At 41.9% G+C, this 113,876-nt stretch overlaps 8 protein-coding genes across 12 annotated transcripts; 7 read left to right on the forward strand and 1 right to left on the reverse strand.

Annotated features, from left to right (window-relative positions):
- Positions 1–13,494: 13,494 nt before the first annotated feature.
- On the reverse strand, positions 13,495–14,955 carry foxq2 (forkhead box Q2). The gene is made up of 2 exons (XM_028403922.1): positions 14,494–14,955; positions 13,495–13,869 (listed from the first exon to the last, which is right to left on the reverse strand). Exons 1-2 carry the CDS (start codon positions 14,953–14,955, stop codon positions 13,495–13,497), a joined length of 837 nt encoding a protein of 278 aa, XP_028259723.1.
- A 2,937-nt stretch (positions 14,956–17,892) lies between these two features.
- Positions 17,893–26,136, forward strand: pias4a (protein inhibitor of activated STAT, 4a). Its single transcript, XM_028404326.1, has 11 exons — positions 17,893–17,959; positions 19,728–20,109; positions 20,204–20,288; positions 20,375–20,416; positions 20,672–20,762; positions 21,058–21,186; positions 21,698–21,803; positions 21,981–22,054; positions 22,164–22,324; positions 22,756–22,904; positions 22,993–26,136. Exons 1-11 carry the CDS (start codon positions 17,933–17,935, stop codon positions 23,265–23,267), a joined length of 1,521 nt encoding a protein of 506 aa, XP_028260127.1. The 5' UTR covers positions 17,893–17,932; the 3' UTR covers positions 23,268–26,136.
- Positions 26,137–27,198: 1,062 nt separating this feature from the next.
- Positions 27,199–35,057, forward strand: map2k2a (mitogen-activated protein kinase kinase 2a). Its single transcript, XM_028404006.1, has 11 exons — positions 27,199–28,247; positions 28,417–28,627; positions 30,059–30,205; positions 30,307–30,384; positions 30,758–30,809; positions 32,706–32,830; positions 33,429–33,642; positions 33,755–33,819; positions 33,907–33,968; positions 34,788–34,833; positions 34,946–35,057. Exons 1-11 carry the CDS (start codon positions 28,159–28,161, stop codon positions 35,054–35,056), a joined length of 1,200 nt encoding a protein of 399 aa, XP_028259807.1. The 5' UTR covers positions 27,199–28,158; the 3' UTR covers position 35,057.
- A 3,987-nt stretch (positions 35,058–39,044) lies between these two features.
- On the forward strand, positions 39,045–55,434 carry zbtb7a (zinc finger and BTB domain containing 7a). 2 transcript variants are annotated; one of them, XM_028403295.1, is made up of 4 exons: positions 39,045–39,181; positions 48,245–48,808; positions 49,560–50,449; positions 52,444–55,434. In XM_028403295.1, the coding sequence occupies exons 2-4, from the start codon at positions 48,323–48,325 to the stop codon at positions 52,877–52,879; spliced, it is 1,812 nt and encodes a 603-aa protein (XP_028259096.1). In that variant the 5' UTR covers positions 39,045–39,181; positions 48,245–48,322; the 3' UTR covers positions 52,880–55,434. The 2 variants fall into 2 exon arrangements, with proteins under 2 accessions (XP_028259096.1, XP_028259097.1); XM_028403296.1 differs by lacking the exon at positions 39,045–39,181 and adding an exon at positions 40,278–40,385.
- A 12,570-nt stretch (positions 55,435–68,004) lies between these two features.
- Positions 68,005–92,792, forward strand: tcf3b (transcription factor 3b). 2 transcript variants are annotated; one of them, XM_028403571.1, is made up of 21 exons: positions 68,005–68,552; positions 71,305–71,401; positions 73,168–73,240; positions 78,080–78,147; positions 78,815–78,887; positions 79,375–79,415; positions 79,642–79,774; positions 80,340–80,386; positions 83,936–84,035; positions 84,126–84,226; positions 85,303–85,396; positions 85,500–85,558; positions 85,863–85,938; positions 86,423–86,487; positions 86,633–86,830; positions 87,338–87,449; positions 87,584–87,731; positions 87,967–88,020; positions 88,925–89,157; positions 89,261–89,412; positions 89,550–92,792. In XM_028403571.1, the coding sequence occupies exons 2-20, from the start codon at positions 71,327–71,329 to the stop codon at positions 89,404–89,406; spliced, it is 1,896 nt and encodes a 631-aa protein (XP_028259372.1). In that variant the 5' UTR covers positions 68,005–68,552; positions 71,305–71,326; the 3' UTR covers positions 89,407–89,412; positions 89,550–92,792. The 2 variants fall into 2 exon arrangements, with proteins under 2 accessions (XP_028259372.1, XP_028259373.1); XM_028403572.1 differs by having other exon boundaries at positions 84,129–84,226.
- A 706-nt stretch (positions 92,793–93,498) lies between these two features.
- LOC114434703 (cytochrome b-c1 complex subunit 10-like) lies at positions 93,499–95,512 on the forward strand. Of its 2 annotated transcripts, none has more exons than XM_028404051.1 (3): positions 93,499–93,599; positions 94,472–94,607; positions 95,347–95,512. In XM_028404051.1, exons 1-2 carry the CDS (start codon positions 93,538–93,540, stop codon positions 94,590–94,592), a joined length of 183 nt encoding a protein of 60 aa, XP_028259852.1. In that variant the 5' UTR covers positions 93,499–93,537; the 3' UTR covers positions 94,593–94,607; positions 95,347–95,512. The 2 variants fall into 2 exon arrangements, with proteins under 2 accessions (XP_028259852.1, XP_028259853.1); XM_028404052.1 differs by lacking the exon at positions 95,347–95,512 and adding an exon at positions 94,760–95,340.
- A 362-nt stretch (positions 95,513–95,874) lies between these two features.
- On the forward strand, positions 95,875–102,114 carry mbd3b (methyl-CpG binding domain protein 3b). Of its 2 annotated transcripts, none has more exons than XM_028404696.1 (7): positions 95,875–95,941; positions 98,377–98,536; positions 99,273–99,410; positions 99,670–99,760; positions 99,842–100,019; positions 100,655–100,807; positions 100,942–102,114. In XM_028404696.1, the coding sequence occupies exons 1-6, from the start codon at positions 95,928–95,930 to the stop codon at positions 100,800–100,802; spliced, it is 729 nt and encodes a 242-aa protein (XP_028260497.1). In that variant the 5' UTR covers positions 95,875–95,927; the 3' UTR covers positions 100,803–100,807; positions 100,942–102,114. The 2 variants fall into 2 exon arrangements, with proteins under 2 accessions (XP_028260497.1, XP_028260496.1); XM_028404695.1 differs by lacking the exon at positions 95,875–95,941 and adding an exon at positions 97,135–97,442.
- Positions 102,115–102,376: 262 nt separating this feature from the next.
- Positions 102,377–113,092, forward strand: LOC114434362 (unconventional myosin-Vb). The gene is made up of 35 exons (XM_028403553.1): positions 102,377–102,403; positions 102,935–103,045; positions 103,144–103,312; positions 103,641–103,785; positions 104,032–104,188; positions 104,275–104,418; positions 104,509–104,590; positions 104,666–104,773; positions 104,851–104,963; positions 105,046–105,314; positions 105,383–105,464; positions 105,547–105,687; positions 105,798–105,929; positions 106,014–106,097; positions 106,167–106,283; positions 106,387–106,484; positions 106,756–106,842; positions 106,946–107,266; positions 107,367–107,523; positions 107,616–107,855; positions 107,966–108,175; positions 108,254–108,347; positions 108,435–108,583; positions 108,671–108,886; positions 109,014–109,114; positions 109,190–109,304; positions 109,499–109,604; positions 110,314–110,436; positions 110,670–110,821; positions 111,074–111,163; positions 111,278–111,410; positions 111,485–111,782; positions 111,957–112,131; positions 112,223–112,303; positions 112,383–113,092. Exons 1-35 carry the CDS (start codon positions 102,377–102,379, stop codon positions 112,542–112,544), a joined length of 4,989 nt encoding a protein of 1,662 aa, XP_028259354.1. The 3' UTR covers positions 112,545–113,092.
- The last annotated feature ends 784 nt before the right edge of the window (positions 113,093–113,876 follow it).

Below are 113,876 nucleotides of genomic sequence, written 5' to 3' on the forward strand. Positions count from 1 at the left end.
TGATTTCTCCCTTAATGGCTTTTATCCAGCTCCAATCTTTATTTAAACTGAAAAGTAGGAATTAGCACCCACTTCTATCTGAGTCTCTCTTACCTTTTCTTTTTCACTGTCATCTTAGAGTGAGTATCGGCAAGTATCGGTCCCTTGACCCTTCTCCCTTCCTCCCCTGGCTATGGCTGCCTTCCCACTCAGAAATGTGCAATACAGTATGTTACTGTACGCGCCTTTTTCCGGGGTTTTCACTGCTCCTCATATGAGTCACATACAGATAAGATGCAGCATGTAGAGGGTTTATTTCGGCTATTGATAAATTTGCTTCACTTTGTCCAATTATTGACTGAGAGCATAGTCTATAAAATGTCAGAAAATTGGGAAAAATGTCCATCACAAGCATCTTCAGATAGGTAGTTTTATTCGACCAGCTGCCAGAAAATCAAATGATATTGAGTTTATTGTCATGTAAGACAAAGGAAAGCAGGAATTCCTCCTTTAAAATGACTAATGAGTATCAAAATTGTTCTACTGCCAATTGACTGGTCAGGAAACGGGTGTTTTTTTTAAAAAAGAAGTATTTTCAAACTCACATGTGTGCTGTAAAAATAGCACACAGCAAAAACATCACTTTCTTTGCAAAGCATATATGTTCTAATAATTTTTTAAAGACTTGCAAAAACATAAAACTGTCCTTTAATCAACTATTGACTGGGGCTCTGGCTGTGTGGACACAGTTATTCCTGTGTTATTTGAATTAAATGTCATTAATCAATCATAAATGGGGTCATGAGGCAAGTCAAGTTATATAAAGCGTTTATATCCCACCTTCTCACATTGTCATAGCAACAGGGCAGATGTCCCAGTCCTCACAAATAAGCGGCATTTATTCTGCACAGAATACTTTCATATTGATGGTCTCTCCTTATTGTGATCAGCCAGCCACAGCCTGGGGAGCAACCCTCTGCGTGCCGTCATCCCTTTCGATTTGATTTGATTTGTTGCTCATAGAGGGAAGTGATGGGAGAGACTCTTATCTTGGCTGAGCAGAAACAAGCCATACCAAATAAGACACATCGGACTATCTGTGCTGGCACACACAATGGGGATTAATTGATCTCCTAATACCACAGATAAATCAATTCCTTCCTCCCCCCTTCTTTCTCCTGAGCTCTCTGGCCAATTGGACAACCCGCCATTTGATCAACATAGCATCTCTAGCCAATAGAAGGAGGAGTTGGAGGTTGACTGGCAGCCTGCACAGAAATGATCCCGGGAAAAAAAGAGGTTAGGGAGAAGAGGGAGTCCATCACAAAGCAATTGGCAGCAGCAGTGAAGGTGAGGGCTGCTGGTGGAGTCTGTGTTGGGTATACAGCGATCCACAGAGAGCACAAACATGCACAGAGGTGGACCAAAGCAGCGTAAGATGTGTGATTTAGGTGTTACTTCTACATGCAAACACTGAGAGAAGAAGCAATAAATGAAATGAACGAGTGTTCTCTACAGATTACACCTCCTCATCAGCACAGCTCTCTCACAGAGATACACTGGTCAAGACATCAGCCATTTTCTTACTGTTACCCCATCTTATCTCCACCTTCGTTTGATCCATCTCCATTAGGCTCTCCCACCACCATCATTCTCACTCTTTCACTTCCTTTGTATCTCTCCCACCCAATGTTTCTCTTATCAGCACCTTGGCATTTCTGTCATTCCCACAAACACTGTTTTCCTCATACAGCTCATATAATAACAGGCTAAAAATATGCCTTCTTTTTTTTCTTTCCAGTATTGATTTTGCCCGTAGCATTGTCTATGGAGAGAGAGAGAGAGAGAGAGAGAGAGAGAAAGATGAGGGCGGGGGAGAGAAATGAAGTAGAAACAACTGGGAAAAGAATTACTTTCTACGTATGTGGTTATGCTCTCACCTTTCCTATTTTACATAAGTGGAAAACCATACTCTACCTCACTGCAATACCTTTCAGTTAAAAGGTAAGTGCCTTTACTGAGGGCCTCAAATCAGCACTCGACATCACAGAGTATCAAAGCACTGCACATCGTATGCTTTTAATAATAACCTGCCTAAATTAGAGCAACCTCACCACTGCAAATATGGTCCAGATCAGCTTTTCAGGGAAAATGGTTGGCTCTTTTGGTACTGGTGTGTAATGGGAATGGAGAGAGTTGATCAATAGGCTATTGATCGTAGCTGGCCTGAGTCTGGGGAATTGAGAGTGAGAATAGAGGAGAGTTAGGGTGGGGGTTGGCTCCAGGTTGAATTTTTAAAATGCTCTATTTCAGAGATGACAAATAGTCTATTTGAAAAGGGAGAGACAAAGACAGAAGCAGCGCAAGAGAGCGTCATAAAGAGATGGAGAAAGAGTCTTTGCTTCTGTTGCTCTGTGAGCAGAGAGAACTGAGACCTCCCTGTTTCCCAGAAGTTACAGTATTTTGGACGGGAGATGCCGAACTACAAAGACAAAGGGAGCAGGGACTTCTCAGGCTACAGCAGCCTGCATGTATTCTGGCTGGAAGAAGGGGAGCAGAGGAGGGGGGGCAGTGCTTTAAAAACAGACACAGAATCCTGAATCTGTAACTGCATATAACCTGAGTTTTGTTTACATAAATATTTGTTTAGAATGCAGGAACAATTTGCACATACAATATACATCCCTTTACATCTTTTTATATCTAATTTGCTTAAAGTCACCCTTAACCAAACCTCAGACAGCCCAGCCCTCAACCCTCCTGTGCACCGTAACCTGAAATCAGAACAAACCCCCAAGCTGGACAGATACTTTTAAACATATTTTTAAGCCCTTTAAATTCTATATTCTGCCAATAAACTTGTGGAAAGAGCTTAATCACATCAGAATGTTCCTCAGAAAATATAAATCTTTAAATTTCTTTTCAGGCAGACCATCTACATTTAATTAGTGCCAATGTAAACAACTCGGCTCATCCTCTTTAGGAGTAACTGTGAACAGTGAAGGCGATTAAAACGATTGGTGTTCGCTTAAGCTAGCGTCCTGATGGGGCTGTGTGAATATAGTGCATGTAGAATGAGGCGGCTGGGGCAGGAGTCGTTTCCATGGAAGCCAAGACAATAGCAGAGAACAAAAATGTGTGTGTTAAGACCTAAAGTCATTTGGAACCACGAATATAAAAACAAATGTTCAGTAATGATTTGTGATGGGACACACAACAATCTGACAGGCGGTGTGATCCCAGGCTGGAGACAGTTCACCACCACCATACACTCCTTGGCTGTAGATCCACATCGTCAGATTTGTCATTTGAGTTGAGCCATGGACCTGTCATTTATGTGAGGCTGTGTATTATACACTAAACATGTATGCATCCTTTTAATGAAATCTTTAGTGTGGAACAGAAGGTGCAGGCTGTTGTGTTGCTTTTTACTTTTGTCAGAATGATTGTGTGATTGTTTGAAGGCTCAAATATTTTCACATTGTGTTTTTGCTTTATTCCCCAATATCCTGGCAGAAAAGCCCCAGAGTGTTGCCTGTTTACCGTTTATTTGTTTCAGTCAGTTTTAGGCTGATGCACAAAAAGCAGCTGCTTGTTAAAGAATTACTAATGTGTTTTGTTTTTTGCACAAACAAGTGCAGCATCGTCTAAATCATCTTTACCCATAAACACCAGAACATGTTACATGTACGGGCTTGTAAACACTCTAAATGTTACTCAGCTCCACTGCAGGCTCTGTAGAGCAGTTAGAGCACTAGTCTGTAAACACCCCAGAGAGGAACCTATACCTCAGTAAAAATTCAGCTGTAAATAATGTATTGGATGCAAACTTAAGGCCCACTGGGAGACATGGATAGGCTCATTACTCTTTTGGTTTGCTGGCCTCTTACATAGGCCGCACAGCTCTCAACAATCGACTCCAGATGCTCCCTCTCTTTCTTTCTCTCTCTGTTTTGATTTAAAGATGCTTTTACCTGCGGATATTGTTATGGATATAGGCATTGTTTTTTATTTCCTACACTTCGCCCTGAGGTTGGAAGGCTGTTAACTCATGCACCCACCCACATGCTCTGTGCCCTGTTAGGGCTGGTGTGTGTGTGTGTGTATGTGTGTTATCTGTGCCGGTAGTGGAGGTGAATATGTGGCCTCCGTCTGTGTGTCCTGTCCAGGATACATTGATCTCGTAGCAGGATGTCAAACATTTTAACGCCGATCTCGTCCTTGTTATTGCCTCCAACAGCCGGGTTGTTAATGCATTAAAAATCGTTTGTCCCTATCTTTCCAAACTTATCTCACCCTACTGCCCTGAGCAACACAAGAATACCCCTCCGTTGTAACATACACACCACTCCCACCCCCCTCTCTCCATCCTTTGTTTCCAGCCACGTCCCTCCATCCTCCGTCTCAATCAATCTTTACGACACCCGGTTGCATCTCTCTAATGTTTCCGGACTCGACCGTATCCCCGTTCAAAAATTCTTAATTAAGCCTGTTCTGTATGTTTACTGTTGGGCAAATTACAATCTGACAGGGCTAATAAAACAACATGGGTGAGAGGAGGCCAAGAGGAGCATGTGGTACGACCCCTACCTCTTTCACCTGTCTCTATCTCCACCTCAGCTTATCTCCCTCCATCCCCTCCACTTCATATCTCCCTATTTTCTACCTCACAGGGTTTGAGGAGGAAAGGGAGGCAATGGGAGAGGGGAAGTGTGTTGGCAGTGAGTCTTCTATTCATCGCTGTCAACGTGGCTATTTGTTTTAAATATTCACATGTCATTATGCTGACATATCTTGGTAACACTACTTGATTCTCATCTCTGAATATTAAGATTCATGGACCTGCCTGCATGTCAACTCTTACAGATATGAGTCATATATCTGTGTTCACGTCAGCATCTTTCTTCATTTAGGTATTGACTCATGCAGTGTTCTCACATTCTGCAATCTATAACCCACACGGTGTGTATGTGTGCATGTGTATTATATCTCTATTTCTGTACAGTTTCGTCTGGTCACTTGATTTCTGCCATTTTCTTTAGAGCTAAAGAGTGAGAGAGAAAAGGCTTTGCGCCGGCATTGCTTCTTAAGTGTAACAGTGATCACTAACTAGCACAAATCTGAGCACAGCTGCACCAATACAGCAACTATAGAACCACCAGACTGCTGTAAGGAAATCAGACAGAACATTAAAAAAAAAACTAGAGTGCATCTGCATCTCAAATCAATACCACACTCTAATTCCATTCAGTATGTGTTAGTATGGCAAAAGTGACAACATGATCTTAAACAAGACAATGTGCATAATGACAGCTGATTTGTGAGGGGAGCAATTATAATAATATAATATGCACAGGATACATGTTCAGGATACACATAATCTGGAGTTGCAAAAAATGTTCTATTAGTATAATAAGGTGAGGATATTTTTATGCTGCAGGAATGTGCCCTAAAGTTTGGAAATGTCATTATCAATTTAGCACTTTTGTTTCCTTGTTTTTGCAATACTTGATGTCAGTGGCCGATACAAGCTCAAGAGATTTTCATGTTTTTTTTCATACAAATATTTCAGTAGAGATCCCACTAATAATAGGTGTTTATGGATCTTAAACAAACTAACAAGTGGATACATTAGGCTGTTGGCCTAAACATCATTGCACCAAACAGGTCAAGATACCAAGCTTAGTGGTGATAACATTAAGGTCATGTGACTGTGGATACTTTGTTCAAAGTATACCTTTGATGGTATAAGGGCTCAAAACATTTTACTGTTATTGTAGAAGATTTAACAAGTAAACATCTCCATTGATGTATGAACCATGCGTTGACTGAACTCGACGTCATCATCTCAAAATGATTAAACATATTTGGAAAAGACTTGAATGGGTATTTTTATTCTCATTCTGCTGCCAGTGATTTTCCTTTTGCTCTGGATACAACCTGTTTAGTCAGGTGTCAAAAAATAAAAGAAGACGAGATGTCCGTTTCTCTAATCTAAGAGCTTTCTGAGTCTTAGACTGTAAGAGGGCCGAGCATGAAGCTCTAAATGCTTTTATGGAAAGTGGGTCAGTTGTCTGCAAAGCTCTATCAGGCAGCCCAAAAGTGACCACACCATCAGAAGATCAATACATCAAGCTTTGTTCACTGACAGATAGAAAAACAACTTCATCAGAGAATTTGTGAAATACACAACCCAAAACACTTCCAGTTATTGGAAGTTTTGACAGCTGAGCAGCAGTGATATATAAGAGCCAGTGGTTTCTATGCACCAGGCCAGATGTTTGGGGCAGCTAAGAACTAAGTGCTGCGTTTAGTGGATGACCAGAAAATCCCGCTGTGCAGCCAAACCCTCTTCCTGCCAAGGAGCATTTGTCTGATGAAAGAATGTTTGTGTATTCATACAGCATATCGTGTGTATACAGGTGCCAATCTAGTACTAATGTAATGTAACAGTATTGCTTAAATACTGGCCCAAATCACTGAATCCAATAGCAGGAAATTATGTATCTCGATAAAGTGAATAAGGCTAAACATTCTTTTCTAAATGTCATTAAGAGAAATGTGTCATGAACACTGAATAGAGAAAATAGAGGAAACATTGGTGTCCAGCGGAACGGTTTTGTAGCCCAAGCTGCAATGAGTGTATATCAAAGCTGCCCACACAAAGCCTATACTGCATGCAGTATGCCTAAAATTATCATAGTCTGTAACACCAAATTTAAATGACTGCAGCTTCTCTGAGATACAACAAAAGCCTGAATTAGGATAGACTAATTCCTCTCTACAGCTAGGTCCTAAGGTTTATGGACATGCAGTGAGGCTCTGACCTGTGCTTCACTCCACCCAAAATGGTGGCATGTGAGTAAGTCTAAGGCTAATCTGTCACAGCACCCACCTGTCACTCAAAGCTGCCATGCATTCGATTATACATAGTAATGCTAAACAATGGCTGAGCTATATAAATGTAAACCCTGTACAGTGATTGTTTTTATACGAGGCTGTACACACGTCTATTTCACACATTAAATACATGCAGGAGGATCTTTACAGGGAGTACATGCAGACACATGTATAATTAAATGTTTAGTTGATTAGGAGAGGGAAAATATAATTCCAGAAACATTGTTTGGTATTTGTGAATGTCAATGATCAGAAGCTGAGTGTGTCTCTCAAAACAGACAAAGATAAACATGATAAAGTGATCACAGTATATACATGTGTGCTGATGTTAGAGAGTTCGTGTGTGTGTGTGTGTGTGTGTGCGCGCGCGCATGTGTATGTGAGTGACAACGTATGTCGGTGTGTGTTCTGCACTTTATATGTTGCCCTCCACCACCTGACAGGTGCAAAGCCCTGTGGGATGGCACTGTTGTGTCTTACACTTGGCTGAACATATACAGCACATCAGAGGTGTAACAAATCCATTCCTGGCTGCCAGAACCTTTCAGAGAGTTTCTGAGCCTGTGAACAACACATCTTCAGGTTTCCACACCTCAGAGCTGATGTGTGTCTGACACACACGGATGAAATGTAGCCTTAAAGAGAAGTGTGGTGTATGTGTGTGTGTCTGCCCATGTACGTATGTTCCTGTGTGAAACCTCTGTGTCTCAATGGCGTCTTTAGAGCAGTTAATCAGACGAGAGGTTGAGGAGAGCGCCGGAGTGTCGGGCTGACTCTGGTGAAGAGTCCTTGAGCCCTCGCTCTTTCTGTGTTGACACCTCTTAACCTCAGTCTATCATCTCTCACATTCGCACACTCCACTTCTATTGACACTTGCTACCCTGCAGCTCTCCAAAGACCCGAGGAGAATCCACTACAGTGATTGTCCATGTGAGGGGAGCCTGCAGAGAAGGAGGTATTATATAACACTTAAACACACACGGAACATGGAGGGGGTTGATTCCATACTTGTTTGACATGTTTGGTTGAACAAAAGAGAAAATTTTGAGAAAATAATGACCTGCTAACTACTCACATGCATCAATTTGTAAATGAGTCTCTCCCTCTTTGTTTTCCTCACACCAGGAAGTGTGTAGGATCTGTGTCCAACACTGTCACTGGCTAGTGTAAGTGGGGTCAGAAGCTCGGGGTCAACTGACAAGAGGTCAAAGGTCATTAAGCAGTGGGTCTTGTTAAAATACCTTTTAGCCTCCTTCAGGGATATTATGTAATGGCTCTGGGAATAGGTTAGGTTCCAGGTTGACTGTTTTGTGGAGATGTCCGGATGATATATGTGTCCTGCTTTATGCCAGATGTATATTCATTACCCTTTTAGAAAAATCAGAATGCAAAAGGAAGTGCTGAGAGGTCAAGAGGGGTCACACCCAAGAGGTCACATTTATGTCTTTTCTGGAGTATCTTTTTTTTGGAGGATGTATCCTAAAAGGAAATGATCCTCTCTCATAAACACCTCTGAGAGCCTTCAGCTTCTCTCAGAATTACAAACTAAACTCTCTACTTTCCTCTCTAGGACCCAAAGTGGTTAGGCTAAAACTGGGTTGTGTTGATCAATATATTGGATGCATTTGAATATCAATACAATGAGCACGCCGTCTTCAATCTTAATTTTTAATATGGTGATAATAAGTGTATTAATTTTCATAAGTTTTGTTCAATAATCTTGGAATATGAGTGATGGTGGCCCATTTTTGTACGCCGAATATGCATCTCTCTCCTCTGTGTAGCCATTGATCACTCCTGATGCCGTTTCTCTCCCTCTCGCTTTGTCCTCCAGACTCTCCCCTCTTTGCTTCTCTTTACATGCTGCACTGTAAAATTCATCCTTATTCTCCACTTCAGCAAGCTAACTGTACGCACTACCTTTTATCAGTCCAGAACTGTTAAATTAATAAATTGATATTGACGAGCTATCAGCCGGGGGGATAAATTATTTGGGAGCAGAAGGCTAGGGTCACATGACTTTTAGTACCCACAATTCTGTAATTATTCTCCACGAGAAGAACCGTGATGTGGTGCATTGCCCTTCCCCCCTACCAGAAACCTATCAACACACACACACACTATCACATGAAGCACTATAAATATCCCCACATACAGTGGATTCCAGGGGCCATGGGAATACTGATGATCATTACGGTTATCATAACCACCATGATACAGGATGCTAGCCTACCCTTTTATCATCACACTTTATACAGAACCGAAGTGGGATATAAGAAGCTGTAGGCCACACACTGTAGCACTGAATACAAATTCAACAACACCGAGCCTTGCACAGCCATGAGCAGAGAGCACACTACCTGTGCAAGTACAATGTAAAAGAAGCAGGGTGAAGCTCCTGGCCTTCATTCTGTAACAAATGCAAATGAGAGGTGGACACTGGGAGGAAGGTGAGCTGTGCGGATGAAAGCAGCACTGAGCATGTCAGAGTGCCAATCATGGAAGTGCTCTTGTTGCCCTCCGGCCATTGCTGACCTTTTGACCCTGGCCATGGCCTAAATGTCAAAGGTCACCAATCAGGGTCAGTGGGGATCACTGCAAGACCCTGGCCAGGGATGCATCTCCATGGCAACACTCTGCTCACTATAGGAGGAAGGATTGGGGGGATGTTTATGCATTCTGTATGCTAAAGTCTGATGCACGGAGGCACACACAGCAGCAGTACCACATCTGTTTTGTTTTTGTTTATTTGTTTTTTGTGTGTTATGTTTTTTTGTTTTTTGTTTTTGCTTCAGCAGGAGTCAAGCTACCCTCAAATGGTTTCTGATGAACACACACACACACCTGATATAAACACCTTGGGTTGTCACATGTGTATCAACAAGATGGGTCCCTAGTTTAACCATTTTTGTGCCATTTTTAGAGGTCAAATTAGACTTCAAAGGAAGGATGATCCTATTGAAAATATAAAATATAATTAACAATTGTGCACAATTGTGCGTATTTTTAGGTGTGAAAGAGCAGCAACACACTGAACTTTGTGAGAAAAAAAGAATCCCAATTTCTTTCAACAAATATATAATAATAATCAATAATAATCGGCTTTAATAATTATAACCTATTATTAAAACTTTGCTTCGTCCACTAACATGAAATGGTCGAACGACGCTGGAAGGATTCGCTTGCACCGTGCGTCATCTAGTGGTCAGGTCAGGCTTCTCTCTCGCTGCTGCTGCTGCTGCTCCGCTTCTTAGCACGGGAGGAAAGAGGGGAGGAAAAAACCCCACAAGTCTGCTTTTGTCTCCCGGGAGCTCCGGTCGATGCCTCGTCCCACCATATGTCTGATCGCAGCTGCCAATCAACAGGTCAACGCGACCCCGGGGAGGCAGACACTGGTGGGGAGAGATCAAACAGCGGACCTCGGGGATGACAGATGCAGATGGAAAAAAGAGGCAATAAAACATTGCTTCAAAGATGGCAACGGTGCACTGGGAGGCAAATTATTGTTAACAGTAATCTGCAGAATAGCGCCTCGCATTCTGATCGATTGACTATTATGGAGCCTTTGAAGCCGAGGTAACGCCAGGCTATTGTTCATAGTGGGACACAACCAGAAAATAGTAGCTGGTTTTGGTTCAGCTGTAGCGCTTCCTAAGCCTTAAATACTACTTTCTTGTATGCAATCATGCTTTCTAATAGAGCTGCAATTTGGGCTTCTTCAGGCTTTAGGCCTATTGAGTTATTCAGCTGCAGTCGCACCACGACAAAAACGTACTGTCTGAGGCGAATAACTAAGTGAATAAAGTCAAAACAAATAAAAAATACTCTTAATATATCTTCTAGAGCAGTGCACAAAGCTATTCACTGTCCAGATCTTTGTAAACAGCAGCAAATTTATTACTGTTATTATTATTATTTATCATTCAGCTAAGATCATCAGTTTTGTTTAAATGTTAGAGAAATAAATTAAAGATTTAAAGGATTCAAGGAGCTCAACAATGTGTCAGTAGACGTGTGAGCACCTAAAAACTGACTTTATGTTAAAAAAATCTGTTTTTTAGACAGATTTTTAAAGAACAAATTCCAAAGTATAGTAAGTCATACATTTCCACTAAATTTATACTTCAAGATAAGCTATAGTTAAAAGTGTTATTTATGACAATCGAAGGACATTTTTCCATTTGATGAATAGGCAGAGGTGAGTAATGCAGTCATATCCCACAGATAACCTGCACTGAACGCCCCTTTTTCTACTGTATCTCTGTAGGTTCAGGCTCATCCTGTGTTGTGTGTCCTGTTGTATGTTGCGTCCACAGTCAAATCAATGAGATACATGTAAGCTATGGGGAAGCAGCTTTGGAATGCCGCTGTAAATGTGCTGTATTAAAACACGGCCATAATGTTTCGATGCCGTCTCAGCAGGACTGATCTTCTTACCTCACTCTCTGCTAATCAGCAACAAATCTGTGGGCCTTAATCTACGGCCCCCTGCACCCGTCCACCCATCTCATTAGATTAACAAAATGACATGCACATATGAACACACAGACACACACACACACTCATACATGACCTCAATCTGATTTCCTTAAAAAGGTAATTAATTATAATTTGATCAGATTTTCTTGAATGGAAATGATGTTAGTTACAATATATTAAAAGAAACAACCTTAATTGCTCTGCAGCAGTTGCATAGGATATGTGCAAAATATTAGAAAACACTAGAAGTGTTTCAATATTTTCATTGTGTTGATTAAAAAATGCACGCTCTTTGTTAATGAAAGAATATCAGTCATATGGTGTGTGTGTGTGTGCGTGTGTGTGTGTGTGCCTGTGTGTGTGTTCGAGTATACAGCAAACATATGCAACCAAATTAAAGCCTTAAAGCTGGTGAATTGAAGAGGATTTGATGCAGAGACCAATTCATGGGAATTAAGCAAATTAGGTCTCCAATTAGCTGCTAACATTGAATAGGAAGATTTGGTGAACAATAATTAATTAGATGGATCTGTCATTGTTTTAATGAACATTGCCAAAAACAACTGTGTTGTGAAAAAACACCTGCTCTCTCTCTCTCTCTCTCTCTCTCTCTCTCTCTCTTTTAGGCTTTATCCCTCTGACATATTGTTTGTCTATTCAGAATCTAATTTAATGTCAAATATGGCCTTATTCAAATATTCAATAATTTGCAAATAAGAAACCCACATGAACCGAGACAAACAAACTTTAGAAAAGTCAATGTATGATCTAATCCTCTTAGGCTGCAGCACTGTGCATGTAAATGCCAACCTTTGCAAGTCAGAGAGGAATTTCTCTATTGACAGGGAGCTGGACAGGTAAAAATCTGACTTGATTTTTTTGGTGGCATTATTTTGGAGTCATCCTATAAAAGAGCTGCTTCAGAAACACATACACTGTGTGGATTTCCTCTTTTTAAAGACCCATATCTTACATGTTAAGATCAGGGTTATCATTGTTTTGTTAATGCTGCCATATAGTGGATTTTATGCTTTTAACAAAAACTTGTATTCAATATTTTAGTTTTATTATTAGGACAGTTCATACATTCCTCTGATTTCTGTGACAAAAAATACAAACTAAATAGGTCTCTTTCCACAAATGATGACATAGTGCTCCAAAAAAAGGAACAATTTTCAAACAAATGACTCCCACCAACCCAAATTGCTCATGACATTGTTCAATACCTGGGTCACGATTTCTGGAAAGGAGCGTTGCCTTTGAGTTTTGCAGCTGAATGTCACTGACACTCTCAGCATCACGAGCTGCTGGCCATTTAGTTACATTATACTGGTGAGAAGGCAGACAACAGTTTCCTATTCTACCTGCAGTCCACAGGAAGAATATTTGATTTTAGGGTGGGCTGTCCTTTTGAGGTTGTTACCTCGACTGATTCATCTACACATACACTTCCTAAAACGCCCCCACCCCTCTGCAATAAATCCCTCCCCTCCCTCTCGCCTTCTGCCTCCTTCCCTTTCCTCCACTTGCTTCATCCCTTACCTCCCGCGGCCCCCCATCTTTCTGCAGCAGTGGTTACGGATTACAGTGTGTGATAAGCTTCCTATTTCTTGAAACTATTTGGGATTGCTGAGATTATCTGGCCTCATTTCCTCGGGAGTCGGCTTTGAAAAGCCCGATTTTAGTCTCTTAAGGCAGAAGATTTTGCATCCCGACAGCTTTGACTAATTAGCATCTAACACCAGGAGGTATTTAAGCATTGGGCTCACTTTTAGAAAAACCTGCGCGCACACACACACACACACACACACACACACACACACACATTGAAGAAGCTGATCTTAAATTTGATATTATTAATCAAGATTTTAACAAAACATTGTACTTTTGTAATTCTAAAAACATTCAGAATACAAATGAAAGAAGTGCAACTGCTTTAAAAGATTCATAACTTTCATCGATTTTATTGAATTTTCTGAAATCATTTCGTCCTTACTTATAAAGAAGAATATTTGTTTTAACGTCACCTAGTGATACAATCATTAAAGATAACATTCTAAAATGTTTTTTAGCCAATAGTAATTCAGGTGCCAAAGTGTAAGTGCAGTATCCCTCAACAATACAAGTGATTCTCTCTCAGAGTATAGAGGCATGCAGGCCTGGGTGGAGCCCCACTTGTGGCTGCAGGCTGGACCAAGGCCAGTAGAGTCTGGGTGCCAAGCAGGAGAGAGGGACTGCCGGGGCTGGAGGACAGCACCAACAGGTTCTTGTATGACTGCGGGTGAGGGCGGGGTGATAGGGGGAGCTCAGAGAGGAGAGTGGGAGTTGTCCTGCCACCCTCCGTACCCTCCGCCGTGCTCTCCGGCAATGGTAGTCCCCGTTACAAAAGTCTTGATAGTTGGACGGATGAATTGCCCAGAAATGGCCTTTACCATTGTCGCTGCGACCGGCTTTGATGAAACAATCGTTGAGGGACAAGTTGTGACGCACGCTGTTCCTCCAGTTTTTGTCCTGTTGGTAGAAATAAACATGGTTAGTCAATACATGCAAAACAAGTAAGAGTCAATGAATTGTTGTGCTCGACTGAAAATTAACATAGGTGCCTGCTAAGTATCGCTGATCCTATTCAGGATGTCACCTTGTCCTGTTGTTGGCAGGATGCAACATGGCGTGTCAAGACAGTATATGATCGGCGTAAGACACGACACCCTGAGTTACCTTTTTAGCACATCAAACCGGTGATCAACTTTAATCCACTAGGCTACATCCAATCTGTTGCAGCACCTGGTAAAGGCAGAGGCAGTTTGCAACCTAGCAACAGGATTACTTTATTTGTGAATTTGCCAACAAGAAGATCATCTAATGTCCCTGTGAGCACCTAATTGCCTAACCACTCAGACAGATTACCTGTGCCAAGTAGGTCGGCTCTCTTGTGAAAATGGCTGCCTTGTTGAAGTAAATTCATTCGAAGCTTTGGGCAAACACACGACTTTCTTCCCAGTGTCGGCAATCATCTGTACCGTAAACCTGACTTCATGTCATCACCCAGTTTTACTACCTTACTTTCTAACTACCGCCAAGGTACAGCTATTGTTGTCTCACAGACACACAAGAAGACTGACTGAATGAACGTACCTTGTTCTTGAAGTAGGGGTAGTGGTCCATGATCCACTGGTAGATGTCGCACAGCAGCAGCTTCTTCTGCTCAGATGCTAGGATTGCCTTGGAGATGAGTGCGATGTATGACTGGTTGGGTTTGTCTGTGGTCTTCTCTGGACTGCTGCTGTTCGACGTGGTGGTGGTCACTTCCTCCTGCCCCTCCTCTTGTTGCTCTTCATCCCCCTCCTCTTCTTTGACTTTCCTTTTTTCAGTGTCTGACCTCTGCAGACGCTTCTCCGGTGTCTCGCTGCGAGTCCCCACCTCTTCAGGTTTCTGATGATTTGGCATGTTGCTCTCTGTCCGCTCTGCCGCACGACTTCCTGTCGCTTCTTCTTTGGAACCTTTGGCTCCTTTATTGAACAGAAGGTAGTCAATAGTGAAGCTCAGTCCCAGCTGTTCTCTGCTTCCGTTGCGGCTGCTTCTGTCCTCCTTTGTCATTTCTGAATTAAAAAATCTGATGGCACTCATTGCAGAGATTTTATTACACTGACTGGTCTATGGTCAAAAATGTCTCAAAGTTGTCTCAGAGTTGTGCGCCTGGGTTTCACAGCATGGCTATTTTCCCTTATAAAATTAGAGCCTTCATAAAGTCAATGCGCTCGATGCCACTCGATTCTATCGCCGAAGTCTTACTGTTGACAAGATCACAGATAAAGATGAGCCTCTCAACTGTTGTTAACCTTGATGCGCTCACGAGTGACACTCGTATCTCAACCTGTGGAAGTGACGTCAGTCTGCTGGACTAAACGCAGTCAACAAATTTGAGCTAAATGTTTCCGAGTCTGCTGATCAAAAATGTCTTCCTCACTCTCCTGCTGCCTTTTGCTGGTGAATCAAAGACGTGTGCCCCACAGTTGTGAAGGTGACTCTATTTATATGAGTGTGAATTTATCCCTCACAGAAAGGGGCAAAGAAGGCACAGCAGAGGTCCAGGTAGGGGGTCTCAAATGAGGCGGATTATTTTTATTAACCTAAGCAAATCTTTGTAATTACGGGAGATTAAACACTCAAGATTTAGTGAGACATGGGTGGCAAAGGATGGATGCTGTAGAATCAAAGGCCTTTTAGATGCCAGAGTTATCCTGTTAAAGTTGTTTTGTCCGGGATGCTGTCCAAAGAATTACTGCAATTACTATGGAGCAGTAATTAATGGGTCAAGTTCAATGTTTTGGAAGTCAGCCATGTTTGTTTTTTCCCTTTTTTTGATTAAGTGCTCAGTGAACAAATGAAAAATCAGATTGATTGTTGACATGAAGCATTTTTCATTGGATTAGTTTTTCACAGTAAGGTCATAAAATGAATGTTTGTGTCATTTTCCTCTATAATCATGGATATAAGACCTTTATCAGAGATCAGGCTGAATTGCCCATAATGCATTATTCTCTATCATTGTCTATTATTTAATTTTTTAACAGTTATTATTATTATTTTCTAATTACCTTCTAATACAACAAAAATGAAATGAACTCTCTGTTTGTGATGACAGTCAACACAGACAGTTTTTTCCCATGCAGGTTTTGCCATATAACAGTTTTGAATGTTTATCAGTGTTTTATGGTGTGGTGTACAGACCACACATCTACTGTGCTGAAGGACACTGAAGGACAGTGTTTATTGTTGCCAGATGGACTTTATCTTGATACAACTACATTTGAATAAATACAATTTGCACTGTAAAAAGTGTGAGTGCGTCGACAGAAAACTGTGGCTCTGTGTGTTTTTTGACTACTACTCTAAAGCACCGGATACATTTTTGTTATATAACATTTCAAATGATTTCAAACCTGCCTCACAATTAAACTGTCATGCAACTTACATACCTCTCTCTCTCTTTCATCCTCTCTGTCCTGACTTCTTCTCCTCCTTTACCGGGCCGACTGTCAGCAGGAAGGTTCTCCCTTATGAGCCAGGTCCTGCTCAAGGTTTCTTCCTGTTTAAAGGGAGTTTTTCCTTGCCACTGTCGCTTACTCAGGGGTTCCGGCTCTGGGTTTCTGTAAAGCAAATAAAATTGAAATTGAATTGAATTGAATATATGGAGTTACAGCAAATGTTTTTGTTTTCTCCTCTAAAACAAATACAAGTGTCTGTTTAGATGACATTATACTAATTGACTAACAGGCCACTAGTGGAGATCTGAATAATCCCCATGTTAGATATAATTGACCCACATTTTTTCCACAGCAGGCATCACTTTAGGTCATAAAACCCCAATACTGCACTGTCTACATGGATCTGCTTTGCTCTGCCAGGTTAGGGGGTGAAACAGATGAATCAGGTCAAATCATGGCCCATATTGCCCTCTTCTGTTTAAATATTGCAACAAGAAATATATGCAAACACACTGTAGAGTCCTGCGGCATATTGCTCATACGCCTTTACACTGTAATAAGTTATACTAACTTACATGCAGGCTTATATTCTAGTAACAACTACAAAAGTGAACCAATATATATTACAGAATAAATAATTGGAGAATTTGCCTATGCATGTAATAAATATATGTGACATTTAATGAACTAGAATTGACCAGGTGCATTCTGAATGATTGAACTGATGGAATTTTACAAGTTAAATAATTCAGTATTGATAATCTTTTTTAATCAATCGGCCCATAGAAGCTCGTCCCGCTGAAAATACAGCATACAGTTTTATTGACGTTTCACATCCAAAAGTAAAGCCAAAACAAAACACACCATGTTATTACATGATACTGCAATTCCCTCAATTGATTTTTGCGTCTCCATGAGGTTTTCTTTGCCCACATACAAGGAGCATCAGGAAAAGCAGGGCTGGATCCGCGGGGGAGTGAACGTGTTCCAAAACTTACTCATTTTCAATCAAGCAAACATTGTGAAACAGTGTGGTGTTTATGCTTCAATGGAGGCATGGTCAGCCCGTGCGTTGGCGTCTAAGTGTGATTTGTTAATTATTCGTTTTGTCTTAATTCTGAGCATACCTCAGACAAAGCATGGACTCCACATCCCACGGCTGGACGCAAAACCTGAAGTGGAATTTTTTGCTCGGACGGGAATCAGTAGGGCCATGCGATCCAGTCCACTTGTCAGCCCATGCTTTACACCCACGTTGTATTTAAATAGTGTCTAAGCCACAAATTCGCAATACTAGGAAACTATAAAACTGAAACATTATGAATATTAGAATAATTTGACAGGTTGTAGCTTTAATGTAGACTGAGGCCTATTTTAGAAAACAGACCTGCCTCTTAGTGTTTTTAAAAAGTTGTACTGTAACTTTAAAACACGTACGTCCCGCCCATTTTGAATGTTGCGCTTTGAGCTCTGGTTAATGCTGCGATCTGATTGGTTTTTACTGCCTGTCCGTCCTAGCAGGTTTAGCGTTTCATTGGTGAAAGACTAGCCGTCCTCTCTGACTCTCGCGGTACTGCTGCACGAAGATGGCGGCCGAACTGGTGGAAGCGATGGCAAGTAGAGCTTGGTTGGCTTTGGTTTGATGGGAGATGGGCGCGGGAGTGTGGGAAGAAACTCATTCCAGTCCTGGGAAACTGGGGGCTTTGTATTAATATTCGGAAAAGTATTTATTCTTTTGAATGTGGTTTAATACATTAACCAGAAAACGAACTAGCTTGCGGGGCTAACCTAGCTAGCATACTAGGTAATGTGTACAAGGCAAGTGCGTTGGTTTAGCTAGCATCACGCTGGCTCTGAAGGAAGACCCTGAAATGAATGATGAGACCATGCAAGCATCCGTGGGTTAGCTGCCATCATGCCTCCTGGCATGTCACAGTTTGAGGTTATTTGGATTACAGTCACGTTTATCTGTGGGTAGCCGACTTGTTTATGTAACTGTGCACCTGTCAAATTATCCAGTTGCCATGATTAAATGCCGACAGCCCAGTCTTTAGAGCTAGCTTGTCGGTAGCGCTGGAGGCTACATTGTGATGTCCAGTGTTGTAGTCTGTTCAGACTGGCTGCTGAACAGACTACAACGTTGCTGATTTTATGGCTGCAGTTTTACACAACTCGTCCACCAGAAGCCCAGTAGACAACCGTATTGTTTAAATCTCGACACAAAGCAGTTGTCTACGGATGTTCAGTACCACAGCATCAATAAGCTGAAGCAAGTCAGACGGGTCGTTGTTTTTCGGCAACGACATCATTCAGTGATTTGTTTTTATTTTTCCCCCCTGTACGATCACGCCGGCATGCTTTGCTTTCTTCGCTGCCGGTTAAATAAACATCCTCACGCAGGCCAATCCAGGTTATTCCGTTATAATTGTGTGATTGAGAGTTTTGTTATCAATTACACTTGCTGTGTATTCACTGAGTTTTGTTGTGCTGCAAGTTCAGTTGTTAAAGCCACAAATTAAACTCTCAAAAAGTAACGGACACTGACATAAACAGTGTAATCTTGTGAATAGGTTGATAAACTTTCTTCCCCTTATTACTCTAAATATTGTAATAAAGCTGCGTTTTGCAGTAAATGATTTGTGCTGCATTATAATGGGCTGTAAACTGTAAACAAGCTGTACCTGTCTCTTATTATAAGGATTAGGACATGGTTTTACAACACATATTTTATTTACATTTGTGTGTGTCTGTGTGTTTTTGGTTTTAAACCATTTTTCAATTAATGACATTCCAACATAATTACCCCATTACCAGGTACACATCTTTAAGTGTTTTTTTGTGTCTCAAATGTCTGTATGTATGTATTCTGCAGATGTAAAACAATGACTTGGCCAAGTTTAGTCTCACTTTGTAGCTGTCCTTGCTTATTTAGTGTTCTTAAGTTGGTTCAATGTACTACATTTTGTTGAAAAAACCATGAGATGCCCATAATGCAAGCAATCAGAATAAGCAGTGGAATGTCTTCTTAATATAGCCAGCTAATTACAAGGCAGTTTCAAGCCTCTGTGGGATTAAAGTAGCCAAGGACAGATGCTAATTTAGGTATCAAACCTTTTAAAACCCTGCAATGTTACATATAATGGTGAATTATTGTGTAAACCCTGTCATGAGCAATATTAGCAGGTATGATTAAGCAGGACTCCTTGTGAATTGCATTTGATGTATTTTGATAGGGTTAATAGGCAGAGCAGCTTTTGAAACAAACAGGCTATAAATACTAATGTACTATTTAAAGCATTGCCGCCTAAACATTCCTTACAACCTATATTATTTCTATATTGGGGATGTGTTTCTCATGATTTTGTCTTTTCTTTCCACTAGAACATGGTTAAAAGTTTCCGGGTCTCAGACCTACAGACGCTGTTGGCCTCGATGGGTCGCAGCAAAAGTGGGCTGAAGCAGGACCTCGTGGGACGTGCATTGAGGCTGGTGCAGACTGAGTACAGCCCAGAGTTGCTGAAGAATGTCCGACAGCTCTACGAGTCACGTTTCCCCAGAACATCTGGTTGGCTGGCAGCAAGGCGTCCAGAGAGCGTACCAGTTGCCTACTCATCCCTCAGCTCCTCCCCCTCTGCCACCTCTCAGGGCACTGACTACCTCAACGGCATCTCCAAACCGATCCCCACACCTGCAGCAGAAGTCAAACTGGTGCCACTGCCCTTCTACCAAACATTAGAGACACTGCTGCCACCAACAGAGCTAAGTGAGTGCAGACTATTAATGGGATGTTTATTTGTTTCAGCGAAATGTTATATTCTTTGCTGTTTTATAATGTATTTGTGTTCATCTGTTTCCAGTTGCCCAGAACAATGATAAACTGCAGGACAGTCAATGTATCTTTGAACTAACACCGAATCAGGCAGATCAGATCAGGAATGCAAGGTAACATTTAGTATTTTTTTAATCAAACATTTCCTGACCAATCTGCAACTTGATACTTATTTAAAATCGCACTTTTGTTTTATTAGTGAGCTTCGTCCAGGAATCCGATCAATTCAAGTGGTTCTTAGGTAAGCCGTTCCCAGTGAAGCCTAACGGAAATTTCACAGTCTTGTTGTGAATGCTCCGGTCCTGTCAGAAACCAGGCTGTTAGTTATAATTTCTCACACACATACTAAAGAAATAAAGAGAAAATCAATTTACCATTCATGCATAAAAGGTTTCTGTGACAGAAACAAATCTCATTCATTTATGCATCTTGTAATACAGACAAACATGCAGTTAAACTTGTAGGCCTAAAAGTCTAATTGTGTTCTTTTTTTCAGAATCTGTTACACAGACTCCATTGGTGTTCAGGAAGACCAGTATCCTCCCAACATTGCTGTCAAAGTCAACCAGTCCTACTGTCATGTACCGGTGAGTTATTTCATTCACACCTTCAGGATACAAACAAGAATAACGTCAGGCCTGTTTTTCTGCCTGTCTTTTTGAAAGAACATGACTATGAGCCCTGCAGTCATTGTGTCACTGTTGCAACATTTTCACAGGACGATCGTCATCACTTGCATACTTGCATGGTACCTAAAGTTTGTAGTATAAGCACAGTACTTGAGTAAATGTGTTTAGGTACTTTTCACACAGGTTAAGGAAAGGAGGGGACGGAGAAGCAATAGCTTCCTTACTAATGTTATTTCCCGTTCTGTGTTTGCAGGGATATTACCCCTCTAATAAGCCTGGGGTTGAACCTCGTCGCCCTTGTCGTCCCGTAAACATCACTCCCTGGTTGCATCTTTCCAATGTCACCAACAGAGTCACCATCACCTGGGGAAACTTTGGCAAGGTCAGAGTCAACTGATAAAACTCAGAGTCCAGGTGGCATCAGAGCAACCACCTAGGCAGATTCCATGGTGCACCAAGGCATGCTGGGACTAAATTGTACCATTATATGGTTACTTAATACTTACTTATTTATTGTTTGAGAATTTCATCGGTCCCACTTATCCTAATGTGGTCTCTGAGTTATTTTAGCAACTAAATAATTTTAAGAAAAAGAAATCCACAATTAAGTTGTTCCAGCACCTACTGGTATCTTCAATAGGAAACTGAATATAAGTAGTTGGAGATGTATGACTTGTTTGGCAGCCCTATAAAATATGAGATGATATAAATCGGTAAGCTTCCAGCATAGACTTTAATTCCTAATTTCTGATAAGCATAAACTGAAAAAATATTTCCTACTGTCCTACGTGTTGTGAAGTTCTTTAAGCCTCACCTCAGTCAGTGCTCAGTTTTTAATGAGAACATTCTGTCTCAAATTAAATGCTCATGAATCTCTGTATCTGTGCCTTTAGCGGTACTCTGTGGCAGTATATTTAGTGAGGGTCTTCACTGCAGCAGACCTCTTCAACCAACTTAAACTCTGCTCTGTTGAGAGTGCAGAACGCTGTCGTGAACGCAGTGAGTGATATTTCTATATTTTGTCTAAATCCTTTGCCTGCACTTTTTCTAATTTCTGATTGTTTCTGAACCTTTTTACACTGTTTAAGTAAGGCTAGTTTGTGCATCTGAGTTCAAATATTAAATCATATTGTCAGACAGATGTGTCTTTAACTGCTAACTTACATTTGTCTCCAGTTCAAGACAAACTGCGTTTTGATCCAGAGAGTGAAATTGCCACCACGGGCCTCCGAGTTTCTCTCATCTGTCCAGTTAGTACATTATTGTCAATAACCATGACATATTTAGCTGAGACGTGCATCTACATTTGTCTTGGTAAGCATGATATCTGTAACATTTCTTTCTTCTGTTACCTCCCAGCTGGTGAAAATGCGGCTTGGTGTGCCATGCCGAGTGTTAACCTGTGCCCATCTTCAGTGTTTCGACGCAGTCTTCTTCCTGCAGATGAATGAGAAGAAGCCAACGTGGACTTGTCCTGTTTGTGACAAGCCTGCTCCATTTGAGCTGCTTACTATTGATGGGTAAGGAGGTGGAAGCATGCTCTGACTTGTTCTTACTTTAATAAATTCTAAACCTTCTAAACATTTGAACAGTTTGTTTGTTGGCTGCAAATAACTATTCAAGCTACACAAATGCTATGGTCCATTTTATCAAAAATATAAATCATAGATGGAATATAATACAGAATATTTCCATCCTAAACAATTTGGGTGTGTCCTTTATGACAAATTCTCTCATAGACACTCCCTTGCATTCCCAAACAGTGAATGTATTGTACTACACTTTGGCTGCAAGGTATATTTGCATTCCTCAAATGTATGCTTGTGTAAAAATTCTTTCTCTAACTGGTCCAATTTTAAGATTCAACAATCATTTGTCGTTTCTGTTTCAGTTATTAATAGAATTATCCAGAATAGATATTTCAGTGTTTTTTGTCTGATCTGTTTTTCAGGCTGTTATCTGAGATTCTCAAAGAGACGAATGAAGACATTGAGGAGATTGAATACCTAACAGACGGCTCCTGGCGACCCATTAGCGATGACAAGGAGAAAGACAGGGAAAGAGAAAGCAACACACCAGAATACCCTGTTGTTGATATATGTAAGTGTGAAACTGTGCCTCTTTGCCCTGTGTTCAGTGGTTTTCCTTTTTCTAATCTTTTGTTAAAATGGCTTGTGTCTTTTTGTAGGCAGTCCTGCAGCAAATGGCCATTCACCAGCCCACAGCAGCACTAGTCTGACGGGCAAATCTGGAAGCAGTTCTGCGGCGGCAGCAGGAGTCACAGGAGGACCTGCTGTGACACCAGGCGGAGGTGTAGTGGTGGACCTGACTCTTGACTCCTCCTCTGAGGAGGAAGGTGGCGGGGCCGGAGGAGACAGTGAGGACACAGAGGATAGTGCCGACAGTCCTGCCCCAAAGAGGGGCCGATATAACTATGACAAAGACCTGGTCACTGCCTACTGACCCCGCAGCTCTGTCCCCTCATAGACTGACACACACACACACAGAGACAGAGAGACAGGGGGCTTAAAACTTGAGGACAGGAACACAATAATCCACTAGATGCAACAACTTTCCCTAATGCCCAAGTGTCAGAGCCTTTTAGCAGCTCTGGTTTATATCCAGACAAAACAAATACACAAACATGCACTGCTAATGAATCTTCAGTGTAGAGCGATAAGGATTTCTCTTTGTACTGTGCACCACGGAAGCATCTCTGACTCTTTTTGGCCAATCGTCTCCTTGCAGTGAATATCTGTACCGTCCTGCCTCTACTAAAGAAACTGAATGAATTGAGCACCCCACCACCACCATCACCACCCTGCTCCTCTTTTTCCAGACTATTCCCTCTCATACCACCCTCATCTCTCTTTGTATATGACTTGGAATAATAGGCTCTTTTAGTCGCAGGCGTGTTTTGTCACATTTGTGATGAACAGGCAAGTAAAAAAAAATGGAGGCTCCTCAGTTTTTTGGTAGAAGGTGCGAAACACCAAATGAAAAGGCACGAATAATTTGGGGGAGGATAAGTAAGAGATATCTGAAGTGTGATGCAAATTCAAACCTCTCCTATTGTGTTCTTTGTTCACAGAATGAATTCAAAGCTTGAATGTTTTCTTTCAGGAATTTATCCTTTTAATTATATAACAGCAGAACACAATACTGGCCTCAATGTGTGATGCTCTCCATTTTTATTTTGTCCTTAGATAAAGAGAACCTACCTCAGTCATAAAACGTAAGCAGACTGACCAGAGAGTAGCTCTGAAAGAAGTGGAGGACGGAGGAAATGTCTTTATGAAGCCACTTTTACACTGGAGATTGTGTTTTCCTTTATTTCTTTTATTGCTTTCTTTTTTTGTAGTTTTTGTTATTCCATCATTCAATGCAGCTCTGTGCCCATTGAAGCAACAAATATTCTGGTTATTGGCTGGTTTGGAGACATCCGGGCTAACTGAAATGATGCAACAATACATATGGGTAGACCTGTGCCACTGTAAAACATTACAGTAATCATATCTGTAAAGGGATTTGTTAGGGTTCAAATTTAGGAATTTCATTCAACGTAACTCGTCAAACTTACTGTACGGCAGCTGTGCCAAAGCAGGTAATGGTAAAAGAATTCACTGACAGGAAATGGTTACAAGGTTTTGGTGCCTTTTTCGTTTTGTGGTGGAGTTTTGGGAGCCCATTGTGTTTGGACAGCTGAGCTGTTCAGTCGATGTGACCAGAGACGGTGTTTTATTCCATTTATAATTTAGAGTTAGATTATCCAGTCACAAAAAAATGGACAGAATAGGATTTATAAGTGCTGTCAACCTTTTACCCCACAATGCTCTGTCCTCCTGTGAAAGTATCATATTATTTATTTGCTTCACATTTTTACAGTGGTTTGTGGCAAATCTGCACAATGTGTGGCTGTACAGACCATTACTGGTGATTGCAGAAATCAGGGCACCTCTGCTGCTGGGATTTGGGTGTAGAGGTTGAATTGATCCAGCCTCCTGGCTCTGCTGTTGATGAATGCTGCTTTTCTTTCCCACTGAATAAATCTGACCTGGGTCAAAGCACCATTCAGAGAACTTTGTTGTGGAGGGTTGAACATGTCTGACACAATAAAACTTAATGACGTGTCAGTAGGTGTAACCCCACCAGGTTTGAAGACTGACTGGATATACACAGGCCTGCCTGGAATAAGCAGAGTTGCCTCATCCCCCCTCTCGGCCTCCTTTCAGTGTAGATAAGGTCGTATCTATTTGCTGGAATAGAATTGGACTTTAATTGCAACATGCTGTAGGCTTACAACTAATTTTTCCCTGCACCTGCATTAATTTTGTCAGTATGTGATGGCTGCTTCTCAGATAGGGATACTCGGGTTTGTCTGTAGGATGGTGTCAGATGGTCGTGTTTGATAAGAAACGGTGTTGCTAGAACGGTTTGCACATTCATCTGATGCTTCGCCGTACCTGAATGGCTTATGTTTTGAAAGCCCACCCATAGTGAGTATTAATCAAGGATCCCAGAGTTCTTATTTGTCTTGAAGCGCGTAAGCTTAGGTTTTTAGTATCAGAATGTGTAAAACTAGAAAAGCAACAGTGCTACTGTACTGTGAGACACCTGGAGGAGTTCTGCATGGCGTGCTTACCTCTGTCGTCTGGTTTCTGGTTTCCTTTTTGCCTTGCCCAAATGCACAGAGAAGTCACCTTTCCACATTTATCTGGGTCTCACTGTTGCAAGTGTAGTGCATTCTCTGTTAGGGTTTAAAATATAGATTGAGGCAAATCTGGTCTTCCATTTTTCTCCTTCTTTTGACAGCTTACAAAATCAATACACAGATGGAAACATTTTGGGTATCCTCACAAAGTTGATGGATGGCACTTGTAATGCCTGTAATACATCAGTCTGTTCCTGGAATGGATCTTCTTATGTACGGCACTTTGAAGCAAATTGTAAAGAACTCTAATGGTTGCCTTTAACGAGGCAGTCTGTATTGTAAGTAACTGCTATACACAGTGGAAATGACATTGTTCATTTGTTGCTAGGTATAGAAGGTCATTATTTGAGTGGATCTCCTGATTCTCTTTGCCTTATGGTTAAAGATGAGAGGCGGTGCAGGTTGCTACTGTGGAACTGAGCCAGATGAGTCTACAGGTTGTTTGGGAGCTGAAGAGGGCTGAGGGTCTGGTCATTTTTCTAGTGGCATCTCTTCTTATTATAATAATGCATAAGGTAGCATGGGCAGAGGCTTACAATCCATGATGTAAATGTTTTGTTTGTTGTGTTTTTTTTATATGTTCATATTAAAAGACAATAAAATTTAATAATATTTTATTAAGCCTTGAATCGCCTCCAGTTGTTCCTAAAGGCGAACATACGGTAAGAAGCTGTTGAGTGAGGCAGCACAGGAGGCTAATGCCACTGAGACCTGGGGGAGGGGAGGGGGGGCTGGTTAAAGGTGTGGATTGTTGTCCTGTCCTGTACCAAAATGATCAGATCTGGGGACACATTTGATGCCTGTTGAGGTAAAAACTGTAAAATTTCAAATGATCGTATTCTAACAGCTGTTATTGACGTGTGGATTTAATTAAAATCAGTTCTTAAAAAAACGTGTCTGACCTTATTTTTTTATTTTGAAAATGTCGGTGTGACAGCTGAAGATGTCTGCAGTTGTTCTCTTGTCGGATCAACTTCAGCCTGAGGAAATGTAACGTTTCAGCGGTTGTGGACAAATTGGCTGTTTGGAAGACACCACTTGGAGTCATTTATGTTTCAAAGATTGAGTGTAAATATTTTGCTTGTAAGGACTGTCCATTTTCATCTGTAGGAATTTCTAATAACAATTTCTATCTTTCTATCTTTTTTGTTTAATTGTGTATTCTTAAGCTCTAAAGCATCATTTGTAAATCTGAAGTTCCCTGATGTCACCAGTGGGTGGCAGTAATGCACTTTACTGCATGTTTACTAATGGCCTTTTAAATACAGCTGCAGAGTGAATAAGTTAAATCGGACTTGTCACTAATTAAAACCAGTATACTGGAGGTGTTCTCATATTACAGATGTCATACCTCCCCAAGATTTTTTTTTAATTATTATTTTTTTGATAGTTTTTGCATGTCTCATATTCATTTGTAGGTCAGCCTTGTGATTTTTATTAGGAGCTCTTTCTGTGTGTTGCACTTTGGACTGTTCAAAGCACCACAGGCCTGCAATAAACTGCTGATTGTCTGATTACTTAAGCTGTAAAATATGATCAAATATATTAATGCAACCAAATTAGGCAGCTAGTGAGAGATGTGCCTGAAGAGCTCTGAGGCTGTCAGCTGCAAAGCTGGGGCTGGGGCTAGAACTACCTGCAGAAGAGCAAAGTGGATGTTATTGAATGGCCTACATGAAGGTCTGACGTAAATCTGATTGAAAACCAGGGGAGTGTACTAAAGACCATGGGTCCATGCCAGGGGACCATCAAATCTAAAGGAGCCTGAGAGATTATTTTTTATAAAATATTAGCACCTGATGAACAACAAGGTAGGTGTTTATAGTTTGGAGCCAACAGCAGCCTAAATAAAATCAAACAATGTGGAAGCACAGCAACCAGGTTAGTTAAAGTAAACAGAACACCTGGCTGTAAACTGTGATGATTTTGTTTCATTGGCTAAAATGAAATGATTTTAAATCAGAGCAGCTGAAATTAACCTGGTTTATAAGACAATCTCGCTTTATGGAACAGGCCCCAGGTCTGATGCTGCAGGCAGCTGCTGCTTCCTGTATTGAAGCACCAGCAGTCAGAGCCAAAGCCCTGCTCTCCTCAGAGCCCCACACCCCGAGCCGAGACACGGAGGGAAATACTGTTCGTACGCCGCCGTCCTGCTAAATTAAGCCAGCCGATTCGTTCTCCCGGTGAAGGCGTCGTTAAAGCCGCGGTTGCCCGTTGCCGTGTGAAAGCTGAGAAGTGAGGAGCTGCGCGTTAGGACTGAGAGACACAGGGCACGATTTTTCCAGGAGCTGGCGCTAGCTAGTAGCAAGCTAGGTGGCTAATGGCTAGCAGCAGCAGGTAGATAACCCAGAAGAAGAGAGAACAGCAGAAATGTGTTTACTGTAAATTCTGCAGATGCGTCGGAAAAACTGACTTTTAAAGGGCACACCGGCACGATATGTTTTACCAAATTAGCTAACTGACATGTCACTGTGAGTGTACTAACTTTGCTAACGTCAGCTAGCCAAGTTACTAGCCACCTAGAGCCTATCCTGTTGCTTTCTCGGACTGACTTTCGAACAAGGAAACGGGTGGGTTAACAGCTATCCAGGCCACTGCAGGTTAGTGCTTTATTTGATAAAGTCTGTTAGGGTAGTTATTGAAATGGCTCCCAAAAGAAGACCCGTTCCCCTGAACATTACGCCCATTGGGGAGGGACAGGCCACCTCCAACACGATTGATGCTGCATCTGAGTAAGTAGCACTACTATGATTCAAATGCTCTGCTTTTATAGCTAAGCAATAAATATTTACTGGCACGTTCATTCTGTGTACCACCATTAAAGGAGATGAGTTAAATGTTCCTGTCATATTTTTTCCCCCTATTTATTAAACTGTTGATCCATCTGCCTCCTCCTCTCAGAGCCAACCTCGAAGCCTTGCACAAGAAGCTGGGTGAGCTGGACCTGGACGAGCAGCAGAGGAAGCGACTGGAAGCCTTTCTCACCCAGAAAGCTCAGGTTGGGGAGCTGAAGGATGAAGATTTTGACCTCATATGTGAGTTGGGAGCTGGAAACGGAGGAGTGGTCAACAAGGTCCGCCACAAACCCTTGGGTCTTATCATGGCTCGAAAGGTAAATAATTTTTTTTTCTGCTGCCGCAAGACAGTTGGAGGGAGCTGTAGCTGAATACATTCTAATGTGTTTTTAGACCGGCAAGCATAGTTTGCATTTTATCACTGCTTTACAGTATTTGTGCTGTGTTTACTTGCTGGACCCATGTATGCATGGAGAGGCACGCTGACTATTAGGCACCACTGACAAATTTTTGGCACCAAAAATTACAACAAGCTCAGATATTTTTAATGTAAATAAGAGTTTTTGAATTTCTGTAAGTAGTGGTGTGTCTTTTCACCTCTGCTTGGACAAGTTCAAGATGTAAAAACATTCTAAATTTGGGCCTTTGGCAGCATCTGTTTAGAGAGAAGAGAGCTCTGAGTGTAAAAGGAAAATATCACTTGTCAGGATATAAATCTGCCACCTGCTTATCACAGATATGATAATGATTAGTGATGCATTTGTCAGAATTACGTGGGGAAAAAATTTTTTAACAAGGAAATGCCAAAGATATGTCTGAGGTTCTTTACTAGCATTGCTGCAACCACATGGTTTGTCTTATCAGAGAGCACTGTCAGGCTAATCTTTTCACTGCTAAATGTATATAGTACATCTTGCTTATTTAAAAATTCTAAATATATATTCTTCAGGGGTTCTATACAATATGAATAGTATGTTTAATTTGAGTAATGTCAAGATCTGGATAAAGATAAAAGAACAGACCAGTATATCATCTTATAATTGACAATGATGAAAGAAGTATGCAGCTTTGTGTACACTGTTACAGCCTGCAGAACAGCTTTGCCTTACATACTCCATAGCTTTCAAATCTAATCATGAGAAACCAAACCAGTTTAAAAGTAAATGCAGCACTATCTCTAAAATCTGTTCACAAACTTGTCTAGGAGTTTATGTGTAATTTGTGTAAGGTGCAGTATTGAGAACTACACTCTTGTGGCATCATGTGACAGTATGATGAATACGTAGAATGTCACTTATATCACAGTAAAGGTGAGAAGTGTGGAGTTTTGAAAATAGAAGATGTCCTGATTTGTATATGTGTACATTTCTTCCAAAATCCACAATCTGATGGCACTTAAAGCCTCCTTGATTCCTGATATGCACTGTTGGAATGATTGGTGGATTGCACCATTTTCTGTAATGGTAAGTTAGGAGGTCTCTGCACAAGTACCGGAGAAGCAACTCAAACAAGCTTACACTTGCAGGAGTTAAAATGAAACATGCCGGTGGAGTTCCCAATAAAAGCTTCACAACTGATGGGAAACAAATTAGAAATGACATAATGATAATTATGTATAATAACAATGACATACACATGTTGGTTTTTTAGTGTAAAAAATGGTGTGCAAGGATGTCGGTGAATGACTTAACTGCCAGATGCATCTTTGACAAACAGAAGTTCATGGTTTCACTTTTTATCCTCCTCAGTTGATCCACCTGGAAATCAAGCCTGCCATCAGAAACCAGATCATCAGAGAGCTGCAGGTGTTGCATGAATGCAACTCTCCTTACATTGTGGGCTTTTATGGTGCCTTTTACAGTGATGGAGAGATCAGCATCTGTATGGAACACATGGTGGGCCTCTAGTGTTTTACTGTGGTGCAAAAATATGTAACGTGAAAACAGCTACACAGAGAGTCTGTCAGTATAAATATGGGTAAATTCTGTCCTGACAGGATGGTGGATCCTTGGACCAGGTGCTGAAGGAGGCCAAAAGAATCCCAGAAGAAATCTTGGGAAAAGTCAGCATAGCAGTATGTACACAGATTTAATTTTGTTTTCCTGTCTAGTTTCTTTCTGATGTTTTGACCAGCGTTTGCTATAAAAAGATTATTTTCAAAGTGTGTTACTATGCATGTTTTGCATACTCATTGCTCATCCTGGGTGTGTCTCTTGTGGTGTTGCCTAACTAACTGTGTACTGTTTAGTCATGCAACAGTTGGGTCAGCTCTGTCTTACTCAATTTTAACCTTCTGCATGAAGTGCAAAGTGTAGAAATGCCAAAGCATTTTCTCATTTTATTTCCAGGAAATTTCCAAGCTTGATCTGTGTGCACATTGTAGACATTTGTCTTGAGATTTTGCTTTGCATTGAATTCTTTTTTATATCTTACTCTCTTGTTTACAGGTGTTGAGGGGATTAGCTTATCTGCGGGAGAAGCATCAGATCATGCACAGAGGTAACAGCCTTCTTAAGTCTGTAAATTACATTGCTTTCAAAATCTCTTCTGCAACATTTTGAGGTTATGGCGATACAGACTAGGTGCATGTAGAGATTAAGGTATATGGTTATCAGTTGTTTATTATCCTATACTAGGACTATTTAACATAATGGAGAATCCGTGCTTTTCAGACAATGAGCATAAGACGATGCATTAGACAGTACAATTTTTCAAAATGCAGCATTATCTTTTTTTGTTTCACTGACATTATCCTTGCTCTTCTTGAACACACAAAACAAAAACCACTCTGGTATGATGGTTATTTAGAAATGTCTGGGCGTTTTTTTGTTTTAGCCACTTCAAATGTGCCTCATTAACTTGACCGGCTCCAGTTGTCCCTCTACTTTTTCATTCAAAATTTTTATTAATTGTCTTCATGCTTTTTCCTTCATATGCACTGCATCAAACTCTTAAGAACTTTAGCACACTAACCACAAAGCAAGCTATTATTTGGGAATGTCACGAGTTCCTGATCATAGAAATTTGTAACATGGAGACAAAAACAGGCTTGGTGAAAAACTGTTATCTTAGCCTTCAAACAAAATCAAACAAAGTCACACCATAACAAAGTCAAAGGCCGGTGCACCAGTGTGCAATGGTGTGTGTGCTGCTGTTGTGAACAGCCTTAGTGAAGGGAGCGGTCAGACATGCACGGTGTCGGGCGGTGTAGTTTCACTGTGCTATGGGGTCGGTGGTACTTTAGGACGGAGTTGTCTGTGAGCTCAGGCGGTAATTACAGTCTCTCAGATGTGATTATAGAGCAGCCGCGCCCTGGTGACCCCTCCCTCCATGTCTCCCGCCATCGTCCTCTCGCTCTTTCATGCCATCTTCTTCTTCTCAGTCACTCCTCACATGTCCTTGGCTGGTGGGAGGGGGGGTCACACACCGCAGAGGACAGATTGCAGGGCTCAGTCTTGCACCATTATTTTGCAGGATGTTTTTCAGCTATGAGCTGGGTATGTGGAGGACTGGGCTTGTTTATAGCGGGCTTTGCAAGAGCTGAGGGGAAGCTTTTCATGCCACCCGCAGACCTTGTGGCAGACTGTAGTCCTGCTCTAAATATTTTTATGTTGTATGGAAGACTTTTATCTATAGGAGATGTTTGTTGTCAATCAGAAAACTTGTTATTGTCTCTCGCTCTGTAGCATGACAACAATAAAACTTAGAGCTAACCATCTTGAGTAGGGCTATCATGATGTTTGGAACAGCCTCCTTTCTAAGCACTTTGATGAACTGAAGTGTTTTCAATGCTGCTTTAAAGACAAAGAGTGGTCACAACACAAAATGATGTGTGTAAAGACAGGTGCAACACATGATTTTCTTCACAGCAGCAGAACATTTCAAAGTTAATAATGTTGCATATGGACTTATTAATAGATGCGTAGGTAACGTTTAATGCAGTGGTCATGCAGGTACTCTCCATCTGATTCAATCTATTCAGTCTGATGTTCCAGGTTTTATAATCTCACTTGGTATACAAAGTAACAAACAGTAACTAAACACAGTCATTTTGCATTTTGCAATGTAATTACAAAGGGAAGCGGGCCCACCAGCACTCAAATATAAATGCTCATAGAAGCATAGGTCACTTGTGTGCAGTATAGGCCCTTTGCACATTCAATGCAGAACTGTAAATCCATCACTGCCTGATGGATTACAACCCCTGCACTGCAAAAACATTTTGTTTAGAGCTCACAGTCCAACCTTCATTCCAGGAACGCCTGACACACGCCTGATAGTAACTGCAGTCACTTCTCTCCCCTACTAAATGATTTGTGTAGACAGGTGTGATTTACACACGAGTTACAGTGTCTTTCTGAAAACATATTGTTTGTTTGTCCACGTCCTATATAGACGTCAAGCCCTCCAACATCCTGGTTAACTCTCGGGGGGAGATCAAGCTGTGCGACTTTGGTGTGAGCGGCCAGCTCATAGATTCCATGGCCAACTCCTTTGTTGGAACACGCTCCTACATGTCGGTGAGTCAGTTCTGCACGCCTGCGCCCCCACCCCTTTTCCTCTGGCCCTATCCCCACTTTCCTTCTCTACTTTTTTCATATGGCTCTTGTTCACTGGTCCCACCCTCTGCCTTCCATTCCTCTGGCCCTCCCTCACTCCCCTGCCAAGAACTGAGGGCTGTGCCCAGGAAAGGGCTCTTTGGCAATGAGGAAGGCAACTGTGCTCGCTCTTTCTCGTCCTTCTTTCACCTCTCTTAGACACCTCGAGTGCTGCTGGTCTGTCCCATCCTGTTCTCCTCCTTTACCCACAAAACACCACTGGCGTTGACACAGTTGTCCATTGTAATGACTACCGCACACACCTGTCCTTGCACACGTTCTACCTAAAACAATCCAAAGCTTCTTTTCACTTCCTGCCAAACACTCTGATCCTCTGTCATCCTGCCCTAACCACACCCCACCTCTCCTTGCCATAACACCTCCCTCCCCTTCCCAGCTCCCCTTCCCACTCCTCCATTTCCTGTGCCTTCCCTACCCAGCCCTCTGCCTAACCCTCTCTCCTGCCTGGCATCTTGGCTCTACCTGCTCCCTGTGACGTAGATTGTGTGTTTCTTAACAGCCGGAGAGACTGCAGGGCACTCACTACTCGGTTCAGTCTGACGTGTGGAGCATGGGTCTGTCCCTGGTGGAATTGGCGATTGGCCGGTACCCCATCCCCCCACCAGACGCCAAAGAGCTGGAAGCCATATTCGGACGGGCTGTTATGGACGGGGCCGAGGGAGAGCCTCACACCAACATGCAGAGGCCTAGACCACCAGGCAGGCCTGTGAGCGGTATGACATGCAAAAACCTAAGACATGGACAGATTGATTTGTCCAGAGTTTAGATTTTAATTGTTATGCAGAAAGAATTTCATTGTTTCCATGATGTACATCTTTGCTACAGGACATGGGATGGACAGCAGACCTGCCATGGCCATCTTTGAACTTTTGGACTACATTGTAAATGAGGTCAGAGAAGCGAGTGTTGCGCAAGAAACAAACATCATTTAAGTATTTAACTTGTAATCTTTGATTTTTCTTTTTTTCCCCCCTTAGCCGGCACCTAAACTGCCACTTGGTGTCTTCACCAGTGACTTCCAGGACTTTGTTACAAAGTGGTAAGTCACAGGCAAAGTGTGAAATTACCAAAGGCCAACACAGCCTCACGGAGTCTTTATCTTTGTTCAAGCAAATAGATAATGTACAAGCAGACAATTCAGTTTTATATCCTTTCTGTCTTGGATCCAACATCATCATAGTCTGATGGTGATAGTGTGGACCAAGCAGCCCATCATCAGAGTTTGAAAATTAAGCTCAAAAGACCTCTATGCCTGACTTACAGAAATAACAGCTATATGGGGTTTTTATTTTTATTTTTTTAATGCTTTCCTGATTGAAGTTGTATTTAAAACAGCTCCAGTACAGATACCTTCTTTTTTTTTTTCTTTTTTTTTTTTTACTGCCCCTTTTCTAAAATCCATGTGGACACAATCTGCAGATACCTGAATGGAGCAACTTGTCTCAACAAGGCCTTTAAGTGCTCTCTGTTGGGAGAAATTCATCACCTGAAGGTGACTGAAATCCATAAATGTACAAGTAGTTTAAAAGTAGTGCAGAGCTAGAATATAAGGGGATAAGGCAGTTGGGCAATAAGTACAACTTAGACTTACAAGATCATTACCATTTGTTTCAAATGTCATTCTTTTACACAGGACAAATGAATTTCCAGATCATATTTTAATCACAACAGTAAATTAAAGTAAAGACAAGCAAAACACGATGAACTGATGAAGCTGCTTGGAGGTGCAGCAAAACTGTCTTAAAGAAAACTCTAGAAGTCCAATTTCGCTTGCTTCAATCTTTTAAATGTTTTTTGTTTGTTTTTTTTCTTTATGAAAGCCAAAAGTGTCAGTAACTCTTGTTGCTGCTTGTTTCAGTTTGATTAAAAATCCCGCTGAGAGGGCAGATCTGAAGATGCTGATGGTGGGTACCTGAACTTAATATTTCTCAATCTCATTGTTTGAATACCATGTTTTTCTTCATGTTGATATCATTTACCAATGCAAACAAAGATCTCCTTTTTGTTTTCCTCCAGAGTCACACATTCATCAAGAGATCAGAAGTAGAGGAAGTGGACTTTGCCGGCTGGTTATGCAGAACCATGGGTCTCAACCAGCCCAGTACTCCCACCCGTGGCACTGAGTAATCCTACCCCCCCCCCCCCACCCCACACATACACACTCTGCCCTGATACATCTCTGGGTTTCTCTGCATACACACATACTGTAAATACATGTACACAAGCCATCACATGCACACAAATTGGCACTTTTTTCATCTTGCTCTTGAATAAAACCGTTTGGCTTTCCCCTCTCCCTTTGTTCATTTCCTTTCCACTAGCAGGGCCCATCGAGTTATTGTACTGTAACACCAGCTTCACCATGACAGTGTCAGAGCGGCCACAGCTCACATTTTTTTTCACAGAGGATGTAAAGCACTGAGGGGCTGACAGTGCGTCAGCTGAATTTGCATTGACAAACTTCTTTTGTATTGTGGAATATTCTGTATTAATCTTTTCTATGACATCAGCTGATGGCTTGTGGGACTGTATTTTAATAAATAACCTGCTGTAGAGATTTGTTGGGCTGAAAATGACGAGGAAATCGAAGCATTTGATCTACTTCTAAATTGGTTTTATTGAAGGTTAATGCAGCTGTTTGGATCAAAATGTTTTGTGCTAAATTGTTTTATTTTTATTAATATTTTTGGCAATTACCTCCAATATTTTAATCAAATTAGTGAGTAGAGTGCAGGACAAATGAGCATGTGAGGAGTCATTTTCTCTTTTTGGCAAATAAGCCATCAGTCTAAAGATCACTTTGTGAACAATGTCACAAACCAAAGAGGGTACTCATGACTACTAGAGTTTCTTGACGGCTGATTTCTTCTTCTTTGTTTTCTTAAATGCACATTTCTGAACAGTATATCCGTGTACTTCGAATGTTCTCGTTTCTCAGTGATCTTCACTGATTGTGTTGACATTGTTTCCTCAACATTTCAATTCACAGTCCACACTGTGTGTCTCTCAGGAGAGGACGCATGTGTTGACGAGACCTGATACACCCCAGAATGTTGTGGATTTTGAGAAAACAATGATCAAGATGTATTCATGGGATAATATAGCATGGTTTATTATCTTTCTAAATACTGTATATGTATTTTATTTCCCAGGATCATGATGGGGATTATTCGCTGGTGTTTTTATCAAAAACCTGAATCTCTGCAATGTTATGAAATTTCAATCACGCTGACTTAATTGACTTGTTTTTTTTCTCTTTGTTGTGGGTCTGTATTTTTTCCCTGAAGTGTATTTGATTATGTTCTTACCAAACTTCTCCATGTGGCGCTCCAGGCTTTCTCTTTGGACACAGCCAAACCTAGAGGCTTTTGAAAAAAGACTTGGGTTGAAATACTTCTAGAAATGTGTTTTCATTGTGAATCAACCCAATTAATTTTAGTAAAAGTACAAATAAGTGCAACTTAAGAAAAAATTTTCTGACTGAACATTTGAACCCAGGTCTGCGTTAATCACATGGTGGTGGTGTTACTTGCTAGCCTGCCGTCTTGCTAGGGCACTTGTATTCTCTCTGCTTATGGCTGCCCCCTAATCCCCCCCACCCACCCCCCACCTGAAAAATGTGCATTCGTTAAGAGCAAAATGGATGCATTGTCACTTGTATGTGTACAAAGCTATATACAAAAATTACAGGAGTACTATTTTGCAGTCTTAATATACAAATTTTTGATTTATGTAAATGACAAGGAGAAGAGTCATTTTATTATAATATAAAAATGTGTTGGATATGGTTATAATGTATAAAAAAGATTAAAATAAAACTTATTTGTGAATGTACTGGAAGTTTTTCTTTAATTTATAATGATAACCGTTGCCGTCATGCACATATGTGCTTAACAGACATAAAGCACATTGTACTAATGTTGTGAAAGTCATTCATTGATGGGATTGTATGACTTGTGGATAATTGCAAGATTATTTCCGGTTCTGATTTTTCTTTTATATATATTAAATTATACTACTGGACCAGCTTGGGGTCAATGCTATAAGATAGATATTGAACTATTGTGGACTTATGAATCAGTCTAAATTATTTTCTGGCCGGTTTATAGTAATTTATACGACAAACCAACAAGCTTGGCTGTGATTGGCTGGCAGGTGTAAACATGGCTCCAGACCTTGCTGCAGGTAACTATAGCAACAGAATCTGTGCTCAGTGATAACATTTAGCCATTTTAAGCAACTCGGAACAGATTACGAGATGAATGACGATAACATAACTTTGCAAAGGTAAGCAATACCTATTTTTCATTCAACTTTAAAAAGGTTAACTACGCTATCATCGCAGTTTATCATTGAGCCGTAGTAGGATGCTAAAATATGCACCCGGAAGTACAACGGCCAAAAAAAGGGAAAAAAAGTTGCTTGCAGGCGGGCTACACCTCTCAACCACTCAACATACAATATTTCCAGTTAAAAATAATGTCATGAATATGGTTATAAAACAACCTAATATACAAAAATGATACGAAATGAGTCTACATCCTCGCTATGGAAGTCCCTTACAACTGCCAAGAACAATGAATAATGAATACCTGGCCGAAACATTGATATGCTATTACATTTACCAAAAATAATAGCAAAATAAATGTATGCAATGTATAAACATATACAAATATACATATGGACTATAGCCAAATAAAAGTTGTAATTCTAATGCTGACTAGGATGTAGACTGACAGACATTTTCACACTTTTCCTAAACCAGTTAGCCTTCTGTTAGGAAGTCATGAGGCAATCTGAATAAAGGGTTTTTTTTTAAACTGCAGTGTCTTTGGGTAGTTTTAATCAAATCCATCAGCCAGACAGTAATGACAAAAACAGATTTGATGTGGGGTGTCTGGCATTGGAGAGGAGCAGTTTATATTGGACTGAAAGGCGACATTGCCATAAAAATGTCTGACATCATCTCAGACTGCTATGGACTGAGAACAGCTCAGTTTGACTGCAGGCAATTAGGCCACAACTGGGTTAAAATGGATGAATGTGTAAATGTTGTTGTTTTATTTGTTGGTCACAACTTATTCACCTGCATCCTCCTCTTTTTACCTTTGAAAAGTTATGCTGTAATATGTTCTTTTTCTGAAGTTTGAAAGCTGTAGCTCATCCTGTGTTTACACCACAGACTCTGTGCTAAACAGTGCCCTCTAGGCAGACGGTGTGTCACTGCCTTTTGCCTGGTTAATAGCCTTTAATAACCCTGCATGGTTGTCTGTGCAGTGTCAAGCTCTGCTGCACTGTGGGAGACCTGTGGTAAAAGAAGATAGCTGTTTACACACTGTAATGTAAAGTAGGCCTCCTTTGGTAGGTGTTTAAAATATGTTGCTTAAAGTGTGCTCAGAGGTGTGTTGGTATGGTGTAACACAGTCATCAAACACATCTTGGGCTCCATCCCACTCCATGGCACAATGTCTGGCTTGCACTTAGTGAGGGGGTGTGTAGGTGGGCTGTTGGAAGTGGCGCAACATCAAGTGCATGTGCTGTAAATTTACACATGGGAACCTGCCATTCCCCACAGTGTGGTAAGAGACTTTTCAACTTAGCAATGTGTTCTCTGATGCCTCACCTGTTGGAGCTTGGCAGGTATTACGCACAGAGAGTGTATTTCAAGGGGGTTGCTGGCAGCCCCTACTGTATGTGCTGGAATGTGCCAAGACTTGCTTTTGGGGTGGGACACTATGACCTCAGGCAATAGGATGGGTGGGTGCGACTCGAGTTGCAACTCAGTAGTTTAACCTTAAACTGCGTGTATGACGAGTCCAGAGGGCAACCACTGGATGGCGGCCGCTGTGAAACCACAGCGTGGGAAGGCATGGGTTAATGATTTGTGTCATCTGTGATTGAGTTTATGACATTGACAAGTGTCCACTTTTTAGCGCAAATAAATTTCCACTTTACTTTTGCTTCACTGAGGGAGGAGGGAGATGGGTAATGCTGTTTCTTTAAGAGAGAGAGAGAGAGTGAGGGAGAGAGTGTGTGAGAGAGAGACAGAGAGAGAGAGAGAGAGAGAGAAAGGGAGGGACCTCTTTGCCCTCCAGAAACCAGGAAGGGAATTGAGTTGATCTACTGCTGCTTGGTTAGCGCATACGGGGCTTTAAGCTGCACAACAGTGAGAGGGAGAGAGAGAGCTCCGAAGAGGAGGAGAGGAGAGAGGGCTGAGCTAACCCACAACAAGCACCACCACGGCCATCGCAGGTGAGCTAAAGGCACACTGCCATCCCTCCTCTGTCTGCCCTGGGCCTGTCGAGCAGAGGGGAGCTGGGCAGAGGAGGAGAGGAGAGAGAGAAGAATGAGGGAGGGGGCCAGAAAGGAGAGCAGGGTGGGGGGGTTGGCCGGATAGGAGAGGTGGGTCGCAGCAGTAGTCCCTAGTCAAGGTTCCTCTTTTTTTTAATCCTCCTAAAGTACTTCCTCTGTACTGCTCTTTACCTCTGGGGAATCTTGAGATAAAGTTTATAGGATGTGTTGAAGGCATTAACTTTTCAGGCAGGTGGAAGCACTTAGAGGAGGAGGAGGAGGAGACGGAGGAGGAGGAAGGGGGGTTCTCTCTCTCTTGAGAGAGAGAGAGGGTATAGTGGGGTGGGGGGTACTGATCGAGTGGAACCAAAAATAATTCTATTGGATAAGGTACGAGCAATGGCAACAACTTTTGATGGAGGCGCTCAGTGTGGGGGAAGTTGTGTCCTGTGTGCGCTGGGCATGTTGTGGTGGCATTACACTGTTTAGAATAGGAATAAGTCACAATTTAGGTCAGGAGTTTTAAGTGTGTCTATAATGTCACCACAGTCAGAGCTGATGAAAGAATCCACCACTGATGTTTCATTGCTGCTCTGACAGCAGAGGCTGAAATGTTTTTTTTTTCTTTATTTCTTCCCCTACGCAGCTCTGCCCTGTTTGATGGCTGGTCTGTACTTTAATACCTGGCAGCCTGCTAGCAACATACTGTAGTGTATAATTCAGCCCTGAGTGCTTACGTTAGAGCAGGCTTGGAGATAGTGGGGGTGGTGAGGGCAGGCAGAGCTGGGACTCGTAGTCCACAGCATGGGCTGTAAACCAGGTCAAATGAGGTTTCAGGACTCTATATCCCAGAGTGCTTTGCCCTTGGCCATCCAGGAAAGGGAACAGCCGCCAGCCTATCCAAACAAGGAGGTGTGGTGAGTGAGCTGCTGTCAAGCCAATGAGAGGAGAGGATGCAGAGCTGAGTTGTGGGCTGAAAATAGAGGGGGGTGGGGGGTAGGTGTCTGTTTGTGTGGGATCAGGCAAGGGCTTGCCTGTATGACTCGGGCCACTCACAAGTTTCCTGTCTGGTAATGCTCCAGCCCTGCCCAGAGACGGAGGCAGCAGAGCTGGCCGGCAGGCAGGGGAGGCAGATAGGGCCCAGGAAACGTTTTCTGCCTATTTGGTAAGCATTACAATGACATATACACTTACACACACACATACATAGTGTCTTCACCCTGTGACTGAGAGGGAAAGAGTGGCAACCAAAGGTAATGAATACCATAGTGTGTTGTTGGTAAAGGAGAGTGAGATAGAAGGGGCTTGATAGAGTTCAGAGTTCTTGACCCAGTTGCAGATAAAGGAGGGAATAGCAAATAGGTCAGTGCTGAGTGTTAGGTGCTGCACAGAATACTGCATTAAGTTTTTATTTGTGTCATGGTAACTTTTCAACTTTAGTGCATTGTGATGTTTTGATCCTGTTAAGGATCTTTTTTCCCTTTTCATCTGCTGCTGTGATTAGATGGCACTACTGCTATTAAAATGAAGACAGTTGCACATCCTGCCCTGCTGCTTCTTTAGGGTTGTAACTCCACAAAAAACACCGCATCAGATGTTTGCAAGACTGTGTCAGAGCGACCATGCTGATAGCTGACAGGGTACAGGTGGGGTGTTGAGTAATAGTTTATATGAGAATCCTCAGTAAGTGACATCTCTTCTTGCTGGAGGGGAGAATATGTGACACATCCCGTGACAGCTGAATTTCACTGGTAGGGTTAGCTGGCTCAGCTAAGTCTATGCAATTTTAAAATAAAACTTTGGCATTAATAACTTTGTGCAGTGTTCTAGAGAACTTACTGTGCTGCCTGACTGATTTTTTTTCTTAGCTTCTCACATCAATCTCATGACATCTTTTTCTCCCAGTCCACCAGCCCCCTTCCTCACCAGCATCTTGTTAAAAGCAGATTCTAATCTCGCCTGACATGTAATGCTTGTTTGTGGCTCGTGGTTTAAAGACTTCACAGCAACCCTGACTGCCTTGCTCGATAACCAGATGCATATTTTTTGGCTTTGCATACTTGTTCAACCCGTTTTTTTAAACGTGTGGGCACGGAAAGGGTGCAAGAAGAGCACAGTAGACGCCCAAATGCTGGGAAAGTTTGGTTTGGTATGCCTTTCAGAAGGTGGAAGGAAACAAGGTTGATGGCTTTTTTAATCAGCTGAGTCTAATAGAAAATATTAGTTATTGTAAACATTGCCCTGATGCTAGACTCTATGGTATTTCTTCAGCAATGCTGTGAAGGAAAGAGAAGTATAGTTATTTCAAGTAAATTCTACCAAGAGGTTAAACTAGGACGCCATATGTGTTTGTATGAGAGAGTGTAGGCTTATGTGCACGCATGCGTGTGCGTCTGTGTTACCAACAATAGACTCCGGGGGAATTGCAGGGGACTTCAGTGGCTGTGGGCAGGTCCAAGACACCACCCATCAATTTGGCGGTGAGGCTGAATACAGTTTGATATTCCTGTATGTTTGTGCCTGCACCACTCTGGCCTGAAACTAGCAGGTTCAGACAGACTGAAAAGACAGGTTGCGTGATGTTGCCGTGGCAGTTTGAGGGTTTATTTTAGAGTGAAATGTTGGCTGTGTACAACACATTACATGTAACTGTCAGTGTGTTCGAACTTTATTTTATGTGGTTAAATGAGCTATTGTGGCACACGGTGATATTTTCGGTGTGATTTATATCAACCGGCATCAGTTCTGTGCTGCTCCTCTACCATATCTTTATTTGTATGACTCTTATATAGTTGGAATTGTTTCATAAGCCTCTTCCCTGGTAGCTTCACTTCCCCCTAATGTTTGGTTCCCCTGGTCAGCTGCTTAGTATACCACAGCTTCCAGCCTGGCTAGACAGACAGACCCCTCTCTGTTGTTTTTTTCTGTTGTTGTGCTGAAGTCTAGGGGGAGTAAAGGGGCTTCTTCTGTTCTCTTCTGGGACATTTATTATGGAGAGGGCAACACAACCTGATCAAATTAGAGTGGGAGAGGAAGAGGCGGGATGTTTTTCAGAGTGGGGGTAAAGCCAGGCTTGAATTTTCACATGTTTTATCAATATGAAAACATGAATCACTTGAAAATAAGTTTCTCTAATTTAGTTATGGATATCAAACACTTTTGTACAGATACCAGGAGCTCCTTTTAATCAGGCAGAGGCCAGCTGATCAGGAAAGTCTGACACTGTCTGCTAGTTGATTTAGTGAATTGATGTGCTATGAAACGAGAGACGATGGGTGGGTTACTTTTAAGGTTGGCAAGAAACAGGAGGGTGGGTGGGTCTTCACTGCTTTGCCTCCTCAGCAGTGGAAAGGGGAAGTGGGCGATGTGGTGGATACTGTGCAGTGCAGAGTCTGAGACAGAGATGGAGCAATGATGAGATGAGAGCGACAGATGAGATGGAGAGAGAGAGAAGGAGAGGGGGGTCAGACAGTAGGGACAGAGAGATCGAGCAAGCAGAGAGCTGGTCATCTGATAACAGAGCGGGTTCTGTTACACGCCTGCCACAGACTCACAGGAAGTCCTCCTTCCCCATTGGACTGCGCATGCACAGAGTGGTGCAGCCAGGGCACATTGGGCCTGCGGACCAACCAAGTGGCCAGCTTGAGTTATGCTGCACGGCGCTGTGTAGTGCTGTTTCTTAAGCCATGTGTTAGATTTTGTTACACTTCCTGGTTGGCAGCATGGCAGTGTGAGAGCATGTTACTCAAACTAAAAGGAACTCAGACTGTGGCTGTGGTTTTATTACGCTGCAGCTTGAGAAAGATCAGTGACCCAAAACACGTTATAGTGTCAAAGAAAATGTAGCAAAAAGTTAAATGTTTTACTTAAATAAAGTAGTGTTTTTAATAATGTTACATTACATATAGATGACATCTACATTGAATGACAACAACTCTTGCAGAATAATACTTGTACAAACTGCTAAATCAACAATATCCAACCATTTTACTGTAAATGCACCTTGCACTTTGTAGTAGGGAGACTGAATCCTCTTTCTTACCCACTCTAGTTAATCTCAAACTGGCTTTAAATTATTGTTGAGCCCTTAGTAATATAAAAAGACAGAAGACCTGGCCTTTTTGCTGTTGGACTTGTTTAATATTTGGCTGGTGGCAAAGTTGTCATTTAGTTTGTCATCATAAGCCAGGTTTAGACATTTGGAGGTTTAGCCGCTAGCAAGACTCTCTAGAGTGTCATGGTGTGGAGAATCCTGAAGGTAGGAGGTGTAATGGTAAAACTAATAGGTATAATAATACTGTACATTTTTTTGGTGCACAACTTGCACAAGTTTAAAATCCTTTACCACACTTTGCACACTTTTCTTTTTACAAACATAAAATCCTAATGAAACCAAAATGTATGTTGTTGTTTTTTCAACAAAGTCCAATTTTAAGGTTCACACCCTTTCAGACAAAATACGTTGGCTTTAAACAAATTAAATGCTGCAGATTCTGAAGCACTTTTATATTTTTAGCAGAATTTAGTGCAGTTTTGAATGCAGTTTTGCTTTGCATAAGCTGTCTCATGTTGCTTTGAAACGACCACTTTTTTGTTAAGACTATCACTTATAATCTATTTTATATTAGAAGAAAAGCAGTTATTTACATAAATGTATGTGGAATAAAATACAGTGTTGTTTGCTAGCTGTGACTACAGTCAATTAGATTGACACAGCGCAAGCTACATTTAATATTGTGAGCTTGAGTAGCAGCCACAGATTTCACTTTTACAGTGCATTGGCTGTTTGGCAGCACGAACCGTACACATCATAAAACCCCCCACTCATTTCCTCACATTAAACTTTGCCCATCTTGTGGGCGGTTACCTTTTCTCCTATTGTAGCAGGTTACACCAGGTAACTGAATGAGATCTCTTGAGTTTATCATTGACATCTGAGCCGGATTCCAAGGCCACCATGTGCTCCAGAGTTATGAGCAAGTTTGTGAGTTTAACACCCTGCCTCGCCCATTACCTTTTCACTGGCTTTGTGTCTGTGTTTTGGCAGCATTTCCTGGTTAGTTTCTAGTGAAAGCTTCCAGGCCTAGAACTGCCCTTGCTGCTTTAGTTTTATCAGTCACTTACCCTCTTCCTGCTTTGCTCCCAACACAACCAATCAGGTTTCCTTCCACCACTGGCAGCAATGAGTCACTTAGCCATGGCACTGTCTCAAAATCTACTTTTCCTAGGAACTGCCCCCCCACCCCCTCTCCCCCATTCCAATCATCTTGTGATATCCTCTTGGTACAACCTTGAACCTTCATGACCTGAGTGAAGTGATTCCCGTGCCGCAGGGTGAGTCTGACTTTGCCATAGTGGCAAAAACAGTTGAGTCTTCTTGCGAAACGAGGACAAAGGAGGGGGAAAAAATGATAAAGAAATCAACATGAAGGCACAAACATGGAGGGCCCTTCTTGTTCGACTTGTTTTCATATCCAGGCATTTTTCAGTTATTGGTGCTGTAGTTCTGCTGCACTCTAATCTTTCTGCAAACACTTGAGGGTTGTTGTAATACATGAATTATTCTGATGGCAAGTGAAGTATTGAATTCCTAAAGTCCTCACCTGAGTAAGACTGGGAATAACCTGATACAATTGTTCTTTAACTGTAATATGCTTATAACATTTCACAAGGTAGTTGTAAAATAAACATTTGTTGTGTATTTAGGCTCCTTTGTGCTACATTAACATTTATGGTTAAGGAATCAATGGATGTTGTGTTTGTTCTAATTTGTTTTGTAGTATTTTTATGAGCCAATTATACATGTTCATAGTTGTAGTAACAAGAAGGAATTGAGAGAGGAAATATTTGACTTAAAATTTAATCAGTCCAACTGGCTGTTCCTGGGTTTGGTTTGGTTATTGTGATATTAAAAAAGTGTGTCTATAATATTTCTTTCCTTGTCTTGAAAACATCAGAGGTTGCACAGGGTTAACAGTTTCTTCCTTTGTATTTAGGAATGACTGGTATGTGTCAGGCAAAGACAGAGATACTTTGAGTGGAAATTTTGCAGACCTTCCATAGATGATACGCATCAGCCAAAATAAAACCACTTTTACTGTCTGTGAATGACAAGCAGATCTCCTGCAACTGTCTGCGCATAGATATTAACACACATGCTGCACCGTCAACTGAAATAACAGCATAACAGAACATGTGTTAAAAAAGAGTCAGATACATGGGAAGGGGCAGAGGAACGTTACAGATGAGATGAAGGTGATGAGGGCGGGGACGCTATGCTACGTTAAAGCAGTTGTTTGACTTGCAAAGCAGGCCTAGGTGCTCGTGTAGTGAGCACTGAGAGAGGGCCCTTCCCTGGAAGTGGAACACCAGGGACACGGACAGCTGCTGTGCTGCTTTGTGCTGGGCTGCGGGCCTTGTCACCCACAGGCATGAATTAGTGATAAGGAATGTTTCAAGCCATGAGGAGGTGTCAGGATCAGGTTTGTTGCACTGTTTCCTCTTTCTTAGTGCTCTTTACAGGTTTATTTGGGGACAGGTGGTTCTTGCATGCAGAGTGGTGATTCCATGCTTCACTGACACTGAAGCACGTTTGTGTGCATGTATGTTTTATCTCCTTTCAGCTCAGCGTCTTTACCACATAAAGCTGTGACCCAGGGTCAGCTGTGTATGTTCGGGGATATCCTGCTGTGCAGACTTGCAGTAAAGCCCAGTCTAGTGCAGGTGCTGCAGATCTCTGTGCTAGAGAAAAGCAGGTTGGCTCGGGTCTGGATGGGCTCACAGAGATCTATTTCCACCTGTGAAGGACATGACCGGTAGCCATGTGGTTGCCCTTTCTCTTGCTCTTTCTTCCATCTCACTCTGCTCTCTCCCTTTCGTGTCATTGCTCTTTGTCTTTGCTCTCCCCTCCCTCTACATATTTAGATGAGGGGTTGGATAATAAAATTTGCTCTTGCCATGTCTGACAGTCTGTTTTCATCAAAGCTATGTGAAAGACATTGGCAGAGGCTTTGTGGTCAGCTGCCTATCAGAACTGAATTGAGTTATGGGAGACATACAGTAAGGAGCAATGGAAATTTTACCATTAATCAGACAAAACAGCACTGTGTAAGGATGTGTGACCTGTGTTAGTTGAATCCTATATTTTCTAAATGTCAGTTGACGTTGACCTAGTTGCTTTACGTAAGTCGGAATTTGTGGACAGAAGTGTCATGCTGGCATATCTCAGGATTGGCGACACATAGGTGTTGTTTTTAAAGGGGAGAACAGGTGTGTGAACTATGGTGTATATAAAGGAGAGACAGCCAGGTTAGGCAGGTTTGGTAGTGGAAGGTTGTGCACAAACATAAGAGCCAGACCAATCTGAAGGAATGTTATTTTAAATGCCTTGCTTTGGCAGAGAGCAACACATTGAACATATCCTCCCCAGCCTTGCCCCCTGCTGGGTCTCCCTGACAGATGGACGGGAGGGGAGATAGTTTGAGGATGTGTATGTCTTGCCTGTGTGTTTATGTGCATGTGTGTTTTTTATTGATGTCTCTGTGATGTTAGTTAGTACTTGCTTGTGCGAGTGCATTGATAGAGAAATCGAGGATGGCTTGTTCTGCCGAAACCCCCCTCCCACTGTGCAGGCTTCAGTCGATCGTTTTAATCTCCCCCCACACGTGAGCGAGGGGACAGGCCTTTTCTGAAACTTGGCACACAGTACAGGGTGGGGTAACCAGCTCAGACCGGATTGACAACCTCCCTTTTTAATACTGTTCCCTCGCAGCTTGTTGCGTGTCCTCTTCCTCCTCCTGTGGACTTTTTCCACAGGGTCTGCTCTAGCATCACCCCTCCCTTTCCCCCCCTTGTCCCTCCACCTCTCTCGCTTCCCTCCCTGACTCTCTACTGACACAACAGTGCATAGGCTGCACAGCCCAGCCCCCAGCATGCACTCTGATCCCTACAGCCCTCAGCCTATCTGTCCTCCACGACCTCTTACTTGATTTCTTGTGTGAGTACGGGCACACCCCCGTAGATGTAGGTGTGCATACAAGGAAATACGCACACAGCCACCTGCACACAGATATAGTGCATAAACATGTTCACTTCATTTACCCACTCATGGTATTTTTGCAGGTACAAATAACAAAATCTGCTATTTATTCATTGCCACTACAGGGAAAAAATGTATCGCAAATACTCGATTTCTGTTTTTGTAGCAAAACTCTAACAACTTCTGAAGTATGAGTAGACCTGTTTTGAAATCAGTTCAGCAGTTATTATGTGTGGTACTGTGGAGGTATAACAATATGACTTCTTTCCACTTACTTGGGACACTGTCTCAAGGCTCTAGTGTCCAGTTGAGAGGAGTTGGCCTAATTATTTATATATATTTATTGGGGGTGGGAGCACAAAATGGATTGTTTACAGTATTCAACACAGTGCACTGGGAGCACTGGATGAGGTCTGTTTAGTAAAACATGTCATGATGAAGGATTTTGACTAGGATGGATTTGACATGTGAATACAAATAAAGATGGAGAAAACTGAGATTGTATTGACCATCTGTAAAAGTCAGTCTTCAGTTTGTTTGGATGTTGTAAGAGTACAGTATATAAGCTAGAAAAAAATAGTTTTTAGATAGTTGCAGGAAAAACATTATTGGTATAATCAACTGCCTCTGGAGGCTGTTTGCAAGACTGATTTATTGTATTTATGTTCTTTGCTTTGAACCCACTCATGCATAAACATTGTAATTTTCAAACAAGTTTCAAATAGGATGACAATTTCATTTTTATTCCTTGTGTTACTTTAAAATCTCTATGTGTGTACCTTTTCACCAGTATTCTTAATATTTTACTCTCTTAACATGCCCTCTAAACTTTTTTGTGTGTATTCTGGTGCATTTTTCTGCTTCAGTCAATGACTCAATATTCTCTCTTTCTGTATGCATGTAAAATAGAAAACTCATAAACTGATGTTTTATTTTCCTTTTTCCCTTTTTATCTCTTGCCCTCTGTTCTACTCTTCTGTCTTCAGATAGGCAGACGGACAGACGGCAGGACGGATACACGGGTGGGGGCTGTGCTAGGCGGCTCGGCGGCAGGCTGGTGGAAGATGTCGTCAGGAGCCGGTGGGAGGGGCGGAAGGCGGCTCAGGGGGACAGCGGGCAGCGGGGGTGGAGGAGGGAGAGGAGGAGCAGGAGAGGCAGAAGAAGGTCCTGTGGGGATCCCTTTTCCTGAACACAGTGCAGACATCCTGGGCAGCTTGAACAAGCAGCGACTCAGTGGGCTGCTGTGTGACGTCCTCCTGGTCAGCCAAGACCGGGAGTTCCCAGCTCACCGCTCCGTCCTGGCGTCCTGCAGCACCTATTTCCACAAGCTCTTCACTTCAGGTGCCGCTGCTGACCAGCAGAACATCTACCACATCGACTTTGTGGCAGCAGAGGCTCTGGGAGCATTGCTGGACTTTGCCTACACGGCCACATTGACAGTCAGTCGAAGCAGTGTGGCTGACATCCTTGCTGCTGCACGCCTCCTGGAAATCCCACCTGTCCAGGATGTCTGTACACACCTGCTGGACACCAAAGTGCTCTGCCCGCCGGTACAAACAGATATATATAATACAATTATAGAACTAGTCTAAAAGTGGTTACAGGTTCATTTGCATAGGGAATAGGATGATCATCTTACCATCCATTTCAATAAACATTCAGCATAGTGAAGCTGACATCATGGCCTTTATCAGTCTCTATCACTATGCCAAAAACACACCCACAGCCCTGGGGTTTGTTCAACACTTACTCATGCTGAGCCAACAGGGTTTGTGGAAGGACAGCACGCTCTTTCACAGCACATCGCAGCCACACTTCAACATGATCAAGTGTAGCCGTGATATGCAGTGTGTGAATATTTAATACATTGGATCATGTGATAATCGCAGCTGCGTTTCACCCCCACTTGTAAACATTTTGTCTAAGGTTACTTCTTTTTAGGACTTTAAAGTTCAAAAAGTACCAGTGACAAAATACATGGAGCTCTGTGCTGCTTGATTGTTTTTTACACACACACAAGTCGTTAATGTGTTTTGCCAATTAGTTTTTATTTTCTCATTGCTCATGCTAATCCCATGAGCATGATGAGCCCCTGGGTATGCATCCAGGATACTCACATAGTGATCTACTGATGCTGAAAGGACTTATAGTGGTAGATATAGGTCTTTGGCTTCTTTAGTAGATATTTTAGCCTCCTGTCTCTTGAGTTTTTCCTATTGACAAAGATTTATTTTGCACAAACTTACTGTGACCTTTATTTTTCCTGTTTCTCACTCTTTGTTCCCTGTTGCGTTTTACTAGGCGGGCAGTGAGCGAAAAGATGAAGATGAAGATGAGGAGGGGAAAGGCAGAGGAGGCAGGGAGCAGGGGAACCGGGTGCGGGCCCGGGAGTACCTGGAGTACTTCCAGAGAGGGGCGCACTGGAGCAGCAGCTGCAGCACGCCAGAGCTCAGGGACCTGCCCACACACCTGCACTTTAACCATGGTAATGGAGGTGTACCCAGCAATGGGGCTCCTGCAGGCCCCGGTGAGTACTACTCCCCCCTGGCCCTTGCCTTGTCCCAGGCCCCTGCACAGGAACCAGAAGAAGATGATGATGATGAAGAGGAAGATGAGGATGGAGAGGCGGTTCAGGGCAATGGAGCAAGCCAGGGGTCATCATACTACCCTCCATCCCAAAATGGGCACTTCTACCTCCCCGCTGAGTCTAGGCTCGGGCAGGAGACAGAAGTGGAGGACGGAGGTAGGGAGGTAATGGTGAGGGAGAGGGGTTCAGCCAGTGCCCTTCTGCAGCAGATGATGGACTCCATCGAGAGGCAAAAGGAGCGTGCAGCAGCCGGGGAGGAACAGGGAGATGGGGACGACCCCGACATGGAATTTTACTTGAATTATTTTAGCAGCACGCAGCATGAGGATACAGCATCTGCTGCTGTACCACAGGGAGTGCCGTCGCTCTGGTTATCACGAGGCAGTACAGGCCAAGACAGAGTAGGAGGGGAGAGAGGGGCTGGAGAGAGAGGCAGTGGGGGAGGAGGAGGTGGAGGAGAGAGGAAGATGCGCTCTAAGGCCTTCCAGAAGTGCCCCATATGCTCCAAGGTCATTCAAGGAGCAGGCAAGCTACCCCGCCACATCAGAACGCACACGGGAGAGAAACCCTATGAATGCGCCATCTGCAAAGTGCGCTTTACCAGGTAAGCCCAATTAATGAAGTGACTTCCTCTTGTCACATGTACTAATAGTCTTGGACTTGGCACTGCAGACAAATCGCCCAGCAGTGAGAAACACCTCAAAGCCAAGAGTAGGAGTATTAGCGCTAACCAACTTACATAGCTCTGCATTAAGAAGGGAGTGCCCTGATCCTAAATGTTTGCTTGGGTCACGGGCTGACTGAATGCCAGCCATTTAATTTATTGCCACATTGTCACCAAATGTTAATTATGACCTGAGTGGTTCTGTGAGAGGGGGCTGCATGGTTATAAAGGTCTGTTTTATTGTGACAACCTTCATGGCAAAGTCCTGGAATTTTAACATACGGGTCCTATAAAAGAAGGCAGTGCCACGGTAGTGTTATCTAGTGAAAGGCTGCTATAAAGTCCTGTGCTCTGATACAAAGTGGGATTACAGGCCCTGGATGGTGCTCCGTGTGCTCCATGCAGTAATGTGAACTTTTGATCTCTAGTTATGTTGATTATTGCCCACAGCAGAATAGTTACACCACCCCCTCCTCTCTCTGTGTCACTCCTTTACCTCTCTAATGAAATCTGTCATGTGCCGCTCAGATAAATGTGGCTGGTCTGCTGAAGGGGACTTGGTTTCTTCGTATTAGGGAGTCCTGCCTTTTCCTTGAAATGATTCCTTTAATTAATTAATCAGTTGACTGTGCTGGAAATAGATGCAGTTGACTAGAAATAACCAGAACCCCTGCTGGTATGGCAGGTAGAGAAGACCAATCTGAATTTGCCTTCTAGCTAAATTTGACCGGCAGTGGGAAGGGGGCATTGTAATCTTAATCCTGTTTGATCAGGGTTAAGAGTGTGCCTTGCACAGTAATAAATCACTCCTGTCCTTTAAATAATTCACCTCTGTCAGTGTGCCACTTTGTTCCAGGGCTTCAGACTGTGTATATGTGTGTGTGTGTGTGTGTGTTTGCAAGCGCATGTGTGTGTTACTTCCCACCTTTGTACATGTCTTACATTTTGTATTGGGGACACAGAGCTGTAAGGTCTGCAGTGGGTTTATTTGTTTGCTTATATGACAGCTAATCCACTTACATGGCACTTACAAACACACACACACACATGCGTGTATGTGTGTTCAAATGAAGCTGTCTCAGCTACACTTGTTTAGGAGCCCTCTGCCCTGGGTGTAGAAGGGTTAGACGATTTAAGAGTTGGGGAGCTAGAGAGATAGTAAGTGCTAAAGGGGGAAGGGAAGGACAAGAGTCAGATGAAGGCCAAGGCAGCCTGATAAAGTTCAGTGGGCGGTGTATCATTGCTGAGTAAAAAATGTACCAGAATGTAATTAATTCAGATTGCAAGCTCTTAAGCCATATTTTGGTTACTTGCTGACAAGAGTATCATTTTGGTAGAAGCCATACATTATTAGAAAATAAGTATTCTCTGTTGAGAATTCAACACACAATTTGTTTTAAAATAAAAATTGCAGAGTTGATGCCGTTCTGAAGACTCATTTACATTTCAGTACAACTCAACATTTACTATGTAAACTAAGTTTTAAAGTTTATGTTCAAGAAAAATACAAACCTTTTTGGAATATGTCAGTTTCTATCATATTATCATCAAAGAAAAGTGAACCATAAAAATGCCAACTGACACAGTGAACATTGAGCTTCCTTGTCACTCCTCATGTGCAATTTCACAGATAAAAATATAAAGTTTATGGCTTCTCCTTAGTTGAAGCAGCAGTAGTCATAGAATGTTGAATAGATTATTAAAGCCACCCAAAGCATATTAAGCTGGCCACTGTAGATGTGGGAGAATTGATAATGTATTTTGAGTTTATTATGCATTTGTAGATGCAGATATTACAGAGCCTGATTTGCAACTGGGGGCTAAAAGAAAGCTTGCTGTGTGTACTGTGTGCATTGAAATGGGTGTGAGCCTTTTCTCAATGCATTTGAATTTTTTGTCTGCGTTATGTGATATTGTTTATTTTTCTCCCTCAGGCAGGACAAGCTCAAGGTTCATATGCGGAAGCATACAGGAGAGAAGCCTTACCTGTGTACACAATGTGGAGCTGCCTTTGCTCACAACTACGACCTGAAGAACCACATGCGTGTACACACTGGCCTGCGTCCCTATCAGTGCTCAAGCTGCTTTAAGACTTTTGTGCGCTCAGATCACCTGCATCGCCACCTCAAGAAGGACGGCTGCAATGGCATCCCCTCTCGTCGAGGTCGAAAACCTCGGGTGAGGGAGCCAGGGCTCCTTGAGGCCCCCATGGGCCTGCTGAGCCCTAGTTCCGAAACGGGTCCTGGGCCTCGTACCATCAGGGGACGGCGGCACTCTGAGGCAACCTCAGCAGCGGAGGTGGAGGGTGCTGCTGGAGCACATGCACACAGTCCTCAGCTGCAGGAGCTGGCAGCGGAGGCAGGGCCCTGAGACTTCAGGGGGACGAGGACACTGCTGGACACCATAGTCACCCTGCACCGCCTGTAAGACAGGCCAGTGAACAGAGAGGAGAAAAAACATGCAAAGGCAATTTAAGAAAAAAACAAAACAACTAACTATTCCTCTATAAACCAAATCAGGGTGTCACAAAAATCTAATCTTTATATTTCTTTCTCCTATTACTTTAGGAAACTGAGTAGACTTGCAAGCACTTGAGTTGGTTTATTCGTTAAAGAGCAAAGAACGCTTCAATTCATGCACCCATGATGTCCACTTTCTGGGCCATTTCTTTCTTTGTAATATTAGAGGTTTTATACATTGGCATATGTGCTTAGGCAAATGAATGATAGATACAAAGAAACTCTGAGCAACTATGCAGTTAATTTAGATTTTTATTGGTTTTGTCCTCACAGCCTTCGAGCTCTAAGAGAGGTGTCGTTTGAGCACCTTCTGGCTGCTGTACGGGTGAAGCGAGGACAAATCCTCCCAGTGAAAACAACTCTTTTTCTATTCTTTTGCAGGTCTGAAATGTACAGTTACCATAGAAACAACATTGCCACAATATGGCATATGCAAGGAAAACTCACCACAGTTTTGATGCAACAGTTTTTTCCTCTCTAAATGTTCCAGAAAGAATCAGGCAAGGGTTTGATTGAAGTGTTACTTACTCTATAAAATGCATTTTAAGAATCTATGGTTTGTCTTATTGAAAAACAAATTCACGCTGAGTCAAATCCACTTAAATGGGGGCTCGCCAATTGCAGGTCTAGGGAATATGAGGGGTGGAGGGTGTGTGTTTTTAAAGCACTACCATTGTCAATGTATATGTTGGCTTTACTACGTTGCCTCACCGCCCTGCAATGTCAGCAATTTTGTTTTCCCTTTTGATTTTGTCTTAAGGTTTTTTTTGTTGTTGTTGTTCCTTTTTGTTGACTGCTTTGGGTACTTGACACTTTATAATTGTATACATGTATATACAGCAGGTGGTGATATGACATTGGCCCTCTCTTAATGCTGAGGTGTACTTACCAATCACATTTTTTCCTCCTAGGCTTGATGTCATATTTCTCACAGAGTGAAGCTTGTGGGTGAACAAAACAAACTGTATGAATGTTGGACGAAAAAAAAAAACATTGAGTCACCCATTTGTCCTAAACTTAACACTTGACATGTATAGTTCCTGCCCAAAGGATGAGGAGGTGGAGTGAATGAATGTGCTTACTTTGTGCAGTTTTTCAGAATCTGTCCTTGTGTGACAAGACGCGGGTAGCATTTAGCCGACCGCAGGTTAAATGATTGGCAGGGAACCTGAGTGAGAGAGTGACAAAGAGTACGAAGAAGAGATAGATGAGCACCTTTTTTTCTATGTTTGCACAGCTTTACTAAAGATATCCAACAGAGTGAGAGAGGTATATTTAAAGGAAGTGGGTTGGTGTTGGGGAGCAAGCGAGTGGAGGTTTATGTATCATGCTTATTCCAATCTTTTTGCCCTAGGGACCACACAACCGTAAGGCAACCTGTATGATGAAGAGAGCAATAAATACCTGTCCAAGTTGGGAGGCCAAATAGGAGCGCAGCTGCAGCTGGTTGATGGGGGGAGGGGAACAAGGGAAGGGAAGGGGAGGGGGATCTCACAATGTCTGTTGCATTCCAAAAAATAATCTCCCCCAGCTCAGCCACGTTTCCAGGCAGGAGGGGATCAAATCAGGCCTTTTCTCTCCCTCTCTCTCCCTCTGTAGTCCTCTAATGCCCCCGAACCAGCCTGGAGGGGATATTATTATATTAGAGCCTGGTGTTACTGTGGGGAGGACGCTTGGTGCTGGCAGTTTAGTGTGCGTTTACATGTACGGGTGTTTGCGTGCATGTGTGTGTGTGTGTGTGTGTGTGTGTGCGTGGCAGCCAGGGTCCCTCTGGCCACATCATCAGTGTGTGAGTCAGCCACAGCCTGTTCAAACATGCACCCTGAGCTGCCAGCCCCAATGCACTTTCTCTGTCTTTCCAACACACACACACACACACATACAAACACACTTACTCTCTGGGTCCCAGGTATACTGTGGAGAAGAGAAAAACACCAGAGCTGACATATGTGTTTGAATATCGTCAGTGACGCCATACATCTGATTTGTTAGTCTTAAAATATTCAAGCTTTGTTATTGTGCTCCTCATCTTATATTATTTTCCATACTTGCATGTTGAGCCTTTGCGTCAAGACAGCATGCACATGATAGAGTCCCCCCACATCCCACTCTTTAATTTCTGCAGTAATGCTGTAGTTCTACTACCAGTCCTGTTGCACCTTAATTGGAAAGAGGCAGGTTATGTTTGCACTTTGTTACTGAGGAGGGCACTTTTGACAACAAAACGGGTACTTTAAAACAAACCAGTTGCAAATGAGATCAGTCAATTTTTTTCTGTCCATGATGGTGTCGAGTTCCTCCACTAGTTTTGTTCTAACAAGCTGCCAAAAAGTCCAATGAGAGACAAGATATGTGTGAGAGAAGCCTGGCGGGTTCACAGACAAACATATTGGTTTTTGTGATGTTAAAAAAGAGAAAAACTAAATTTACAAGCTACCTGTGATAATAGATCTACGGTACTGCTGAAGCAACAAGGTAAAACAACACAGCGGACAGTTGCTTGTTTACTTCAGAGCTCTCTTGGTTCAGTCTTACATAACTTTTTGTTTCCGTTATTGGTCATTGTCATTGATTGGTTAGATCTTGATCATTTTTTTTTGTCTTTGTTGTGATAATGATGGGGTTTACTTTTGCACAGTGGACTGCTTGAACCCACATCTTCATGTGGCAGAACACTTACCCGTCAAGACCTGTGAGCCATCTTAAACACTTGTTTGGACCTTTCCCTCCCACGTCTTATGTTGTTTGTTGATTAACCAAAGCTTTCTCGCCCTCTGTCTTAGTCTACTGTGAGATTTGTGAATGATATTGAACACGTCTATAATTTATCCAGACTGGGCCACCCTGACACCCTGACCGCACACAGATGCCCTCCTCTTAAATACATATGCAGAAATGTGTGTGTGGAATCATACAGATATTTACTTGAGTTCGCTTTCTCTCACTCTTTGTATCCTTGTTGACAATAGAATCAAAGGTTTAAGGATGTATAGCTTTTTCTGTCTGTGGACACTCTTAAAAATAACGTGTTGTGCTACAGCTGTTTTTTTCTAACAGTTTTACATGGCTGTACATGTGCGTATGTATGCTTGTGTGTGTGTGTTTGGGGAGGGGCTGGGGGTTTTGGGGGTGCTGTGCCAGGAGGGTGGGGCAAATGGGTGCTTGGGTGGGGTTATGGATAAAAGCCTGATAGCACTGGAAATGGTGCTTTAGCTGAGAGAGCAAAAGTTTGCACTAATGTTAAATGTTCTTGTCCCGCTTATGGGAGAAGGACAGGAGACCTCAGAACGGCCGGCGAGTTTCCATGAGCACAGTGCAGTGTGGTTAATACTCAATGGTTTCATAATGAGTCCATCCGACCCCTCCATAGAAATAATCATGTACAGTATATTAAGAAATATACCGACGTCCAGCAACTACCAAAGGAAAAAAAAAAAGGCTTTCGTTCAAGTCACTGGGCATTTTAAGCTACCAATGTAACGTTGGATTAACAGAGTTTTATTGTTTTATCTGAAGGCTCTTGAAAAGAGATTCTGATATCATTTATGATGAAAAGAAATCATATTTGCTCTTAATATTTAGAAATATTCCAACATTAAGATGAGCAGCGAAGCTTCCCTGTAAACATTGGAGATCTGATGGCTGAGATGTAGCTACTATGTGACGGTGCCAGAGATACTGATTCCCGTTCTTTTTGTCTCACATTCAGTCTGCTGAAGGATACTTAAAGATAAACAATGATGTTATTTTGAAACACTGTTATTTTCATCACTGCTGAATTGGATGATTATTTGAAATGAAATGTTCTCTAAATGAAGCAGACTCCGACTGTGTGGCCTTGTCTCGGCACCGCTGAGCTCGTTGTGTGTTATGTTGTATTGTGCAGTGTGGGGCTGAGGCAGTCTCACATCAGGTGGACAGTGCAGCGTCAAGGGCCACGGTGTGCCTTATGTGGACAGGGATCAACAAAAAACTCCTACATTTTGTTGTTATTTTTCACTTTTCTTGCCACATTGTTGACCAAAATTTAAACACTGATTGGCTTGGTACTGAAATGATCTTTTTGAGCTTTACTACTTGAATGAATTTGTATAATAAAGTCTCTTGTTCAGAGCTGTGTCTCTTATCAGCCATGCTGTGTTGCCAGCCTCAGCCCCAGACCAAGGTTACTCTGACACAGACCACACTGAGACAGTCTCACAACTTCATTGTAACTGTTGTCTTTTTTTCCCAATCTGACCTTGATATGTTATTTTTCCAGTGCTATTATCAAAGATTTTTTGGTGAATCTATCAGAGAAGGCCATAAAACAAAGACAGTAACAACAATGATAACTGTAAAAAATAATCAATGAAGCAGGGCGGGTTGACTCATGGCAGCAGAAAAGAGGTGGACTGCTTGCTTTGCTTTGTCATTTTTGCTGCACACCTGATTTTTTTTGTGTGTTTTCCATCAGGCTGTTGGTGCACAGCAAGCTGAGCGCAGCATATGCAGTACGGCACTATGCGCAGCGTGGCTCTGGCACTTGCACAGACAGCCCTGGGTCCTTCAGAGGCGCAGGCTGCTGTCTGTTTTCTGCTATCAGCCAAGTGGGGACAGTTTGCACTTGGAGTCTCTCTCACAGTCTCTGGGGATAACAAAGGTTGGCGAACAGGATTAAATACGGGTGGTACAGGCTGAATGTTGCTTTCAGGGATGAGTTGAGTGGACTGTTTGCTGAGCAATGGTGTTCGTCCTTTTTAAGTTGGTAGGAATTGCATGGCCACAATAAGAAATGTAATGCAAAGGAGGGCAACACGGAGAATGTTGCAGATCTCTTTTGTCTCTTAAGTACTCAGGTGGAAAATACACTGCTATGCATTGGGTTTCAGTGTCTGCTCAGTTTATGGTATGTCTAATCACCCTCTGTGTTACTTTTCTGTCTTTTTCCCTTTTTGTTCGTACTGATATTTAATATAATGTTTCCCAGAAAGATAAAAGCACGGACAGTTCCCTCGTTGTAAAGTGACTGTGACCAATCTATTTCTCCATCTAATATAGATCCAGTGAATTGTTTGTTGGAGGGAGGGAGGGAGGGAGGGAGGAAGCCACTTGGGATTCAGTCTTATTAGTCAGACTGTAAGATTTTTGAAAGGAGATTGGGGTTGGAAAAGCACAGGGGGGAGGATGGGGAAGGGAAGGGGTTATGTGTTCTCTTACTTTCTTCTCCCATTGCTCTCCCTCTCTCTGGACTCAGAGTCTACATCTCTGCTGCCGACTGGCCTTTGATCAAAGATCACACACCCTCAGCAGGGGCATCGACGGGAGACAGAGAAAGGAGGGAGCAGGGATTGGATGAGACCGTTTCAGTTATAGTCACCTAAAACCAATTTGAGGATACATTCCATAACTTCATACTGTGATTCCCACTTTTGAGTGTTTGAATGTGAGTCAAAGACCGCAGGAGGAAACGGACAACTTTGCTGTTGGCTGTTTCAGTCCATCTGTCTGGACTCACTATCCCACTGCTGTGTGACAGACAGACATGTAGAAAAACATTCAGTTTCAAAATGCCCCGCCTCCCCCCCAATCCCCCCTTGTAGCGCTATCAAACTGCCTTTTTTCAGCTTCTGCGATTGTAACAAAAGCACTTTGCGAAAGGCCATCCTGAATTTTGTGTGCTTTTATTGTATGGTTACTATTGATATTATTGTTTGTCCCTGTCCGTGTTTTTTTTTCTTTCTCGTTGCAGATGATTATTTAAATGCAAAAAAAATCTATATTGAAAAAAGTAAAACTTGAATATTTGGTATCTAAACTGAAGATGGCTCAAGCTGCCACCTCATCTGGACTTAAACTAATGCATCTCTGTTATACTACCACCATACCTGTTATGCAGCTTATTGCATAGTCACACAATGATGGAGGGGGGGAGTACAGGATGGCCCCCTCCTATCTACCTGCTCTCTGTTTAGATCTTATTGGGAGAAAGGTCATTTGATCTTATTTCTGGACTCTCTTTTTTTTCTGGGAAAAGAACCCAACGTAACAGTTGCAAAGCTTTCTGAGAAGGCTGGCTGTGCTGAATGTTAAACATGCAGTGTTGTATCTACTGCAGGATCTCTTTTGGCTGCAATAACACCCTGTCTGTGTAGGTAAAGGCTGGATCTGGCATCTGCATAGAGCTTAAATGATCATCAAAAACACAAAATGGCCACATTACAGAAACACGTTTTGGCCTTAACATCAATGTCAAATCACAATTACTGCAGTAGAGCAGAACGAATAATATTGATCATAATGAGCATTCAATAAATCAATAGTTCAGTAAATGGTCTAACTTGGGAGAGATGAAATAGGCTACTATTTATAGCTTGAGTTGTAACTGTGATTATTATAATTCTTTACAGAGATTTTTTTTGTCTGATGTACATTTTAAAGTGGCAGACCCAGTTCTCAAATCTTAATTTGAATCTACACTGAGTCACACGAGGCAGAAAACTGCCACTCTGCGTGGGAACTTTCATTCGTGTTGCTTGGCTGACCACACCCACTGTGTCCATGTGTATTCCAAGGGCAGAATTCCTGCTAACTACTCTTGCTCACTGTGGACTGTGGCCAGAATGTGCAGCATTAAAACATGTTTTATCCATAGAGTGCAGCTGATGTTTCATTTTCTCCCAGTGTGTTTCAGTGTGGATTTAATTTTTAAAGAACCCCTTTTTTTTTTACAGAGATTTATTTCTTTGCATAGAAGTCTGTCAGTCCATATCTGTTAGAAGCTGCAGGGGGGAATTTAGGTAATATTGTTTTGTTTTTGTTTGTTTTTTTGTTTTTCAGAGAATTTGCACTTTTTGGCGACGAAAAGAAATTGTATTGTATATGAGACCACTAAATCCACACAGTCTAAATCATATAATTCCATTTTGTGTCTTTTTTCGTTTTTTGTTCTGTTCTTTTTTTTTTAATATATCCAAAAATGTCTGGCATCTGGTTGTCTGGTTTAAAGAATATAAAATCTTTCTATTAAAAACAATGGTTGCAAATGTTTGTGTGGATAATTGTATTTTTAAAAAACATTGTTCGCTCATATAAATTTACAGAGGCAACTTTAACAAAATGAGAAAAGGCCAGGAATCAACATTGTATTGATCAGATAAAAAGGTAAAAATGTATCATTCATTGAAATCATTCTTCAAACATGTCTGTTCTGGTATATCTGGTATTCATTTCTTGCTGTATTCCACTGAATTGCGTGTTTTAATTGGCAACATTTTTAATGTTAATTGTCCTTCAACATGTTTGTCAGAGGCCATGTTGCCTTGCAGCAGGCCTGAACATCAGGTCTGTGTAAAATTATACAACTCAAGTGTCACCACTTTTACATGCTGTATCCTTAATCTTTGGGTGTCAGGGGAGATTATTGAACATTTATGATAGTATATTATTATATTATTTTCTTTTTGAATAAGAAAATAAAGAAAATAGTACATTTTCTGATCAAAAAGTAACTATACAAAGTATTATGATGCAGAATTTTGCAGTACACTTAAATCAACACCTGTCTGTCAAATGTTAACTTGATTAGACTACCTCTTAAAGGTGTGTAATCCTATCATCACATATGGGATTACATAATGTTGACACATGTTTACATTACCTGCCCTGTCTCATGAACCATACATAATGTCTTTAAAACTCAATTCTCTGAATACACCAGGAGATGGCAGTAGTGCTACTTTTATCATCATCTGAGGCTCCTCACACATTACTGCTGTTTCGGTTTCTGCGTTGCATTTTGCTTTTTCTGTTCCAAACATGACAGCACAGTGTGTAGATTTCGTCTGATGCATAAGTATGGGCATGTGTGTTGAAATCGCTCTTCATATAAAATAATTAACCACAGTGTCTAATATAGATAATATTTATAAATATATAATCATGTTTTGGCGTGCCATAGCTTGCTTCCAAAAGAAGCTTGTGAGACGAGGCCACCTCTACTATTTTAAAATCTGACTCTGATATAAGACGTCCAGGAGCAGACTTGCAACCACAGTACTTGTTGTCACCCTGTCTTCCTGTTTGTCTCAGCCTGTCTCCCTGAGGCAATCCTGTGGGGTGACAGAGGTCATAGAATAGCTCATTAACCCCACCCCAACAGCCCACACATTGCTGCAGTCCTCGGGCCTGCACACACACACACACACACACACACACACACACACACACATTTTATAATGCTCCACTAATAGCAGTTAAGTCGACTTAAGCCCACTCTGTGAGCAGTATGTTTCTAGAGATTCATGCATCTTGCATGTTGCATGAAGTCTCTTTACATCCATTGGTTTTGGGACATCTTGGTTGTCTGTAAAGTACATTTTTCTTGGAATTCTTCTTACATATGTGGCGTTTTATTCAATCATGGTGAGCCTGTTGGCCAGATGTCTCCGGGCTCCAAGTCATTAATTGTTATGTTTGTAAGGTATCTAAACCACAGTGGGGTATGGTGTTATTTTCCATGTTCAGACATCATTGTTGCAGTCAAAACATATTGGATAAGAGGAACAGCAGCACTTCAGGGGCCAGGAGATGCCTGGGAGCTGTTGTCTGGCGTCTCTAGTGGTATTAGTCTCTCAGTCGGTGCACGTTGTTGAAAGGTGCGCGTGTTTGCATGTGCATGCAATTCTTTCTGTTTACATGTTTGTCTACATGCTTATGCACAAAGGTGTAGATTGATTATGCTGTGTACCTGTGCATGTACTGTCGTCAAGGCTCACACTATAACAAGCTGTCCCACTGATGAGCATTCGAAGAAGTGTAAAGGAAAACAGCATCACACACACACACACACACACACACAGACACAGACACTCTAGCCTCCTTTTCACCAGTACACACCTTTCTCCAGGGATATAAAATGCCCCAGCCTCCACACACTGTGGGACATGAGTTTCATCCAAACTAGCTGCCGTCCTCAATAAAACCCACGTGAGCAATCTCTGCAGTATAGATTTTCAGTTTCTCTCGGGGTATATTTGGTTCAGATCAGGTGTTTAAACTGCTCAATATGACAATAATTAGGCAGTGCAGAAGACATGTGTTCTTTCTTATGTTGATAAGGGACATTGACCTTTAACCTGTGCACCCCTGTAGTCCCCCCCTTCCCAACTACAACTACCCCACCAGTCCCATATGCCCGCAGCCAACAACACCACACACACACACCTTCCCTGTTCTTCTTGTTCTGTCCAGCTCCCATCAGGAAGGATAGAGAGGGTGGGGGATATTGGACAAGCTTGGAGCCTTGCCTCTGGCCATCTCTCCTCCTCCCCAGAGAACAGAGGACTGAGGTACCTTTAAACCACTGCGGCAAAAACCCTACCAAAACCCTGCAGTCATTAATATGCAAAAATGCAAATGAGTAGGTAATTAAGAGCTGGAGCTCTCTGGAGGCTCTTTGATTGCTAATGAATTCTAATCTGCAAAGAAAGGGGGGAGGGGAGGAGAAAAAGAGATGAAAGAAATCGAGAAAACAACGAAAAAGAAAACCTGAATATTTTCATATCCATAAGTTTTCATATCAGATTTGGTAATTAGATTATGTATGCAGGTCAAGAGTGTATGAGAATAAAAATGTACAATAAACAACCATCAAAACACGTTTACATCAAAATGATTTTCTCGCCAAAATAAGCTACGATACGAGCATCAATACACAGAGTTGTTTTTGTAATGGACACAGTGCAGTCATGCTGGTGTAGATGTAGCTAATTAGAGGAGAAGATGACAGGCAGGCAGACACTTCTGACCAGCGGCTACCAAAGAAAATAGAAGGTCAGTTATCTCAACAGTGTGTTCTTGTGCTGCAACAGCAGCTGTGTGCTGAAGTAAAGGAGATGTCATTTCATCACTTTTGTGAGCCATAACACATCCCCACTTCCACTCTAACTCATTCACTCTGTCACTCACACATTCACACACACACACACATGCACACACTGCTGTTATTGTTGTTGCAGTGCTCCCACGACACCAACAATCTCTGCTTCCCTCCCCCACACGGGCTCACATCTATCTCCCTTTCACTCCCTCTCTTCCCCCTCCTGTCCTGGGCAGCCCTGACATGCCTACTTCAATTGATTTAGAGTCAATTCAGCTTCTGATCTGATTGTTATCATGTGACTTTTCACACACCTCCCTCTCAATATAACTACAGTGTTATTTTTTCAGAGATTTTCAAGAGTAGCAATACACCTCTGTCTCCCTCTCTGTCACTCTTTCTTCATATCCCTCCCCAGCCCCTTTAAAAATCAACCTCCTCGTCTCTTATATCCGCCTTCCCCCCCCCCCCTCAGCTGCACGGTCTGCTGGTGGGTCTCTCAATTTGCCCGGCTTTGTAAACAGGAAGCCGGTGTTCTGTTCACTGTACCTGAAGCGTGGGTGGCAGAACAGGGGTACCCATACAACTCCACAATAATGGGAATCCAAGATGGCAGGGAGGGGGCCCGTAATATCACCAGAGAGAACACAGAAAGAGAGAGAGAGAGAGAGAGAGAGAGAGAGAGAGAGAGAGAGAGAGAGAGAGAGAGGGAGGCAGCATCCAGGAAAGCCATTGTCAAATGAGAGCAGACAGAAGCCAAAAAAAGATTGTTGATTTAGTTTTTCCTTTAGTAAATAGATTGTTGATTTGCTTTTGTGTTTGTCTGTCTGTATTAGATCCTGCGTAGAACTCTAGTGTTTGGGAGGATTAATGTCATGGACAATCCCTCAAACTCATTTTCTTTCTAACTGCGGCGCTCTGTGGGAATTACAGTTTGAGGATAAGAGAGGAAGACATTGCATTTTCTGCTGACAATGGTCCCATTTGTGATACAGAGAAATCTGGCTTCACTCAGCCTGTTTTGAATACTTGTTTGAATTCAGGAAGATGTGCTGTTCTCACTTGTTCCAAAACAACTGCTCTGTTTCGCTTGTGTTGTCCAGCTATCACTGAAAGGGGGATAGTATAACCTTGTGTGTATTGTTGGCCCCACCACCGCCACCACCACCCTCTCCCTCCCTCTCCACACATTTCCTTGTTGTTTAACATGTTGGAAGTCAGTGTGAGTTTGGGTGTTTTTTCTGCCAGGCGAGCTGTAAATGGGGGGGAAGAAGCTTGACGGGAGTCAGTTTATCATGAGCACAGAGAGCACAACAGATAGATTCCCCCTGTCTCCTCCCCTTCAGCACAGATAGACTCGGAGCATGGGCACTCAGCCAACACTATCAATCTATCCGCTCCTACCCCCAGCCTCTAACTCTTATTGGAGGACAGCTTCCAAAGGGGCAAGAAAGCATGAATCATAGCCCGGCTATGAGAAGCTGTTATGCCTCTAAATACACATGTTGTGGCTCAAAAATCGCTCCACCGCTTCACCATTAATGACAACTGATTGTCACAGCCATGTAACAAAGTTGTAGCGTTCAGGAGGGGCCGAGGCTGTTCATGGAGAGGGATTGTTGGTCTTGGCCTAGTTTTCTTGTCTGATCAGAAACCTGTGCACCTCTGCCCTTCCCCCACCCAAACCTAAGCCTCTACTATTACAGGCTGTGTGGGGCTCAGTATGGAGTGAGGTGAGCAGCTTGCCTCACCGCCGAGCTCTGTGTGCGTTGTGCGTGCCGCCTATACTGTATGTGTTTACGAGCTTATCCTCGAGTGTGTGTGTGTGCGTGATATAACCTGGTGATATGGTTCGGCCTGCATGATTCGTTTCCTATGAGCTACACCAGCATACAGTGCGATTTGAATGGAGGTTAAAGCTGCTAAGAATGAAAGTCATGCATGTATCTACACGATGGAGGGTTGGCCTCTTTGTTTATTCTACTCAAAGCATTGTTGATTTTGTTGAAAAAAAAATCTAAAGAGGATTAAGTCATTAGTGCACATTATTACACATTATTACACACTGTTATTTTACATAATTCAAAATAAATGTACACAGATAGAATAATTTCATTAATATGCACAAATATATGACCGATTAGCACCAATGTGCCAAACATATGCTAATTTTCCATGTGCATCTGTCGTTAATTACAGATATGAAGCTGGGAATGACTGGAAGGAATCAACCAGGGCATGTGTGACAGCATCCCTCCACTCTCTGCCTTTAAACCGTCCACTGTAGTGTGAATGTATTTTCAGCTTATGACACATTTGTGTTTTTTTGTGTCTCGTATAATGATGCGATTTTTAGGTTACCATGTGGTACATTACCCATAGTTAGTGTGGATAATTAAATAGCATTTCAGCATAAAAATGGAGCTTTTAAAGGGTCACTATCTGGTCTGTTTTTTAATGTGTGTGAGAAGCCAAACAGAGCTATAATGTTCATCTGCTGCAATTATTTTGGAAAAGCTGAACAAAAAAATTGGATTTCTCCGTATCAGGAATGACATATTAACATTATCTATACAACATACATTGTGTAGTTATACTGGTTGGATTTTATACTGCTTACCGCTCTCGCTTATATTTTATTTATACTCTTGTATTTTAATTTAACCTATAACCTCTGGCAAATAATTTCCTCCGGGATTATTATAGTTTTATCTCATCTTATCTTATCGCATCTTATCTTATCTTAAGCCAACTGTAGCCCTAGAGAAAGTAGCAACACCCTAATTCACTTGAAAAATAAAATACATGATAGTTATGAGGAGAAACATTTCAGTCTTTGTTATACAACACATTTCTCTTCCACCATGTGTCACTGTTAGATGCACTCAGTGTTCATTAAGGTGAAGATCCTCAGCAATATATGTTTTTTTCTCATTCTTTTCCTACTGCCCCCTCCCTCTCTTCAGCCTGGCTGCCCTTGTACATGCTCTCCATGTCAGACCCAGCTGTTACTACAAACTACTTGGAGGGCTTACAAGCCTCATTGCTAATACTGACAACAGCACTATTCTTACTCAAGGCCTAACGTCTACTGGAAAAAAGCGAGAATATGAGAGATTTTCTCTGACTCCACTAGAAATTCATTTCCCCAAACAGATGTTCCCATCTGTTCAAATCTAATCTTCTGATTAATACATTCCTCAAAGAAGGGATTCCGAATAGGTGTTAGACAAATAACTCAAGATGCCCCTTTGTTGATAGCTCTGATCACTTCCTGATGCTCGGCTGTCTTTACATGTTGTGTGTAATATATATGTGTTCTCTGACCAAATGTGAATGTGTGCATGGTATGTTTGTGAAGGTATTTATGGCCCATATGTGCGTTTGTTCCGAGCTGTAACCCCATTACATTCCTAAGACGGTCCATGAGACTAATTAATGTTCTGTGCCGAGGCTTTCCTTTTACCCAGGGGACACCCAATGGATTATTTACCTATATGTCCTATTGACAGCAAATCCCCCTTCCCGTTGGTAACCTCTGTTTAAATAGACAGTTCGTGGATTTAGGGTGGATAATTACACTAAGAAGCTATGTAGAATTTGCATTTGCCGTCTCTCATTCCTGTTATAGCTAACACCCAAAACATGGACATCCTGCCCACACACACACTGACTCAAAGAATTCACTTCTTGAGTCACACAGCCTTTGTAGTTAATAGAGAAATCCTTTTGTTTTAATAGTTTTTGTTTTGTTTTCACATATGTAGTTTACCATGTATGTCTATGTTACATGCTAAGGCTGCAGACAAGACAAACACGAAGGGTCATCCTAACTTCCCTCCTCTTTGAGGAGGTTTGCCCTCAGGTTAAAAACAACAGCTGTCTAACACCTACATACACTTTTGAACAGAGAGGTTATTGTGTGTTTTCAGGTGAGAACAATCACACAGGGATGTTGTGTGCAGGTTGAATAAAGGCAAAGAGGCACATCAGTGGTACGTATGTAATAGGGTCACCTAAAGTTACTCCATTTTAAGTGTTTTATTATAATCACCACGACTAAACTGCAGTTATGTTGTATTATCTATTAGCCCTCTTATGTCATAAAAGCAGCATTTTAATATTCTTGGCAAATTTTGGTTGATAGCTCAGCGTGCCCTCCCTGATTGAACAGTTTTCTCTGAACTATTTCTTCCAACCCCCTCCCTCTTCTCTGTGATCCTCCACTCTGTTCTCCCTCCTCTCCACTCTGCTCTGGAGCAGGCAGTTACTAGGGGTTTGTTGGTCTCATGTTTCTCGGGCCATTCACAAATGGAGAGGGTCACATAAAAGCAGCTCCAGAGACGGTTGATCAAAGCATTACTCCAATGAGGTAACATTTTTTTTCTACTGAATATTATGTATTCTCTAGAAAATGTATGTTTTGTGTATTTCTTGTCATTCCAGTTTCTTCCAAAAACAACACTAAATTAAATTTTGAAACAATCAATTAAGTATGAAAATAACCACCACATCAATTTACATTACACATAGAAATACTATTTTAGTACAATTTACCATTTTAAGTCTTAAATTGTTTTAGATCTTTAAATTAACTTTTGCATGTACATATTTGAATAAAATTAATGAAACAAGAAGCATATAGCATATATATAGCATCCACCTATCAGTGTGATCAATTATATAACTATATAAAAAGGTCTAAAGACATATTCAGTGTATACCATGCAGTCCCATTGATGTATTAAACATATTTGTCATTTAAGCTACTTTTAATATTGGCATTAATGTTAAGAAGATCATTAATATATAGTTAGTATTGTTCATTTTTAGTAGCTGGTTGGGACTGTTGTTTTTGAAAAAGAAAAGAAGCGGATTGGCCAACCTAAGTATTAAAATGATGTCAGCGGGCATGTTGGAGCCCCCCTCAGCCAGCCTCCCTGAGCACACAGGGAAAGTGAGCGTCAAGAAGAAGGCGGGCACAAGATGAATTTCCAGCAGCGTACTGGTTGTTTTTGCTGTCAATCACCACCCCGACCTTTCCCATTGGCTGAGTTCTTTCGCATTTATCGTGCCATCTCGTCGAGCTGCTGCTGTGTAATCGCAGGTAACTTTCTTACCATAGCCTTCCGCTGGACGACCTAGTGCTCGTAGCAGTCTCGCGTTTTGAGGATTGCAAATGCAGTGCTGAAAATTGAGCGTCGGAATTAGACGTTTCCGTCGTTGTTACCAGCAGAAGACGACCAAACCGCATTTTTTTCTTTAGAAAAAGCATCCATCTCCGAAAGGCGTTTGAAATCGGACACCGCTGGCATTGAGGCCCTCACTTTTGTGCGGAGGGATACGTTGTTGCGTCTGACAATGTGGACGGAGGTGGTGAAGATGTCTACAAGAAGAATGAAATCATCTCAGTTGTAACAACAAGAAAGGAAGACGTGAGATTAGTTACTATAATAGATTTGTTTGCACACATACTTGTTACATTGAAGCTAACACGTGGGCGCTGCGTGAAAAGCAGGCTTCCCGGGACAAAAGGAAGACATCTACTGTGCTCCAATGCGTTTCATGCACTGAAGTCGAAATTCTCTTGAAGTTTTATGTTTTTCCCCTCGCGAGTCTCCGCTTTTCTTTTTACTGTTGGATACCAGACACTTGGAGAGGAGAGGTAAAAACACATTCTTACTCTATATGTTTCGGGGAAGTTGCATGAATTCGATGGGTTTCATTGACACCTATTTTGAAGGCTGCAATTGTCGAAAAGTTTTCGGGAATGTGTGGTAAAAGCGGATGGATGTAAGTTTTTTTTGTCTGGTTTGAGGTGGCGAGCCAAGTGTGTGATGGTCTCCGCATCGACCACGGAGAGGAGGAAATTACTCCTTTGTTCTGCAAAAAGACTCCATTAACGTTAAATGTTAGTGCTGCCTAACAAGCCTCATTTTGTTTTTCACCGTGTGTCTTCGCTACTAGCTAGCTAGTAAGTGGAAATATTTCATCTTTACGTTGCTCGCGAGCATTTTAGCTAAACTTTGTTGTTGTTGTGGGACCTATGTGTGTTTTTCTTCCAGGCCAGAAACAAACTTTCCATTAAATCCCTTTTGTAGCCTTTAAAAACATTCCTTTATGGAAGTGTCTGGCCACCAACTAGACTTATTTTATTGCACATTTGGCAGGAAATTCCTCATGCTCCCACCCCCACCGTCTCCTCCACTGAACTCCCTCATAATGCACGACTTGAACCCTAATAATCTGTGGAAGAAAGAGCTCTTCACTGTCTGTTGCATGAAGTTTTGGGGCCCTGCTCCGGTTCTCCGGGGTCTAGGGGACTGTGGTATTTCTTAACACAGACACTACATGAGATTTTTGGGGGTCTTTTTTATTTGTTAGACCCGAGCATGATGTCAACATAGTTTAAATTACACGGAGAATGGGTTGGTTGTCAGGAATAGCTTCTTGGCTCTGGATGTGGCCTGGCGGAGCTGATCAAAGAATGCACAGGCTACATCATGTGCTGCCGTACATTATTACTGGCATTGTTTTAAAACTGTGTTGTGTTTATTTTTTTGTGTTTCTGCCACATTACACTAACATCCGTTTCTTTCGGGCAGCCTTTGAATCAACAGTTGAAAGTGCCCTTTCTGTTCAGCGGCCCTTGTTGTCCTCAAAGTAATAATATGGAGATAAACGTAGTTTGTTATTTTTTTTAAACTTTTCTTTTATTCTAACGTGTATCAACGAGCAGTGCACACTTGGATTTTGTTTGGCTATCCTCCGAATTGCAACCTTTCTTACGCAGCTGAAATCAACTTTATTAATGATGTGTAAGTTTAAACTGACAAACACAAAAACTTAAGTCCAGCATATTTTCCTAAATGTATTTTGAACATCAAGTTTAAGGTAGATCTTAGTTAGTAGTTTGTTTTGCTGCAAGTGCAGACTCTTGTGGAGGCTGGCCTGCCTTCTCTGCCTTGTATGGGGGGTGACAAAGACCCCTAATCTGCTCGCTTCAGATATTGATCCAGCAGTAGCTGAAGATGCCATTTTGTGACATTATGCTCCCTCCATGTGCTCCACCCCATTTAACTGGGTGGTTAAACTATATTTGAGAATTGTTATGTTTATTTCAAAGGCATGTAGAGGCCTATGTTGTCAAAGTTTGGGAAAGCAGTGACAGCCATGTTCCTAGCTTATTTACACAGGGGGCAGTGTTTTGTGTATGCTTACTTCTTTCCCTTGTCCCAAGGTTAAATTAGTTCCACTTGCCCCAGATTTACTAGATTTGGGCTGCAGTGTTTGTCTCCCCTGAAGTGGCTTGTGTTATTTTCGTGTATAGAGAAGTGAAAATATTACATGTTTACTTTCAGTTGTTTTTCAGGGTTAGGATTATTATTTCCTAGTAGAAATTCAAATGTTATGACTCCCTTATGTTTACGTCTCATCAACTTCATGTTCCATATCTTTTTTTTTCCATTTGATCAGTCTATTGTAGTCCAGAATTGCAAAAGAGGCTGTAAAAGCACACCACCTGTTGGTGTCCAAGTGCCTCTATTCTTCCCACTTGCTCCCCTTACCACTATTTCCTCTGTGAGGCTTGCAGAACCACTGCTCAGCATCAGAGAGTGGCCTCGGGCTTGTGTTGGAATGCAAAACACAGGGTAAATCCAGTATTCACTGTGTCATTTGACAAGGTTCTTTCTGAGTTGACATATGGTAATTTGGTAATGACGTGTTTGCATACAGTCATTAGCTCTGCCTTTCACCCCTATTTCCTTGGGCTAACAATAGTCCCAATTATGTCTTTAATTGTAAATGTATTACATTCTCTTTTATGTAGCAATGATCGACATATGGCTGTGTTATTTGCCAGGGCTGCGTAAAATTAAAGACATATTTTTTTTAAAGTCATTACATGGAAGTGATTTAACTAAAGGCAGAGTATTCATCACTTCATGGCAGCATCTCTTTCACTGCTTGGATGGAAAGGCGGTGTACGATGGGGAAGTATTATACTAAAGTAGACCTGCCTATAGTCTAAAGTCTAAATTGCGGCGTATATTTTGCTTAGATGGGATGCATGTTTCTACCTTCCCAAATGCACATTATTATTTGTGTTTTTTTTAGTTTTTTTTTACCCGATCAGCATGTACTGCATATCTGTAAACTTGGATGAATTTATATGAATCAAAAAAAATTGATGAATTTATACTGAGAAATAATGGCGTCCCTGCACTCACATTTGAATAAATGGAAGATAGACAACTTCAATCACCTTAGCAGAGGGTTGTGATATAGCAAAAGTAGAATAGTTTGAATCATTTATTACCATCATCATCCCTGTTTTTATGAAGAACATGTTATGTATGTTCTCTTTGTGCTTGCTAGTGCCATTAAAATCCTCTATCTGCAAATTTCTCTCATAGGGTTTATTAGAGACTGAGGGGTATGAACGAACAGCAGCAAAGAATGGCTGCAGTGGAAACTGACAAGGAACTCAGCGACCTCCTGGATTTCAGTGCGGTAAGAGAGTGGAAGAGCAGTGTGGGTGGTTCTGGGTGGGCAAAGAGTGCGATACAGGTATGGGTGTGGGGAGGGAGAAAGATGGAGGTCTGCAGAAGGGAGGTGGGTAAGGGGCAAGGAAAGATTAATTTTTTTTTAAATATTGTGTCAGCTGAAGATATTTCAATTCTTCATTCCTGGCATGCAGAGGTATTGCTGGTTACAAAGTATAGCAATTAAAATACTGCTATACCTCAGGGTTATGGGCAAAAATTAATTTTGACTTAAAATATAGATTGTCTAATTACCCAGATGATGCATGCAACAAGGAAGTAGATCCTACTACAATCAACTAGTATCCACTGCAGAATGTCAATAGTGAATCAGGAACAAGTGCAGGAAATGGTAGCAATGCTTTGTTTGCCTACGGGTTTCTTATGGGAAACTATAATGATACATGATCCGAGATGAGCAGACAGCTACAGCATTTCTTTTTTGTCATATTTTTAGTCTTTAAAAATACATTTTCACTGAGATTCTTTCAGAGCTATCCTCCAGACATTACCTACAAAGAGGATAGAGGTGTTCTGTTCAGCGTTTATTTACCTGTGTTTCGTTCCGTTGTGAAGCCTTTTTCAGCTTTACGCTGACATAAACATCTCATAGCCCCAGTGGAGCTGTGTTAGATTTTTTTTTCCTAAATAAACCAAGTAGCTGGTGAGGCTAAATTGCTAGCTCTGGATAATTATTTTATGTGGGACACGACAGGTATTTTAAGTCTATTATCTGTTAATAAACATTTGTCATCAAACTTGATATCTCAAGATTTTTCTTTTGAATCAAGTTAAATCAATTTGATATAAAAAGTATTTATATCATTGGACATTTTGTTGACAATATTGTGCATCCATATTGTCAGTAGTCCTCTGTTATGTCATGCAGTTAGGTGTTTTGTAAATGTAGTTAAATTCTTTGCCATACTGGCAGTATTTATAGAAAATAATGCAATTTGTGTTGTGAAGGGTGTTTGTGGGATGTTTTTATTCAACAGTTGGGTGTGTGTTACAAAAGCTCAGATTGATCAGCTGCCAATTGGTATCGGCAGATGTTCTGTTTAAATATGACACTGATAATTGGGTGAGAAACTGTTGAACGTTGTACAAACAAATTTCCTCCTCTTTGTTTATTGGCCGGCCAGTCATAGGAAAGCATTCAACGCGGTATAAGGCAAAAGTAAAGGTTTTTTGTGTATAAAATCAAATGTTCAAAGCTGCTGTCTAAAGCAGATGTTTGACTATGTTATACCTTTTAAAAAAAGTCACATTAGGCGGGTGTGGATTGTGTTACAGTGTCCTAGTTGCACAAACTGTGGTTGTACAGCACACTTTGACCATAGCAGTGGAAGATTTCATATAGCAGACACATGCATCGCTCACCATAAGGCCATGGTAAACCACACTGTGGCTTTTGTTATCAATGCTTTCAAAACTTTTAAGGTCTATGATAATACTGGTTTTATTTTATCTCCGTGCTTTAATTTTGTTAAAGGAATACCTTACCTCTGTGTTGTTTGGTATAGAAATTGCATGTTTAAAGCACCAAATATGTTTATTACGTAGTAGTTTTACTATTGAGCTGAATGTTGAAATTCCTGCCAGGAAAAAAAAAGCTAAAACCTACTAAACCTGTATGTCCATCTGATTTTAGTTATTATTGGAATTAAAATGTATGAAGTGTGTCACCATTACCCTTGTTAGTTATGGGGTCTGTCTGCTTTTGTCTCCTAGATGTTTGCACCTCCAGTAGCCAATGGGAAAAACAGGACAATGACACTCGCCAGCAGTCAGTTTGGTGGCTCAGGTAAGCTTTTAAGGAAGCGTTTTATTCCTTTATACACCAGCTATGTGTAAAATTGCAAAACAACATACAAATGTTACTACGTCTATCATCTTAAAACAACTCCTGATCATTCACAGCGTATATACTGTACAGAAGCAAGCACATCAATGTCCTCTCACCAAGAGCACACAAACATTTTCTCTCGTAACCTTTGCGGTATCTATCACACAGACAGTTTCAGTTTTATTTGCTCAGGTTTTCAGATCTCTGTCATTGCCTCAGTTGGCACAAATAAAGGTGAAGTGTGCTACATACATTTTCATAAACACCCTGGCTTGTGCAGTAAAACGGTTTTCATAGGAATCCGTTTTCTCCCACAGGCAGGATATGTCAGATAGGATGCGACTGTATTAGTTTTTTTGTTGTTTTTTTCCTGTTAATTTTAGAAGACATTGACATTTATTGACATGCTACACAGTGCTCCATGTCTGTTAATCCATTACTTTAGTCTTTATTTCACTATTTTAAAGTGCAAACTGGCTGCTGATAAGCTGCCCCGGCACCTGAAGGCTTTGAGTGAGCTTTTCCTCTCTTTCTGAAGGTTATTAGTAAGTCGTGTTACTTTCGGTCCTCTGTCACCCTGCCAACCTGGCGTGTGAAATCGAGTCACACTTCCCGGTGTTCCCCAGAGTGAGAACTTGGCCACTGAGGAACAAAGGCAAAGAAGGGGGCTTATGGACTTGAAACGACTCCCCCACCCTGAAGTGTAAAACACTCCTCCCCCAACACGGCACAGGGCTCTTACCCCCACTGATCTGCAGGAAATGGCTTGAGTCTGAGACAATGTCCCTCACCCCCAGCTCGCAGCCTCTTAAACTGGCCCAGCATGCAGTGAGTGGCCAGAGTGGGTGAGAGAGCTTGTTGAATAGAGGGATCAGCCTGTGGAAGGCACAATTCTGTTTGTTTCTACTACAGCAGGCAATTACTAAGCAATGAGGAGTTAATTCCTCCCCCTCCCTGTGTCCTAAAGTGTGGCCCTTGGTTACTGACGCCCATTTTAATGTGATACTTGAAGCTGTCACCTTTAACTTTGGGAGATCTGCAGGTACCCTCTAATGCCACTAGGAAGACAGAATGCTAACACATGCAAATTCCAGCTCAAGTGTTTCTTGTAGATATTTTGTTATATAACATGCATGGTATATATTGAATACAGTCTTACTTAAATGTTTCCTTGGGGATCAATATAGTATATATCTATCTATCTTAGTATACAAAAATGATGTAGACAGAGTATATGTATGAAGAAGAAAATTACAAGCTATGATTAGATGTCTAAAGCCAGAGTGTGTGTGTCATCAGTATATGCAGCCCATTTTGTTTTTAAAGCTCAGCCAGAAAGAAAACCTATTTATTATAGAAATGATGACCATTAAAGAACAATGCACATCTATGACGTCTCTTAGACAGCTTGTATATTCAGAGAGCTAGCAGCGCGGGAACGACAGTGAGCAGCCTAGTGGCCCACCAGACCACCTCTATTCATCAACACAAAAGTGCTCAGAGGGGTGCTAATTGCATTAGGCGTCCTTTTCCCTTCCTCAGTGGCCAGAGCGTGCGTGTGTGTGTGGGGAAGGGTGTGTTGGTTGGAGGAAAGGGGGAAAGAAGAGAGGATTGGCAAGAAGTGTGGGATGTTTGAGAAGTAGGGGAGGCAGAGTGTGACGGTGTGTAGTGGGAGCTGGCCAAGCCCACAAGCCTTCAGGCAGGCGTCCCCTCTGTCACCTCTGCAGCTGCTGGCAACGTCTCCAACCCCCTTCACACACAAACACACGAGTACATGGGACGCGACAGGCTCACTTCCCTTAGATCACAACAAACAACATTTGGAATTTACACATGTGGTCTCTCAAGGTGGATAACATGCTAGCTGTGTGTTTAACGTCTGCACTCTATATTGTCTGCCTGTGCATGACCGCAGTATTATGAAAATTTTAAGTCCTCACAAAGAGAAAATCTTAAAGGCAAGTGTCCTCCTTTTCCAACTAAATTAGATGTTTTCAGAGCCTGCAGCCGTAAGAAGGCTTTGTGGCTCAGAAAATAAATATTTTTCTGGGCTCTGGTTGTGAGTCAGTATTTGTCTTGCCATTCGAGTACATTCACACTAGCCATGCCAAAATCAAGATGGATGTGATATAAGTCCAGAGAACCTGTTGTTTTCATGCCAGCCCCATGACTTACTAGATTTCATACTTTCATGTCTAATTAGAAGATAATCCAGGGGTATTCAGGGCATTATCTGCATTTATATTGTTTGCTTGTTCATGACAGACAACAGTTTGTTAGAGGCACAGAGTGTTTTAACAGTCCAAAGTATGATTAAACACATTTGCTTTTCTATTGTCAAAATAATTATTTAATAATTAAATAATAAGGTACATATTAGATGATTATTTAGGACAAACTGCTGTGGTCAACTTTAGGTTTTTATTAGGTATTGAACGTTTTGCTTTTTACATACCTGTATGTGTGGAGTCCTTGTGTTGGTATTGCTAAATAACTACAGTATGTATCATGCAATCAATTGCAGCTTCAATTTAGCTGATAGTTGAGAATTCTGATACTTTAATTATCTGGTCAGCAGGGCTCTCAGAGAAATACAAAAAGGGACAATTCAACCCAAAATCTAATCATATTTTCCTGTGTCCTGCGGGCTATTTACCCATCTAGATTGTTTTGGTGTGAGTTGCTCAGTTTTTATAGATAGTACAGCTCTGTCTTCTTGTCTCTAATGGACGTAAATGGCCTGTGGTGCTCATAGACCCAAAAAAAACAAATTACATTAACTTATAAGGACATGTCTCTTTTGAGAAATGATGACCTGGTCAATAATGTTCACAGACTTTGTTCTGAGTAATTTCAGCTCCAGGGTGTTTGCTGGAAAATAGTTCCTACAGGAAGCTTATGGTATGATGTTTCTGTCCTTTAAAATTGCATTCCTGAATTTTAGGTAATAGGAAAAGGGTTGGTTTAAATGCTAGAAGTTTTTTTTGCTGGCCAAAATAATTGATGTTGGGGTACATCACTGACCTACTTTTAAAGGTACCCATAATGTTTTTACAATTATACTAAAAAGTGTCTTATTTAAGGGGGGTACAGAGAATAAAAATAATATATCTTTGATGTAGTAGCTCATGTAGATACGTTTATTCATGGGTCATTGTGAAGTATATTTCATATTATTTTGTATGCCTTTGGTTAACAATGAATTGTTGTTTGACATTGCATGTGACGAGAGATTAACAGCAGTAGAAAGATCTCTCTCTTCTGGCATAGTTGGGCTCTCCTCCGCGTCAGTGTCACCTCAGCAGCTTTCCACCTTGTTTTAATTGCCTTCGAGTTAATTACTCCAGTAAGTGTGAAACAATGTTGTCAGACTTCTCCTGCACAGCCAGACTTTCACTCTATCCCCTGCACCCCCATTGGCCAAATGGAGGCTTCAGAGGGAGATGAGTGGTGCATTGAAAATAGCTGTGAAGTTACTCTTCTAACTTTGCTTCCTGGTGTTGCAGTCAGTGCAGGCTATTGTTGACAGGGATAAAATGTCATGATTTTTTAAATGTATTTGGTAAAATACCTGTTGTCCAACTGGCTGCTAGATACACTGATTTTTGATTTCTCTCCCCATAAGTGGATTTTTACCTTGCTAATTTGGTATTACTTCTCCTGGCATCAAGCATTGGCTGAAATGTCTCCATGCAAAGTCTGTCATCTTTATTTAGCAGCAAGCTTGTCACTACTGTCCTCGACCATTGGACATGGTTGACGATTGTGCAGTGCTTTATTAGAGCTGTGGTCTTTCAGCAGGGCGACAGTGAGCAAGGCTGATCTTTTTGAGGTCCTCTCTCCTCCCTGCTTGCCTGATTCTCCATGCCACTGGCATCATCTCCATAGATCACGGCTGTCGCAGCGTGTGTAGGTGCTTGCACCGCTCTGTTAGTCTCATCACTCATTCTCACTCGTCAGCCAGGCTGCTGATCTCACCCAGACCCCTCTCACTCTTGTCTCCCCCCCCTCCCTTGTCCCCTTGCTTTCTCCTTCCACATGCTCACTCTCTCTTTTGCTTTCTCACACACATTTTTTTAATTAGGCAAAAATCAAAGACAAAATATGAATATTCATAAGGAATCCACATTAATATGCACAATTATGCAAATCAGGATGCAATTAAGCCTTGTGTCTCCAGAGAGCCTGGATAGCATTAGTGCATTAGACAGGGAGAAGGGGATGATGGGGGTATTTTGGAGTTTTCTGCTCCACCAGTCTTTTGGCTGTGTTTTCTTTGTGCCACACATTGATTCATTCTTTAGTTAAAACATGGTATATCATGGTTCTTTTTTGCCATAACATTTTGTTTTAGTAATTTTGTATGTGTGTCAATTTGACTGAGTGGGATTTAAATGTAGTTTAGATGACATCTTAACCTCACGGATTACATTAGGATGTGAATGGTTCATTTTCTGCCATTCAGTGACCATAATGAACACTAATGGGAACATAGAACCTCATTTTGTACTTGTTTTCCCCAGAAATGGTTTAACATAGCAGTGCATCTTGAACGCAACAGAAACATCTTTGATCAGTAGAGATGTCCTTTTCTGGCTTGTGCTAGCCTGCTGTCCCACTTCAGGTTATTGAAGACTGATTTCATTGTTATGGCTCTATCATCAGGGCATGTCTGCATACCTCCCACAATGCATACTGTATAGTCTTATTTGTGAACTGCTACTATTCCTCTACAATTTAGTTCAACCTGCTGTTTGATTATTTCAACTCTTAACTAAAGGCTGTTTTTTTTTCCAGATGAGCGCAGTGGCTCTGGGTCTTGGGCCTCCGCAGAACAGAACAGTCCTTCATTCAGCCAAGGACGGGTAAGATCTAAATACACACAATCACACTCTTAGTTGCACATGATTTTAGATTTGCACATTTAAGCAGTAATGCCAGATGCCATGGTATTGTCATACACTCGCAAGTACTGAATTTATTACTCTGCCATAAATGAAAGAACACACACACACACACACACACACACACACACACCCCATCTCCCCCTACCACAACGACTTAGTATGTTTTCCTGGAATAGTGTGCCATGTTTGATTTGAAGTGGTAGTTTTACTTTCTACCTAATAACCTTGGCCCAGGATCCTGCATTGGCAAGCTCTTGGGTAGCCCAGAACCTCTGTTGAAGCCCACCGGTAATTGCAGCTTCACATCCGCCATAACTGTCTTGGCACAGTTCTGTGTAAATACAAGGAACCGGGGGTGAAATGGATGCAGAAGGCTTTGATTACCACAAGTTGATAATTAAGAAAGTCGGTTTGAATCCCCCGAGCTGATGCAGATTTGTTTGGCATGGATCCTGTTAGACAGAAAAGCAGAGGGTGTGTAACCACTAAGCCATAAAGAAGTGCTAACAAGTTGCGGATGGCCTTGAAGAGTGGTTATCATGTATGTATATTGGTGTGTGTTGGTCTAGTGTCCGCATTTATTTTTAAATGTAGTCATGTTTTGTATGTACCATTGTTCCTACAGGGCTATGGAGAAGGACCCCACTACAGTGAGCATGAAAGCTTATCTTCTCCATTCATCAGTTCAGGGATTGCAGGTATGTTCTTTCACACACCTTTATTCTAATTATCAAGACTCTTATCTGGTAAAATGAAAGGGAAAGATTTTTAGAACTATAGTGCACTAGTTAGATATGCAGTAGTAAATTACACCTTTGTGAATGCTATCTTTGTCAGTTTGATAACAGCCATGTTGATAATGGCCCATTTGACTGTTGCGCATATTTTGTCATAACCACAGAATTGTTTTTTAGATGGCAAAATGTGTATGTGTCTACATGCGTGTGTGTGTGTCTGTGTTCATTCTCTGAGCGTTGGAGATGTTAGGGCACTGAAGCAGAAACCTTCCCTAGGGTTTTGGCTGGCGGGCAGCTTTATGCAGCTGAGCGTACTGAAAAAGGGGAGGGCATCTCTGGACTTTTTGAACTTTTGAAAACCTACTTTTCATTTGTATTAGCACACACCATTGCACCTTAATGTGTGTTTACAGCATGCGTTAATATTTAAATACCCATTCCTTTTCAGGTAAAAATGAGAGGCCACCATATCCTCCCTTCGGAAGCCAGGTAAGATACTATTATGTTTTTTTTCTGCAAGGTAACTGTACATGTGTGAAACCAAAATTAAAAGTAATGCGCCAGCGTAAAAGGAAGGCTGGTTTTCTCACTTCTCCTTTCATGTTAAACATTTTGAATTAACAACAGTCTTTATTTGTTAAAAGAGAAACTGAGAGAATCTGATTGTGTTTTTTTTTCACACACAAAAAACCCTTGTCTTTCTGTCTTCTCCTAGCCCGGTTTTCTTCCTAGTGATATAGTGATGCCAAGTCCAGATGCCATGTCTCCCTCTGGTCTGAAGTCTGGCTCTCAGTTTTACCCATCATACCCTAACAACCCCAGGAGAAGGCCGCCTGAGGGAAGCATAGGTAAAAGACACAGTGCATATTGTACCCCGCAACAAATAATTATAGATCAGTCTGGTAATTTATTTCATTCTTCATCGTTTGGTCTGTCGTAGGAGCCCAAGCTCGGTTGAGGTCATATAATAAAACATAAAGAGAGATCTAAGCTTTTCAGTTGTGATTCTCTTCCCGAATTAGGATATCTGCTGATGCTTTTTTATAGCGTCATTATTACTGTTCTTGCTAATATTATATACGGATCACATTAGGTTGTAGCATGCCACACCTCTTATTAAAAGAGCAAAAATATCTTAACGTTCTAATTGTTTAATGCAAGCTTAAAGTAATAGTATGGCATTTACTGTAAGGTTGCAAGTACAATATCTGACAAGCAAATTATATGAGCGGGTACTGATATTGGATCCGATCTGTCCAAGCTTGCTGCAGCATTCTTTATGTTTTTTGCTGTTCTGCAGATGATGCAGTGCAAGAACATGATGAAACTGCACCTGAACTGCCATAACATTTGCAAATGTACCTTTTCAAAGTGCTTATTTTTGTTTTTGTCTGTCTCTGCACCTCTATATAGACACCCAGCCAAAGAAGATTCGGAAACCCCCTGGCCTGCCGTCCTCGGTGAGAACTTATTTCTGCTCATCTTCACAGCTCTTAGCCAGTCCTCCTTCTTTTTCACTCTCTCTCTCCCTTTCTCTCTGCCTGTACGCATACACACTGCTTTCCTTACTCTGCTTGAGCAATTCTGTGACAGACATGGGCAAAGACCCTCTGCTCAGTCAGACTCTCAGCAGGTTGACAGTTAGGTGACTCAGGCCCCAATAAACATCATCACTGTGGTTGTTTCTACAGTCAAGTGGATTCCGGTGGTGTTCAGGGTTGATGGTCATGTAGACAAGCAGTTTTACAAGATTTGATGTACTTTGCCAAATCTGTTTTTTCCCTGTGGTCCTAGTTGATGTATATGTGCTAGGTGAACACTGTGAGTGTGCTGTGAATGTTAAAACTAGGGGAAGGCTTTGAAACCTGGTTCCATTTTTTTCGAGCCTAAATAGCCATAAAGTCTGCCCCATGTTTCTTTTATTGGAAAAAGAATGTATGAAGTTTCAGTTCCTGGATATTAGGCTATTTATAACTAAATTCTTTTCAGCTAAACCTAAATCCATTCAGTGTACTTTGTGTAGTTTGTTTGATTCTAGATTAAATTCAGTACTTGCGTTCCAAGCAGAACGAAGAACCTCATAGAGCTCTGAGCTACTGTCTCGTGTGTCGCAGTTTGTCAGCAGGCACAGAGCTCCTAGCAGCTGATGCAGCTGATGTTTGAAGGATGACCGCAGCCACACATAGCTAGAAATGCTTGTCATTACATGTTTGAATACGCGCTGAATGAATGTTGCTGTTGGTTTAAAGTGACTTGACAAAGAAGTTGCAGTTGCCCATAATATGTCCTCTTATGAAACACTTTCTAAACTTGTTCACTGATTCAGTCCTGCCAAACCTTTTCACCTACTGTAGATCATTACATGGTTTGTTTAGTTTTACTCTGTAGTACAAGTAAGCAATATATTCTGCTTAAAACAAATGTGATGTTTCAAGTTCTTACCTACCACTGCCTCATCAATGAGAAATTTTGCCATTGCACATACATTTTTTGTAACCCTGTACCCATGCTACTGTAGTTCTCAGATGACAGGAGTGAACTTGGTATGAAAACTTTGCACTAAAACACTTTTGGCATCTGAGTTTCAGTGCAGTGCTTTTAGGTAGTACCTCAGCAGAGGAAGGCAAGATTACAACTTCATGTTGAGCCCTGTCTTTGCTTAGTGTGATGATTTGACTAAGTCCAAATCAGACCTACAGATGTGGCAGGAAGTGAAGTCAAGCGATAATACTGTTGACTTAGCTTTGTTTAAGGTACAGTTGAAATGGATGATTCTAGTGTTGCAGGCTGCATTGATTAGATGGGTGCTTATCAGAGTTAATGGTAAGTATTTTAAATCTGAACTCTCTGCTTGGCCACGTTTGTAATATTTGTTTGTATTTAATGACGCTGCTGCTGTCCTCCCCCTTTGGGTGTTGTCGTGTTCTAGTGGCTGATGAAACCTCTATATGTAGACACACTTTGCCATCGTGACTACATCATAGAGATTGAGTGTGAACACTCTGTCTGGCTGAGGCCCTCTCTTTTTCACTGTCTGAACCTCAGTCATTCCCCACAGTGAGCGATAGCTGCGTGGTTTTAGTGCGAATGATGAGATGTCTGTGTGTGAACCCCCCTCCCCCACCTCACTCGGCCCTCCGCCTACGCTTCACCACATGATGGCCTGGGTGGGCCTCCCCCTGTGTGTGACCCAGTTGTGAGGCGCAGTGCTTGCGAGGCCTCTTAGCCCCGTGTCTGAGCCCAGATTAATGACTGCTGATGATGATCCTGTGGTCTTTCCTCCCTCCCACTCTCTTCCCTTCCTGCTTGTCTTCACCACCTCATCAACATACTTTTTTCTTTATCTACTTTTCTTACTTAAATCACAATCAGTAAATCAGTCAGTAAATCAATGCATGGTGAATACAATCTCCCATTTCTGCTCAAGCAACCTGTGTCCCACAAATGTGTGACAAGATCCATCCCCCAATCCCATACACCTTCACCCCTTCTCATCTGAGGAGCTTCTCTCTTGCTCACTTGTTGTCCACTATGTTTACCACAAACCCTTGTGGTTGACTAAATCTCTCCGAGGTTAGTTTGATGTTAATCTTTGTCAACTCCCCACCCCTTTGCCACAACCCATGTTTTTCTGGTGTCGAGACCTTTACACGGTCATAACCTGAATTACATTAAACCCCTATTAGTTGAGGATTTTACTCTAGAAATCCCTTTCTTCCTGAGAATACAATTACCCAGCAGCAGTAGTCATTGTGTAGTTCTGTGTTCACATGTAGAGCGGCAGGATTCACTTGACATTGTTCCCCGTGAAAGAACAACTCAAAGCCTATTGTTAAATGAAGCCATCTCCATCATGTTTTCCCCTGAATTAACCGTGATCATTTTAAATCCCCTGTTTCCTTCACACTCCCCTGGCCATATCAAGCTTTGTTTAAGTCATTTAGATTACCTTCTCCTGTCCCCCTCAACACCCCTTATCTCTACCCATTTCATAAATCATCAGGGCCTTCATTTTTTCCCCCTCAATCCTCCCCCTTGCCCCTATACCACCCCCTACCCACTGCAATCTCTCCCTCTCTTTCTCCCTCTCTCTTGCTGACTGGATCCCAGCCCCCATCTCTCTCCCTCTCTTCGCTCCCTCTCCTCAGCCCAGCTGCCTGTGGAGTTGGATGTGGTCCAGGAACAGGCAGATGGCTCTGTAATTAGAAGTGCATCTCTCCATTCCCTTTCCACTTCTCCCTGTTAAATCAAATTACAGAAAAAATCCCTTCTCTGGATTAGCATTCTTTGCAGCATAGCCTCCATTCTCTTTCCCTTTTCCTCTATCCGCCATGTAATACAGAGGAGGAGAGGAAAAGGAGGACTGAGTGGCGGCTGATGGTGCCTGGAAGCTGAGGTCTTGTCTTGTCAGTCTTCTGTTTGTCAATGTTGGAGGCCCAGCATCCATTTTTGTCAGAAACATTAAAGGGTGTGCGGTTGGAACCTTCGAGGACCTAATACAAAAAGTCTAGTTCTATCCGAGCTGTTTTTTGTGTATTCATTTGATGCTGTATTAAATTTGATAGTACCAGTTTGAGGACATTGCAGTTGGATTGTGTATGGATGGGCGTGTTGGCTCACTGAATGCATGGTATGTGCGCGAGCTGATACTGTGTGTGTTAAAGGGAGGGGCTGCAGGCCAGGCAGAGCGATGTCACTGGGGTCCTAGGAGATAGAGGAAGTGCTCACTGTGCACTGGGATTCAAGCCGTCGCTGTGCCCAGCATGCCATGGCCACTGTGTTCTCCACAGGCGAGGAGCCGGCCTTCCTCCTCCGCCGGCAGACTCCCTCTTGCCATCTTGTGGCCAGTTGAAGCTAGTGTAAATGAAGACAAGATCAATACTGTAGTACCACATTTCACATGATGCTAGAGGATATATATAGACTTTTCCACGAAATGGCATCAATGATGCTGTGTAGTAGTCATTGCAGATATTTTGGTCAGAGTGCTCATTGTCTTTGTATTGTAGGTGTATGCTTCCACATCTGGTGATGAATATGCCAGGGACAATGGAGGATATCCTGGTGCTAAACCCGGAGCTGTCTATCCTGGCTCTTTCTACATGCAAGGTAGCCTTCACAAAATATCAACTAAATAATTTTGTCTTTGAATTTTTTTTGTGAAGCTAATTTTTAAATGTGTATTTCCCCTTGCCTCAGAAGACCCGTGGTCATCTTCTGGCTACTCTGCCATGCTGGGTAATTCCCCTCACATTGGACAGCCAGGCTCCTTCTCTGCAATCAACCCACAGGACAGGATGGTGAGCAAAAGCTCTAGGCTAATTTTTTTGTGTATTTCTTTCTGTCTAGTTGCATGTTTTTTATGATTTGCTCTTTATGCTAGTAAAACCCAGAAGTTACTAAGGGCAAGGCCGTGGGAAGTAGGGGTGCTGAGGGTGTTGTAGCACCCCCTAGCAGAATGTGGCTGATCTGCCACTGACCATCCAATTTTATACATACATAAAGATATTGTTATACTCTGTATTGTATTTATATATTTCTATCTGGTCCAAGATTAGGTGTATGTTTCAAATCGTTTGTTTCTGTAGTACTCCCGGTCAGTTGAGTCATGAGCTCAAACGTTCTTATATACAGGCATTCATTAAAGCATAATGCACACCATGACAACATGCCGTGAGAACTAAAAAATAAAAGCATGAAACACAAATAAGTACAAAATAAGCGTTCTCACATTATTAGCGTACAATTTGAGCTTATTAGCATAAACGTCAGTAGCAAAAGTAACGCTGACAAATATATAAATTACAAACCTCATTGGCCCTGGGAGATAAAACGGAATCTTTCAGCTCGAGATGCAGGCATTATCTTCATCACAATACAGTGACAGACTTTTAAGCACTATCCTTAGTGAAGTATTCTTTACTTTGAGCACAAGTAATAAAGGTCCATCCCTCAACAAAACACAAAGCATCTACTGATGCTCTTTGGCACACCACATGAGAGCACAAGGCTCTACAATTGGATATTAGCATATCATGTGCACGATCGTCCAATTAGACACTGAGTTGCCAGTAGATTACAGAACGTCTATGCAACGTTTAGACATGGCGGAATACTCATTTGAAAGCCTGAATGTGCTGTTTTCATGGAAAAGAGTAAGTCTATCTGTTACCTTTCCTGATTTCTTATACTTGGCTGTCGACCTGGAGAGGGTTTAAAGTGACAGCTTTGTACTTCTGCTCAGCACCCTCCACCCAAAACATGTTCCCACAGCCATGACTATAGGGCTGTTGTCTGTGAACAGCTTTTGTGCCTAATGTAGCTACTTGTACTATCCCTTCTCCAGAAGCATCAACCCCTGCCTCTGTCCCCACAGAACTATCCTTTGCATGGCAGTGAAGTTAACGGCTTCCACTCAGCCCCCACCACCTACAACCACACACCCGCCATCAATGGGGAAGGCATCATGGGTAAGCAACTTTTAGAAGGAGCTTATTGCAAAAGTAGTGTATTAGCATCTCTCGCTTATTTGAATGACATTTCTGACTCGCATTGTTTATTTTGTCTCTGCAGCTAACCGAGGCACCACAGCTGGCAGTTCAGGAGATGAAATTGGGAAGGCTCTTGCTTCAGTGAGTTCTCTTCTGTTTGTTGTTTCTGAAATTAGTGCTGGACAATAAAACACAGTGATTTTCCCAAGTGATATTTTCTGTCAAAGTGAAAAAGTCTCGCTGCAAATTCAGTGACAGATTATGACATTGACAAAAATGTTCCAGTAGTTTTTGATTGTTCATCGTTTCATCATGTAAAATATATATATTTTGTTCTGTTTTCAGTGACATTTTCAGCCATATTGCTCATAACTACATTGAATACAACTCTTGCACTGAAAAGCTTTCTCTTGTATTAACATGTCATTTTGACCAATTCTCTTAGATCTATCCATCGGACCACAACAGTAATAATTTCTCCTCGGCACCATCTACTCCTGGATCCCCTCAGGCTATTGCAGGTACAGTTCAGTTTTTACAGACTAATCAGCTGAACGATGCTTTTACTGTTGTATACAAAAACGTGCAAATTAAAAGATTTACTTAACCATTGAGACATTCCAGTCACGCCTTTATGTGCATTTTAAACCACATGAAAAGGGTCCTGTGCTGCTGTGAGATTTGGGCTCAGATGTCTAAATTGTTGGCAAACTGAGTTATCGTGGGCCTATCTATCTTATGTCTGGTTTTAAGTCAGCTCTAAAACGACAAATTTGGTTCATTTGTCCGTGTCAGTCACAGAATGCCTTCATTAGTCTAAGTGATTTAGCTTATTCTGTTTGATAGGGGACCTTGTTTTTGGCACACAGAAATGAATCATGTGAAGTTGTTGAGTGAAAATGATCCTTTGCATGTATATACTTTAACACAAAATATGGCTGCAGCTCCATCTGGTGAGAAGTTAAGAATTACAGTTTAACAGAGTCCTTATGTTTCTCCCTGCAGGAGCTCAGTCTCAGTGGCAACCAAGACCAACCACACCCAACTATGAAGGGCCACCACACGCACTGGTATGTTTAGATATTTCTCTGTACACGGAAGATAATTGGAATTCTTCTGGAGTTTGCCTATTTTAGTATGTTGTATTACAGAGCAAAGTTTCAAAACCATGTTCTCTGCTTGATGTTTTTCATCATTTCTTTTATGTTTATACAGCAGAGTAAAATGGAGGACCGCTTGGAAGAGGCCATCCATGTGCTCCGCAGCCATGCTGTGGGCCAGGGCCCCGGCTTAGAGGGTGCTCACTCTGACATGCACAACCTGCTGTCCTCAGGACACAACGGGGGCCTTGGAGGCCTCTCTCCAGCTTTCCCCAATGCTAGCCTGGCCCTCAGCAACAGACATCCTGCAATGGTGAGTCATTTACTCTGCTCGACCTGTGTTTTCTTTTGCATGAAACAACAACATGAAAGCAAACAAGTGTTTTACAACAAACATTCTCTCAAGCAGTTAGACAAGTACTGATGTTTAAATGAATATATAAAATAGGCTCACAAGAATTAAAATGTGCAATAATTTCATGATAGTTATGCTGAATTTGAAGTTGCACCAGTTTGTGGTTCTGTTGGTAAATAAATAGAGGAGAAATTTTTTTTTGGCATCTTTTTATATGAATGAGGAACAAAACATGTCAGACAAATTGTAATGCATGCCACCTGCTGGCCAAAATGTGTAAGGTATTGCAGTGGAATGATTTTTATGCATAGTTAAATTAACAACTGACGCCTGTGTTAGTCATGTCACAAATGGTATTATTTCATTTTGGTTGCAAATGGTCGACCGACGCGGTCTGTTGTGGTGAAGTTTTGCTATTGATTGCCGTCAATGTTGTATTTACACATTCTTGTTTACCTTCATCAGCAGGGAGGCAAACATGAGGAATCCACAGGCCTTCCTCCCAGCAGCACTCTCCTGCATGGTCATCACGCATCCGAACCCACACCGTCAGTTGGCCAGCCAGAAGGATTCACCAGTAAGTGTGCTGATAGGATGTTTGTAAGAAGAAGGTCTTTGTTAGAATTTTATTTGTGGCATAAACATACTGTGACAAATTTTGGCATCTCAAAATTAAAGCACATTTTTTTTTTTTTTTTTGTTTGTTCATAGGTCTCCCTGGTGGTTTGGCCCGCTCCTCACACTCCACCAGCAGCTCAGACATTAAAAGAGAGGACAAAGAGGATGATGAAAACTCATCTGCGGCAGACAGGTCAGATGATGAGAAGAAGGACTCCAAGGCAGCACGCAGTCGAATAAGGTAAGGCCCTTATGCTGATTTTTATTAGTAAAGCTCAGGTACCGACTTTTTTAATCCCACAATGGTGGAGATGTTTTTGTTTGACTTTAACATTCTACACGTCAGCTGTTGGTCACTTTTAAAAGTCAATGTAATCTATTCTGGTCACCTCCAGTCTGTGTTTCCCATTGATTGCCCAAGCTATGATAGGTGTTTAACAATGTCAAACCCCCTTCCCTTCATGTCATGTTTTCAGAAAGGAGGCGTTGACCCTCCAGATGCTCTCTAGCCTTTCAGACCAGAAAGATGAGTAAGTTTCTCCATGGAGGATCAGTTTCTAGTGCTCTGAGGGCTCGTGCCTGACATCACTCAAAGCACATGTTCATAGAGCTGGTGTCTAAAATCTTAATGTTTGGTTGGAAGAATCATTGTATGACATTCTGAACTCACTTAAACCATTACTGTACATTTACTCCCTTGGAAATTTGAATTTGAATTGCACCTTGATTATAAGGTTTTTATTAATTAAATGATAAGGACCCAAAACCTGGCAGATTATCATGTCTCCTTTATCTAAGATGAGATATGATGTCTTTATTGTAATGCTATATACAAATGATCTTCATCAACTTGTGCCACACATTTACACTGCTGTGTAATAAGACCTTTGTTGGGCAACTTTTTGGGAACAATGATACAGACTAAGTCCTTCAAAGATTCAGCACACTTTTATCATGTAATTAAAACAAAGGTATGATGGATAACAAATTGTTAGTATTGCTGCCCCATTAACTACTGTTGTGTTGTTAAAATCTGCATTTTTAAATTACTGCTGCTGTTTGCATGCACATGTGTCGAGCTGTTATTCAAGCAGCTTGTGACAGTTTGTCCAGCTGTGTTAAAAGTGCTTTTTTAGCAGTGCTAGTATTGACTAATTGACAGGGTATTTCTGATTTAAAAAAAAAAATTGTTGTCATTTCAAGTGTAGATGTAGCTACTTCTTAAAAATATTATCCATTGTTCACTTTAATGTAGTAGTAAAACCTTTACACACCTCCTTTGTAGCACATCCATTCAGTGCAGTTTTCCGTTTGCATAGCTGTTGTATGTAGTAGGTGCAATTTGGCATGAGCACTTCTGTTTTTGGTTTGATGGTTTGTTTCTGTGTATCTTTCTGCACGTGGCTTCAACACATATCTCTTCCTTGTAACTAGTCCTAATGAAGATGATGAGGACCTTCCTCCTGAAGTGAAGCTGGAGCGTGAGAAGGAACGGCGAGTGGCTAACAATGCCCGTGAACGTCTCAGAGTAAGGGACATCAATGAGGCATTTAAGGAGCTTGGAAGGATGTGCCAGCTGCACCTCAGCCACGACAAACCTCAGACCAAACTTCTCATCCTGCACCAGGCTGTCAATGTCATCCTCAATTTAGAACAACAAGTCAGAGGTCAGTTTTGCAGCAGAATCTCGTGGAAGGGAAAGGATTTTTTTTTTCTGTTTAACGGTTTACACCAAGATGACCTGTTTCTGCTTTTGCTTTCTCCTGTCAGAGCGCAACCTTAACCCCAAGGCAGCATGTTTAAAGCGCCGTGAGGAAGAGAAGGTATCTGGGGTGGTGGGCGATGCTCCCATGCAGCTGTCAGGAGGCCACCCTAGCATGGGAGGAGAGGGCCACAATCCAGTTGGCCACATGTAACACCAGGTAGGCCTTGAAGATTGGTTGTAGAATGTTTACAGGTTCTTGTTATCAAGTTCAGCTACTTGTTGTTAATGCTGTGATGTGGCTGCTGTATAATGTTTGTGCTCCTTCCACCTTTTTTTTGTTTTTTGTTTTTACAGATCTGGTGGCGTTTCCCTGGCTGTCAGAGGACGTGGCCTTAACAGATTTCTTCCACCCATTTTTCTCAGTGTGTGTGTATATGTGGACATGTCTGTGTATTGTCCGTTCAAGTTTCAAGATGCACATTCACACCCTCGTACACACATGCATACTGCCAAAACTGACACAGCCTGTTTGTCGCACTCCCAACCATGACTACAAGCTCAAATGTGAAGAACTTTTTTTTTTTTTTTTTTTTAGTTTTGCTTTGTTTTATACGTGTAAGATTTGTTTTTTCTTTTTTTGGTTTCCACATGATGGAATGCCAGAGTACTTTGTCCTGCCACACATTGGGACTTCACACACTGCCGAGAGGTGCTCTGGTGGGGGGGAGAAAAAAAAAAAGGAGACCTAAACAAACACAAATTGAATCAAGGATTTGTGCCTAATTGTTACATGTTTTCTATTTGACATTTAAGCAAATTGCTTTACATGTGAGGAACATTTATTGTGAGGGATTGCTTATGTGTATGAGCAATTATTTTTAATGTATGTCATTCCCAGCGTGATGGTACAGTCTTACATATGTTATGTAACCAAGCCTATAGTTGAAGTTGAATTGTCGAAATTAAGTGGCTTTTCCCTTTGCGAGTGTGTGTGTGTGTGTGCGGAGGGCGACAGGAAGGTCACGAGGCAAAGGTCAAAGTTTTGACAGTTCAAACAGCTTACATGAAAGACGGGAGCTCTCACATAGAGAAAGTCTCTGACAGGAGCCCGGTTTCATCCCACAAGGCATCTGGAGACTTGGAATCAAAGACTTCTTCCTTGAAGGTTATGAATATGAGAATCTGTCAACAAAAAAACTGTTCTTCCTCTTTGTTGACCACAAATTCTGGTGTTACTCCAGTAGCTCCTTGTTATAGATCCAGGTTTTTGTACTGCTTTATGTACTGAAGCATACATAGACATGATGAAGCACAGTTGTATAGTTTTAGGCTGGAAGTTAAGTGTTGACCTGTACTGGATTTCAGTCCCTGAGAGTTTTGTATAAAAGCCATTTGAATCACTCGATAAGTGATCAGCACCAACTTTGTGCTGTTGCTTTCTAGAAATGGTTGACTGGTGCCAGCAGACTTAACAGCTCGAGTGTTTCCCCTTAATTGGTTCTGTAAAAGACAAAAAAAAAGGATCTGGGTTTCTTTAACGAAGGGATCTCATCAGTCTGCAGACAAGCCTTTGTGTAACTGAGGCTTTCTTTTCCTAAAAGAGCATTCCCACAGATTTACAGCCCCTCACCTTCCTCCTGAGTAAAATGTGTTCTCACGTTTCTTACTGAGAGAAGTGTGATGTGTAAATTCACTTCATACATTATTCTGTTTCATTTTTCAAAATTAAATATATATAAAAATATATATTTTTTGTTAGTCTATACATTGTAGATTTTTTACATAAATGGCAATATTAGTTTGAAGTTTAGAGTGTATTGTAGATGAGCTGTATAAGGGGATATTTGACATCTAAATGAACTTGTTCAAAAATTAATTGACAGTGGAACTGGGATGGCAGATTGAAAAGGGTCAACAGATGATCAATGAGAAATGTCGGAAGTGTTTGGTGTATCCTTTTTTTTCAATTCCAGTTTTTGTTTGCTAGGTGTATCATCAGCTACCCAGATGAATTCTTTTCTTTCCATTTGGGCATACGTGGACAGAGTTTGTGCCACAGTCCTGTTGAGGTTGTCTTACTTCGGCAGGGAGGTGCAGACGAAAAAATGTGGGAAGGGATTTTTGTCCAACAGTGATTATGCAACTGGTTTTTGAATGTAGCTACCATACAAATGTGGATCGCCTTCATTTTTCTCAAGTTGTGTTTTTTTTTTTTGTTTTTTTTTTTTGTTTTTTTTTGGTCAGTACAGTATAGTAGTTTTCATTTCACCTCTTTTAATGTCTGCCCTCAACCAAGTGGCTCTCAGTGTGCAGCTTACTGTTGCCTGCACATTTCTTTCAGAGGCAGGCATTGGTGTTTGGGTGTAAAGAAAATGGAAAATATGGCGAACAAAACAGTGTTATTGTGGTCTTATTCCCATGTCATGTCATGTTGTGAATGAATTCTTTTTATCAACATGTAATCAAAAATGGGAGGTAGAACATTTTGTGTGTTTAATTTCTACAAAAAAAGAGATGAAGAAAAAAAAAAGACCTATACAAATCAATAGTGTGGCCTTTTCATTCTCAAGACTTAAGATGTCATAACGGGAGAGTGATACCTTATCAGTGCCTGAACTTGTATTTTCATTTAAGACAGTTTTATTTTGTGAACCATATCATTTCATTTATCATGGAGATTAAAGAGGTACTTGTTCATTCCCCCACCCTCCCTTCTCCTAATGCTTTTTTCAGTTTTCAGGAAGAAGTTTAAATGGTATAAAGAGATTTTTCTTTCAGTGTATCTAGTTAAATAAATAAATGTTACGTAGATCTTGTTTAGTTTTTATTCCTTTTTTTTCTTACTATTCAACTGGATTATATTGTCCAAACTGCTGTTTTAGTTAAGGTCATGGTCACGGGTCCAGGTTGCGAGTCTTCTTTCTGTCTGCTCCTATACTGCTAAATTACCTGACAGAACCGGGGTTCAAGAGGTGACGCTTTTGGCTCTGACTGTCTGCCTTTGATGCACATAAACGTGTTTCGGTATGTCTTGCTTCGGTTTCAATGTAAGCAGGTAACTTTTTTCCATATTAGCATGAAGTGCTAATAATTTGGAGCATTTTAAAAACTTGTATAGCAGTGACTTTGAAAGTCCTTGCTCCAGTGACTTTCGGTATATTTAGTCATTTGTGACAGTTTTCGTCCCCTGACCTTTACTCTTCCAGCTCTTTGGTGGTGATGACAGTAACTTTTTGTGAAAGGGCCTCATCACTTCTTTCAAAAAGTTGTATTTGACGTTTTGTCTATAATTACAAGATCAGTAAGTGTACTGAATATTGTCGATTTGTTACGAAAGAAAATCTGACTGGATGATATTTTTTAGTATTGTGTGAACATCCCATTTAGTCTGCAGACTACATACTGAAATTCTGTGTTTGGGGTGGGGGAGTACTTTATTTCTTGACACAAGCCTTGTCATTGATACAAGTTGTAAATTGCAGAAAAACAACCCAGATCACTGCAGGAGCAAGTAACTTTTTCAGCTGATGGGCTTGGACTTATTTTCGATAAAAGAAAGTGGTTAATTAATAAAATTGTCATATGTTTGGGATGAAACCATTGAGTGTTAATCCATTCACAGGTACAGAGCTTGACATCTTGGTGTGAGGAAGCTGTTGACTCCTCTGGGGTCTTCAGAGTGCCTCACTCAGTCTCTCTTTTATACATATATACATATATAAATATATATAGATGAGAACTGTCCTGTATATAACAGTAATGTAGCAATAAATGTGCCATTTTTAATAACAGATTATACCTTTTCCAATGTCTGGCTTTTGAATATTGTACACATAAAAAGGAAAATAAAGGAAACCATTGAAATAAAGGGTTTACTGCAGTTTTGAAAATGAATCTGTTCATGTTTTCCAAAGGGAACAAAGATTTTGTTACAGCTGTGAGGATAACAAATGCGCCTTATTAAAATTCTCAAGAGTCAAAGAGGTTTATTGTCATGCGCAGTACTCATAATGGATCATCCAACAATAAAGTGCTTAACATGACAGGTAGGGAAAATACAAAATAAAGAGCCTAGTGTTATCAGGTATGTAAGGTTGATACTTAATAATGCTTTGGATTTCATGAAGTCAGCGTGCAGGACTTACCTTTATCTGGATGGCTGTTAAACACAGCTCAGTGCTGAAAACGTGTCTTTAAATGTGACCTGAAAAGACCCTGAGCCGATGCACGCAGCCGTGGACGTGTGCTGGTTAGTTTTAAACAGGCATTCGCAGGGGCAGCCCTGCCAGGGTCCTAACGGCAGTCTGCTAGTAAACACTTCAAGAGCTACAAGAAGGTCAGAATGGTCCAAAACATACTAAACAAAATCGTCGGTGCCAAATACATTTCTGTTCTGAGGACATGGTAAGTGGAATCAGTAAGGAGAGGAATGCAGCCCTGCACGTAGTTTTGTGAGCTGTAGCCATGTTGACAGTGGTGTTATTAACGCCCATGTGTCCTTCTGTGTGACCCGTTTAGCTTGCTTGCTAACTTTAGCTTAGCCCGCCTGTTTATTTGTCAAGGACTTGTGCTAGTTAGCATAGTCTAGTTCGCGGCGTTAATTAGCATTCAGATATGAAAGAGGTTAGGTATGATAGCTGCATATTTTTGAAAATGAATGTTAATCTAAATACCTGCTTTTAGTCGACTATATCAGTATTTACACATTTCACTTGCAAAACTACTCACATTTGAGCAAATAGATTCCTTAATAATGTAGTTGACTACATTATTAGCCTTACATATTGTTGTGCAAAATAATTCTGTATAGTATACATAATTCTTATTTATATATTTATTATTTTTAGTGGTCACATTTATTTTATACCTCAAATATAATTGGCTTTACAGTAGGCACTGCATGGAATTTATGCCAGACAAAGTGGGTGTATTTCTAATTTTTACTTTATTTATGACGTTTATTGTTAAATGTATTATATAAGAAATGAATACATTACTTCATTAAGTAATTTAATTAAGATTTTTTCATTGTGTCTACAAAGTCATATTTAAGATAATTTAATTTTCATTTCTCAAAGCCTTGTCTGCACTTGTTTTGTTTAAGCCAACTTCTCTTGTCTGCAAGCTTCCGAATATATATATTTCAGCATTTTCTTACTTTTTTTTTTAAACCCAAAATGTCCTGGAAACAGTCCTATTGGTATTAAAATATAAAAGTGTGGGTGCTGATTGTGGTTATATTTCTCTCATTTATGCCTGTGTTTCCCTCCTTCTAGGGTACCAAACCTGGTCACATGGGGAACAGTGGGTGGCGTGGCACTCGTTCACTTCACAGACTGGCGATTAATTCTTGACTATGTGCCATACATTAGAGGAAAATTTAAGAATGATGAGTAACATCGCCTCTAAAATGTAAGTGTATTGTTACTATAACAATCACACATGTAAGTGACCTTTGACAGTCAGCTCTGAGTTGGATTGCATATTAGCTTCAGCCCCACCTATGCACACAGATAAGACGCATCTGGCAGTTTGGTAAAAGCTCTGCTTGTGTGTCTGCACAGGTACAGTCAGCCCCATGCTGAGGTCAGAAATGCATCTGCACATCTACAGTGCTCACTAACCAGGCTGTGAATATAGATGACAGAAATCAAGCAGCACATCAAAGTGATTGGGTTCACATTGTGCAATGGTTTCAGTTTCAGACTCTGAGAAGAAAACAAGGTTTAAATGAGGCTTACCATTCACACATCATTATGTAAAACCAGTTTCCCCACCAGACAGTCAGAACAGATGAAGCTGCACGGAGGAGCAGTGAAACATTTTCAAGGAAACTTTACAAGTCCAGTTGCTCGCTTCAACCTTCTGAACATTTTTCTTATCACAGTTCTCACCGTAATATTATAGTAATAATACTCCAACCTATATACCAAATAATATCCATCATGTGGTAGTATTGTATTTGTTAAGATTTGCCATGTAACTGTTGTCTTCCTCACCATCACCCCCTCCTTTAAACCCTGTGTGGATGTAGTAGTAGCCATTGGTTATATTATATTAACATTTAATGATGGGAAATTTTTTTAAAAACATTCAGAGCTGTGTTTTTCTGTACATTCTGCTAATGAATGGGCCATGTGTCTGCCTGCAGGACCAGAGCTTGGGCATGGGCTTACGCAGCTCAAGTTTAAGTGGGATGCTCTGTCTCAACAATCTTTCACTGGGGGCTTGTTAGGAGTTCGGACTTCCGGATGCATTCTGTAAAAAAATGCTCTTTTGTACCAGTATTATCACTTGTCAATAAATCTTTAATTTGACCTGATGTGTCCAGTTATTCTGTAAATTGCCAGTTGCATAATCAGATGTTTTTTTCTGTGTGTATGATTCTCTCTTTAAATCTTTAAATTACATTTTGTTTGTTTTACATTTGAACCGTTTTTTTTTTACTTTTAACTGTAAAATCAGAGCGAAATAAAATGTTATTAAAAGATAATGCTTCTAAGGGTGTAATTCAAAAGCAATGAATTTCAGATAGTAGTTTTAGACTACCTGCAAACCATGGATACGACGGTTACGCTCCGGCCTTATGCTCATGTTATCAGCCAGACTGCTGCGAAATTTGCGTGGATAATGTCTTTCATTTCTAACATCGAAGGGGGAGGGGACTGAAAGAGGAGAGGGGAGAAGGGATTTAACATAGCGAGAGGGAGAAAGCGAGATAGTGTCTTCAAGATGGATAAAAACGAGTAAGTACATCATCTAAAGGGCAATAAAACCATCAGCAAGGGCTTTAACTGTAACTGTAGCGTTTAATGCATGATGTGTCGTTTCCCTGATATATTTGGAAAGTATGTTTATCATCGATTAGGTAAATGTGGTCTCGCATTCTGCAAATGGCAATGCTGCAGTCTTCAGCAGGATGTCCGTCTTTTTAACATCCCTGTAGAACGCTTTAATGATCCTGTTATTTACAGCGTATATGGAATTAACCATGGAGTCGATACTGCGTCGACTGAGTGTAATATCGACATTAGATTGCAGACCTGCTAATAACATGAATACACATCCATGTTTATTTTTCTGCAGTCTTGTTATATTGTATACGCAAACCCTGCATAGATGCATGACATGCTTATAAAATGGTGCCTGTGAAATCGCGGAGATCTACTTTGTTCATTGATAAAAGCCGGCTCCAGGTCTGAATGACAACGGTCGGCATTGTCGTGGTGAAACGGCTCCGGTTTCACGGAGCTTACATAAAACTGGCGTGTTTAGGTTTACACGCCTCGCGTGAGGTCTGTGTTTCACTGCATCTGTTAGAGTTCATTATTCGGCAGCGTTCGTGGCTGTTGTCACCGCCGCTTCGTGATTACTGTTCACGGTCTATTTGTAGCTGAAGCCTAATTTATGTTTCCCATAGGTTAACGTTACTGTGGCGGTAGACGCGAGCGTCGAGTTAGCAAGATTAAGAAGTGGCACTTCCGGAAGATTATTTCAAATTAAAATAACTCACAATTTAACTCGACGTTTTTTCCACTGAAAAAAAGATGCAAGGTCAAGAATGATTCAGATACGTTCAGAAAATGAATATATAGGAGAAAATGTAATATCATGTACTACAGTGTTTTAAAAGTACACTTTACACTGTTTGACTAGTGTTTATCTGGCTATGTCCATTTCTCTTTACTACGTATTATTGTATTAATTGTATTAATTGAAGTCACCGGAAAGGGCGGAGTTTTGTAAATATGGCTTTATTCCGCGGTAACTTTCATTTATTGCTTTTATTTTGAAGCCTGACTTCCCTGGCTTCCTGTCTTGTACCGACTGTCTCGCGGTGCGTCGACTCGCGCCGCGCCGTCCTCTTTTCCTTGCGGATGTAGCCGTCGTGCCTCAGCGAGACGGGCAGGTAGTGATGTGGCTAAAGTCTGCGGCGGAGCGATCTGTTCGACGACAAAGAAATGAGATGTTGTTAGCAGGGAGATCCCATTACAGAGGGCGCATGTAGTAATATGGTCGAAACAAAAGCGTAAGAAGCGATAGGCCCGCTGTCCAAAAAAGCGACACATTAACTAAAAATCCAACCTGCTTCTTTACACTAACTTGTTAGCAGGTTTATACGCTACTCGCGTGGGAAATGGAGAAGAAAAGGTGGGATTGCGCTGCTCTCCCCAAGGGCTGGAAAATGGAAGAAGTGACCAGAAAGTCGGGTTTGTCAGCTGGAAAGAGCGATGTCTATTATTTTAGGTACTGAACGACCGGAGCGTTGCAAAACTTGTAGTTGCACGAGACACAGAGGTTGCGGACGGAAACAAACAAGAGTATGATCAGGGTGGTCGGTATAAAGTTTGGGGAGGGGAGGGGGATCCGTTTGTAGCAGGGCAGGGAGGCCAGCCAGGCCATCTCCTCTCTCAATTGTTGCAATAATAAGGACACTGTGCAGGCCAGTGATAGCAGCAGCAGCCGCTCCCGCCTGACCAGGCCTTCTGATCCATGCAGTGTAACACTCTTTATTTCCCACTGACGTGTATCAACAACGCCAGATTTGTTTTCATTTAGCAGAGGAGAAGAGCAAGATGAGGAACAGAGGCAAGAGAGGGGGGAGGCGGGTCGGTTGTATAGTTTGTGGTAGGCTAACTGTACTGATCATACTATCATACTGATGTGAACTGTGGTGTGTGATGTAAGATACATTTGCATGAGTTACTAGCACGTATCCACCCACAGTTGTTCTCATTGCTCAGGCTACAGATACAGTGGTGGAGCTACGATGTTTCTATTTTGAAACATGTGGCCAGGTGTTAGTTCTGCCATGTTTACATTGTGTTCACCAGTCTGTAGACGATATGACCTGTTTACTTGTACTGTACTGAGATGTGTGCAGCTGTTAATAGATGTCAGGGCTCGGGGAGAGTGTTCATGATCAGATGCATCCATTTCACAAAGTATTGTTAACGTGGTTTCAGTGTGATCGCTCATCTGATTGTGTCTTGCTTCTGTTTGCTTTTGACTTGTTGCATGTTTGTGTGTTTCTGTCTGCTGCTGGTCAAGTGTGACTTGTTTGTTTTTTTTGTCTACTTGCCTTCATTCCTGTTTGTTTTTCATTCTAGATGTGTTTTGATGTTGTTTTGCAACAGGTTTACAGTGTTAATGTTTCTTATGTCTCCACCTGCCACACTAGTCCATCTGGGAAGAAGTTTCGGAGCAAGCCTCAGCTGGCCCGTTACCTCGGAAACCAGATGGACCTCAGCTCTTTTGATTTTCGCACGGGGAAAATGCTGATGAGCAAGCTGAACAAGAACCGTCAGAGGATGCGATATGATAACAACAGCCAGAACAAGGTGAGACAAACAGGACCGTGACTAATCGCCACAATTGAACAGAATATCACAGATCCAGATCAGGTTCCATCCCCATCCCAACAACTAGAGACCAATCATTGTTTGACTGCATGAAGCATGAAAGACATGTGATGTTTGTCCATTTAAAATTTGATATCATAAATCAAGAATGTTCCAGTTTGGCATAAAGTATAGTATAGGTTATAGTTACATCACTAACACCGACATGGTCGTCAGCGTGACTCAAGTTACCTCATAACTCCAAAATGAGGTTAAAAAAAAGTTAGCCAACTCTGTAGGAGCCACTGTGGGAGCATCTGTTATGATTTCATTCATCAGACATTTGGGTGTGTAGTGTTTCTAATTAGGTGTTTTACACAATCCCATACTTACTCAGCGTTATGCCAAATTCTGACTATCATGGCTCACAGAGTTAATAATCAGTAATACTGAAAGTAAAGTGCGCACACAGCCACTGCCTTACAAATATTTTCTCTTTTGCCTGTCTTGAAAGCATAAATCTCTCTGATGCTATTGAGTCTCACACTGTCAGCGACTCAAATGGGCTTCATGAGCCCAACGGGTGGCCGTGGGTTCTTTCAGATGTGACTGCATCAGTTCGTTAGCTCTCATGCAGGCCTCTGAAAGCTGAATGGGATGCTCTTGTATGGTTGTAATCAAAGCTTTCTCTTGTCCTTCATGGCCTCATCTTCCCTCTGTGTTTCATTTTTCTTAGGGTAAACCAGACTTGAATACATCACTCCCAGTCAGACAGACGGCGTCTATTTTTAAGCAACCTGTTACCAAGGTTACCAACCATCCCAACAACAAAGTGAAGACAGATCCTCAGAAAGCTGTGGATCAGCCCAGACAGGTAACGTCCAATAACCGTTAACATCATGGCGTACAAACCAGAAATGTGTGTCTGATATCTGATAGTATAAATTATCACACCAGAAGTTAGCACAGTGTGTAAAGAAAGGTGCGCATGAGAAACTGGATGAACCAGAATTCAGTGTAAATCAGTAAATGGAGAGGTTCCCTCCAGCAAAAGCTACAGTGTTGGTTTAATGGGTTGGGTTTTTTTTTATCAAAACTGCCTAAAGCTGACATGTTTCTTTTTTTGTCCATAGTTATTTTGGGAGAAGAAACTCAGCGGTCTTAATGCTTATGACATTGCAGAAGAGCTGGTGAAAACAATGGAACTGCCTAAAGGCCTACAAGGTAAAAAAGTGTTATTGTGGTATTTCTCATAATGTTTATATCTCTTTAAAATATGTGCTATCCAACACGCTGCTTCCTCAGGTGTTGGTCCAGGCTGCACAGACAAAACTCTCCTGTCGGCCATAGCGAGTGCTCTCCACACCAGCGCTGCTCCGATCACCGGGCAGCTGTCAGCTGCTGTGGAGAAGAACCCAGGAGTCTGGCTCAACACTGCGCAGCCACTGTGCAAGGCCTTCATCGTCACGGACGAGGACATCAGGTGAGTGATGCTGAGCCTGTTTCTGAAATGTGTGCATATATGTGGGGATTTCATAAACATGTGCACCTAAACCTTTCCTTGCTGTAAATAAAGCAGCGTGGGGGCTGGTGATCGAGTTCTAGTCGTTATTCTTTACATCTTTCATGATGTATGTACTTGGAAATAGACAGACAGAACAGACAGATTGCCCCAGCAATGTGCGCACAAAAGCTGGTGGTCAGATCGCTGGCACACAAGTGTCTAGTGTCTGAAAAAAGGTCTGTCAGTTTCCTGTTTTAATCTCTTCAATTTCATGCTAAAATTTTGCACGCCGTGTGCAAACAGGAAATGACAGTTAAGGCTGTGGGAATAATGCCAAACCTGTTATCTCGTGGCACTTCCTTTTTTACATTAATTTTAATATGCAGAACACTTATCTTTTGGAAAAATATATCTACTAAATAAACTTGGTTCTTTCACCAATCTCTGATCACCCTCGTGTTTACAGGATTTGCGGCGTTCTCGAGGAGTGGCTGCTGATCTTTGTTTAAAAAAATAAAAATAAAAACGCACCATCTGCTCTGTGCTTTTTCACTGCCTGTTGTGGGCACCTGTAACTGCCAAATGTAACAGCTTCCTGTTGTGTTTATGTGTAGGAAACAGGAGGAGCTGGTGTACAGTGTGAGGAAAAGGCTTGAGGAGGCACTCATGGCGGATATGTTGGCCCACGTTGAAGAGGCTGCCAGCGAGGCGGAGGCCCTGAAGGAGGAGGGTAACGGCAGTGAAGACATGGAGAGTGTATAGCACAGGTTGGTGAAGCATTAATGACGTTTATGAGGGGCACATAGATGCTGTGTAGCAATTTAAAGAAGCACAGAATAGAGTAAGGACCATTTATTTAAATGTGTTTTTAATTGGTGCTCATGTTTCTTTCTCCTTGTAGGTTTTTGCAGAGTCCAGGAGGACTTGTTCGACACCTCCACTCATGACCATGAACAGTAGGACCCCTATTCCAGTCCAACCCTGAAGTTCTGTCCCTGATTATCTTCACGTAACTTGAGCCTGACCTCGTTCATCTGACCCCTCCTACAAAAGCACCTCAAGTCTCGTTCATCACTCACTCCACTGGATGGGACTCCTGGAACGTGTCTCTGAGCCCACAAGATTTTTTGATGAGTAAACATTTTTAGAAGTAAATTAAGAAACAACAGACATTAGAATAACTGCAGTGTGTCAAATTCAGCGTTCAGTGATAGGTGATTTTTCTACTCTAAGGCTTTGGATGGGTTTGTACTTTTTGCGACAATCATGTCAACTCCAAACATTTTATGTCAGCAAAAAGTAAAATCGTGTACTGTTCAGGCAGATTTGGAATGAATGTTTTATATTTTTGGCATCTCTTGAATTTTACGATGTACTCCAAGAGTATTCTGACACCAACATACACGCAGGCACTCTTTTCTAGTGGACCCAGTTTACTGTATAAGTAGAGCTAAATGGTGTCAGGCCCGACCTGCAGGTGGCTGGTGTTACTAATAGAGATGGTGTAGTTTAAAGTTTGAGTGTATCTATTGGAGAGTTTTTTATAGTTGGAAATATTATCTTTTGTGTCAGCTGTGTCGTCCTATGAGTCACGTACAGTATTGACCAAAGAGGAGACGTGTCATTCTGACTTTTTGCCATAAAGCCCTGCTGTTAATACATTGAAAAATATGAGAGCAGTGTGCATACCAGGGGCTGAGCGTAGTGGGAGAGAAATGACTTAAAACCTCTTTCTGGGTGTACAGTTATTACTGTTTTTTAAATCATCATTACTATAGGTGCTTACTGATGTTGTGAGACAATGCTACTTACGGCTTTGTTAGTGTCACAGCTTCAGTCCATTTATTTTGTTACCACACACACGTGCTGCCTCCTCTTAAACCCACGCACAGTAAACTACAGTGTACATGTAATGTCATTTAGTACCTGAGGATTATTTTTTTTTTGTATTTTTATCCCTGTTTGATGAATAATAAATACATTCAGCTGAAGTCCCCTTCACAACATCAGCAGGCTGATTGCCAAAATAAATTTGATTGTATTACTTATTAAAATGCGTCGGTATGTCACTAAATCTGCTTATGGTGTTTTGATTTCTGTTGCATTTAAATGTCACATTGTCACTTTCCATAGGGCTGCCCTGCCTGGCAATAACTCCACACATCCAATCACTGCATCCTCCTGCAGATTAACAGTTAACCTGACAGTCCTCATGTCTTTATGAGAGACTGGACAAAGTGCAGAGCACTGTCATCTGGACAGAAGGCAGAGGGACAGTCGATACCGGCTGTGTGGTTGATGTTTTAAATGATGCCTCAACTTGTAAAGTTTTAAAGATGGTAACGCTGGAATTATACAGCAAGGTAGGACATTTTAATTTAGATGTTTTTTTTGTTATTTGGTGCAGATCCAACTGTTTTTTGGGTCCTTTAATTAAGAAGAACATTTTAGAGACAGATTTTTCTAGTGTTTGCTATCTTGCTATCTTTTTTTAGGTGCTCCTGTGCAAAAAATCGTATTCATTGGCATCCATTTGGTTCCTAACTTCTTTTGCATGTGTGTCTTTGTGTTACTGTTAATGATCGAAGCTCTGCTAAAACCTTTATCCTTATATTGATGGCAATATATCAGATTGTGCCAACAAGTTATTTGTAAAGTTCACATATTAAGTGTATGTTGGTGGTGAATAATTGCTAATCCCTGCAGGCATTTTTTAAAAGAGGATGACCAGTGTTAATTTTTAACACAGTTTAGGAGCCTTTTATGCTGATGGGTGAATGTCTCGGCAGGGTGGGGCCAACATCTATGACAGAAGCTAAAGTACCGTGTAATGAAAGCGTATCCTAGAATGTCAGCTTCTTCTAGTATGTCTGTTATGTTTGTTCCTTTGTTAGGGGGAGAGTGTGTGGGTTCCTGACCCAGATTCAGTTTGGATTTCAGCCCACATCCTCCAGGACTACAGGCCTGGGGACAAACAGCTGCTGCTACAACTCCCAAATGGAAATGTAAGACAGACCTGGCATTAATGGGGACACACGGCTCAAAATGTTCGAAACATGCATTTGCTCCATCTCAGAGCTGTAACCTCCCTTTCTACTGATAGGAGGTCCAGTACCCGGTGGACTCCCCCTCCAACCTCCCTCCGCTGGGAAACCCAGACATCCTGGAAGGCGAGAATGATCTGACAGCTCTCAGCTTTCTCCATGAGCCAGCTGTGCTGCACAACCTGCGCGTTCGATTTCTGGACTACAACAGCATCTACACGTACTGTGGTGAGCACTGAAGAGGTGGATGATTACAGGAAACAGAAACAGATATCAGTGTTCAACTAACAGGGACAGCATGAGTCGATCTTTGAGACTTCAGATGAAATAAAGTCAGAGATGGGCAGCTCCCTCATGCTTCTGTCTGCACCATTAAAACTTTTAATGTTACAGTAGGTGAAAGGTTATAGGGAGGCAGCTTCTTGTAAAACTCATGTACATTATCTGCTGTTTGGTTGATTTTACAGATCTCTGTGTTCTTATTTTCTCTAATCTGCCTTTATAAAGTTTTCTTACTGTCCAGACTGTCATGCTGACATGTTTCCTGTTTCCTCAGGTATTGTGTTAGTGGCCATCAATCCCTATGAGCAGCTCCCCATCTATGGAGAGGAGGTGATAGATGCTTACAGTGGTCAGGACATGACCGACATGGAACCTCACATCTTTTCTGTGGCAGAGGAAGCTTACCGCACTATGATCAGGTCAGGACAGGGGGCCAGAGTCATTCAGAAGTTTTCCTCAAATCCTAAGAAAGTATTTGTATCAAAGTGAAGTATTAAAGTGAATTTCCTGATTTTCTCTCTGACTAAAAGAGCAGCTTATTGTTGATACAATGCAAACACACACGTAAATTCTTCCCATCAGTGCCACAAAGCACTGACTAGTTGCTTCACATCAAAACTACCCTAAGGGGTTTTGTTAGTCCCACTGTCTGCGTATGTCCACAGGGAGGAGAAGAACCAGTCCATTATCATCAGTGGGGAGTCTGGCTCAGGTAAAACCGTCTCTGCCAAATTCACCATGCGATACTTTGCTGTGGTCGGAGGAGCAGCGAGGCAGACCAGCGTGGAAGAGAGGGTCCTGGCATCTAACCCTATCATGGAGGTAAAGTGTTTCCTCAGGTGTGTTTTTTTATTACACACCTACATTACAGTTACATACAAAGTGTTATCCTGTGTTTTTGTCTGCAGTCCATTGGGAATGCTAAAACTACTCGAAATGATAACAGCAGTCGTTTTGGGAAGTACATAGAGATTGGCTTTGGCAGGAAGGGGGACATCATCGGAGCAAACATGAGGACCTACCTGCTGGAGAAGTCCAGGGTCGTCTTCCAGGTAAACTCTCACTGTCCTGGACTTGTTTGAGGCATACTAGAATCTTATTTGTTTTCTTCGATTACTAATTGACATTTTTGTGTGTGTAAGGCATCATCAGAGAGAAACTACCACATCTTCTATCAGCTGTGTGCCTCCAGAGAGCTGCCTGAGATGAGGTCCCTCAAACTGGGTGAGACACAGGTTCAGTGCTTATCATAATATCCACATACACTGCATGTAGACTGATGTGCTCTGTGTTCAACAGATGCACCTGAGCATTTCCGCTACACTAACCAGGGAGAGGAGATGCTGATACCTGGTACTGATGACATGTCAGACCTGGAGCGCACTCGCAATGCTTTCACCATCCTGGGTAGAGTATATGATTTTATATTTGTGTGTGTGCAATATACATTTAAAGATTTGCCATTTTTTATGCTGAAATTGCAGGTGTGCCTCCTAACCAGCAGATGGAGCTCTTCAGGATCCTGTCTGCCATCCTGCATTTGGGAAATGTCAACATCCAAGCCAGTGGGAGAAGTTCTGACCGCAGTTACATTGATGTAATCATTGTTTTTCTTTTCTCTTAGATCATCATCAGATAACATATCGGTGCATGTTAACCCTTTGTTATTTGGTTCTCAGGCAGAGGACTGCTCCCTGGCTGTCTTCTCTAAGCTGCTGGGAGTTGAGGGGTCTCAGATGGCTCACTGGCTGTGCCATCGCAGACTGGCTGTAGGAGGAGAGATGCTGGTGAAACCCATGTCTGGTCAGCAGGCTGTAGAAGCTAGAGACGCACTGGCTAAACACATTTATGGTCAGCTGTTTACATGGACTGTTCAGAGGCTCAACTTAGCCCTGCGCTCCCAGAGAGAACGGGCCAGATCCTACATAGGGGTGTTAGACATCTATGGGTGAGTGAATGAACTCTGAGGTGTGCAGTCTTTATGTTGTGCATTGACAGAACTGTCTCCTGGTGCAGGTTTGAGACCTTTGAGCGGAACAGTTTTGAGCAGTTCTGTATAAATTATGCGAATGAGAAGCTGCAGCAGCAGTTTAACAGAGTAAGTCACAGCACAGCAGTCACATTTTTGTTGTTTCTTGTTGATTTTTTAACTTCACTTTTTATGTTATTTCTTTTTGTAGCACGTGTTCCAATTGGAGCAGGAGGAGTACCTCCGGGAGGAGCTGGCCTGGAACAGGATTGAGTTCAGTGACAATCAGCAGTGCATCAATCTCATAGAAGGACACCTGGGAATGTTGGACCTGTTGGATGAGGAGTGCAGGGTCTGTAATGTCTTCACTGCCATGTTCTGTCTTTTCAAAGTCTCCTCCTCCCTCTGTTGTTACATCTTTGTGTGTGTGTGTGTGTGTGTGTGTGTGTGTGAATGATCCAGATGCCTAAAGGTTCAGATGAGAACTGGGTGCAGAAGCTGTACGACCAACACCTGACCAGCAAGCCCCATCCTCACTTTCGGAAACCTCGCATGTCCAGCAGCGCCTTCATCGTCCTACACTTTGCTGACACGGTGACTGACCAATGAGTTGAAAGTGATTTGTATGTCTGTGAAACAACTTGTGACACTGACACAAGTTGTTTCTCTTTAAATCAGGTGCAGTATGAATGTGAAGGCTTTTTAGACAAGAATCGAGACACGGTCTTTGAGGAGCTCATAAACATTCTCAAAGCAAGTCAGGTACGTATGTGATAAAAAAGTCTCACAGTTGCATCTTTGACAAGGGCCTCATTAACGTGTGTGTGTCAGTCTGAGCTGGTGGCTGAGTTGTTCCAGCAGCAGGGAAATGCGCCGCCTGTGGCCAATGGAAGCATCCGCTCAGGGAAACGGGCCACCAGAGAACATAAGCTGACTGTAGGCTTCCAGGTCAGACAGGCTTCCCTTTCTGCATTCACTTTCAATTATTTTTCAGTTTCTAACAATTTTGCCTAACTTGTGGGGTTGCATTCTTTGGGCTTTGTTTTCTCAGTTCCGTCAGTCCTTACAGATGTTAATGGACACGCTGAACAGCACCACCCCGCACTATGTCCGCTGCATTAAACCCAACGACCTCAAACAGCCTTTCATGTAAGTCCTCATCTGGTTTGCCTTCATGGCTAAGCATTTAAAACATCAGTGTTAGTGCTGCATCATGTGATTGTTGCAGCTGCAGGTTAGTTGGAAACAGTTTCTACAAGACATCTTGATAGACTCGATAAGCGACTCGAAGCTCGATTCAGATTTAACAAAAAATGAGGTATAGCACTATGCCTATGAAGATTTTCAGTCATCCAGGTCAAGCTCTTCAGTGACACACACACATATACTGGGACATTAAACTCATATCATCTTTTGTTAGGTTTGACCCAAAGAGGACCGTCCAGCAGCTGAGAGCCTGTGGTGTGCTGGAGACTATTCGAATCAGTGCAGCAGGTTATCCATCCAGGTACTTCACAGACATCACATATCTGTTGTGTATTATACGAACAGGTTGGAGGTGCCCTGACTCTTGTACTAAACTGAGATTTCTGTGACAAATCTGTATCCAGATGGACGTACGAGGAGTTCTTCAGCAGATATCGTGTGCTTCTTCAAGGGCCTCAAAACCAGGAGCAGGCCCAGGCCTCCTGTAGACAGGCCCTGCCTCAGCTCATCCCGGACACAGACCAGTACTGCTTTGGAAAAACCAAAGTGTTTTTCCGTGCTGGTCAGGTGGCCCTTCTGGAGAGGCTGAGATCAGAGAGGCTGCGTCTGGCTGCTGTGATCATCCAGAGTCGGGTCAGAGGATGGCTGGCACGGACCAGATATGCCAGGATCCTATGGGCAACCATCACAATACAGAGATACAGCAGAGGAGCTCTGGCGAGGCGGTGAGGAGAGAAAGTGACATTTGTATGCTGTTACATAGATTCTCCCTTCCAAGTTCTTGCTAATGTTGTAATGATTTCCCACTTCATCACATATTTGTAGACTGGCTCTGAACCTGCGCTACACTAAGGCTGCTATAGTCATCCAGAAGACATACCGCATGGTGGTGGTCAGACAGCTGTTCCTCATGATCCGACAGGCCACCACCACTATCCAAGCCTTCACCAGGGGCACGCTGGCACGCCGTAGATACAGACTGGTCGGCACCTCTTTAGTTGCTCTGTGAAAATGTGTAGTTGAAACATCTGATTAAGCAACTTGCTGAAAATACTTTAAAATGTCTCACTTTAGTTGGTGGCAGAGAGGGCAGCCGTTCTGCTCCAGGCGAGGGTGCGTGGGTGGCTGGCAAAGAAGGCGTACAGGCGAGTGCGTGCAGCGGTCGTGTTCATGCAGTGCTGTGCACGCCGCAGGGCTGCCAGGAGAGAGCTGCTGAAACTGAAGACAGAGGCCCGCTCAGTGGAGAGGTACAGAGAGCTCAACAAAGGCATGGAAGTCAAACTGATGCAGCTGCAGCTGAAAGCAGACCAAGAGGTGGGCGAAGGATTTTATCCTCTGTGTGATTATATGAAGCACTAAACTGCTGCGTGACGAGGCTGTTTTATTACTAACATGATGAAGTACTTTCTTCTGTGTGTGTTCAGGCCAGAGAGTGTGCTGCTTTGAGAGAGGCTCTTAATGCAGAGCGAGAGGCCTCCAGTGCAGAGCTGGAGGCTCTGAGAGCAACGATACAGAAACTAGAGAGCCAGAAACAAGAGAAGCCTCAGCCCGGCCCTGTTATCAGTGAGAAGGAGGTGGAAGAGAGGAGGAGAGCTGAGGGGAAGGCTGCCCAGGAGATCCTTCAGCTCAAACAAGTAGGCCTACAGGGAATCACTTGATGCAGTTTGCTGCTATTTTTTTTAATAATCCTGATTGTGTTTTCACTCTTGAAGGAGCTGCTGGTGCTGCAGACAGAGAAGGACGGCATGAACAGAGAGAGGGAGGAACTCTCTGCTCGTTTGCTTCAACAACAAAAAACGCAAGAAGGTATAAGTCAGTTGATGCTGCTTGGTTTTTTTCCTCACATGCTGTATCTCACACACTTCCTTACTTCTCATGCATGTGTGTGTTCAGAGTGTGTGCATCAGGCTGTGTCACAGGCGAGTGCAGCTCTCAGTGCTGAGCTGGATGAGGAGAGGAGAAAGTATCAGGGTCTCCTGAGAGAGTTCACCAGACTGGAGCAGAGATATGACAACCTCAGGGAGATGAGTCTGCTCACTGAGGTTCACAACTAAAAATGACATTTTGATCAAAGGCTGCCATCTTGTTTGCATCATGTATACTTCTTTTTTTGTTCTCCTCATATGCAGCATAACAAAGGTCACAGAAGGACTGACTCTGCCCAGAGTCTGAGCTTTGAGCCTCTCTCTCCATCTCCGACTCCCCTGTCACCCCAGTCTCTCACCCCGCTCTCTCCGTCACCCTTCCCATCTGCCTTCCCCTCCCCGGAGGAGGTCCGCAGGGTCAGTGTGACGTCTCCTTGTCTGGAGCGAAGAGTCTCAATGTGGAGTGCTGATTCACCCATGGTAGGGAATTATAGGAGCTGAAAAAACTTTCCTCTATTTTTCTAAAAGTATGTTGGTGTAGGAAAAATGGTAAAATCACTATTATTAATATAATGTCGTCTCACTGTGCTTATGTTTGTGCTGACAGGAGCAGCTCATGGAGAAGATGGATGTGGCCAAAGATCCGGCAGTTAAGATGAAAGGAGAAGACCTGGCATATGCTTACGATGCCGTTCGAGTTGCCAACAAGTCAGTCTGTCCCTGACTGGTGTTTTACGATGCTGTCCCTTCTGTAACAAATCTTGTTTTATCTGTCTATGCCAGGTTTCTGGAGAGCCAGCTGCATAACCAGCGCACACAGTGGGAGGAGGAATTAGAGGCTCTGAGGTGCCAGCTCAGCCAGAAGATCTGTGGTTCCACCTCTGCTGCACAGGGACAGGTAGAGACTTTTTAACTGCAGCTTTACAGTCTGAGCAGGAAAGAACTGCTGAACGTATGTAGCCACGTAAAGTCATGTTTAGCATTATAACTGTTTTGGGCCCTTTTGCTTTTCCAAGTAATGCTTTCCACATATTGAAAGGTCAGTCGCTGCATTTACTGACCTCCAACAATTTTTTAATTGTCTTTGCAAAGGACCTGCAGGAGCTGCTAGAGGCCAGAGAGCACGAGTGTGTGAGGCTGAGGAAAGAGCTGAAGGAGCTACGAAACACTGTTTCCCTCAGACGGCTCCTGACACAAGGTGAGATTTCACCTCACTAATTCTCAGTGTGATTCTGTGAGAGTTCAATCATTTAAAGCAACACTTTGGAGTTTTTTTAGCCTCCAAAGTGTATTTCCAAAATGATGGTACATCAACTCACAATAGATTGAATGACTCCATTTTTGCTCGAGAGTGTCTGCACTGGCACTAGGAAAGTTTGAGGTTCGGGTAGGAACCCCTATCTAAAAAGGACTACAAAATGTTCCTACTTTACGGCGTACGTCACATCCACAAATGGAGGTGGAGGAGATGAAGAAAAGAAAAAGGGAGCACGATAACGCAAAAGTTTGAACAAGGATGAATATCTTTGTCTTTCACTCGCTGCCGAGGGCTGAAATTGATTGATGGTGACCCGACACTGTTACTGTTGGACCAGTAAGTAAAGTTAATTGCTAGCTGGAAGCTAACATGCTAGGTAATGGCTAGGTCTAATCATGACATGTTTGAGCACACAGCTCCAGCTTTGAAGGAGTTTGTCATTGTCCTCGTCTGCTAGTCAACAAACGTGTGTGTAGAAAAATGTTACGACAGTTGTAGCAGACAACAGCGTTCATCAGACTGTAAAGGGGCAATTCCTCTAAATCCTCCATAGTGTTGCTATGGAAATAGGAAATATTTGGTTTTAGAACATCATATTTCCGTTAAATCTGCATCGGTTTGTCTGTGCTGAGGTGTTTTCTCTCTCTAGCTTTGCCCTCAGCTTTGACTGTAGAGGATTCCTGTCCATATCAGCCTAAGCCAGCAGCTGTCACTGGTTTACTGGAATGTCGGAAAAGAGATGAAACCAAACTCATCAAGAACCTCATCACTGGTGAGACTGATTACTGCTCATCCTGCTCTACCTCCTCTCTGGAGTATTAACAGATGTACTGAGATCTGTAAAGAATTTAATATATTTTTAATCCTGTTCATCTGAAACATCAACCCAAGTGGTGTTCTCTTATATGTATGATGTACTTTACCACAGAGTACAATGACAATCTTTCAGAGTAAGTCTTGTGAAGCTGACACATGCCCTGGCCTTGTTTACTGTCTGTGCCTCAGACCTCCGTGTTGACGGCGGCCTGTCCCTGCCTCCTGGTCTGCCTGCCAGTGTACTCTTCCTGTGTATTCGCCAGGTCGACTGCAGCGGGGACCAAGCACGCACTCACTCACTGTGCAGCACCACTGTCACTGCTATGAAGGGTGCTCTGAAGGTAACATGAGCTCTGAACTTTCCTCAGAAGCCATATGGCTGAGGTTTAATGCATCGAGGCAGTTCATATCATGTCAGTAAAAGTGGCACAGACAAAAAGACACTGATGACAAACACTTTTATGTGAGTGTCTTTCTCTTAAAGGAAAAGATGATAAAGCCTGTCGAAAAATCAATTTTGTTCTCTCATACTACAACAGTCATCTTTTAATTTGATCATGTCAGTGTTGAATTTGTGACATCTCTGCCTGCAGAAACATGTTAATGACATCCGTATGACTGCTTTGTGGCTGAAGAACGCTTGGCTCTTGCTCAACCTGTTGACTCAGCACTCCCCAAAACAGGTATTGTCCATGTATTCTTCCCTTATTTAATATCTTTATCCTTAAAAACAGCAGTAAAAAAGATGATTTCAGTGCCATAATTTTAATTTTTTTGTGGACTAGATTTCCTTTCAGAGTCTCAACTCTAATGACCTGGTTCCACTGACCTCTGATCTGAGTGACTCTGTCCGCTCCCTGAGTGACCTCTGCATCCAGGCCTACCAGCAGCTCCTCTGCATCACCGAGACACACCTACAAAACATCATAGGTAGCAGCAAAGTAACAACTCCTCATGCTCTGCACCTCTACTGCTTGTTATTTATTTTCTGCTTTTCCCCCCAGTCCCTGCCATGTTGGAAAGTGAGACCATCCCAGGCCTGTCCGGAGCAGCGATAAAGCTGGTAGTGTCCAGGAAGCGAGCGGGCTCAGATCCTAGACCTGTAGGAGGAGATGCTCCCACTATGACCGCTGTGCTGAGGGAGCTCGGAGCCCTTCACAGCGCTCTGACCCATCAGGATCTGCCACCGTCACTGATCGAGCAGGCCTTCCACCAGCTCACCTACCTCATCTGTGCCTCTGCTCTCAACAGCCTGCTGCTGAGGAAAGACATGTGTAGCTGGAGCCGTGGCATGCAAATACGGTAGAAACAGGCTCTGATATCAGAATCAGAATCAGAAATTACTTTATTTATCCCCGAGGGGAAATTCTTGAAATACAAAATACTTTCCCATGTTAAAGGCTGAGTGAAATAAGAACCTGGACTTAGGTTTTATTTCAAATAATTACAGATCATGTCCTCTCCTTTGTCTTCTAGCTACAATGTGAGCCTGTTGGAGGAGTGGTTGCGGAGCCGAGGTTTACAGGCAGGGGGCGCTGTGGCTACACTGGAACCTCTGATCCAGGCAGTTCAGCTGCTGCAGGTGGGGAAAAAGAGTGAGGCAGATGCACAGGCCATCGTTCAGACCTGCACTGCCCTGTCCAGCCAGCAGGTGGGTCTGTTGTACAGTTTTATTTGTATTTTTTTCAAATATATATGTTATTCTGCATTTTCTGTAACTGCCTCCCTCTTTTATTTGACAGATAGTGAAAATCCTGACCCTTTACACTCCCCATAGTGATCTGGACGAAAGGGTCACACTAAATTTCATCCGCACCGTCCAGGTACTGTGTCTGGGTGTGAGATTTGATATCTTATATTAGAACAGTGCAGTCTCATGTGTGTGGTCTCTGTCTGTTTCAGGGGCTTCTCAAAGGCCGCTCTGACAGCCAGCCTTCACATATTCTAATGGATGTGAGGAGAGTGTTTCCTGTCACCTTCCCCCACGTGCCTCCACCCGTCCTCAGTGCTGAGCAGTTAGTCATCCCAGACTCACTCAAGATCTCCTTTCTACGCAAAGCCTAAAAACCAACATGCAGATATTATAAGCTTCTGCAAATTTAAGGAGAGATTTAAATTAGTATTAACTTTACTTATAATTAGAATTGGCCTGGTCACCGCCACAGTACATCTAAGCTGACTGACTAAAATTGTAAGAAAGCTAATGGACCAAAAGAGTTATTTTATTCTGAAAATGCAGCTATGTCTCTGTTCTGTTTGACAAACTGAGAATGACAAGAAGCTCTTTCCATATTTTATTGGAAGCTGAAACACAATGAGACCGCAGTCTCAGGAACCTCAACCCCCAATAGGAACAACCATAATAATAATATTAATAATAATAAAAAAAAATTAGAAACATCTTGTGTATAAAAAAATTCTCATGCGAGTACTTTGTACCACTACACATCATCAGTAATACATATTTATATATTCACAGACATTTGAAAATTAGAAAACAATAAGGAGAAAATATCAAAATAAAGGAGACAACCATTGGCACTTTAACATCAAATAATTATGCGTGCTGGCACAATAACATTTTTTTCTTTTTGTTTTTAAATTTGTTCCTATCATGCACCGATTCTGGAAGTACAGCGTCACTGTGCAGATGTGTGGTCTGTTCAGCAGTAAGAACAGATCAGGACAGATCATGCATGTCTGTCCGCCTGCAGACTGTGTGCTTTTCCTTGTGCTTCGTCTTTAACTTCTCTGTTCCAACCTGATAGCCCAAACACGCCTCTGATGGAAGAGGAATTTCCTCAACTTAAGTATCATTGTCAACAGCAATAAATATTGTTCGTGGCATTTTCAGCTATGTGACAGTTGTGTTATTAAAAGACTGTGCAGACCTACTCTTTGTATTTAAGATCGTGTGCACACCAGAGAGTTACACATATTTAGTTTCAATTTTATATGACACCAGTGTGCGAGTCAGAAAGTGACTCCTAATACAAATAATTACATCTCCAGTGTGTACATGGCCTTCCTCATACCTTTCAACCGTAGCTACATATCCAGACTGGGCACACATAATTACCAAGTGCCCAGTCACCCAGAGAAAAACATTCAAGTCTACAAAAAGAGCAGCAAACTTTACTCCACATAGTCTGACGTGTGTTTGTTACATCTGAGCTATTTACAACAATGTCAATTCATCGATCTCTGCACTTTCTGAAAAGCTGTACAAATAAATTTCAGTCTCTAATCAGCTCTACTACAGCTGTGATATTTGGCCCATTACAATAGAGACAGCATTTACAAACATACCAGACAAACGCTTGTGCTGATATAATTAGAATAATAATAATCCTACAATGTAAACATTAGAAGACTGCTTCAAAAAATGACTTGTCT

Source organism: Parambassis ranga, chromosome 4 (genome assembly GCF_900634625.1).
Source record: "Parambassis ranga chromosome 4, fParRan2.1, whole genome shotgun sequence".
Lineage (NCBI taxonomy): Eukaryota > Metazoa > Chordata > Actinopteri > Ambassidae > Parambassis > Parambassis ranga.

Coding starts and splice junctions, on each gene's coding strand:
- LOC114434703 (XM_028404051.1), top strand. CDS start 93,538: ATGGTCCAAAACATACTAAACAAAATCGTCGGTGCCAAATACATTTCT. Junction 93,600..94,471: donor ATTTCTGTTCTGAGGACATG/GTAAGTGGAATC, acceptor CCCTCCTTCTAG/GGTACCAAACCTGGTCACAT.
- LOC114434362 (XM_028403553.1), top strand. CDS start 102,377: ATGGTAACGCTGGAATTATACAGCAAG. Junction 103,046..103,143: donor TACAACTCCCAAATGGAAAT/GTAAGACAGACC, acceptor TTCTACTGATAG/GAGGTCCAGTACCCGGTGGA. Junction 106,284..106,386: donor AGCTGACTGTAGGCTTCCAG/GTCAGACAGGCT, acceptor TTGTTTTCTCAG/TTCCGTCAGTCCTTACAGAT.
- mbd3b (XM_028404695.1), top strand. CDS start 97,333: ATGGAGAAGAAAAGGTGGGATTGCGCTGCTCTCCCCAAGGGCTGGAAA. Junction 97,443..98,376: donor AGCGATGTCTATTATTTTAG/GTACTGAACGAC, acceptor CTGCCACACTAG/TCCATCTGGGAAGAAGTTTC. Junction 98,537..99,272: donor ATAACAACAGCCAGAACAAG/GTGAGACAAACA, acceptor CATTTTTCTTAG/GGTAAACCAGACTTGAATAC.
- zbtb7a (XM_028403295.1), top strand. CDS start 48,323: ATGTCGTCAGGAGCCGGTGGGAGGGGCGGAAGGCGGCTCAGGGGGACA. Junction 48,809..49,559: donor CCAAAGTGCTCTGCCCGCCG/GTACAAACAGAT, acceptor GCGTTTTACTAG/GCGGGCAGTGAGCGAAAAGA. Junction 50,450..52,443: donor TGCAAAGTGCGCTTTACCAG/GTAAGCCCAATT, acceptor TTTCTCCCTCAG/GCAGGACAAGCTCAAGGTTC.
- pias4a (XM_028404326.1), top strand. CDS start 17,933: ATGGCGGCCGAACTGGTGGAAGCGATG. Junction 20,417..20,671: donor TCAATTCAAGTGGTTCTTAG/GTAAGCCGTTCC, acceptor TCTTTTTTTCAG/AATCTGTTACACAGACTCCA. Junction 22,905..22,992: donor ATACCCTGTTGTTGATATAT/GTAAGTGTGAAA, acceptor GTCTTTTTGTAG/GCAGTCCTGCAGCAAATGGC.
- map2k2a (XM_028404006.1), top strand. CDS start 28,159: ATGGCTCCCAAAAGAAGACCCGTTCCCCTGAACATTACGCCCATTGGG. Junction 28,628..30,058: donor GTCTTATCATGGCTCGAAAG/GTAAATAATTTT, acceptor TATCCTCCTCAG/TTGATCCACCTGGAAATCAA. Junction 30,810..32,705: donor GCATCAGATCATGCACAGAG/GTAACAGCCTTC, acceptor CGTCCTATATAG/ACGTCAAGCCCTCCAACATC.
- foxq2 (XM_028403922.1), bottom strand. CDS start 14,955: ATGACAAAGGAGGACAGAAGCAGCCGCAACGGAAGCAGAGAACAGCTG. Junction 13,870..14,493: donor ACCCCTACTTCAAGAACAAG/GTACGTTCATTC, acceptor TTCTACCAACAG/GACAAAAACTGGAGGAACAG.
- tcf3b (XM_028403571.1), top strand. CDS start 71,327: ATGAACGAACAGCAGCAAAGAATGGCTGCAGTGGAAACTGACAAGGAA. Junction 80,387..83,935: donor CCCCTGGCCTGCCGTCCTCG/GTGAGAACTTAT, acceptor TTTGTATTGTAG/GTGTATGCTTCCACATCTGG. Junction 89,158..89,260: donor TTTAGAACAACAAGTCAGAG/GTCAGTTTTGCA, acceptor TTCTCCTGTCAG/AGCGCAACCTTAACCCCAAG.